This window comes from Diceros bicornis, chromosome 24 (genome assembly GCF_020826845.1).
Source record: "Diceros bicornis minor isolate mBicDic1 chromosome 24, mDicBic1.mat.cur, whole genome shotgun sequence".
NCBI classification, from domain to species: domain Eukaryota; kingdom Metazoa; phylum Chordata; class Mammalia; order Perissodactyla; family Rhinocerotidae; genus Diceros; species Diceros bicornis.
Genome location: NC_080763.1, coordinates 47139657 through 47260141, shown reverse-complemented (window position 1 = coordinate 47260141; position 120485 = coordinate 47139657). Strand labels below are relative to the sequence as shown.

At 45.3% G+C, this 120485-nt stretch overlaps 2 protein-coding genes across 6 annotated transcripts; one reads left to right on the top strand and one right to left on the bottom strand.

Annotated features, from left to right (window-relative positions):
* Positions 1 to 380: 380 nt before the first annotated feature.
* On the bottom strand, positions 381 to 103409 carry TECPR2 (tectonin beta-propeller repeat containing 2). 4 transcript variants are annotated; one of them, XM_058567746.1, is made up of 20 exons: positions 103329 to 103409; positions 92123 to 92413; positions 75515 to 75643; positions 74990 to 75121; positions 71410 to 71567; positions 62649 to 62961; positions 59961 to 60093; positions 56124 to 56441; positions 54328 to 55325; positions 51956 to 52139; positions 49561 to 49734; positions 47392 to 47572; positions 46007 to 46148; positions 42562 to 42802; positions 41751 to 41840; positions 39671 to 39904; positions 32205 to 32353; positions 2870 to 3011; positions 2224 to 2373; positions 381 to 1849 (listed from the first exon to the last, which is right to left on the bottom strand). In XM_058567746.1, the coding sequence occupies exons 2-20, from the start codon at positions 92339 to 92341 to the stop codon at positions 1698 to 1700; spliced, it is 4239 nt and encodes a 1412-aa protein (XP_058423729.1). In that variant the 5' UTR covers positions 92342 to 92413; positions 103329 to 103409; the 3' UTR covers positions 381 to 1697. The 4 variants fall into 4 exon arrangements, with proteins under 4 accessions (XP_058423729.1, XP_058423727.1, XP_058423726.1 ...); XM_058567744.1 differs by lacking the exon at positions 103329 to 103409 and adding an exon at positions 99177 to 103108 and having other exon boundaries at positions 381 to 2373; XM_058567743.1 differs by lacking the exon at positions 103329 to 103409 and adding an exon at positions 93120 to 93581 and having other exon boundaries at positions 381 to 2373.
* Positions 103410 to 103540: 131 nt separating this feature from the next.
* Positions 103541 to 120261, top strand: CINP (cyclin dependent kinase 2 interacting protein). 2 transcript variants are annotated; one of them, XM_058567749.1, is made up of 5 exons: positions 103541 to 103592; positions 108356 to 108524; positions 111072 to 111201; positions 118796 to 118925; positions 119750 to 120261. In XM_058567749.1, exons 1-5 carry the CDS (start codon positions 103586 to 103588, stop codon positions 119950 to 119952), a joined length of 639 nt encoding a protein of 212 aa, XP_058423732.1. In that variant the 5' UTR covers positions 103541 to 103585; the 3' UTR covers positions 119953 to 120261. The 2 variants fall into 2 exon arrangements, with proteins under 2 accessions (XP_058423732.1, XP_058423731.1); XM_058567748.1 differs by lacking the exon at positions 103541 to 103592 and adding an exon at positions 103669 to 103693.
* Positions 120262 to 120485: the final 224 nt, after the last annotated feature.

The window sequence follows — 120485 nt, the reverse complement described above, 5'->3', positions numbered from 1 at the left end:
GGAGAGCTTTGCCATCGAGGGGGGCCGGGCAAGGCACAACAGACGAGGGAGAGGAGCCGTGGCCAGCCTAGGGCGGCCTCTGCTGTCACCAAACTTTTAAAAAAAGGATTCTATAAAAGTGAAGTGTGAAGTAAGATCCGGGATTTCAGCATCTCGTCCTCATTTAGACCTGGAAAACCTCCATCTTCATGGCTGGCTGGGTCCTGTCAGAGAACATATTTTATCGCTCTTCACCTGTAGCCTGGGGGCTCCCGGACACTCACTCAGTAGAAAACAGGCCTCCAGTACCGGGCCCAGGGCCAAAAGCAGGCTAAAAAAAGCATCGGGGCTGGAGTCCTGCCTCGTGCAGCCCCCAGGAGGGAGGGGCGGGCTCAGGCTGGGCTGCTGAGTCCTAGAGCTCAGATGCCAGGGAGCAGAGTGGGCACTGCAGGCTGACCCCAAGGGCTGACGTCTGATGTGGCCACAGCAACTGACCACAGCAGGCACCAGGTCCAACCTTCTGGGGGTATCAACCCAAACACCCCACTGACAGTGCCAGGCTCTGTCTTGGAGCCAGCCGGCAGTTCCCATGACTGCCCTGCACGTCGAGGACACGCAGGGGGCTGCCCGCCCTCTCTGAAGCTGCAGCCGAGGACAGTGCAGGCTCAGGATGAACCATGGAAGGAGTGTAAGGCCTTCCACTGATTTCAGAAAATACACTTCTCTTTTAAATTTGTAAGATTCGATTTCAAATGAGGTATCTTATGCAGGTTTATAATACAACAAACAAAAAAGGCAATAATTAGTAGATTCATCCTCTGAGGATGCTTCTGGTTTTTCTGATGTCCACCAGCATGAGTTAATATCCCTCTAAAGACACATCTCAGCTGGCTAACGCGGCTACGCTCCCCCACATCTGACCGCACCTTCCTGTGCCGTCCTGGCCTCGATACACGGGCACACTTCCATAGCCTTTCATCCACTGGCCTTTATTATTTGGGCTGACGTGTGCCAGCGAGCGTGCCCTGGCCTATGAGTGGGCAGGGAGGGCACAGTGTGGCCTGTGTGTTGTATGCGTGTGTGTTCTCTGTCCTGGCACAGCCCAGTGCCTCACCTCTTAAACACGGCCTCGGTTTCCCATCTGGGCTGTCTAGCATGGAATGTGTGCTGGAACCTGCGTCTCTGAGAGAGGGGGTGGAGAGACGCTGTGATGGAGATGAAGCCATCATGGAAGACGTTCAGTGGTTGGAAGGCACTGACCTTCAGCTCCATTTGGCCTTGGGGCTACTAACGGGGCTGCCTGCGGGAGCTCACAGGCATGTCCCCGACCTGGCTGTGACTCGTCCTGCCCACAGGAGGCTCCCCGCGTCATCCTCCACAACAGGACCTGGAGGGGTCAGTGATGAGAACATGAGCACAGCACAGGAGTAACTGTAGTGCATGCAACTGGCAGCAGCCACTGTCCCCACTTGGAGATGACCTCATGCGAGTTCAGAGGCACTGCTGCTACAGCAACGGATCACTCGGTAAGGCTGTGAGTTCGGGAATGAGACGGAAACAAATATGGATGAAAGCAAGTGTGGGTGTCCAACCTGGCCAGACGTGTCTGGACAAGAGTTGATGAGGCATGTCTAGGAGCGAGCGACTCAGAAACCGACTGTGTCCACCACACAAGTCTCCGCTTCCTCCTTCCTGGGCGACTCCACCCAAGAGCTCTTTCAGATGACCTCCCACTCATCCTCCAGGTCCTCGGGGTGGGGGGTGGCGGCCTGGCCGCTTTGGGCACCGTGCGAGTGGCTGAAAGTCCTCGTCAGCCGCTGGAGGAGGTAGCCGGGGGGGCCCACGGCCCACAGCTCATCTGACGAGGTTACTGCAGGGACAACAGCCAGCCACACTTGTTAATCACCCAGCTCAGGGTGGGGCACAGGTGGAGTCAGGAGCCTGGCTCCACATCTGGATGAGCACTTTCTAGCTGTGGGGCCCTGGACACACCACCCCCCCTCTGTGCCTGTTTCCTCTGCTTTAAAGTGGGCTCCCCAGCACCCTGTCTTCTTCCTGGGAGCTGAGTTCCCTCCCTCAGGTGTGACCCTGGGATGGGCTCCTCCAGGGAGGGCCTTGCCCTCGCTCTCATTTGGGAGAGGGAGCCCAGTGGGAGCAGCCTCATGTGAGAGCCCCTTTAACGTGGTCCTCGGGAGCCCTGAGAACCCCAAGGAGAGCCACGCAGCCTCGAGCTGCGGCACCTGCCTGTGAAACACGTCACGTTTCCGGGAATTTTCTTCCAGTAGTCTCCGGCGGGGTTTTTGTCAGTGACGCCATACCGTCGGGCGAGATCACCGTTGGGGCAGCGGGCCCATACAGTCCTGGTGCTCAGTGCCAGCTGGCAGGCCTGCAACCCTGCAGGCAAACAGGGCGTCCATCTGTCCTCAGACCCCAGCTGTAGACAGGACAGACTACCCCTTCCTACAAGCCTGCTCTCTCCTGACACTGCCCGTCAACCAGAGCGTCCCTGCAGTGACAGTGCCCTGCACCGGCTGGGCTTGGAGTGGGAGCTGAGGGAAGAGATGCCCCATTGGCAGGGCTGACAGAGACGCCAAGAGCCCAAGGCCAAAGAACAGGAGGGTCCGGGCAGCATGGAAACAATCATCCCACAAAACCCCAAGGACAGGGGCTGGCTGTCATTATACAATCCTGGGTCCCTCAGACAAGGACTGCTTAGTTAGACACTTGCTTGTCACCTCCCTGATAGAGCAGCAGACAGAAGACAGCCCTGGGTGGGACAGCCGTGGCTGCTGTGTAGAAGACATGCTGCTTGGCAGACAGTGCCCCTGTGATCACAGCGCCCGGCCAGCCCGTGGGAGTGGACGGCCACGATGTGCTTGCTCATCTCTACCTGGCACGTGCTCCCAGTCGGTCCCCACTGGCATCTCCTCAGTGATTCCAGTTCGGACGTGCACATTCCACCTGCTGTCGAGCGCCCACAGCATCTGGTCGTTGGGGCTGGAATGGACGCTGACCAAGGTGACCCCGGCAGGCTGGAAGCAGAAAGGGACTTTCCTCAGGGAAGGAGGTGGGGGGGCCGTTATTTTTGGAGAGGAAGGATGGGAGGTTTGGAGAACCTCCAGCTACCACGTGTCAGCTACCACGCACAGCAGCCCACAGCAGCCTGACGTGGGACGGGAGGCACAGCAGGTGCGGGGGGCCCAGGGGGAAGCGGAGGGGACCCTCCTGCCCTCCAAGCACAGTCTCACAGGGAGAAGGACGCCAGTCAGACCATCCTGCAGCATCAGGCAAACCCACACTGAGGAACCTCCCACCACGCGAGGAGCCCCGACTAGACTCTTCGGTGGCCGCACGTCCTGAGGGACAGAGGCGGAGATGGGTCAGATTACAGGAGGAGGAAGGGATGGGAGAAGCACATGGGATCCAGGGCTGGGACGGGCGCACTGCTGTAAAGGGCAATAACAGAGGAGTGTCATGTCACCGTCCATGTCCCCCCGACGGCAGCAGCTCAGGAAGGGAAGGCCGGCTCTGGGGCAACACTGGCTGAAGGATCCAGGGCGGAGGGTCTGGCCTCTGAGGGTCTCAGAAGTACGAACACAGGCATGTGCTCACAGCAGGTGAATCTGGGTGAAGGGTCTGCAGGAGGTTATTGAAATATGCCTGCAAGTTTTCTGTTAGTCTCAAGTTTTTTCTAATAAAAAGCTTAATTTTGAAAATTACAGAAATAAAAACCATAAAAATTGTTGTTGCTGTTGTGAGTGTTGTGACAGAGGGTGAGGGGGGAGAAGGCATGTCGACTGGCTACGAGCTCAGTCAGAGGAGGGTGGGTGGCAGAGGCCTATTCAAAGGCCCAGGGAGAGGGCGAGGCGAGAGTCAGGGGAGGTCACTCTGCTGCTCTAAGACAGGAGGATGACTCCCTTCTTTCTGGGTCCCTCAACAGTCACACTAGATCCTACGGCCAATAAACAGGCAGAAGCCTGGCCCTCAGTGGCCTCATGACCAACAACAGCTCTGAGAACAAGGGCAACATTTAACTCCTGCGATGTCCTTGTCCCTCTGTAGGCCCCGTGCCCGTGAGGGGAACATCCAGAGGCACCCACCTGGACTGGGCCCTGACACCCAGCGGGAGGACTCCTGCTCAAGCGGTCCTCCTGTCTGTCCCCTTGGGCAGGTGATGGCCCCTGCTGAGTCAGTCTCCTGCCCCCGGGTGGGGCTAACACTGGCTGCCCAGGCCATGTGAGAATCAAATGAAACCCAGGCCAGAGCAGCCTCGCGGGGGTGGGCACAATGCTGGCTCGCCCTGCCCTACTCCTTGGTCAGCCCTTGTCCACACTTGACGTTTCCTGGTCCCCTGTCCACTTTTCATAGGACAAGAGTAAGCCCCTTCAATGTCCTATATGCCATCCACTAACCAGCTCTGGTTTGTCCCAAGTCTGCTGCCCCTCAGCCAGACGAGGCCTCCGTGCCTGCAGGGGCAGAGCTGGCTGGAGGGTCTGAGCCTCCGGTCACTGACAGTGCTGAGGAGCGACCAAAACCCTAGCGTCTGGCTGTCCGCTCCCTATGGACCGATGCTGCCCATTTTTCTGAACCTCACAGTGGTCCCTTTTATATTTCTGGGTCTCCGGGCCCTGCCTTCTTGGTCTGCCTCAACTGGACCCGATGTCAGTCACCCAGTGGACACTGGGTGGCTCCCTCACAGCCGACATGCCTCTCTTGCTCTGTGCTTCCCTCTTCTTGGCTGTGGTGAACGCGGTCACATTAGATGCCTCACACCCAGGCCTCATCCACATGGTGAGCTTCCTGGTACGATGCTGACCTCACACACCTGTGGGGTCCAGCTACCAGGCACTCTTGGGGCACCTCGGGCAGAGGGGGCTCACCTTGCTCCCCCTGCCCCATTGAGGTGGTCGGGAACTCCAGACCTTCATAAGCACTCACCACCCCGCCCACACTTCTCATTCACCAGCAGCTCTGGGCAGGGGCTTCCTAACTGTTGGCTGAATTAATGAATGGATAAAAGACCCTCCTGGGAGGGAGGGGGCACCAAGGCCCCAGCACCACAGCTGGAGGTCAATCAATCAGATGCTCTTGGCTGAAGGGAGGGCAGGGGACACAGAGGATAGCAAGGAGGAAGGGCAGCAGCCCCTCTTGAGAGCATGGTCACCGGCTGATTATCACCGCTGGGAGACCCAGACCAGCGTCTGCCTCGTCTAAACAATTTCCAGTGTTTTCAAAGCTGGAGAAACCTAAGACCACTGCTGGCATGCTTCCAGGGATGGGAACTTACTATCTCCCCTCCCAACCTGGGCCTTACTCTGGCTGCTAGAAATTTCTCCTTACACTGAGCTTACAGTGCAATTTGAGCAGCCACATGCTCTTGGCCTTGCAGCAGGGGCCGTCTGTCCATTTGCAATGTTTCAAGAGAGATACAGAGAACAAGCGTCCCTCAAAGGTCCTGTTAGCAGCAAAGGGCTCTTTCCTCAGCTGCATGTGAGAGGGAACCCTGCTCTGCTCATCAGGCCTGCAGTCACCCATCCAGAAGCCAGGCACGGCGGAATCTTGGGGAGCTGGGCAGACGAGGCCTGACTCCTGCAGTACTGCTGGAGGATAATTTCAGATAATCACAGGTGCTATCAAGAAATAAGACAATGTTCATCACAGTATTATTCACAATAGCCAAGACTTGGAAGCAACCTACGTGCCCAGGGACAGATGAAGGGATAAAGAAGATGTGGTATATATGTAAAATGGAATACTACTCAGCCATAAAAAAGAGAAAATCATGCCATTTGTGACAACATGGATGGACCTTGAGGGTATTATGCTAAGCAAAATAAGTCAGATGGAGAAAGAAAATACTGTACGACTTCACTCATATGTAGAAGATTAACAAACAAACAAACACACAGATATGCAGAACAGATTGGTGGTTACCAGAGGGGAATGGGGTTGGGGGAGAGCGAAAGGGGTAAAGGGACTCATGTGTACAGTGACAGGTGGCCACAAAAGTAGACTTTTGGTGGTGAACACGATGCAGCCTATACAGAAGTCAAAATATAATGATGTACACCAGAAATTTATACAATGTTATAAACCAATGTTACTTCAATAAAAAATACATATATATTTTAAAAAATAATAAATAAGATGAGCAACCATGATGGGGGAGGTGGGTGGTGAGGTGGCTAGTGACAGCGGACGGCCAGGTGAGGAGACGGCACTAGGGCTGAGGCCTGAAGGACACAGGGCAGCTGAGGGGTGAGGGGCCAGGCATGCGTGAGGCTCAGCAGGAAGTGAGTGTGCTGGGGACTGGGGAGGATTTATTCTACGAGCTGTTAGTGGCCATGCTACCAAATCAGCCCCAGTGGAGGGCCAGGCGGCCAAGATGCCAGGCTTGGCACAAGCCCGGACAACGGTCACAGGCATAAATCATAGCAGCATTTGAAACCCCGAGTCACCTCCAAGAGTCAACCACCAGACGTGCAGGTGAGCTCAGAGGGAGCACTGCAGCCCTACCCATTCCACCATCGTCTGGGTGGCCGGGTGGGCGGCTGCAGGGCTATGGGCGGGGAGTGCACTCAGGAGGGACCACACATAGAGCCACAGAGGGTATCTGGGCCTCCCCCGTGTTTGGGGATTTATATTTACCTCATTCCCCTCTGGGCAATAAACACACCTGTTTAGTTTTAATCCAAACTTATTTGGCACAGAACCTCCTTTACATGTATTACACCTATTTCCATCCCATGGGCCAGGGGTTCCAAGGTGCACATTTTGGCAAGTGCTGCTTTAGGCCAAGCAGAGAGGACAGGGCTGTGTCCTCAAAGCACTGGGAGAGGTCCCTCATGCCCCCATGCATGCCTGAGCCCCACTGTGTGTCGGCACCATGCCTGACACTGCGGTGTGTGTCTGAGAGAGATGCAGCCAGAACTCACAGGCTCTCTGAACTAAGGAGCATCCTAAATCCTTCTCAAGTAATAAAATAAATACTAAAAGTGTCCTTTGCTTACAAATGACTCGTGTGACTGCGAATTCTTCAGCCTCATTGAGACACGGGGTCTGTGGCCTTCCCCTGGAGTCTGGCCTGTGACTTCTTTGACCAATAGAACATGGCAGAAGCAAATGGTTGGCAGGGCCGAGCCTGGTCTTCAGAGCAGGGCAGTACCAGCTCCTCCTCTCAGAGCCTGAGCCGTGTGAAAAGTCTGCAGATGTGCAGGCCACATGGAGGGGAGAGGCGTGCACAGGCCCGCCGAGGCCCCAGACATGGTGGAGCAGAGAGGTGCCGTCCATGCTGGACTCTGTCCGCATTCCTAACCCACAGTCCTGAGATGTAACAATAATGAACTGCTGTTTGAAGCCACTAACTTTGGGGCAGTGTGTTGCGAACAAGCAGAACAACGGAAAAACAGAGAAAGCTGTAATGGGGCTGGAGGATGGAGAAGAAAGAAGTGGAGAACATGACGCAGAGAGAGCGAGAGACGGTGGATGGAGGAACCCTTGGAGGAAGGGGCGGGCAGCGGAGGAGGGCAAGGAGGAAGAGAATGGCCTCCAACGGCCAGGGCAGGAGACAGGCGCTGTGCCCCTTCTCTCTCCTCTCCATCCTTGGGCTTCTATGATCTCCTAGATGTCTCTGAACTTAGGAAACCCTCGGCTCCCCTGCCCCACTGCCTGGTTTGGGCACGTCCCAGCCTGCCGACAGCTCGCCCTCCCCTAGTCTCTAACCCTGCCGTGTCCACCCCCTTATCAGCCCTTCTCAGGATGAGGTGGGACCCACCTTCCTGCCTGCAGCGCTCCCACGTCTCCCTCCTGCCAACAGAATACGTGGAAATTCCTCAGTGTGGCCCAGCTCAGCCCCAGGGTCCATGTCTCCTCTGTGCCTTGGTCCACCATTCTCTTCCTAGCATGCACTCCTTCGTTCACCTGGCCAGCTTTGACTCAGCCTGCGTGACCCCAGTCAGGTCACCCCCTCACAAAGCTCCCGGCCCGGTGAGGGCCCCGATGCCCGGGGACACCTGCTTGGTCTGAGTTCCCTGAAGGCAGAGGCCATGTCTGTTCATTTCTGGGGATGCTAAGAAGCGCTGGATGAACACATGGCTCCTGCTTCCCTCTGAAATGTCGCCCTAGCCCAGCTCTTCACTTGCTCTCGTCCAATAAAAGGAGAACTTTTTATTGAAGGATCACATATATTCAAAAAGGTACACAAATCCTAAGTGTACAGCTGGCTGGGTCTTTGTAATCTGAGCACACCTGTGAACTGCACCCAGAGCAGGAAACAGACCATGGGCAGCAGCCCAGGCCCTCCTGTGCACCCCCTTACCACACTCCCTGCTCTCCAGACCCCACACTAGAGACTGCAATATCCGGACTTGAACCTCACTTGGATGGAGCACACGGCACAGAGGCTTCATTCTGAAAGAGGAAATGGCACTCCCCACCTGGAGCCCTCCCAGAGGCTGGAGGCCTGCCTGCAGGGCAGCCCAGGGAAGGCCACGGGGAGAAAAGGACGAAAGCCAGCTCTCAAAGGACAGAAGAGCAGAAGTGGCCAGAATAAAAGCATACAGGGATACTGATAACTGCACATCCTTATACACATATCTTACAAAGTATATCATCTGGTCACATTTCCCAGACTGGGTTACTTGGAACACTATGCCACCCCCACTGGCAGTGTTCATGCCGAGCTCTCTGATCAGCTCCTGAACACCTCCATCTGGAGCCTCAAAATCATTTGTTCCACAAACACTGAGCACCTTCCATCCCCCAGGCCCTGTGCTGGGCGCGGGGGAAACCTCCACTGCAAACAAACCACACATCTACACCCTCAGGAGCATCCATTCCACTGGGAGGGCTGGGCTGGGTACAAACACACCAATGCTGTATTGTGTAACAGGGAGAGGGGCTAGGAGAACACTGGGGCGAGAGGGATGGGGGGCTGGGCCGGTTCCCTGACCCTGACACCCAGGGAAGGCACGCCAGGCAGGTCCAGCAAGTGCAGAGCTGGAGGCTGGCGCAGGTTTGGGAGCAGCAGGGAGGCGAGGGAGGCGGCAGCCCAGTGAGCAGGCGGGGAGAGGTCAGAGGGCTGCAGGGCCATAGTGTCGCTGCAGGCTGAGGTTAGAAGTGGGATTTCATGCTGAGTGAGTTGGAAAGCCATTAGAAGACTTTGCAAACAGGAATGACACGAACTGACAATGGCTGCTGTGCGGACAGACCTCAGGAAGGCCTGGGCAGAACAGGACCCCCTTCTGGAGGCTGGTGCAGTAATCCAGGTGAGAGACGGTGGGGGTGGGGTGGGGGGTGAAGGACCTAAGAGGAGGTTTGGAACGTGGAGCCCACGGGATCCGCGGAAGGATGGGCAAAGTCAGGCCGGGGCAGGGCTGCTCTGCTTGACTCTGGATCCCTTCACGGGGGCGCCAGGCCTCCGGGAGTGCTCAGCACACTGTGGTTGATAAACGGAAACACGAGCACAAGGAACAGCTGAACCAGAGACAGGAAAGACAGGGATATGCCTTGGGTGAAATAAACTGCTGTTCTCTTCAAGAGAACAACAAATGCTTGAAAAGCTAGCAAAATGGGGGGTTGCACTGCTAACTGCCCTCTTGGCTGAGTGGGTGGGTAATGAGGAGGCCTGGTCTGCCGCCAGCCTGGCCTGCCAGGGCCCTGGGCACGCCACGTGAGGGTCATGAGAGATGCCTGCAGGGACGGACAGACCAGGCAGGGCTGGACATCTGCCAGCAATTATCTTTTGTTAGGTCAGAAACAACGAAAATCACTGAAACTAAAAGCAAATGACTTCATCATCTTTCTCTAGAGAAGACAGCTTATTACAGGTCTCAGGGTAATTCCCAGCGGGAAGCAGTACAGGATCCTGGGGGCAGGGAATTCCGCTCTGCGTGTTTACTTAAAATAAGCAGTACCAGGTCCTGCTGTGGGTAACCCACGGCAAGGCTGCGCTCCGTCTTGTCACCGTGACTCAACTGATTAGCAGACTCAGCAGACCTGTGCCATATTTATTTATGAACTCAGGGTTTTTTGTAACCGTCACCTTAGGATTACTTTTTTGTTCACTGACTACCACTTATTGTTTTGAAAATCATTGATGTAAGTAGAGATGCCGCCACTAAAACAGACTGCATTCCTCTCGGGCCTTCTTCTGAAGGCGAAGGAGAGCTTCTGCCCGAGCCCCGGGCCATGTAAGAGGGGCTCACTCATCTCCCTGTCGGCACCAGAAGTCGGGGGCTGAGCGCGCCCTCATTAAATGACAAACCCCAGCATGCCAGAGGCTTTCAGACAGAGCGGGCGTTGCTTGGGTCCTAGCAACCTGTTGGTGAACAAACAAGCTCCCACCCAAAATGCCCTATCTTTCCACAGGCTCGTCAGGGAAACGGGAAACAAAACAACTAAGAAGGAACTGTAAAAAGCGATTTTAAGGGCACTTACTGTTAATACTTTTATTTATTTCTACCTTGCTTCCAATATAAACTTCTTTACTTAAAAAACATCTGGCTTATATCATTTTGTGCTCTGCTCAGTTCACAACATCCAAGGCCTGTCACCACCCGTCACAGCTGTGATTCCCACACGGGTTGCTCACGCCACCACCCAGAGGGCTTTGCAAAACAAAGCCCCGGGCCTGCATCAGGTGTTCTCATGAGGGCCCAGGCCTCAGCAGCTGAAATGCCCTGTCGGTCAATCTGATGTACAGTCATGGCTGGGTCGGGTAGGGGGGGTGGGAGGGGGGCGGTTTGAAAACATCTAACTGATCGAATAATAAGAGAGAAGTGGTAAGCAGGATGGATGGACAGTGGTATCAAATGTTACCCAGAGGTCAGGAGGAATACAAAATGAGGTCATTAGCACCCCCTGGAGACCTGGGGAGGGGAGAGGCAGCCGGGGCCAGGGAAACCAGAGTGCAAAGGGCTAAGAGGTGAGAAGAGAACAAAGCTGCTATGGGTCTATGGGTCTGCTCTGACAAGTCCGCAGGCTCCGGGAGAGGGACAGGATGGCACAGGAGGAAGTAGAAGGCCAGGGGCAAGGGTTGTTAAGTCTCCAAGAGAGCAAGAGGGACAAGTGATGCCCTGGTGCCACTGGGGAGAGGGCAGGGAGGGGAGTGGAGGCCTCGGGGCCTGGGCCCAGCTCCACCTAAAGGAGTAGAGGGCTTTTTCTTTAGAGACAGTCTTGTCACAGGAAGGGGAAGAGACAGCACAGAAGAGTTGTCAGGCACCCCCTCCCCACGAGCCCCACATACTCCCACCATCCTCTGGGACACTGGAGTCATGGCCCTGAGGATAGTACTGTGTCTTCTCCAGGTGTCTTAGTCACCTTTGTTTCCTGAAGGACAATCAAACAGGAGGCCCCGAAGAATGTTTGTGAGGTGGGAAAGGAAGTTTCAGAAACTCTCACTGACTGGTACTTGCCAACCTGCCACTCAGCTGCCTACCCATTCATTCATCCATCATCCACCTACCATCACTCATCCCAGCCACCCGTCACCTACTCATCACCCATCCACACACCATCCACCCACCTACCCACTCACACCTCCACCATCCTCCTATCAACCACCGACCCACCATCCATCCACCCACCCAACAGATATTTACTTGAGCATCCACCAGATGCCAGACGCTGTACCAGGTGCTAGGAATCAATTTTGCTGGCTCCTGGATTTTAAAGTGGTGAGAGCTACGACGTTAATAAAACAGTCACACAAAGAAATGTAAGACTCAGCAGGTAAGAGCTACAAAGGTGAAGAACAAGGTGCTCTGAGAGCGTATAACCGGGAGATCACACCACAAGGTCAGGGAAGGCTGCCTTAGGAACTGACGGCTAAACCAAGACCAAAGAATGGACAAGAACGAACCAGGAGAAGACGACAGGGAAGAGTGTGCCAGGTGGAGTAAGAGCACACGCAAAGGAGGGAGCACGGTGGCACGAGGGGATGACAGGACACCAGGCGGCTGGAGTGGGAAGGGCAGGGCAGTGCTACACAAGGTTTGTCTCCCCAGGAAATTGCAGGGAGGTCTGCTGGGGTCCAGGGCTCTGAGATGGAAGGTGTTCAGAGAGAGAGGTTTGGAAAGCTACTCAATGGAAGATGGTAAGAAACAAAATGCAGTGTACAAAAGGCTCCCCAGCCGAACTGAGGACTTGGTAGAGGTCAGACAGGCACACCATGCTGGCCTCTGGGAGGAAAGGGGTTAAGTTGGAGGGAGTGTGGAAAAGACAGGCACCTGCCTAGGATGATAAGGCAGCAAAGGGCTCCACAGGTGTCACCCACTCTCTGCCACCCACCCCAAGAGCTCCTGAACATGGCCCAAGCAACACTGCTTTACAAATGTCTACTGGAACAAGTCCCAATGACCTTACTGCCAGCGGCAAGCAGGGCCAAAATGCCAAGAGGGGGGAAAAGAGGAAGAGGTCTGTGAAGATGCTCCACACGTGCACAGGCCATTTTCAAACTAGGAAACCTGCTCTTGCTGAATCCAGATCCCTCCAGAGGGAAGGTGAGTAAGACCAGGTCCCGCGGTTCTTAAACCTTAAGAGTCCCCAGGGCTCATGATGTGGAAGACTTGTTAAAATAGAACGTTCCTGAGCTCAGGGCCAGCCCTTCTGCATCAGACTTTGGGGCTGGGGCCCAGAAATGACATTTTAAACAAGCACCCCAGGGTCGGCCCCATGGCTTAGCGGTTAAGTGCGCGTGCTCCGCTGCTGGCGGCCCGGGTTCGGATCCCGGGCGCGCACCAACGCACCACTTCTCCGGCCATGCTGAGGCCGCGTCCCACATTCAGCAACTAGAAGGATGTGCAACTATGACATACAACTATCTACTGGGGCTTTGGGGGAAAAAATAAATAAAATTAAAAAAAAAATAAAAATAAAAAAAAAAATGAACAAGCACCCCAGGTGATTCTGATTCAGGAGGTCTGTGGGCTACCTTTTGAGAAACAATGGCCTACCCTTCGGCCAAGAAGTAAGCAAGGCAATACCACTCAAAGGGGCCTACAGATTTCAGTGCAATCTCTATCAAAATTCCAGCTGGTCTTTTTGTGGTAATGAAAAAGCTGATCCTAAACTCACATGGAATTGCAAGGGACCCTGAATGGCCAAAACAATCTTGAAAAAGAACAAATTTGGAAGACCCACACTTCCTGATTTCAAAACCACTACGAAGCTACAGTGTGATATTGGCATAAGGATAGACATATAAATCAGTGGAATAGAATTGAGGGTCCAGAAATAAATCCATACAGTCAAGTGATTTTTCAACAAGGCTGCCAAGATCATTCAATGAGAAAAGAACAGTCTTTTCAACAAATGGTGCTGGAAAAACTCAACAGCACACATGCAAAACAATGAAGTTGGACCCTTACCTTATACCATATACAAAATTAACTCGAAATGGATCAAAAATAAATGTAAGAGCTAAATCTGGCAATGGTTTCTTAGGTATGACACCAAAGGCACAAGCAACAAAAGAGAAAATATAAATTGGATTTCATAAAAATTAAAAACTTTTGCACATAAAAGGACACTATAAAGAAAATAAAAAGACAACCCACAGAATGGGAGAAAATATTTGCAAATCACATATCTGATAAGGGTCTACTATCCAGAATAAATAAAGAACTCTTACAACTCAACAACAAAAGGACAAACAACCCAATTAAAAAATGGGCAAAGGACTTGAACAGACATTTCTCCAAAGAAGATATACAAATGGCCAGCAAGCATATGGAAAGATGTTCAATATCAATAGTTATTAGGGAAGTGCAAATCAAAACCACAATGCAATACCACTTCACTAGGATGACGACAAAAAAGAAAATGGAAAATAACAAGTCATTGGAGAGGATGTAGAGAAATAGGAACTCGCATACATTGCTGACAGGAATGTAAAATGGTGCAGCCTCTGTGGAAAACAGTTTGGCAGTTTCCCAAAAGGTTAAATACAGAATTACGGTATGACTCAGAAATCCCACTCCTAGATATATACCAAAAGAAATGGAAAAGATTTTCAAACAAAACTACACGAATGTTCATAGCAACACTCTTCACAATACACAAAAGGTGGAAACAACCCAAATGTCCATCAACTGAGGAATGGATAAACAAAATGTGGTAAAGAATATCACTCAAAATAAAAAGGAAAGAAGTACTGATACTGAAACAATATGGATGAACCTTGAAAACATGATGCTGAGTGAAAGAAGCCAGTCACAAAAGGCCACATATTGTATGAGTCCATTCATGTGAAACATCCAGAAGAGGACAATCCATATAGAGAGAAAGCAGACTAGAGGCTGCCAGGGACTGGGGGAGGGAGCAATGGAGAGTGACTGCTCCTGGGTACAGCGTTTCCCTAAAACCTGATGAAAATGTTCTGGAACTAGACAGTGATGAAGGTTGCACAACACTATGAATGTACTAAATGCCACTAGTGGTAAATTTTATGTTATGTGTATTTTACCACAATTTTTTTAAAAAGAAAAAATTGACAAGCCTTGGTTGTGACAATGTACAGTTGTTTTGCAAGATGTTATCATTGGGGGAAATTGGGTAAAGGGTACAGAGGATCTCTATTATTTCTTACAAATGCATGTGAACCTGCAATTATCTCAATAAAAATTTCAATTAAAAAAAAGAAGTAGACAGCCTAAAAATTTGGCTTATCCTATTTAAAACTATAAAAATGAAAAAAAAGAATGAAGGTTGCAACTGTAAAATGGAGTAAATAAGGAATTTAAGATTTAAAAATCATTTGGAAATACTAAAAAATTATGTATAGTCTTGGTGTGCCTCCAAAGATCGTGAGTGTGTGTGTGCGCGCACACGCGTGTGCCTGCTCCTGCTTATTTTTAAGCGTCCTTTAAAGTTGAGTTACAAGGTGAGTTATGGGAAGGAAGCCACACCCCCTTTCTGGAAGCACCCAGTGATTTAATTACAGCCATCAACATGCTTTGATATTTACAAATCAAAGGGGCTGCTCAGGGCTGTTAAGTTTCCCTTAAACAAGACCTCACGGGGTGGGGGTGGTGCTGGGGGGAATCCCCCAGCTATCCCATGTTCTCAAAAGTCAAACACTCATTACCAATTATTATGAACAAGTTAAGACCACATTTTATTTATTCCAAGCCACCCATATTACAGAATAAACCATTACTCTTTCTCATTAATCAAGAGATTCTCCAGACAGAATTTATTTTATGCACTGAGATCTTGACTAGACATAAAGTTCAAGCTAAGGAGTGAAGTTTTCACGTGATGGACTAGTCCCAAACTGCCATTCAAAGGCCCTGCTGCTGGCTCCAGTGCCCACCCGGGGCCACAATGACTGTCCTCAGGTTAGGGATTCACCTTAGTTGTCAGGTGTACTGAAAAGACTGCTTAGCTTAGATAACATGAGCCAGAAACGGGACAGGTTCTGGGTTTCCTGGAATCCAGACAAGCTTGTTTTTTGAGTTATATACAGTACTTGTGAACTCTGGCTCCAATTTTCTCATCTAGTACATTCCCCCAAGAAGTTGGACTACAGCCACTAGGTGAGTTGTGGTAGGACCACACACTCCTAGGAGAAATGATTCTGGTAACTACAAACAACGGAGAGCCTGCCGCAGATGGTTCCCGCTGCCTGTTACTCACACGTCCAGTGGTGAAAGCCACAGGCAGAGAAAAGTGTGCCACCCAGAAGTTGTCCACCCCTCACCCAGCGATTTTCACTGGAGTCTGTTTTTGATCTGGTTTTACAAGACTGCACACTCTACGAGGGCAGGACTCTGCCTGCCTCGTCCAGTGCCTCGCACGGCCCGATACACAGTAGGTTCTTTATGTCTAGTCATTCAGTGTGCAAAGACATGAATGTCAGGACTCAGCCACTTGGGGTGTGCTGCCTAGACCACTTCAGGGGCCTCCTAATTGGTCTCCCCATGGCAAACCATCCTACCGGGGGCTGCAGAATAATCTGTGCTGGACATGTGACTGCCTTGCACCACTGGCCGCGGTCCCCACTGTCTGCAGGGTAACTCCTGTTCCTGTGGCACTCCACCCTCCACCAGCGGGCGTCACCCCCCCTTTCTGGCCTCATGGTTGGCTCGGTCCCACAGCACTGGGCTTGGGCTCTAAGCAAACAGGGCTTCTCACCTTCCCAGCTTATTTACATTACTCTGCCTGGACACCCCCTTGTGAGACTGCTGACGACACCCTCCCTGCTCTGCAAAGCCCAGCTCATGAACTGCCTGCTTCCTCAGTCTTCTGAAGGACCCCTGTCCCCATCTACCAGTCCAAAGGAGCCCCTATTCAGGATCATCCCACTGGGCCTTCTCCAGTGCGCCCTCCTCACCTTACTCCCTTCTAGCCCAGGCAGACTTGGAGGGAATCGAAAATGCTTTTCATTTTCACAACCCGTTGAGCTCCAAGGGTGGCGGGGTTTCACAGAGCCCTTGCTCAAGAAATGTCCATGAAATTGGCATTCCAGGGGACAGCAAGGCCCAGGTAAGTCCGAACAATAATTTGGTGGGAGGGCAGTACAACTAACTCCAGGCTCAAGAGAAAACAGTGCCTCCTACTAACAAAAACGCTGGCTTTTCTGTTTCAAGAGCTCTCCAAAAACGATTTGGGGCTGAAAGGGATCCTGGAGACCAGCTAAACCCAACTCCCTCATATTCTGGGTGAGCAAACCGACACCGAGAAGTGAGGGGACCTGCCCATGGCAGAGCTGAGTCTAGAACTGAGGTGTCCGGGGGCTCAGACCAGAGTTCTCCAAGCCTCCTTCCAGCAAGCTGAGCCTTTACCTAAGGAACGAACACACACACAGACACACACACACACACACACACCCCTCAGCCAGAATGTGAATAAATCCAGTCTATAAGAAAAAAAATTTGAAAATTTTACAGCCAATGGACATGTTTATCTAGACAGATCATTTTGGAATGGACCTTATGTGAACCTGGATGAAATTCAGCAGGAACATTTCAGGAACACCGAGGTGGATTAATCAGAGAGCCTGCAAAGCAGCACAAATCACACTGGAAAGACACCTTCTGGAAACAAGCCCTAACCCAAAGGCGCTGTGGTCATCAAAGTGGCCAGCTGCGCTTTCTACATGCCTTTCCTTCCCCTCCAGGTTGTCTCCCTCTCTGTTTTAATTAACCTTTAATCCACCTAACATTTGTGAGACATTGCAAACTTTATTTTCCCTCGAGGATTTGCAGTGTGCACCGAGTACCCCAATGTTGTAGTAAAGCTTGCAGGGGCCACTGAGGCACGGGGTTGTTTGGTCCTTTGTCACACAGCCCCCACAGTTGTTGTACTCTCTGACTGGTGTTTGGTTTTTTGAGTTCTTCTGTGTTTTCCCCTGTAGCAGATCCTCTTGCTGCTTCTATTCCTTCTACTTTCACATAAGTTGGCAAACCAGACACTGATGTTAACAGGCCTGTATTTAAAGTACCAGTAGGCTCTCAGGCGAGCAAGGGCCAAGGAGCTGGGAGGCCTGGACACTGCCATCTTTTCCTCCGACTCAGTGTGTGACCTGGAGCAGATCCCCTCCCCCTGGGCTCTGTGTCCTCAGCAAGAGGGTGAGCCAGATGACCTCGAGGCTCCCCTGACTGGGTTTTCACGCTCTGACTCTGAGGCATGGCGGCCCCGGGGCCTGCTGTGCCAAGTCCTTGGTCCTCATTGCCCCACAGACCAGCAGTCCACCATCTGAGGCCCAAGGAGCCCTGGCTCTACAAGCTGCCCTAGGATCCCTGTGGAAGGCACCTGGGCAGTTTCACAGGAGCAGCTCTCCTGTTATTTGTTCAACACATTTGGCATAAGTGCAAGATTTTATTGGAAGAATGAGTTCTACTGCTAACATTGTTTGAAAACTGCCGACCTAGCTGAGTGAAGCTACTGGACGCTGGGTTCTGGACAACAGGACAGTTCCTCTGCTTCTTTCTTCTTCTAGTCAGCAAAGACGACTGGACGACTGTGCCCAGCTGTGGTCAGTGTGGCAGTGACACGGGAAGACTGCAGAAACCTTTTCCCAGCTGCACTGGCCCCTAGCGTCTCCGACAGCTTATCATACACAGCCGCTGCTCAGACAGACGCCCTGGCGCCGGGGCCCTGCGCACCGGCTGCTGCACAGGCCAGCTCTGGCACTGGCCCACTGGAGGAGTGACGCCCAGACAGCAAACGTCCCCGGACACGACCTTTTGGCTTGTTCCTCCGAGATCACATGCAGACCCTTCCGGGTGCTCACATTTTTTTCGGGGCACACGCACGTCAGCTGGGACAGGGTGCCTGGATCTTTGTTTAAAGCACGGGTCATCCGGGTGTGAGAGGCTGGCGAGCCTGCTGCTGGGCTTGGGCAGCCCATCCGCACCCTGGAGGTCCTTCCTTCACAGCCTTCCAGAGCAAGAGGTTAGAGCCGAACGTCCCAGGCAAGGGCAATATTTCTTAGGGACAGGATTTGAGGAGAAGATAGCTCAAAAACATCAGGTGTTCAAATGGAGCGACAGGAAAAAAGGCAACATGGGAAAAAAATCAAGGAAGTGGCAAAAACAATTTAATTTTCCTCAAAATGGGGCTGTTACGTCCAACAAGAGCATTAGACACCATTTTTGGAGTCTTACCCCTTCACTTGTGGGCAGCACCGCTGTGTTCACCAAACACCTCAGTGTAATGGGGAGCCCCAACAACACCTCACACCACTCAGAGACGTTCTGAGAGGCAAGGGACGCGGACACCCTCTGAGGAGCGATAACACCACAAGTGTGAGTCGGAAGGGATGATCGACACCCGCGGTCCTCAGCATTAGGAATGTCAGGACCACTCGTGGAAGTCTGACCCAGAGCCTCCTGAGCAATGACAACAGAACTCACACACATCTACCCTCTCACTCCCTTCTGAAGCAACACTCCAGTGAGAGAGAGAGAGTTAAAAATAAGGTTCAAATCTCACAAGGATAGGGAGAATGAGAGTAGAAAACAGCCACACAACTCTGGAAGCTGGAAAGTGGTGGGCGAGTGGTAAATGCCTTGGAGGGCCTGGAAGGCCAAAAGCTACTGACCCCAGGGACTCCCCAGCAAACAGCCAACAGCCAACAGCCAAGCAGACTGTCGTGCAGAGAGCCCAGGCAACAAGCTCCATGGATGCTCTCAGGGCTTCCAATCAGCCTCCTGTGCCGCACACTTATGACCATGATCACCAACATCTTAGGAAAGCCTCTGCCGTGGAGAAGTCAAGAGAGAGACAGAAACAGACAACTCAGGGATGTGGAGACCGCGCAGGAAAAGAAACTTCCAACATCCTTGAGGACAAAAGACAATTTGACAACCGTGAAACAGCAACAGGAACTTCCAGAAATTAAAACATGATCACAAAATAATCCAACAGAAGGTCTTTAGGCTAACGTTGAAAACGTCTTCTAGAAAGTAGGATAAAAGTTTCAAGAGATAGAAAACAGAAGAGAAAAGGTGAGAAAAGTGGAGGGCAGTTTAGGAAGTCCCTGGTACATAAGCAGGACCCTCGGAAGGAGCAAAGAGAGAAACAGGAGGGGCAGACGCAGGAGGGGACGGCCAGCAGGATAACAGGATGCCTCCCAGAACAAAGGTCACGAGCTCCAGGCTGAAAGGGCTCGCTACACAAACAACAACCAGGCCCTCCCCCGGGCACATCACTGTCTATCTGTTCTCAGGACACTGGGAACAAAGAGATCTTACAAACTGCTAGAGAGAAAACAGGTCAAATATCAAGGATCAGGCATCAGAATGGCTTCAGATTCTCAACAGCAATACTGGACGCCAGGAGATGGAGGAAAATCTTCAAAATTCTAAAGGAAAATTATTTCCAACTTAGACCACTGTACCCAACCAAGGTCAAGGGTGAACGTGGGCAGAAAACTCTTTAGACATGCAATGTCTCCAAAAGTTACTCATCATGAACCCTTCTCAGGAACCAACTGGAGGATAAACTCCACCAGAAACAAGAAAGAAGACACGGGGTCCAGGAGAGGGATCTAACAAACGAGGGAGGCAAAGGGCGATCCCAGGTCGACAGGGTGACGAGGCCAGACTGGAGATGGCCAAAGCATGCAGGAGAGATCTCTCCACGAGGATGAACTGGATAGAGCCTGATGTGTCCAAGTGTATGGAGAGGAAACTGAAACAACTGGCAGAGTTTGGGGTTGAATGTGTAAAACCATATAGAAAACTAGATGGAAAAACAAGACAATTATCAAGTCAAGGGAAAACAGAGAGTCGTACAGATAAGAAAATGAAGCATAGCGTACTCCCTGGCCCAGTTGTGAAGAGCATGTACCCCGTCATGGCACTGCAGAAGAGCATGTACCCCGTCGTGGCACTGCAGAAGAGCATGAACCCCGTCACAGTACTGCAGAAGAGCATGAACCCCGTCACGGCACTGCAGAAGAGCATGTACCCTGTCACGGCACTGCAAATGCCGAGCAGAGCTGTGGCTATGGGAGGATGGAGGCAGGAAGGCAGGATGCATGGCTGGGGGGACAAGGTGACGAAGGAGCTCTGCATCCTTCTCTTCCAGCGGGAAGTCAACTGAAAACACCTAGAGCTAAAAGAACCGAGAAGTATCTCCTGTTAAAAAAGAAACAAGAGGCCCCAAATGGAGTCACTTGTGCTAAGCCTCATGTTAGCAAACCAAGACTTAATACCTAACCTAACTGCAGTGTCAGCCTCTCCCAGGAATGTGATCTTTAACCAGTCCATCTGGAATTACCTGATCAGCACTAGTGAGGTCATCTGCCCAACAGACCTCTGCCTTCCCCCAGAGTAAAGCGACCTTGCCTGAAACAATCCTTTCTTTTGTTTATGACTTCTTTGTCCCATCCCCTTTCTGCCTTTAAAAACCTTCCATTTTGTGCAGCTCCTCAGAGCTCCTTTCTATTTGCTAGATGGATGCTGCCCAATTCATGAATCGTTAATAAAGCCAACTAGACCTCCAAATTTACTCAGTTGAATTTTGTTTTTTAACACTCCCTAAGCACTTATTCAGGGATATGAAGCTAAAAGAAAGTAGTTCTCTAGAGAGGGGAAAATGGGTGGGGAGACTTGTTTCTTGTAGCACAACTTGTAGAACTAGCTGACACATTAACCTAGTTACTTATGTATGTGACTTTGATTAAAATGAAAACCAACCAACCAATATGTCCAAGCCCCACTCCAGACCTGCTGAGTTTACCTAAAGGGGAGGGACCCAGGCCTGGATATTTTGAACAAAGCCTCAGACGGTCCTCCGGTGGATCGGATTCTTCACTTTAACGCTCAGGAAATGAAGGGCCAGTGAGTTTGGGTAGCATTCCCAACATCACTTGGTCTCATATGGAAAAAAAGTACTAGTTCAGGTTCTTCTGACTTCAAGTAACAGACTCTGCCACTGGTGGGGACAGTCTTGGGTGGCAGGGCTCCAATATGCTGTTGTCTCCCTGAGCACTGTACCCTACTGTGGCGAGGAGAGGCTCTCACAGGCCTTCTGGGTGAACGCCAACATGCCGACTTCCTGCTGAGATTTCAGAGGGGGGAGAAACATGATTGTGCCCAACTAAATCGGGTCCCACAAGTCCCTGATCTTGGAGGTAAGTTTTCCCTTCATTTCATATGTACAGAAAAGTTTTTTTTGTTTTTGTGAGGAAGATTAGCCCTGAGCTAACATCTGTTGCCAATCCTCCTCTTTTTGCTGAGGAAGATTGGCCCTGAGCTAACATCTGTGCCCATCTTCCTCTACCTTATATGGGACATCACCACAGCATGGCTCGATAAGCAGTGTGTCAGTCTGCGCCTGGGATCCGAACCCGCACACCCCGGGCCACCGAAGCGGAGCGTGCGAACTTAACCGCTACGCCACTGGGCCAGCCCCATGGACAGCAAGTATTTTTGAAGGAGTATTTTAGGTATTTTTTGCTATCTTGAATCTGTTGGAAAGTAGAAGAGGTGAATTAACATTTACTATGAGTTTTCTTTGTGCCAGGTACTTTATATACATTATTGAATTTCCCCTCCAAATTTTATTATGAAAAATTTGAAACAGACAAAAATGTTGAAAGAATTTTACAGGGAACACCCATATACCCACTACCAATAACATTTTACTACACTTGCTTTTTATATATCTATCCATCTGTCTATCCACCCATCAATCCATCTTATTTTTGGATGCACCTCAAAGTAAGCTAGACATCAGTACAGTTTCCCCAAAATACTTCAACACACTCCACCACTGTGCAGGGGCTGGTGGTGCAGGGCAATCCCATCCAGGGAATGCTCATGGCTACTGTAGCAACACACACACAAACCAGTGACTCTTAGAAAGCAGAAATTCTGGCCCCGCGCTTACAGAGCTGTGGGAGCAAGTGCCGCCAGGGTCTCAAGGTGGTCAGAGGGCTCTCACAGAGGCAGTGTTGGTGCAAGAATGGAAAAGCAAGCAGCAACATGGCAGGCAGACAGGACGGAAGGGTGTCTCAAGTCGAGGGAGCTGTGACGCATGAGCAATGACCAGAAAGGCATCATTGTGCCAGAGCACGGGGGGCTTATGGGTAGGCTGGGCCAGGGCAGCCTGTCACCAATGCAGGGCCACTGCAAAGCTTGAAGCTGGGCCGAGTGGCCTGGTCAGACTGTTCTAGGAAGGAGCCTGCTTGAAGGCTGTGACATAATTCCCTAATTATAAAAAAGATTTCCAACCAATTACAGGAAAATATGAAAAATAGAGATGAATATTATAATCACTCATAATTCCTTGATCAAAAATAGTAATCTTTGTTGTAGCTTCTTCTAGGTATTTAGTGGGATTATATTGTTTTTTGTTTTTGTTTTTTACAAAAGTGGAACCACACCATATACAGCACGTCAGAGTACACTGTAGCACAATAAGAACAGACACTGTTTACCGGTTGCGTGCGAGGGGCCCCAGGCGTTGCACACACATCGTCCTTCATCCTGGCGGCAGCCGGGAGAGACAGATCGCCCTCAGGCCCCAAACAGGAGCCCCTGCACAGGAGGCCGGGTAACATTTCCAGGAAGTGGTAAAGGCCAACTCCGAAGCCACTAAAGCCACTCCACTCGGAACATTTCTCCTTATCAATACTCGCCAGCACACGATTTTAAATGGCCTTTCAAAGTACCTCCTCAATTATTTATAACAACTGTCACGGTAGTAACTCACTAAGTGGACTCTCCACCACAAGGGTGGTGCCATGTCTGCCCCATTCCCCTCACAACTTCACCGCATGAACAGAACATAGTCAAGTTTTCACTACTATAAATGTACTGTGAGCATTTCTCCACGGGAATATAAATTCTTCTGGGAGGCAAGGCGTAAGAGTCGTAGCGGGTTTCACTGTATGAATATGTCACAATTTAACTCAGCCCCTTCACGGCAAATCCTTGGTAACATCTCCCTTAAGGAGTGGAGACCTCCTCGACACTATGTAATTAGCAATGTTTTTTTTTTCTCTTATTAGAAAACAGGGACTCTCCAACGCAACTCTGTCTACCCTCTGGCACGCTGTGCACCCCGTCCCAGAAGACGGCCATGCCCACCGCACAGGAAGGATGTGCTGTGCTGGTCCTGTCCAGCAATGAGGGGACTTGCTGTGGAGTGCTATCTATTAGGACGAGGAGAAGGATTTAACCCATGGTGTCTGAAATGAGGAGAGAGGGATCTGGTTTAATCATCCCCAGGGATAACTGCATTTTTATTTCAGCAGGGATACGAATCGTCAGAACACCCCAAAACTCTTAGAAGCAGGCACTCGGTTGTAGCCACAGAGCTTGGCTTTGGGGTGTGAGTGCCCCCCTCCTGCTGCCACCGTTCTCCCCTGGTGTGGGTGACCTAAGCCAGGTCACTGGGTGACATCAGAGGGTGGAAGGAGTAAAAGTGTCATCGAAGATTGCTCAGCACAGCCTTAGGTCGGGAGTAAAGAGAATAAAAACTCCTTTCACTGCTCTCTGTTCCGGTGTCCTGAAACAATGTTCCATTCTGATGAGTCAGTGGAAGCCCCAGTTCAGGCAGGCCTTCTGCATTACTAACACTTCTCTAACGAAAGCCTTCCTGTTGGTAGGTGTGAACTTTTCTACAGATCTTGATGTGTAAGTTACATCAAGTTGTATGTCCATCGGCAGCATGTGTGAGCACGCATTCTCACAGGTATTATCTATAATCACGTTTGTATTTTTTTTGTTCATATAGTTAAAAATACCTAAAACAGCTGAATTTATTTATTTATTTTAACAGCTTTATAGATATTTAACTCAAATACCATACAACTTACCCATTTAAAGTGTACAATTCAATGGCTTTCAGTACATTCAGAGTAGCACAACCATTACCACAGTCTATTTTAGAACATTTTCATCACTCCATAAAGAAAGCAGTCACATCTCATTCCTCCCTCCTCTCTGCCCCTGATAACCACTAATCTACTTTCTGTCTCTTTAGATTTTATTCTGGACAGTTCATATAAATGGAGTCATAAAATATGTGGTCCTTTGTGACTGGCTCCTTTCACTGAGCAAGTTTTCAGGGTTCATCCATGTTGCAGCATGTACCAGTCCTTCATTCCTTTTAATTGTCAAGTAATATATCATTGTATGGATATACCATATTTTATTTATCCATTTGTTACTTGATGGAGATTTGGGTTGTTTTCACTTTTTGACTATTATGAATAATGCTGCTATGAACATTCGTGTACAAGATTTTGTGTGGACATAGTTTTCATTTCTTTTGGGTATGTAATTAGGAGTGGAATTGCTGGGTCATATGGTAACTCTATGTTGAGCCCTTTTTTTGTGTGTGAGGAAGATCAGCCCTGAGCTAACATCTGATGCCAATCCTCCTCTTTTTGCTGAGGAAGACTGGCCCTGGGCTAACATCTGTGCCCATCCTCCTCTACTTTATATGGGACGCCGCCACAGCATGGCTTGACAAGCGGTGCATCAGTGTGTGCCTGGGATCCGAACCTGCGAACCCTCGGGCTGCCGAAGGGGAGTGCGCACACTTAACGACTACGCCACCAGGCTGGCCCCTCTCTGTTTAGCCTTTTGTGGTACTGCCTGACTGTCGTCCAAAGCAACTACCATTTTACATTCCCCCCAGCAGTGTATAAGGGTTCCAATTTCTTCACATCTTTGCCAACACTTATTATCATCTGTCTTTCTTATTACATAAAGCAGCTAAATTTAAAACAATTTTTAAAATGTGAGTTTGGCCATTTGCCAGTCATGTTCATCTTGGTTTTCCAGGCAAAGTTGTAATCTAGGTAGAGTGAATGATGGGGAACCGATGGAGCCAGCCCACGTAGGAAGAGTCGCCTAGAGCCTCCCACCACGCGAAGCAAGGGCATGGGGGGTTAGGAAAGAGCGGGGTCTGCTCAGGAGGCGCAGTGGAGTGTATGGGGCGGCAGAGAAGATCTGTGTGAAAGAAGAGGTGAGGCCAAGCTGGGGTGGAGCAGCCGGACCACCCTCACCTTTCTCTCGGCACACGGCGCCCACCATGCCGTGAAACAGCACATCCTCAACTGTGCTTGCTTAGAGCCACTCTCATCCGGACAGAAAATTCTGTAACTGAAGCAGCAAACTCCAAAAAACAAGATGCTAAACACAACTATAAACATTTTCTCCAAATCTTTCCAAATGTTAGCAAGTCTGAAAACTGAGTCATTTGTTTTGAGTACTTTGTTAAAACTTCACCCCAAAACTAGAGGGAGGTTTTACCAGAGAAGAGAACGGGAAACAGAAATAGAGAAACTGTTGCTCATTTTAAAAGGTTTCTGTTGCTTCACTTCACCGTGCCCTGTAGCATTTATTCCCTGCTTCCATTTGTTTCAACTGCAAACACATCCTACACGCAGACCAAGGAGCTCAAGTTGAAGAATAAAGAAAAGGAAGTAGAAAGAAGTCTATGATCAAAACATGCAAACCCTATTTACATTCTAATACTTGGAATCAACCAAATTGTCCTGACTTTCTAAATCCTGTTAATGAAGCCTCATCTCCCCTCCCACTGCCGAACTCATCTTCACAGGACCCTCTGCAATTCTAAGATCTGGGTAGGCTTTGTCCTAAAACACCATGTGTGAGGTCACTGCGCCTGTGGCACGCCACCACGAGGCAGTGCTCCATCACGGCTCCTGCAGTCAGTGTCCTGGCCCACGCCCTGGTCCTCAGCGCCAAGTTGGGGTGACACACACCTGGATTCCAGCTCTGCCACCTGTTAGCTATGAGGCCTCTGGCAACTTTCTGATTCTCCCTGAGCTGGGGTTTTCTCAAAAGGGGACAGGAATAATCACGTACCGGGATGTTTAAGGACTGGATGGAAAGATGTGCAAAAGTACCTAGCTTGGCACAATGGGAGTGCCCAGCAATAGCACCTGTGGTCACTTCTGATCTCAGCAACTGAGCAGTCAGTCCCAGCTGCCCAGGAGAAGCAGGCCCCCCTCGCAGACCATGCTAAGATGGCGGGCCTGGGTCCCAGTCTAGGCCCGGTCACTCACTAGGTCTGTGGTGCCGGACAGTCACTCAACTGTCCTGAGTAACGTGTTTCCTCTGTCAAGTGGGGAGAACCACTCCCGACTCCACCTCCCGGGGTAAACACAGGGTAGGGCAGTGCTCGGAAAAGCATAGTATAAAAGGCCCGTGCAAATGTAAAGCTGGACTTTTTTCCCACAGGAACCAATTTGAAAAGCATTTTGTATCTACAAATTCCACAGCAAAGTGCATTTCTTCCACAGCACGCTAAAGCTAACTGAATAAGAAAATGGGGTTCTATTCAGCGGAGCTACTCGAAATGGTTAATGTTTAACAGCCCATTTAGCAATCGCTACTTTATTCAGAGCACAGCTTTGAGGCCCTTTCATGTGAATTTGTTCTATTTTGGCCATTTTCCCGGGCAAAGCCGTTGATCACTACAATCAACAGAGCACTCCAAGTAAAGCTTTCTTCCTCCAATTTTAGCTTTGCTTCCTAGAGGTTATTCTAGAATCTAAATGGAGAAAGGAAGAAGAATTTGTGGTTTCACGCAGTCCTCGATGTACCTCTGGCTAAGCTGCAACTCAGCCAGGTGCCTGAGTGGCCCCACGGCTGCAGAGAGGCGCACAAGCAGAGCCAAGGCTGCCTGCTGCCCACGGCTCACTGCCCAGCCCCACTCCTGCATCCTGGCCTCTGGCTCGGGAAAAGGCTGAGGCCAAGCACACACTCCAACCCACTCAACAACATCCTTCGCCATCACCCATCCTGCAGACCTTCGACCCAGCAGCCCTTTACCGACCCTGGTACAGCTCTGTGCTGGGACCCTACGCACCTTTACAGTCCAAGATTCCTCTAGGTCTCCCACAGGTGCATGATAAATGTGACAAATACTGCTTGGAACTATCAGAGGAATATCACTAGCAAGCAGAGCACCGTGCACAAGATAGTGTGGAAGAATAAAAATTAGAGTGGAAATAGATGAACTAGAGAATAGAAAAATAGAGAAAAATTAACAAAACCAAAAGACAGTTTTTGAAAAGATCAACAAAATTGACAAACCTTTAGCGAGATTAACTAAGAAAAAAAGAGAGAAGACTCAAATTACTAAAATCAGAAACGAAAGAAGGGACACAACCACCAACCTTATAGAAGTAAAAAGGTTTCTAAGGGAATACTATTCAACAAGTGGATGCCGATAAACTAGATAACATAGATGAAATGAATAAATTCATAGAAAGACATCAACTACTCAAATTGAATCAAGAAGAAACAGAAAATTCTGAATAGACCAATAACAAGTAGAGACTGAATTAGCAATCAAAGAATATCCCAGAAAGAAAAACCCAGGCCTACACTGTGGAATTCTAACAAATGCTTAAGAATAATTAACACCAGTCTCTCAGAAACTCTTCCAAAAAATATAAGAGAAGGAAACACTTCTTAACTCATCTAAAAGGCCAGCATTACCCTGATACCAAAACAGACACAAGATAAGAAAACCAAAGACCAATCTCCCTCATGAATATGGACACAAAAATCCTCAACAAAATACTAGCAAACCAAACCTAGCAACACATACAAAAGATTATACATCATGACCAGGTAGGATTTATCTCAGAAATAAAAGGTGATTCAACATACAAGTCAATCAATATAATACATCATATTAACAAAGGAGAAAACCCACATCATCATCTCAATAGATGTAAAAAAAAGCACCTGACAAAATCCAACACTCTTTCATGATAAAAACACTCAACAAACTAGGAATAGAAGGGAATTTCGTCCACCTGAAAAAGGGCATCTACAAAAAACACACAGCTAACATCATTATTTAATGGTGAAAGGCTGGATGCTTTCTCCTAAGGTGAGGAACAAGACAAGGATAGCCACTCTCTCCACTTCTATTCAACACTGTATAGGAGATTCTAGCCAGGGCAATTAGGCAAGACAATGAAATAAAAGACAACCAGATAGGAAAAGAAGTAAAACTATCTCTATTTGTAGACGATATGATCTTGTATAAATCCTAAAGAATCTACAAAAAAAGTTACTAGAATAAACAGTTTACCAAGGTTTCCAGATACAAGATCAATATACAAAAACTTATACTAGCAATGAACAATCTGAAAATGGAATTAAGAAAACAATTTCATTTATAATAGCATCATTTATAATAGCATCAAAAAGAATAAAAGACAGGAATAAATTTAACAAAAGTAGTATAAAACATAGACTCTGAAAACCATAAAACTGTCTAAAGAAATTAAAGAATATCTGAATAAATGCAAAGACATCCCATGTTCGTGCACTGGAAGATTTAATACTGTTAAGATGGCAATATTTCCCCAATCGCTCTACAGATTCAACACAATCCCTATCAAAATCCCAGTTGACATTTTTTTGCAGAAATTGACAAACCAATCCTAAAATTCATATAAATATGTGAAGGAGACAGAGCAGCCAAAACAATCTTATAAAAGAAAAATCATTTCCTGATTTCAAAATTTACGACAAAGCTACATAATCAGCACTGTGCAAAACTGGCATAATGATAGATATACAGATCACTGGAACAGAGCTAAGAGTCAGGTAATAAATCCTTACACTATGATCAATTGATTTTGACAAGGCTGTTAAGACAATTTAACAGGGAAAGAATAGTCTTTTCAATAAATGGTGCTGACATAATTGGATATCCACATATAAAAGAATGAATTTGGATACCTTCCTCACACCATATACAAAAATTAACTCAAAAGAAATCAAACACCTAAATGTAAGAATTAAAACTATAAAACTTCTAGAAGAAAACATAGGTCTAAATCTTACTGACCTTGGATCAGGCAATGGTTCTTAGATAGGACACCAAAAGCACAAGCAACTAAAGAAAAACATGGACAAATTGGACTTTAGCAAAATAAAAAACTTTCGTGCATCAAAGGACACCATAAAGAAAGCGACAAGACAACCCAGAGAATGGGAGAAATATTTGTAAATCATATATCTGGTAAGGGTCTAGTATCCAGAATACATAAAGAAGTCTTACAACTCAACAATAAAAAGACAAATAACCCAATTAAAATATGAACAAAGCATTTGAAAATATAGTTCTCCAAAGAAGATATACAAATGACCAATAAACACATGAAAAGAGGCTCAATATAATTAGTCATTGGGGAAATGCAAATCAAAACCACAATGACATGGGGATGTAATATATAGCATGGTGACTATAATTAATAATATTATATTGCACATTTGAAAGTTGCCATGAGGGTAGATCTTAAAAGTTCTCATCACAAGAAAAAAATTTGTAATTAAGTATCATGACAGATGTTAACTAGACATATTGTGGTGATCATTTCGCAATATACACAAATATCGAATCATTACGTTGTACACCTGAAACTAATATAATGTTTATATGTCAATTACATCTCAATTAAAAAAAAAATTGAATTACAACAAAAAGTGCCAATTTGGATCAGATCAGCTTTCCTTTCTTTACAGAAATGCTCAAATATAAATTGGAACTTTTAGTAACCTGCACAATGTACAAAGTAATCTTTCCTGTTTCAATAAAATTTTTACCCTGTAAGAAAAAAAAATACAATGAGATACCACTTTACACCTACTAGGATGGCTAGAATAAAAAAATTGGTCAAGAAAAATTTTTTGGTGAGGATATGGAGAAATTAGAACCGTTATACATTGCTGGTGGGAATGTAAAATGATGTAGCCACTGTGGAAAACAGTTTGGCAGTTCCTTAAAAAGTTAAACATATAATCATCATATGACCCTGCAATTCCACTTAAAGTTATATACCCAATAGAACTGAAAACATATGTCCACACAAAGACTCGTACACAAATGTTCATAGACACATTATTCATAGCAGCCAAAAAGTAGGAACAGCCCAAATGTCCATCAACTGATGAACAGACAGACAAAATGTGGTCTATCCAAACAATGGAATATTATACAGTCACAAAAAGGAATGAAGTACTAATATAGGCCACAACATGGATGAACTTTGAAAACATGATGCTAAGTGAAAGACGGCAGACAAAAAAGGCCACATATTGTATTATCCCATTTATATGAAATAGGCAAATTCAGAATAGGCAAATGCATAGAAATAGAAAGTAGATTAGTGGCTGCCAGTGGTTAAGGCAGGTGGGGGTTCCAGGAGAAAAGGGAGTGACTACTAATGGGAACAGGTTTCTTTCTGGGGTGGTGAAAAAGTTCCAGAATTGGACAATAATAATTGTTGCATAACTGTGTGAATATACTAAAAACCACTGAGTTGCATACTGTAAAAGGGTGAACTATAACTCTTTAAAGAAATATACAGATGTTAGAATAAAAAAAAAAAAGGACAGTGTTGACAATGACACACCAAAGCAGTCAGGCAACAAGGAGGTGTCCTGTTGACGGAGAATTTAGGAACAGCAGTGGAACTGACTGTAAGTCGGCCTGCCCTCCACTGTCCTCATGCACTAGCAGTGCTCAACAATGCCCGCGAGGCAACAGTCCTCTCTGCCGCGTGGTCTGCTCCCCCCGTGCTGCTGTCAGCGCACCACCGTGAGCAGAGGAAAAGCGAGCACGTGTTATCATTCATCACGAGTAACCTCATGTTTGCACAGGGCTTTCTAACTCACCAAGTGTCGGCACAGACATCGTTCTACTCACTTCCCCATGACCCTGTGAAGAAGGAAGAGCCATATGGAGCCTCCCTGGGGCCATGACCGCTAACCAGTGGCCTTAAAGAACCCTGGACCTGACTCCTGTTCAACTCCAGGGTCTCCCAGCACACGCCCCACATCTGAGGGGCAGGACTGGTGGTCCTCATGATCAGCCCTGCACCTTACCCCTTCACTTCTGCCACCCCATCCCTGGGGGTTCGTGATGCCCAAAATGTAGACAGTTGTGAACACAGGCATTTACCCAAACCCTTGGTTCCCTTCCTGTCTCCATTTAAGTATTTTTTGTTCAAGGACTATCCTATCCACTCTTGCCTCGCTGCTGCCTCTGCATATGGCAACTTCATGTTTTTTCCAACAAAGTCACAAAATGAGGACTAGCAGGAGTTGGAGCAAATAACTCTCACTGAATCACAGGCCCTAATTACACATTTTAACAGAAATATACTTAGCATAGCAACCAGGCCCATTAAATACTTAAGGGTAACTGAATAGTGCACTAGAATCAGACTTCTGATTTGAGTGGTGGAACAGTCAAGAGAAAAAGAAAAACACTCAGAATATACTGTAGACTGAAATACGGCAGAGGTGGGGGCCGGTGGTGGGACAGACAGGAAATAGAATTTCTTCAGGAAAGGCACTCACAAAATGCTGATAATACATTATCTCCATGACAAGATTTTAAGTGACTTTTACTTTCTTTTCTACACTTTTGGGTATTGTTTGATTTTTTTTTTTAAATAATGCTCATTTTGCAAAAAGTTATAAACAAAATATTTTTGAGAAAAGAAAAAACTTCATGTTGGCTCAGATAATCTTTAACAATCTGTTCAGCTCTAAACTCCACAAATATCAAACTCCGTGACTGGGATGCCAATGAACGAGCGTATGTTGATACAAGGGCACGCCCTGTTCCCTGGGCACATGCCTCTGCCCTCACTGGCTAGGAGGCCTACATAAGCAGGCGTGGTTCTTTGCCCATCAACAGCCTCCTAACAGCTTCTGTCCTACTGAGGAGCAAGTTGGTATCACTTAATTTTCGCTTACCTGGACAGGTGGCTCAATCATTATCCAGGCTGGAAGCATCAGACTGGGATTCAGAGGCTGGGTTCCTACGCGGAAGTAAACTCCACCCCTAGAATCACAGGCCCAGATGTGCTGATTTCCACATGCCAAGCTCATCAGTTTTATAGCTCCTGTAGATAAAGAAAAGCGCACACACTAATTACTTTTGTAAAATGACTGGTCTTTATTTAATCTATGAACTTTGATTTTATACTTCAAAGGAAGCGATGAGGGTGTATTTGCAGTTGAACTCTGTGGCCCGGGGACAACATAGCACAGGAGAGTCACCGAGGCCTCCGGCCGCCCTGCCGCCTGCCAGGCACCACACCGCAGTCCTTCTATGCCACAAGTCAAGATGCGTCGGCACACACCCTGAGTCACCGAGCACGGGGATTATTTCTCAATGTGCATCTCCCCCCCCCCCCCCATCGTTAGCTTCAGCAGATACGTGACTATTACCAGCAAATTCTGGATTTGAGGGGAGGACATTTATCTCTAAAGGTAACTTGATCCTAATTAGAACTAAGATTAACTAACCACGCCTCCCAGAATCTTCTTTTTCTTTTTTTCATTTCTTCTTGTTGATTAAACCGATTTTAAGGGGAAAGGAAATGGGAGGAGCCATTAAAGAGAAATTACATTTGATTAATAGTCTATCTGGCAAAAAGAGCAACAGCCAGGGGTTACTGAACAGCTGCTGCAGGAGAGGCTCTCAGCTAAGTCTTTTATATCCTCATTTCAAACCTCGCAACAACAATGCACGGTTATTATTTTCCCAGTTCACACAAGAGGCCATCAGGACTCAGACACGAAGAGATTTGCCCAAGATCCCATGGTGAGAATGTGGCTAAGCCAGGAGGCACAGGGTGGACTAAGGTTTGAACACAAGCCAGCCTGACTCCTCCATATCAGCGACCTCTGACCTCTGACCAGTGAGTACACAGATCTTACGTGTTCAATCAGTTTTGACAAATGAATATACCCAGGTAACCCACCTCCTTATCAAGTTACGGAACACTTTCATCACCCCAGAAAGCTCCCTCAGGCCCCTTCCAGTCAATCTCCTCTGCCCCACAGCAACCACTCTTGTGGCTTCTATCACCAGAGACAGCTGTTCACTGTGGTCTAGATGTTCATACAGCCAGAATCACACGTATGCACTCTCTGGGGTCTGGCTTCTCTCACTCAGTGTAACGTGGGTGAGATTCATCAGTGTCTCTTCTTTTCATTGCTGAGTATTATTCCATCACATGCAAACCCCACAGTTAGTTTATCCAGTCACCTGCTGATGGACATTTGGGCCACTTCCACTTTGTGCTGTTAGGAGTAAAGCTGCTGTAATCATTCTCATGGTTTTTTTTGTTAACATGTATTGTTTTCCTTGAATAATACCTAGGTGTGGGAACTGCGGGGCTATAGGGTAGATGTATGTTTAACTTTTAAATAAACTGCCAGTTTCCCCCTTGTACCATTTTATAAGCCCACCAGCAGTTTCTGCTGGTTGCCCACACCCCCACTCCCAGCATTCCGTTCTGGCACCTTTTTCATGTTGGCCATTCTAGAGGGTGTGAAGTGGTATCCTGTCATGATTTTAATTTGCATTTCCCTGATAACTATTGATGTTGAGAATCTTTTAACGTGCTTATGGGGCATCTGTACATCTTCTTTTGTAAAGTGTCCAAGTCTTCTGCCCATTTTTCAAGTTGAATGGTTTGCCTTCTGATGACTAAGTAAGAGGAAGGGTCATTTTGACTTTAAAGCAGGGAAAAAGGTGGTGCAGCCACATTTGCTGGTGGTGCTGCTCTCGGCCACCTCACACAGTTGTCAGTGGCATCAGATGACAGCCCATGTGTCTGCAACAGAACACACAGGCACAGATCCTGCTGCGTGGAAATCTTGCCACGTGCCTTTAGTATGACACCAACTTAAAAGTATTAATTCACCACTACAGAAAAAAATTCTCAGTATTCCTTTGTACATTTCCTAAAGATGATGATTTCTCTTATATTGAAATTAACTGTATTTTTTCCTTTCTTAATCTTTTATAGGATGTCTTACCAGAGAGTTCAAACTCCCTAAATTTCTCATATTACATATTAAAAAATTTATATCAACCAAAATAAAGTAATTGTAGCAGTAAATTCCAAAAACAGCTGAGAAACAAACGCTCATTTTAAAATGCTAATTAAAAATTAATTTTATGTTGGAGTCTTCAACCTGCCCTAATAGGAACTACAGGCAGTAGCAGATCATAAGAACAGAGTCAGCTGGTGACAAAAACACACTGGGCCAGCATCTCAGAGTTAGCAGTGAATTAACACCACTGCCAACAGAACATGGAGTTCATATTACAAGGAGAACACTCCTTTAGAACAAACATAAAAGGCTGCTGGAATATATACTTCAGTGTATAAACAAATTTATTCTGAAGTGAAGAGACAGGTCAAAAATGAAAACATTTAATTGAGGGCTTTTGTGCAGTTTCCTACCTTACAGAGGGTCTCCCAGGCCGCCTGAACCCAGGTTTATGAGTCTGTTCCACAGAGAAGACAGTCAAGACAGGTGGCAGAGACTACTGCCCTCCCTAAACACTCCATGGCTCCCTCGAAGTCCCTTAGAGTTGGGTGGGGCCTCATTAGTAGTGCTGGACAGTGGGCTGTGAGCAGCAGTGATCTGTCACTTCTTAATTGAAGCAAAAAAGAGCTGGCAAGGGACCTTTCAACTGTCCCCTGCTGCAGTGACCAAGATGGTGGAGCCACAGAGCACCGCAGCAGGATCAGTAAGCTGACAGCCAGGTGACAATGACCCTGAAAGACTGATAGGTCGAGAGCCAACTTCGTGGGAGCAGGAAAGCAACATTCATGGTGTTAAGTCACTGATATCTGGGGCTTCTTACTGCAGCACCACCAGCCTGACTACCACAAATACACTGCCATTCTCCTGCCTCTCCTTGTTTTGTTTTTCCCTCCCATTTAAAAAAAAGTTTTAATTAGTTTATTCAACAGAGCAGACATTTTCCCTTTAGCATTACTTTTTAAACATATATTTTAGAAGAAAAAGCAGCATTTATTTCGTGTTTTACTATTTATAAAACACTTTTCTGCATAAATTACTGCATAATATAACCCTATTTGTTACCTAAAGGCATGAACTGACACTGAATATTTCTTCATTAAATGCTGTGACCAGATGAATTACATTACAAATTGCATTAGTCTGCTAAATATTCCAACGCCTGACATACGCATATCTATGTGTCCCGGAAAATGAAAAGTTATGAGCATCTTATATATCTGTTAAATGATGCAAATTTTCTTCCAAAAACTAGGATTGTAATAAATGACAAAATTCCATATTATCTCTATAACTGGGTTCAATAGCCAGACATTTAATTTAAGAATTCCCTCAATTTAATCTCAGAGCAGCAATTGATTTGGTAATTTGTATATGGGCAGAAAAGAGAGGGACGCTAAGTCTTAAAGATAAAATTAAAGGTAGAAATCATGTTCATGACTTGAAACTTTGCTAAAGTCATCCTTGAAATTGAAATTTCTGCTTGCAATGTGAAAAAGACTGGTGACAGTCCACGCTTTACAATGACCTGGTGCTGCCCAAGGTCAAGGCTGGCACGAGGCAGTCCAGGTCACGTTGTCAGCACCAGAGATGGGCTTTCACTGTTCACACTTTCAGTGTCAGAACACTTATAAAGAAAAGGCCAGGACGAAGAGAAGAACTCAGGTAAACCAGATCTCTAAGCAGCTTTTATAAGCCCAACATCTCCTGCCTCAGGCTCTGGGCAGGCTGATGGCAATGTGGAGCTGGATGAATGAATTATGTGTGATGACATCTTGTACCTGCATGTCAGGCAGGTTTCTTTCTGATTATCAGTAACAAGGAGTCAAAACTCACATCTCAGAATTACCTAGAAATGGGGTTACAAATAATAACAACTTTCCCTGACAGTTTAATTTCCTGCTGGGTCTGGATGTGGTCAAGCACGTGGACACTGCCCGCAGAGCCCCCCACTCTCTGTGTGTAAACACCTCATGAGTCAGACTGGAATGACCGCTGGGACAGAGCAGGAGCAGATGCTCAGGGAACACAGTGGTGAAGGCGTCACGTGGAGATACTGACTGAAGAAAGTTGGGGGGACGGCATGATCTCAGTTGAGGTCTGAAGGAAGAAGAGCTGAAGGAAAGAGCAGGGAGGACACTCTAGGCCATGGGAAGAGACGCCAACACCAGACATGGAAGGCACGGGCATACCGGGAAGAGCAATGACTGGTGGCTGAGCCCCCGCTGCAGGGGGCCTGTGACAGGCAGGCTGGGTCAGGCTTCGAGGGCCCTGGTGCCACCCTGAAGACTGGAACTTGACTCCAGGGGCAACGTGGAGCCATTTAGCACTGAGGGCACAGCCCCGGAGCTGAGTTTTAGGAAGACAGCTCTGGCAACTATAGGGGGAGGTGGGCACACCTGGCACCCCAGGGCAGCAGTGCAGGTGCATGGGGGCTCTAACCCTGGCAGCGGCGGGAGGAAGCAGAGGTAACACAGCCAAGGAGGCCTTTTGGGTTAGATGGAAGAGACACCGCTGACCCCACTGGCCAGTAGAGAAGCACAAACAGCCAGAGAGGGTTCTGCCCTTCCCAGCAGAATTGAGTGGAGGCAGAGGAGTGAAGTCAGGAAAAAGAGTACGTTTGGGAAAGAGAAGTTTGATACTGAACAAAATCCTCACATGCAGCGTCTCAGTCCTGAAGAAGCTGTACTTCTTTTCATTGCTGTGAGCGCCCGCCATGGCCAACTTTAAAAGAACAATGGAGTCTCTCCATTAATCCAGGTAAGTAATGCAAAGCAGCATTAATGTTACCTAGATTACTACACTCTCTATTCACTGCTGTTTGGTGCGTGCAGCCTGACGGCAGCCTGCCATGGACACTCACGTGGGTTCTGGGCAGGTAACACACACCTGAACTCAAAATCTACATTTCCTAACTTAAATAATAATTTAAAAAACCCCTTGATTCACCTGTTTCTCCCACAGGCTACACAGACCAGACCTGGAGAGAGCTGAATGACAGAACATCTGGTGGCCCTGGCCTGCCTTTTGCTGCCCCCTACCCTGGCACAGCGGAAGGCCAGCATCCCTCTCATTGCACCCTGCCCACCTCCCCTACCCGAACACAAATCCTACCAACTCTAGACTTGCTGCACTCTCCCAGGAAGTTCAAAAAATGGCAAAAGGAGCCTTTATCCATCATTTCAGTATCAGCTAGTAACCCAGGCAAATAAACAAAATCTAGAGCTTAGAGCAAGATAAAGACTAAGAAAAGCAGTGCCTCCTGTAACCACCCCACATCGTGCACATGGTTAAACCCAAGTGAGCACTCCCCCACCAGCCTGAGGTCATGCAGCTAATGACGGCTTGAGAGTGACCCCAAGCAGGATGTGTCACAGCTTCTAGGATGTCACATTTTCCTGAGACAGCTTATATGTATACAGGATGCCTTGCATCATCTCTCTGGGGTGAGGACTGCTGTTCCCATTAGAAAGGTAAGAAACAGAGGTTTAAAGGTAACCCAGCAGCTTGCCCAGCATCCTAGAGCCTGCTTAGGGCCCAGTTCTGTCAATTCCACCAAAGCTGAGTTTCTCCCTAGAAAGAATGGCCACCACCCCAGTGAAGCCCAAATGGGCACCTCGGAGACCTGCAACACTAGCCAGCTAGCCAGTGCCAGGAGGACCAGACTGAACTGGAAGGGAGGCATGAGCTGTGGGCTGGAGCCTGGAGGCAGAGCTGGCTCCAGCAGTGTGGAGCCTGGCACAACAGCCATTCACTCTGTACCCAGTGCAGTGCAATGGCCTCCTCTGAGGGACTGGGAGCGGGTGGCGCCAGGGAAACAGCTCTGCTTCGGACCCAGATCTCGCAAATGAGCATCGCCTCCCACAGCTCTCAAGATTTAAGAGCGGGTAGGACACAAGGCATGCCTCGGCCTTTTTACCTCCGGAAGAACTAGTGGCATCTCCCACATTGGTCTGGCTGGGGCTGTTGGAGAAAGGTTCAGGCCAGCAGGATCTCTGAACAAATGAAAGGCTTCCTGGGGGCAGGCAGGAGGGCCACCCAGCACCAGCATCCAAGGCCACCACCAGCCGTAGCCTCGTCTGGTCAGTCACTGTCAGTAATGGCGGCTGGCAAAAGCTCTCAAAAGCTCAAAGGTGACCAGCTCTGGTGCTGGGAGTAGGTTCAAAAGACAAGCTATGAGGTTAAAAGCATAAATAATCAAAACGACCCTGGAAAACTCCTAGCTTTGGAACAGAGCTTGCTTCTTTAGTTGAGAACCACCCTGCTTCTCTAGTTAAGCTGGATTATGTTTGGGGCCTTGTTGGACAAAAGAATGACAGTATCTCTGCACAGCACCCTGCAGGAGCCACACGGGCTGAGATCAGCTGTGTGGGATGGCGAGAGGCCCCTGCCAGTTGGAGATGCTGCCAGAGGCTGCCAGGGAGGGAGGCAGACTACGAGTCCTCCCTCTCTTTTTTCTTGCTTTCTTTCTCCTTCTCCTTTTTTTTTTTTTTTTTTAATGAGTACATGTGGTTGAATTCTCAAACATTAAATGCCTGTACGACTCAATTCTCACACCTAACAAACAAAATACTGGTTGTCAGTTTACCAAAATGGGAAACTGTACGGCAGGGAAGTATTCCTAAGGCTCACATGGACCCTCTGGAGGTGCCTGGCGCAGCCTCCACCTTCAGACAAGTCTCCGCCTTCAGATAAGCCCCACCTAAGCTGCCGCGCACAAGAATTTGCCCAGAGAATAACCTAATGCTGTGGGCTCATTCTATTATCCTATTTCTTAGATACAAATAAATTATTTATAAATGGCATCATGCTCCTTGGCCTGCTCTGGAACCCCTGGGGGGAGATTCGGAGAAGAGCAGTTAGGAAATGTACATCTTCCTTCAGTGTGGTCGAGCAAGAATCCACACCAGCTTGTTGAGCAGCTGTTCTGTGCTGGGCGCTATTCTAGCTGTGGGGGAGACAGGTAAATGTGCCACTGATCCTGGTGTGGGGCACTCACATTTTTCCAGACTTAGAGGGCAGAAGGCAATGTGCCATATTCAGACAGAATGGCAGAGGCAGCTGCATGGGTGGTATTATTTCAAGCAGTTCTTAGTGGCAACTTTCTCTGACTGTATGCTCTGCCTGGGTTCTAGGTTCTGCAAATCTCGCAAACCTCAAGTGGTCGGGAGTAAGGCTCCTTACAAAATTAAGAGGCCCATTTAGTCTGCAAGAGTACCTACTCAATCTCCTGAAATCCAGCAACTTACAAAATGTCATATAAAAATTCACACAAGTTGAACACGGGCCCTAGAACTTTTGTCAGATGTCACATTCTGATGCAGCTTTAAAGCAGAGTCATGGCGCCAGGGAGCGTACTCACGAGACGGCCATACCTAGCTGGGAAAGGTCCAGCCTCGTCCAGTGCATGCCCGTGGGGCAGCTCTTGGAGAGCGTCCTGATAAACACCTGGCCGAGGCTGTCTAGGGCCCACAGAGCATCTTGGCAGGCGGCGTACGCCCTCATCTCGGCGTCGGGAGGCAGCTGCACGGTGGACGGGCGCGACTGGGCGTTCTGGGCGCTGACACTATACAGGTCCTTGCTGCTCTGGCACAGCCACAAGGAGCTTCCTGTGGAAAAGGTTCACGTTCGTCACTGATGAATTGCACAAGGCAGCCTTTGCCTTCAGGCAGCTGGCACCTGATGGCTCCTGCTCCCACACTCCTCACTCACTACTGCACGGCAGGAGCGCTCAATGTGCTTTAAGTTAGACGTCAGAAGAACACACCATGACCAGCCAATTATGAGCTGGAAATGAGCCCGAGTATTCTAAAGAAATGAAAGAAAGTAGGGTTTATGACATTTTATGAAGGCTAGCGTTGGCTTAGTGGCTCTGACCTTGGACATTTTTTAACGGGCTGGGAAGTCTTTAACTTGGCGTATTTAATCAGCGCTCCAGAGGGAGTAAGGTTGGCAAATCCTCAGAAGGACGATACCAAGGTACTTCCCTGTTCTCCTGGTCATGGGCTTGGGGGGTGCTGGCAGGGTGGGGAGGATGCTAGAGAAGGGTTGGAAAGCTGGAAAGCCTTCTCTTCTCATCCTCACCTCAAAATGATATCTTTTCATTCCCTCTACCATTTTTAGGTGTTTTTTTTTTTTAATAATTTTTATTTATTTATTTATTTTTCCCCCAAAGCCCCAGTAGATAGTTGTATGTCATAGCTGCACATCCTTCTAGTTGCTGTATGTGGGACGCGACCTCAGCATGGCCGGAGAAGCGGTGCGTCAGTGCACACCCGGGATCCGAACCCGGGCCGCCAGCAGTGGAGTGCGAGCACTTAACCGATAAGCCATAGGGTCGGCCCCCATTTTTAGGTTTAATAGATCCAGTTTAAAATGCAAATAACCCTTGGGGAAATTAAAACCTCGGTCACAATACATTATCTAAAGTATTACCTAAAACTTGTGGCCCGATATATTTTGGAGCTCAAAATTTTTTTGGATTTTGAAAACCTAAGGTAACGGGTATGCCACATATTTAAGTGACAGACCCGGGAAGCCAGGCGGCACCCCCTACTGAAGTCCAATAACGTTCCTACAACAAAATGTGTACATAGTCACAATCCACAGGATAAATAAAGACTGTAAGTAGCCTCACATCAGTTCAGGCCAGCAAAAAATCTAGAGTTTTCAAAGCTTACTGATTTCAGAATTGTGGTCAGAACAATCTGGAGAGGAAGCATTTTATTGTACTGACCAAGTAATCCACATCCTAGCGGGACTAATGGCTTTAACTAACCAACTGCATCGTCTGAACTATCGACTTCATGGCATCCTCTCATTTGACCCTCTGCAATCCGGGGAGAAGGCTTCAGCGACTTCCCGGAGGACTCACCTAACTGCCCAGGCTCCCAGCTCACTGGGTAGCTGCAATGCCTCTCTTGGCTCCAAACCTCACACTCCAGGAAGGGCTGTGAATTCTGACCAGAGTCCAGAGGAAGTCTGCCTCTGCAGGGAAGGTCTGCCTTAACAGGGGCACAGCTGTGGGACTCAGGCTAGCCAGAGGCTGTAAACCAGACAGAAACAGTAAACCAGACAGAAACAGGCTGCTAGGAGGTGACAGAAGAATTCACAAGGGGAAATGGGAAGGCGTCCAAAGAAGCCTAGTGCCTACTGGCCACTGTGCTACAGCCTTGTGACATGTCACTGGAAGTCACTGGCTGCTGGCCCTAATGGCCACAGTGTACGCTCCCCTCCTTCGGAAGGATGCTTTGCCTGTAGACTCACTCAGCTCATGACACTAGATCCTTCTCTCCTAGTCAGGCCTATCCAGCTTCAGGGTCCCTCAGCTCAGCCAACAGGAGCTACTCGCCTGTGACACTAGCACATTTCGTCTCTCAGGTCTACACAGCTGCACTCCCATGCCAACCAGGTCTAACCAACCTGCTAACCCGTGCACTACATTTCTCAACTAACCTTCCTTTGTGGGGGCAGTAGAAGCCAATACAAAGGCCCATTTTGTTGCAGAAGCTGTCCCACGGGGAACAACATTATTCCAGTAAGTGCCTAGAAAGAATAAATAGGAAGAGTGTGTTAAAGAAAGAAGAAGAAAAGAAAAACTTCAGAGCTTCAGTTCTAGACTACAACTGGTCTTCAAAATCTCTAACGGCTAATTCTAGAATGTCCTTAAATCAGGAGGTCCAAGCCAGCGCTACGAGAGCCAGCCACTGGTTTCTCTCTGAACACCAACACGCAGAGCCACGATCTTGCCCAGGGTCAGAGGGAGGCCACCCAGAGGAAAGAGAGCTGGGGAAAATTCACCAAGCAGGGGTTCACTCACAGAAACGAAGCTCTGGTCGGTACATGAAGATTTAAACCTACATTTACAGATCTGGCCAGAGCCTTGTGTTTTCAACAGTGCAATAATTTTCCCTCTAGGAGATGGACTATTCTCTCTTACTAGGCTCTTAGGTTTGGGTGGATTTTTTTCATTTAAATGTGAAATAATTAACATGAAAATGAGCTCCATTTGCTCTTCTTCTATCGTAATAGATTCCCAGTGGACACTGATCACATACCACCCAGACACCGGTATCCAAGTTGCGGGAATGACAGATTAAAAAAAGGAAGCTGATACAAAGCGTAAAGAACACCTCCATTACACACACTTCATACCACTGGCACTGATTTATCTTCTCAAGTTGAGATCTTAAAGCTTTTCTCTAAATGCTGGCTTTCAAGTGAAGCTGCCTATCAAGCTAATGTGAAAATAAAGTAATTCACCCACCGACGAGACTTCCTTTAGCGACATGGAATTCATTCTTCCCTGAGGAGATCCAGACGCCACTGTTGTTGACCCCTAGGAGGCTCGGCTGGCACTGAAGCTGCTGAGACCAAAATGCCATGCGCAGTTTATCTGCCACCTTTTCGACGGGGACTTGAGCTGCTGTGGCCACTGAGTGTGTGGCGTGGATGATGGTCTGGAATAAGCTGCACTGGTCGAACACCACGTAGTCTGTGATGCTCACCTGGAGTGGGAGACGGGCAGACACCCTGCTCTCAGTGCAGTTACAAGCGCCTTCTGTATGCTCACTGCCTGAGAGATAGGTTCTGGCCCCTGTCCTCAAATACCCACACAAACATGTGCAAATGCGTGTTTGTCTAATGACCAAAAAAAAGTCTAGCAGGACATTACCACCAAACTGCTAACTATAATTACTTCTGGGGGTTGGATTTAGGGGGATGAAAGAAAATGTTCACCTTTTATTTTATACACTTTTGTATGACATGGATCTGTTACAAAAGCATGTATTATTTTTGTGATCAAATATCACCCTCTCACACCTTAGAACACTTTTATTCTAATCAGCAAGAAAGGATAATTTAGTTTTTATAATTTTATTTATTTATTTATTTTTCCCCCAAAGCCCCAGTAGATAGTTGTATGTCATAGCTGCACATCCTTCTAGTTGCTGTATGTGGGACACGGCCTCAGCATGGCCGGAGAAGTGGTGCGTCAGTGCGCACCCGGGATCAGAACCCGGGCCGCCAGCAGTGGAGCGCGTGCACTTAACCACTAAGCCACGGGGCCGGGATCCGAACCCGGGCCGCCAGCAGTGGAGCGCGTGCACTTAACCACTAAGCCACGGGGCCAGCCCCGATAATTTAGTTTTTAAATTTAGGTATTTCCAATGGACAACAGCGTACAATATTTAGAATCATAATATGGGTTAAAAAGGTATTCTAAGTAGGGTGATGAAGTAATTTATGATCTAAACCGGAACTGTTACTAATTGTGCCAGGCCAATAGCAAAAGCAAGACTGCCCTGGACATGCAGAATGCACCCTGGCTCGACGCACGAACCGCTTCTCTAACACTCCTGAAAGAGACTTTTCTCCAGGATGCCTCCCTCGAGGAAAACCTCTCCCTTGTTGGGCAGCTCTGGTTGCTGGAAAGTGCTTTCTCAGATGGGTCAGAACCTGATCCCGCAGACTTTCACGCATACTTCTGCCCTGTTGGGTGTGGTTACAGAGAACATCACTGCCCTACACCTAGGCTAGCTTCCTGCACGCCATGTTCCCGGGCCATGCACAATGAAATGCCAAGTGAAAGTGACATCATTTATTATAGGGAACTTAATTTATAAGAAACAAAAAGAAAACTATGGTAAAAATCAGTACTTTATTATGTGTACAAATACTGCCCTTTCTTCTCCATGAAAGGACTTGCACTGACTGTGAGCTGCTGCCCAACCTGCAGCGTAAGCGAATGGTTTTACCACGTCAGGACCCCGAGGCCCTGCTGTGGAGCCCAGAGCCCGTCTCTCAAGCTCAGTGAGCGCTCCACCAGCCTGGCTGGGTGTCTCTATCAGAGCCCACAGAGCGCTGGGCAGGGAGCTCCGGGAACTCACACGCAGGCTGCGGTATGCCAGCTCAGGGAGCTCTGCCCTTCCTCGGGGTGTGCACAACACCAAGGCCACACAGAAAGTCTATGACAGACTCAGACCCAGCACCCAAGATTTGCAGATAAGCAGGATGCAAATTAAAAAAAGAAAAAAAAAGGTTTAGCAGCCAAACATAATGCTGGCTCTAGCACTACAAAGAAATCAGTGTTACAGTAATTAAAATAACTCTGCTTCCAAATACCTCAATGATGATTCTGTCAAATTAAACTTTTCTAGAGATAATGTTCTGAATATTATGATAAAATGATAACTAGTTTTCCTTAGGCTACTTAAAAACAGAATTTAGTACATATACATACATGAATGTGTGGATGTATATAAAACCAAAGAATATGGCTAAAAGAACAGAGAAGGTACTCTAAAATCATCTGTATAACTGCTCTTTTTTTTGGTGAGGAAGATTGGCCCTGAGCTAACATCCTGCCAATCTTCCTCTATTTTGTTTGTGGGACAACGCCATAGCATGGCTTGATGAGCGGTGTGTAGGTCCATGTCCAGGATCCAAACCTGCGAACCACGGGCCACTGAAGTGGAGTGTGTGAACTTAACCACTACTCCACCAAGCTGGCCCCTAAAAGCATCTTTACAACTTTTCAAATAGCATCTGGCCTATCAAATTAGAGGCATGTGTACACACATACATATTCATCAAAGAACAAACGCAACTTAGTTTTCCACATTCTCATCTGAAAGACCTAAGAGCAGCCAATGGAAGACCCGCCTTCAACAAGGCAAGCCTGAGGGAACAATAAAACCTGAACCAAAGGAGACGTGATCCTGAAGGGATGCCATCTATTCACAGCCGCTGAGTGTCTACAACCTCACCACCACAGTGAGGGACTGTGGGAGCTACATTCACATTGAACAGTACCAAAGAGGGGGAAGTAGACACCCCTTTGAAAACACATTCTAGGCCACACTGGGACCAAGTCACGAATAATTAGCTTGATGGTACCCTCCTATTTCTCAAAGTGTTTTCTTTTCTGGGAGCATGGGGAAAATCCTCCTTTCTTTGTTGAAATACCATTTACTGAGAGGCCTCTGGAACAAGCAGAGAGGGACGAATTTTAATTGTAGGTTGGGTTTTTCAAACGTATTGTCTAGTCTCTTTTCTTAGCACATTTGTTCAGAATTAAACATCATTATTACCTAGGTCTTCAAACGGATATCACTGGGTTTATTTAGCATATAATGATAAATTTCTAAATAACACCAAAATAAAAAAAAATAAAATAAACAGAGCCTGCATATTTAAGCAGAGAGTTTTACAAGTTACTTCCTATGATGAAAAGCCCTTGATGTTTCTAATGTACTCAAATATAGTGAAGTCTAATTTATCAAACAGTACAAGTGAATACTGTTAATTTAATCCAATCTCCCCAATCTCTCTTTTTCATTTTACTTCATTTTATTTACTTATTTTTTTGCTGAGGAAGATTCACCCTGCACTAACATCTCTTGCCAATCTTCCTGTTTTTTTTTTTACTTGAGGAAGGTTAGCTATGAGCTAACATCTGTGCCAATCTTCCTGTTTTTTTTTGGGGGGGATGCTACCATAGCATGGCTCGTGAGTGATGTAGGTCCATGCCCAGGATCCAAACCTGCGAACCCGGACCACCAAAGCAGAGTGCATGGAACTTGAACCACTCGGCCACAGGGCTGGCCCCTCCCTAATCTCTTTAAGGAAGACAGAAGGGCTATAAAGGGGGAGCACAACCCCAGCTCAGGGAGACCCCCTGGCACGCAGCCCTGGAGCTGAACACCTACTTGCCACCAATGGTCGTCATCTCCTTGGGGCTTCTTGGAAACGATGCCAGTTCTGAACCACAGGTTTCCTCGGATGTCCAGGGCCCACAGGGTCTGCTGGTCCCCGAGAGTTATACAGACAGGTTCTAAAGCTTGCCTTTCACTGAAAACAAGGAAGAGAACATGGGAGTCAGCACTCAATCAAAGAACCCAGCGTGTCTAAGATTGCCAAGATCAAGTGTCTCCTGGGTGGGTTTGGCCTGGGAGAAGAGACGACACACCCTACCCACAAGTTCCAGAGAAAAAAGCTTGAGTTTTGAATTAAATTACTGTGCAATATATATTGTTCAAACGTGTGGTAGCTTCTGAAAGACATATTAAAGACCCAGAATTATAGAGAAAGAAAAAAGTGAGTAGGCACATATGGAATTCAAGGCCCTGAGTACCTACCTCCCTCTCCCTACTTCGTCCTTCACCCACTGAGCAATGGAAATGGCCTCCATGTGCCAGACTGTGTTGGGCAGCTGCAGCTGGGCAGACGCTGTGCTCTCTGTGGGCAATGCCCTTCTCCCTCCCACCTGTCTGGTGAAGTCCTTGTCAGCTTCAAGGCTCAGCTATGGGTCCACTCTGCATGGCGCCTTCCTGACCTCTGTAGGTGGCGCTGAGGGGCCCTCAGTGCTGCGTGCTCCACTCTCTGCTTTAGGGCCATCTACACTAACTGGCCTCGGCCAGTTTACGTGGCTCCACCAGACTGGGAGCTCTGTGAGGGCAGGGCTGTGGCTCAGTCATCTTTGCACACCCAGCCCAGCTCAGTTCTAGCTCACAATAGGTACTTGCTCAAGTTTACTGGGCTGCTAAATTCAAACCAAGAATATCCTAATCTAATTTTCCTAAGGACTATTAATAATTTCACATTAGCAAAATGATTTGATAGTAACTCTGTAATTAAAATTTTGAATAGTAGAAAAGTAACCCAAATAAATTACAATTCAGAGATCAATTTCAATTGACTAGGATGATAATAAAGAAAAATATTTGGCCCTAAACCATCTGAGATTCTAAACAGAAACTACCTGACACTGGGCAGTTCTGAATAGAGACTGTTATGAGAGACTCATGATCGTATAATGCTCCAGGTTACACAAGAGGGCAGCAGCATTTTTAAGAACTGAGCTCTAAGCCAACGTCCAGTCTGCTGGTCAGAGGTAGGCTAGGGCATCTCCACGGTCACGCTGTGAAACTGGCTCTGACAATTCCAGAGAACACTATTACCATGGGAACCCTCAGGGGACCAGCTCTGCCCAGGAAAGGCTCACAAGGGTGCCTTAACCGGAGTCAAGGTGACAAAGAATGGAAGGTGGGACAAACAAGATGCCAAAGATGTCTCTGCTCCTCCCTGCTGGTACCTGACGATGTCACATTTCCACTGCTCCCCTTCCGGACAGAAGCTGCTCACGCCCTCCCGGTATAGGAGGGCTCTCTGTTCCGTCAGGGCCCACACCACGCTGTTTCGGGCTGTGACCTGGGACAGTGGGTAAGGACAGTCAACTTTCACAGCTCTGGCACAGGGGCGATCCACGCTGAGACCTGCCAGGGAGACAGACAGGAAGCCCCCAAAGACACACAATCAGGATTTCACACCTCATTTTTATTCTGTTGTTTGCTTATTTTTCTTTTTTGCTATTTTGCTATATTCTTTTGTAATACGTGCTTTTTCTTTTTAAGTTTTAGTCAACATAAAACGGTTAAATTGTGCTTAAATATAACATCTATCTGAAGTGTTTTCAGGTACTCTTTGAAAACTGAAGGAATAAGAACTCAGAATTCTCTGGTGTCCCAAAGAAGCTTGAGACGTTCTGAAAGCCCAGAGCAGGAGAGCAACCAGACCCTTAGCCAAGAGGGCCCAGGCCAAGCGCAGCCAGAGATGCCCTTCCGTGCTGTATGGCTGTGCCCCTCAGAGCCTGCGAGTGAGCAGAGGGGCCTCAGCAGCCACTGGGGCCGGCAGGGATCTGAGGCGTCCAGCCATCCTCTGCAGAGGAGCTGCAACAAAGCAGCTCCCCTCTCCTGGCTTTTACCTGGTAGTGGGGTGGGTTCCACCGCTAAAATGAAAATTCTGAATCTCCTAGATGAAAGGTGAGGTCCAGGGCTCACCGAGATGAAAGGTGAGGTCCAGCAAGGCTGTTCCAAACTCCGCGTCCAGGGCTCTTTCCCTGCTTGCAGCCTCTGTCTAATGAATTGAAGGCCACTCCCAGGGGAGCTGGCAGAACAGCTGTTAGCTAAAACCCCACATTCAGCAGCCTCAGACTACAATTAGGTCTCATACTCAAATGTGCTCCCCGGCTAATCACAAAAATCACCCTATGGTAGCACAGTCCATGGGTTGTATTTTCTTGCACTCAATTAGGTGGGAACCACCTGTGCAACTTCTTACATGACAAACCCTCAGGCCAACCCCAGACCCTCTAAGGAGGTCTAGGAGGGATCAGGCTCATCTGAAACCACTGCCCTGGTGATTCCTAAGGCACTAGGGGTCAAGAGCTCACCCACTATTCACCCCCAGGTCAGGAACCCTGTTTCCCCACCAGGAACAAGACTCCAATGCCCCTGGAAGATGGGTGTGCAGACACCTTTCCAGGGCTATTTTCACTTGAAGGGAGACACAGGAACTGGGCTGGAGAGACCAGAGCTGGCACACGACCCAGAAGCTGGCAAGGCTGCCCCCCAGGGCCCAGGCAGGAGCTTCCAGGATGTGCCAGCTCTCCCACATCTGAGAGAGAGCCAGATGTGCATGGGCTTTCAATCTCAGAGAACCATCCCTGGTGGACAGTTCATAAGAGAGATTAAAACATTCTCTTGGAATCAGCAATATTAAATGGTTAGAAGATTGATCTTTACATAAATCCAATACGGCCTCTTGACAACCAAAAAAGAGCTCCTGCCCAATGATTCTTCCAGATATTGATAAATTACATTGCTTTTGGAAGCTCATATCCCATTTTGCTGACAGTACATAAACAGTGACTCTCATTACAGTTTATTTTTAATAAACAAGTCCCACTGTGTCTCTTCCAGCAGCTAAAGGTTCCCCTCAGGACTGTTTCCTAGGACAAGGCGAACTGCTATTTAGAGCAAATTATTTCTCGTTGTTTTTTACTGACCCACATGTAAATAAGTGTACAGAGGCAGGGCTTTGACCTGGCTGAAAAAATCCAGCCATAAGCCAAAGGGAAAAATGATTCTAATGCCATTTCTCTGTTATTCTTTCCTCTTGAGATCTGATATTGCAGGATAAATGATGTGCAATGTTAGCCATAAGGAGAATAAGATTTTGTTTCTCACCAAATAATCCTATTAATTCTTGCCCTAAATTTGTCCTGGCTTGATTTTGAGTCAGTAGCAGGAAACTGCTAATATGTTCCAAAGGCAAATATTCTCTTTCCCGAAGTGTTTTAATTTAAATTGATTTTTACCCTCTTACTCATTATGACTGTTCTAAGAGTGTCACTAACAAAGCAAGGGACAGTGAGAAGCAATTATATGAGAACCGGCAGCACCTGAGCACCACCTTCAGTTACCTGTCTGCAGGTACAGGTCTCCATTTGTCCTGATGATCCAGGCCGTGTCATCGCTCAGGGCCACAAACACTGCCTGCGGCAGAGCTTCGTACCAGTGCCGCCTCCCCTTGATGGTCACTTTTCCACACGCAAAAGCTCGGTTAGATTTCTGTTCAATCTTCCAGAGGAGGGCTCCTGTGGAAATAAATTCTATTCACTGTCTAACAAATATTGAGAATTAGTTACACAAAAAACTTCATTCTGGGTGCTGTGGGGAAGAGAGATTTCTAAAGCACCCTCAACCTTTGCTTCTAACCCAACTGGGGAAAGAGCCTGCAGCAGTGAGGTTTGAACCCTCGGCCACCACCGACCAGTTGTGTGGCTGCAGGCGTCATGTCACTTAACATCTCCAAGCCTCCTTTCCTCATCCATGAAATGGGGACCATCTCTACCTTACAGGGCTGTTAGAGAGACTGGAAGTGAGGACACAGCACTCAGAGCTGGACACATCACAGGCGCTCATTACAGGGAATAGGAGTAGTGCCGACTCTGTTAGGTCTGCCGAGATGAGCACCCAAATTAACATCATGAGGCACAATTAGTGTCCTAAGAGAGGCTGAAAAGTCCTACAGTGACTCAAAGGGAGGGGTCCCTTCTGGACCAGCTAAATGGATAAGATGCATGAAAAGGAAGCATTTGATCTAGGCTGTCCTTTTTTCACTGAGCAAGGGATTCTGATAAATAGAGATGAAGAAGGGGAGGGAAGGAGGAAGGGTGACAGGAAGGCACTCTATGCAGATGGAGGGTGTGGCACAGGCCAGGCGGCCAGGTGTAAGAACCCACCAGAGAATCACCTAGAGCACAGATGGGCTGGACTAGGGTGACTGCATGAGGAGCTGAAGTCAGAAAGGAAAAGCAAGATGGACAGCTAAGCCGAGGCCCACCCTGAATGCCCCAGGGCACAAGGGCTCTGGCGCCCGCTGAACACGCGGGCCCTGAAGGACATCTCAGCCAAGAACACCAATCTGGTGGAGTCAGAGTTCTAGCAGAGCAACAAGGGACTGACTGGTTGGGAAACACAAAGGAATTAATATAATCAGGAAAGAATCAAAGTTTCTAAATGGCCAGGGAGATGAACCCAAAGGTAAATGGCAGAAAATAAGAATTAAAACGCACAATTATACAATGTCAGCTAATGAAAGAGATTATCTCAGTCAGCTGCTAAGGAAAAATATTTTTCAAACAAGCAAAGAGATAAAACAAAGCAACTCGGAACAAACTAGTGTTTAAGTGGCGACGAAGAGCAGGGAGAGCTGAGGGAAAGCCACCTCACAGCACAGCAGCCACGGAGGGCCAGGCTGAGGCCACAGACGCAGCTCTGCCTGGCTTCTATTCCAGTGTCCTAACAACAGGCAGTTACTACAAGGCAAAACACAGAAATTCTTCTGTCCTACCTACCCACGCCTCCCCATAGGAGAAGTGGCCACGAGTATGACAAAACAGACAAGCAAATCATCCCGTGCAGACAAAGGAGGTATTTCAGCCTAGCAGAACCTCATTCAAGAAACATCTCCTCCAATTCACTAAAAATGGCCTAATCGTGGCATGAAAGAATAAATGCATTTCCTTTTTACAGTCAGGGAGTAGATTATTCACCCAAAGCATATACATAGCTCATTAAAAAATAATTTCTAAAAAGGAACCAAATAATCTGAACATATCCATCATATCCATGGGCCTTTGTTAACTCAGTTGCTTTAAAGCAACACTAAGAAATATAGAAACACATTTTAGGGGCCGGGCAGGTGGCACAAGCGGTTAAGTGTGCATGCTCCGCTGCAGCGGCCCGGGGTTCGCCAGTTCGGATCCCGGGCGCGCACTGACACACTGCTTGGCAAGCCATGCTGTGGCGGCGTCCCATATAAAGTGGAGGAAGACGGGCATGGATGTTAGCCCAGGGCCAGTCTTCCTCGGCAAAAAAAAAGAGGAGGATTGGCAGATGTTAGCTCAGGGCTGATCTCCTCACAAAAAACAAAGAGAAACACATTTTATTCTATAAGGATAACTTATAACGTTATGTTATATATAATATATATGTTATGTTATATATATAATATGTATATATAATGTACGTTAATATCTCAAAAACAAAAACCCTCAAAATTCAAGCTATTTGTATAGCTTACAAAAATATCTTCATGTGTTACCACTGTAATTAATAAAAAACCAAAAACTCAAACTGAACATCCATTTACACTATTTATTAATTGATGTCAACTGAAGTAATTCAAGTTCTTTGCCTCTCAAACCTGCCAAAAATGGCAAGTCTGTTGAACGGACTGGAGTTGTTGCAGGGTTGCTGTGCGCTAAACTGTCTACACCTCAGGGCAGGAAGCAGGGAGCCGGGGAGGCGAACCTGAGGGCGAGACTGCCACCTGCTGGACGGCATCTTCAAACTTCTGCCAGCGCAGGCCAGCGCCAGGCAGCGCACTGCAGAACAGGCCACCTTTGTAGTCCAGGCACCAAATGTACTTCTCGGAGACCACCAGGCTGAGTATGCCATAGCCGGGGCCAGAGTAGCCCATCCAGCTTTCTGCAAACTAACAAGGACAGAGCCTGGTGAGTTCGGTGGCAGGGGACACAGCTGCATTTGTCGTACTGCTGTCAACAAGAAAAGGGTGCAGGAGATCATTAATATCATAGAGCTGAAAGGATCTCGGAGAAGCCACACAGAGACCGGCCTCCACTATCTCTGGACATGCTTCAATAGAAGCATTCTGAAATGGAAGCTGTTGTCCTACAAAAACCCCATAACAGCGCTGGATAACACCTGGTCATATTACAACATCCTTCCTAACAAAGTGCTTACGTTAACAGGATCTGGTTTTATTCTACAGGTATACCTCACTTTACACAAAGAGGCGTGTTCCTGAACACGTGCATGCAAATTGACGTTTTGCACATCTAAGCATTAGAGATTAGGAAGCAGCACTACCACTATCGTTTTTTCACCAGATTTTTTCAAGCTCTTTTCCAATCATCGGACACGTGGCACATCATGTGGCTGATGGAAATGTGGCCAAGATGCTCTGCCTGACTGAATTTTGTAGACTAAGGTTGAGTTGCTAGGATTTTTAAAAAAAAAAAATCAAAGCTAAATAAAGTCTTTGTACTTTAACAGTTTTCTAAAACTGCAAAAGCAATCAATGTATTTGCACAATTACCCACATATGGAGCGAAGTGCTTCAAAGAGAATGGGGCCCACCCCTTCTTAATCTTGCCCTGTTCACCATGACAAGCCTTATCAACCCCCTGAAAACCCCACCAAATTTCTTGGTTTTCTAGCTATCTGGAGGGGGATGAGGGGGGAACGTGAAGGTGGGGAGAGGCCCTCAAAGTGCTGGGTTCCGTCTCACCTGGCGCAGGGCTCCTCTAAAGTTCTGGCCTAGAATCCCAATAGCCCACTCCAGACGCGGCTTGCCCAGCCGATGCCGTCACCAGGCGGGCACCCCGCTGTGGCTCCTACAGTCCTGCACTTTGCTCATCACCATCGCCAGAGTCTCCCTCAACCGAGATGATCTCACACGTGTCTGGCTGCCCCCTGAGACTCTGAGATCCACGACTGGCTGTCACGTGCACTGTGGTATCCCCAGCACCAAACACAGAGCCTGGCAGCTGAATGTACTCAAGAAAGGATGGATGCAGCAAAGACCGAGTGAAGGGTCTAAGCTTTTGGCATTTTGTCTCAAAACAAGTAAGTAGTACATTTCACTTTTGAGGCAGGACAGCACAGAGGTCGTGGGGAGGGTCCTGGGGCCAGCCTTGCCCTTCACTTGCTATGTGACCTGTGCAAGCCATTTAACTGTCTGAGTCTCAATCTCCTCCTCTGTAAAACGGAGACCCCAACAGTACCTTTTTCATGGCTTGTTTTCTTTTTAGAGAAGTACATGAGTTAAACTTGTAAAGTGCTTAGCACGGTGCCTGGCACACGGGGAGACCTGCCCAAATGTCACCCATTATTAGCACTGAGACAACTCAGTGGTACACTTGGGGAAAGCACACGTGGCTGTAAGTTCACATTCACAATCCCCACCTCACATCTACTTAGTAGGAAAAGTTACAATACACGGTTAGTCTTGAAACCAATATATCTAATAATTACTTGCTAAGGAAAGCAAATACTTACTAAAAACCACTTTATAGAAAATGACCAAGAACAGTTAATAACCATCTCAATTGCACGGGCTGGGTGGACCCACAGGACACTGAACACCCCAAACCTGGTTTCTACACAGCCTAGAGGGGAGCCTGGGTGCCGCTGTTTGGAGCCAAGGAGACAGCAGTCTGGAAACGGCCAGTTTCTTGCTGCCAGTTCCTCAGAGATGCCTGTCTGAGGAGGAGGGTAGGAGAGTCCCTAAGTCCCACCAGCTCAGAGCCTTCTCCTCTCCATGAGTGGACGGTCCTCTGCCCACTGGTTTTCTGAATGGTCCCCAGACCAATTCAGCCCTTCTCTGAGACGACTAACACTAACTGCCTGTGCTGGGCCGGCCTTGCTAGGTCAGAATAAACAGCGAGATGCTACTTTTGTTGGTAAAGTGGGTTACTGAGCAGGGGATGACAGGTCAGCAGGAGTCCAAGCCATTCAAGGTCCCTGTGCCAGAAATCACCCCCAAACCCAGACTTCAAAACATATGGCCTACAAGTTTCACAGTAGGAACGTAATTTCTTTCCATAAAAAGCAAAATAATCAGTTTGCCAATGATTTCCCTCAAGAAAGAAGCCGCATACCTGATCTGACTTTAGCAACCCGGTGTCATCTGTGCCTGGCTGGCTCAGGTCCTGCAGGGAGCGACTACCTCCAAGCTCTGTCACGCTCGTCTCTGAGCATGAAGAGGGCAGCCCATGCGCATAGATGTCCTCATCGTCGCTGGACGTCAGCACCTGGTCCCGGGAGGGCTGCTCGAGGGGATGCTCGTGGGTGCTGGCCGCCAGGGTAGAGACAGGGGGAGTCGGTCGTCCCCCCACATCCCCCAAGTCACATTCGGAAGTGGCCATGGCTTTCTGGCCTGTGTCATCATCAGTGACAGCATGCCAGAGATTTGAGCCGAGGTGGTCAGGGGCGTCCGTGTGCGTTAGGAAGCCCTGCTCTTCGCTGAGCTCCTCAGGGCTGCCTTCATCAGCTCTGGTTCCCAGCAGCCACTGCTCAGCACTGGGGGCCCAGCTGAGGCTGGAAGGCACTGGGAGTGAGTCCAAGAAGGGGGCTTCAGAGAAAGTGCTTTGGGGGTCATCAGGCTCCATGCCTCCCACCTCCTGGGCCTCAGCAGAGCTGGCCTGTTCTTGGCAGGGTGACTGTCTGCTATTCAGTCCATCATCCACAGGACAAGGCTCCTCTTCGAGTTCTATGACATCACTACCTTCCACGTCTTCCCTCGCTTGCAAGGGTGAACTCAACACTCCATTGTGCAACTTCGTCTTGCTTGCTTGGTTACACTGTGGGATTTCAGTTCTACTGTCGTTTTCTTTATTCAGCAAGTCAGGGACTGGTTCAGGCACCTCCAGGACACTAAATGCTTCAGGGTCATTATTTCCCTGCAGGACACCATTCACCTCTCCAATGAGGTTGCTCTCGTGGTCGGGAGACTCTGTGCTTAACCGATCCATGATGCTGCCCAAACTTGAGGTCATGGACAGCAGGTCTGTGTTCAAGGACTGGGGACTGTCACCAGGAAACTCACAGCAGGGAGTCGACTCAAGGGAACTGTGGCAGGTGCTCCTGCTTCCACCTTCTAATTTAAAATAAGAATGTTTAAAATGAGATATGAGTCTACATAAAGAGGAAGACTAATTAAAAAACAAAATTTTGGCTTAAAAAATACATGTTAAATGAAGGATTTTTAATTAGTGAAGAATAAATAAATCTCTTAAGTACAAATTATCCCAATGCAGGGATGTTTTTAATGGATGCAAATCCACATACACACCGAATGGCTCTGAGGCCTCACTCAAGAAATGTTAACTAAGAAAAACGAGGTAACAAATGGATCACAGACGAATTTTTTAAAACTATTAAAAAGCTTAGGAATCTGATAACATTCTTTCAATATTGCAGTGATCTTTAGCTAGAGAAGCTTAATAGGCACCAAGGAGTAAAAAGTTAAAAAAATCAATGTTAAATCTCATGATCCATCTAGATACCAGTGTAAATCTATTTCTATGACTTTCCATCCAGGCTCATAAAATCTGGTATGGAAAATAAATGGTATACATGAATAAACCCAAATTATTATTTATATACTGAAAGGTATAAAACCCAGACCCATTAAGCAGGGCAGTAAGTACACAGGTGTATGTTATATTATTATTTAAACCCTACAAAGATGCTTTACATGTGCATGTATAACGTATAAAATATTTCACAGTAAAACTCCCCTGCAGAAGGAATACATTCGCTTTCTGAAGACCTTCTCTGCTTTTCAATGAACGGGCAAGCGGTCATTTAGTGAGAAGCAGCATTCCCAAAGAGTTTGGTAAAACTGCCCCAACGTGAGCAGAAGGAATCAGTGGTGCTTTGCTGTAGATGGTACCTGTCTTCTTCTTCCTCCTCTTCTTTTTCACTTTGAGAGGCTTCACAATGAGCTCCTGGTCAAAGTCTTCCGAGCTGATCACACTGAATCTCTGTGAGGTGGGCTGGCTGCCCTTGCTCAGCTCCGGGGCTGCCTGGAGCCCAGAGCCGCTGTCGGTGGAGTTGAGCGAGCTGCTCCTGCTCCTCGGTTCGCTGGCCATGGAACTGGCCACGGAAGAGCCTCTGAGCCTCGTCTCAGAAACGGTGGCCCCCAATGGCTTCTCCACATACTGCACACGGACTTGCTCTGTACATCCTGACATCTCCAGAGTGTGTCGCACTGAGAAAGAAGAGCTCAGTTTTACTACCGGTTATCCAAGAGAAAGTGGATGTGCTCTTGTTCAGGTCTGCTGGCCCTAAATACCAGCCTGCTAAATTCAGAGAAACTAGCAGAATTAAGAGAAACGTACAAAAGAGTCCAACAAATGGTTTTTCTTCTCCAGGAAGCTCAGTAAAATAATTCACCACAGCTGCCTTTTGTAAATAACTCAACAGTAAGGGAATAACACTAAGTACAGAGCATTTCTCACTTCAATTTACAAACTGAAAATTTATAAAGGAGAGATGCCTGTCTATTAAAAAAGGGCTTAGTGACATCTCATATTTATCCTATGCCTTGAATATACTTTAATATTACTCGTAGAGCATTTGAAAAATGTTTGTGTTCCTATAATTAAATTTTTCGAAGTTCAAGGAAGCAAAGGTAATTTTCCACTAGAACAAACTCCAGACAGAGAAGTTCATCAAAGTAGTCAGCATCCGATGCAAGTAGAGAGCAGAGTGAGGATCGGGCAGGGGAATGTCGAGTGCCTTGCTCTGTCCCCACCTCTGTGGGCTCGTCCTTCTCTCAATATGACACCAGAAGGTCACCAGGGCCAGAATGGTTCTAGCCATAGTACCATCAACACAGGACTATGGACCATTTTGATTCATTTGGCCATCCTTTTGTTACTGAGTACCTACTGTGTGCCAGACACTGCTCTAGGTGCTGAGACATGGCCATCAACCAGATAGACGGGAATTCCTGCTCTCTACCACGGGTGGTCAGGTGCAGACTGTAGGCTCCGGAGCGCACACTGGGCACTACAAGAGTGAAGCCCAGGGGAAGGAAGTGACTTGAAGATTACAGAAGCTAATGGCAGATCTTGGTCTAGAGCTGTGCTGTGCAATACTGTAGCCACTAACCATGTAGCCATTTAAATTCAAATTAATTGAAATGAAACAAAATTTAAAATTCAGTTCCTCAGTTGCACTCGCCACATGTCAAGTACTCAGCAGCCACGTGTGGACAGTGGCCACCTCCCGGACAGCACAGATACAGAGCACTTTCATCACTGCAGAAAGTTCTACCGAACAGCAGTGGTCTGGAGCTGAGCCTCGTGGCTCCACGTCACTTCTCTTCTGTAAGCTGCATTACCCCTTGATTACACCGGTAAGGTCCCCAGCTCATAAAGTGAGGAGTCCGAGCTTATTCCCTTTCTATAAAAATTATGATTCTGGAACGATATTCATCCCAACTTGCTCTCTGTGACTTAAGAGGTAATTCAGCCCTTTTCTCTCCATCTCTTAAGAGATTATAAATTTAGGATCAAGATAGCTTGATTACATTTTTATCTTTTCAAGTGCTAAAAATCCGGGTAATGTGAGACTTTTTATATTTTCCTATTAGCTACACCTTGTATTCTAACATTATAAAAAGACAAAAAGCTATAGTTCTGTCTCGTGCAGCCGCGTCTGCGCATCAGCACGAGCGTCCGGCAGCTGCCTGTGCTCCAGGGCAGGGCACTCCATTTCCTCTGCAGGCCCTGAGGTTTGCATCCCTGTCCAGGACCCCCGCTCCCTCTCTTGCATTTACTCAGACATTAGCTGATGCTGATCAGAGTAGAAATAACAGTGAAGATGCCCCTGTGGCCAGGAGACCCCAGGGAACCAGCAGCGGGCCCACAGCTATGGCAAAGGGTCCCCCAGTGACTAACTTAGTGAGGCAGGAGAGGTATCGGCTGAAGCAGAAATCTGAACGGTGATTTGGGGCTTGTCACTCACTATGCCATCCTCAGTTTTCTAATCTGTAAAACGGGGATGCCACTGATTAACAAACACGTACTGAGGGTCCTCTACATACCATGTGCTGTTAGGGCCAAAAAGGTGAGTCACAAGATCCTCACAACCAAAAAAATGGATTCTTCTGTGAGGGCAAGGTAAATGGTAAGTAAATGACTCTGAAGTCAGAACAGCAGTAGGAAAAAAGGTCCCCAGGAACTCAGCGAGGAGAAGGAGAGACTGACTTAACTCAGGCACTCGGGAAAAGTATCAAAAATGCAGGGACACTTGAACTGGATCTTGATGACGAGTGGGAGGGTGCAGAGGAGGGGAGAGGCATGGGGGGGAGCAGGCACCGCCCCAACAAAGGCAGGCTATGTTTGGGAGCAGCCATACGTGTAGTGTCTGGACTCCTCTAGCGCGCTGGGGGAGTGGGTGGTAGTGAGAGCCGAGACGGGGGAGCCAGCAGCAGTGGACTGGAGGTGCCCTGCACACCACCCCATTAATGGTGGCAACAAGAGCACAGCAAGCAAGGAAGGGACGAGGCCATTCCAACCCCCGGGAGGAAGACGGCCTGGATGGGGAAACGCAGTGGCGGGGAGACCCACAGGTCACGTTTCCCACAGGCTTGTCACGAGAGTCAAACCGGACGCCTGTGAAACTGCTCTGTGAACTTAAGAGGCCATACAAATGCAGGGACTCTGGGGCCAGACAGCTGCCCCAGGTGTGCTGCTCATGCATCGCAGCAGTGGTGTCTGTGGGCGAGTCACTGCACCGTGCCAAGCCTCAGTTTCCTCACCTAGAGGATCAGCACCTTCCATATGGGGTTGTTCTGAGGATTTTATAAGAACACGAATGTTGGGGACAGCCCGGTGGCACAAGCAGTTAAGTGCGCATGCTCTGCTGCAGTGGCCTGGGGCTTGCCGGTTCAGATCCCGGGCGCGCACTGACACACCACTTGGCAAGCCATGCTGTGGCGGCATCCCATATAAAGTAGAGGAAGATGCGCACGGATGTTAGCCCAGGGCCAGTCTTCCTCAGCAAAAAGAGAGGAGTATTGGCAGATGTTAGCACAGGGCCAATCTTCCTCACCAAAAAGAAAAGAAAGAACACGAATGTTAAGTGCTCAGCCCAGTCTCTGGAACATAGCGAGGAGGGGGAGAAGGAGGGTGGGAGGGGCCTGTACTGCTGTTGTCGTCACCGTAAGGAACAAGTTCACTGATGAGCCTCAAATATATAAAGTACGTGGGTACGTACACGAGAATACATATGAAGAGTCTTTGCTCATTAGAATTGGGACTTATACGAATTACAAAAAAAAGTCCAAAGCACAAAGAATAATCAATACCACAAGGAAGAACTGTGTTAAGGGTAAAAGACATGTCCCAGATGACAGATTTAAATGTTCTAAAATCTTATGCAAATGTATGTCTTTTGGAGCATTAATCCCACATGTTGTCTCAGTGTCAGAGATCAGTCAAGTGGGTGCTGAGTTCTCCCTCCTACTCACCCAACCTCTGCATCTTCCAGACCCAGGGAAGCAACTCTACCAAATGTGAGACCCTGTCTGACGTAAGCCTTAAAGTAGGCAACCTTCAAGAAAAGTACCGTAAATAGCATTTTAAGAACCATAGGAAACTCTCCATATATCTTCTTGTTTAAATAAAGCTACAATCATTTAACTAGCAAAATAATGATAAGTTTTATAAATTATAAACTGCAATTGCATACACACAGGACATTTATAACAGATACAAACCTATTGACCCTAGTCCTTCGGGCCTGCTTGAAATTCTTATAATGTTTCTGTCTCCCTTTAAGAAAAATATTTCATTTTCTGTGCAGGAAACAGACACGATATCACCTGATCCTTCCAAACCAGCAATTGTGGCCTGTCCAAAAAAAAAAAAAAAAAAAAAAAATCACAAAACCAGGCAATAGTAATAGTTCAAAGTATACACACATGTGTAGGAATCCAAAGGAGTCAAATGATGACTGTGCTGTTATGACAACTTTCTGAAACTTCTTAGAGTAATTCAACCTCAAGTTAGGTAATATCTGACAGATATGTGACTGGGAGTCGTGTAAGCTGCCAGTAAATTTACATGACTGAGCCAACAGTTCCCCCACAACCCAGGCCCCTCTCTGCACTGTCCCGGCGCCTTGCTCCCCCCTCCCTATAAGAGCTCATCCTCCCTGCAGGACCTGCCCATCAGCCTCACACAACTGCCCTCCTCCCTACTTCAGGTGCATCCAACAACCAGTCCAAACCCCAGCCCTTTTCCTCCAGAACGTCATGCCCTCTGCTCGAATTCTTTTCCTGTCCCTCGCTCGCTGGGAGAGTTCCAACTCAATTCAGATGCCACCTCCTTGGGAAGTGTCCCCTGACGAGCTTGCCCTCCTTGGCAATGCCCACGCTTCCTCATAGCTCACAGCACTTTATACAAACCCGTGTGGCACGTCACTCCTGGGCTGGAATAATGTGCTGACAGGTCTAGATCCCCTACTGTGTGTACTCCTGTGGGAGAGACTAGCATGCACTGCAATTCATGGTTCTGAGTGAACAAATGAAGGGACCAAGGATTCCCTTCATGTCACGCGAAAGCAGATGGCAAATAAAACACAGGACATCCTGAGCCAACACTCATTTTAAAAATTCTTGCTTTTCAGGCAACAGTGCAAATAAAAATTCAGTTCATTGTAGAAGAGAAGAAAGGTCTAAGTTCTTTCTTAATTCTTAAATAGTCCTGATGAACAGCTAGAAACATGACATTCATTTGAGAGCTGCCAATCATGTTGCCATGTTCAGACTTTGATGGCAGCCACATCTGCTCATGGGCAGTCCCTTTGTCTCCATTTCGCCACCTATAAAATGAAGTTAATTATACCTATTGGACAAAGTCCTGGGTAAGTGCTCAGAAGAGAGGGACTGATGCACAATTACAAAGTATCTTGACCCTGCTAATTAATAACTGCACATTAGGTTCAAAGACTACAGAGAAAAAGGAAAAGTTAAGGGGAAGAATATAATTGGGGAAGAATACAAAAGTTTCTTTCAAAATGTTCCTTAAGAAACAAACTGAAGGCTGAAAGGTACCTTGGTGACCCCCCCAACCCAACCCACTCCCTCCCCATGTTCCAGGTGAGGAGGCCAAGCCAGGCAATGAGAAGCTCCTGGCCAGAAGCAGAACCAGGTGAGAATCTTCCAGGAAAAGGAGGATTCTGCCTTCTCGGGTCAGTTTTCTTTCTACCAAACCAGTATTACCAGGCATGGCTGATAATAATAATTTAAAAGGCTTCAATGAGGTGCAGACGAATTTCATTTTCTGGTGACACACACCAAATCAGAAAACCTTTAACTTCTGTAGTGAAACTCTGCTTAGGAAAGAAAAAGGTGTCTGTCAGAGGCCTGCTGGCTTCCAGGAGGAGAAACGTGAGCAGGGTTGGGGTGGGAATGGGAAGTCAGGAGGTTATTTACCAAAGAGCAAAAGCTCTGCTCCTAAGACAGGGAGAAACTGAAAACTGTATCCAACTCCCACGGTAATAGTCTGTATCATCCTGATTTAAACAGAAACTGCTTCCTACAATGACTTAATGATCCTGGAAAGTTGGCCAAGATACATCATTGAGTGGAAAAAAACAAATGGCAACATAATGTGGCTCCACTTGGGTGGCGGAAACCAGGGTAAAAGAACAGGGCAGAACGAAAGCTGGAGAAAGAGACTCCTGTCCTGTGTAGCGCAATCCTGGGACAGCCTCAGGGAGGGATTCTGTGTCACAGTTTCTGTCACGTTCAAGTTTTCATTTATTATGCTCACACTAATTTGGTCAGAAAAAACGATCCAAACAGACTATAAAAAGCAAGTTTGGGGGCCGGCCCCATGGCTTAGCAGTTAAGTGCACATGCTCCGCTACTGGCAGCCCAGGTTCGGATCCCAGGCACGCACCGACGCACTGCTTATCTGGCCATGTTGAGGCCGCGTCCCACATGCAGCAACTAGAAGGATGTGCAATTATGACATACAACTATCTACTGGGGCTTTAGGGAGAAAAAGGGAAAAAAAAAAAAAGAGGAGGATTGGCAATAGATGTTAGCTCAGGGCCGGTCTTCCTCAGCAAAAAGAGGAGGATTAGCATGGATGTTAGCTCAGGGCTGATTTTCCTCACAAAAAAAAAAAAAAAGAACAAGTTTACTTTTGTGCTTAAATACAAAAAAACACACATAATTTATTGGCAGGGGACAGGACTATGAGTATCTAAACTAAATATTTTTTCAAATCTACAAAACTACCAAACCTCCATTTGATTTCCTTGAGTGGCCCAATGGAAAAAGGGAAGCATTAGAATCGATACTGTTCCTTCTATCCTGAGAGAACTGAAGCAGAAGAGTCCGTAAATATGCTCTTCATTTTAGAAACCAAGGATGCGGTGCAATCACTTCACTCACCTGATTGATGGTGTCTAGAAGGTAGATACTGTATTCATTCCAACTCAACACCCAGCCTTCTTGAAAGAAACATGAAACAAGCCCCAGGTGTTTCTCGGGTAAGCTGCAACTTCCCCTGTCAGAGGACTCCAGGCGCGGGTACAGTTCGAAAGGCTTGACTCCTCCAGCAAAGACATCCTTTAAGATAAATGTGGCTTGAACAGTCCCATGGACGTCAGCCTTCCACAGCCGGAGCCCAGGCCGTGATGCGTACAGGGTTAGATCACTTTGCTTACAAAGTCCTGGTATAAAACAAGCCCCAAATTTCCCAGTGCTGAAATTAGAATAAAAAAAGAAAGAAAAAGAAAAACCAGGTATGGACTGATTTAAAATGATACAGTTGTCAACTTCTGATATTGACTATAACAAGAATTTTTTGGCTGAGCCTAAACAAGATTGATTTTTTTTTCAAACCCTCTTCTATAGTTTGTTTTTTTGCTAACTGTGAATTGAACCACACTATCATCCCTGTGCCCACAGAGGACAAGGGCACTGTCTTAACACTTCCTACAACACGCTCATAAGTGTGCACATGTCCCGATTTCACAGCAACCATTTACTGCGTAATCACTGCGGCTCGAGCTGCACCCAGCACTTTATCTTCACTCTCTTGTTTCATCCTCACAACAACTCTGTGAGGCAAATATTAGAAATCCTGTTTTAGAGAAGAGGAAAGAAGGTGAGGCAGAAGGTGATAAACCTAGGTCTGACCATCCTCTCCCTACTCTGAAATTCTGTTGTTCCTAATGCCTGATTGCCATGCTCACTCCATCATCCCAATGAATGAGGCTTTACGTCTAGAATTGATGCAGCCCTTTCAGAATTTCTCTGAACTCATCAGAGGCACCAATTTCCCTTCTGGTCCCCAGGCTTGGTAGTAATGAAATGTACACCCAGGAACCCATCCTTCAACTTAGAATAAATCACTAGTAACATCGCTGATGCTCTCTCATGCTCCTAAACATTCCTGTCCCCTCCGGTCCCCAGGTGTGACCACTAGACTGAATTTTGTGTTTATCATTCCCTTGCTTTTATGGATAGTTTGACCACACATCTATGCATCCCTAAAGACTACAAACTTTAGTATTGTCTTTCATTTGTATAAAAAAACAGTATGATGCTATTTGTATACTTTTGCAACTTGGTTTTAACATTATATTTCTGAAGCTAGCCCAGTGGCGTAGCAGTTAAGTTTGTGTGCTCCGCTGCAGCGGCCCGGGGTTCGTTTGCAGGTTTGGATCCTGGGCGCGGACCAATGCACTGCTTGTCAAGCCATGCTGTGGTGGCGTCCCATATAAAGTCCAGGAAGATGGGTGCACATGTTAGCCCAGGGCCAGTCTTCCTCAGCAAAAAAAGAGGAGGATTGGCAACGGATGTTAGCTCAGGGCTAATCTTTCTCACAGACACAAAAAAAATTACATTTCTAAGATTTATTCTTATTGATAAAAAAGAAGCTGTAGCTCATTCATTTTCACTGTTAAAGTGTATTCCACAATTTATTAATTCACTCTCTTGTTGATGGTTTGAATTAGTACCACTTTTTTTTTTTTTTTTTTTACTATAGTCATGCGTCACTTAACAATGGGGCTACATTCTGAGAAATGCATCGTTAGGCAATTTCATCGTTGAGCAAACATCATAGAGTATACTTATACACAAACCTAGATGGTACAGCCTACTACACACCTGACTATATGGTACTAATCTTACGGGACCACCCCCATATATATGGTCTGTTGTTAACCAAAAGGTCATTAAGCAGCACATGACTGTATTTTTTTCCTTTATAATGAAGAAATATTTATTGTGTACAGAATGCAGTATTGGTTTTTTGTTTGGTTTTCATTTATTCATTTATTTTAATTTTTTTTCCCAGTAATTTTATTGAGAATCATAACAGTTTACAACATTGTGTAATTTTGGGTGTACATTATTGTTTATCAGTTTCTGCATAGACTTCACTGTGCTCACCCCCGGTAGTCTAATTATCGTCTGTCACCATACATATGTGTGACCTTTACCCCTTTCACCCACCCCCAACCCCCTTCCCTCCAGGAACTACTAATCTGTTTCCTTCATCCCACATGACTATATCTTGAACAACAGTGTTACGAAGTTACGCATAACCTCCTAGCACACAAGTGTAAGAATTTGTCAAGAATACTTCAAGAGTGAAACTGTTGGGTTGTTGGGTAATTGCTGGGTTGTTGAGTAAGAGCATATTCAAGTTTGGAAGACAATTTCAAACTTTTTTCCATATCATCACACCAATCTCTGCTGTCATCAGCAATTCATGCGTTCTCATGGTTCCATATCTTTGCCAACTCGCTGACTTCTACCAGAGTTCAAATTTTAACAGTTTCAGTTCAACCCTAAGTCCTGCTGATTCTCTCTCCAAAATATTCCTCTGATTATGAACAGTAGAAAGAGTACTGGCTTTAGATCAAGACTTTGGCTCAATTTTCAGCTCTGACATTTAATAGCTATGTGATGTGTAACCTTTCTGGATCTCAGTTTCCTAATTTGTAAACCAGGGATAGTAATTCCCACCTCAAAGGCTGAAGTGAGGATTAAATGAGGTCATCTATGAAGGCACAAAAGGCAATGCTTGTGACACTGAAAGTCCCCACAAATGCCTAACTGCCATGCAGGAGGCTACAGGTGCTCACAGCTGGGAGCTGCCTCTAATTCTGCCCGTGTCACCATCGCGTGTTCATCATGTGTGCTACGCCTCCCTCCTCACCCTCACTGCACATAGCAGCACACCCAACCCCTGAGGGGCTGTCCCCATAGCCCAGCCCACACAGTGATGCAGATAAAGGTGTTTGGACGTTTCTCTGCACGTCAGTTATCTGACTAGGTCCCTCTGGTTCCTCAGTAACTAAATCCCTCTGGATAGGGTCCAAGGAGGATATTGTATATCAGATTCAGCTTTGAAACAAGGATTGTTAGACTAACCAAGAATGCTCTGACACACATACTTTAGATCGTTCATGGACAACTCTGTAATCAGCATCGTGTCTGATTACTGCCTTTGGGGGATTTTTTTCTGGAAAGGTTCTCTACATAGACCCAAAGAAACTCTCGCAGGGCAGCCCATAACCGCTTCCTCCTACCTTTCCTGTCGATCAATTTCTATTTGGTGATCCAATTTTTATATCTGTTTTCCTTCTATTTATAGAGCCTCTTACAAAACTCTTGTCACTTCCATTTTTTTTTTATTAAAGTCGTCTTTTTTTGAGGAAGATTGGCCCTGAGCTAACATCTGTTGCTAACCTTCCTCCTTTTTCATTTTCTATCCCCAAAGCCCCAGTAGATAGTTGTACGTCATAGCTATACATCCTTCTAGTTGCTCTATGTGGGATGCTGCCTCCGCATGGCTTGATGAGTGGTGCGTAGGTCCACGCCCAGGATCCAAACCGGCAAACCCCGGGCCGCTGAAGTGGAATGCGAGAACTTAACCACTACACCACCAGGCCGGCCCGTCACTTCCATTTTGATTTGCTCACCTTAGGTAACTAAAGCAGTCACTGTAATGAACATTTCGGGAGTTCCTACATTGTGGAAGACACTATTTGGTGCTGTGGCAACATAAACAATAAACCCTGGCCCTGTCTTATAACACACTGCAGACAACATTGCATGGACAATCACACAGCATCTAGGAGGTGCTGTATCTGAGGCTCACAGAGCTGCTCGAGGACTACAGACCAAGGGGACACATTTTGACTGGGCATAGAAGGCTAGAACTTGGACATTGAATGGATTACTACCAGGTTGAGAAAAGGGCAACAGGCATTCTGGGGAAAGGAACGTGCTGAGCAGGGTCCTGGTGGGCGGCTCCAAGGAACTGCTGAAACCTGTGGCTCCTGGGTCAGGAGAAGGCAGTTACACCGGGAGAACTAGCTAGAGCCAAGTGTAAGTTGTCCTAAACCCCTGACTTGGCCACAGAGCTGAAATGCTGGGCGCTGACAGGGAGCCCAAAACGGGAAAATGAAAGTCCAAGATGAATGTGGGGAATGAGCCAAAGAAGCCCGGACAATAATGTCAACAGCCAAATGCCTAAGGCCATCAAACAGGCGTGACAGTGACACAGTTCCTGATGGTGCTGGCTCTGACGGGTGCAGGCCCCACACCTCCACACCCAGCACGGACTGCAACTTGCAGGTGCTGCTGACACAGGACGTCCCTGACGACGGGACTGCAGGAGACATGGCAAGAGGAATGGGGAGGGTTCTGACACGTACAATAATACAACATAAACACAGAGGAGAACAAAGATATAACACAACTTTGGGGACGCTGGGGTCTGAGATTTTCTGGGAGTACCATATATATTGTTTTGTCAATCTTAAGAGGTTCCCAGACTTGATCAGAAGAGGACTACCTCATCTTCTACCACTGAGTCTACCCACCTGCCTGCACCTGCACCCACACTCTCCTTCCCCACGGAGAGAACATCCCTGGCCTTATTCAGGACAACCTGTCTTCTGATGTCGCCCACTAGAGGGCTCCATGGATGCAACGACCTGCACCGCCATTTTGTTCTCTCCGCTGGCCCACACCATCCACCCAGTGTGCTGCCACATTGTCCATCTTTAGAAAACTCACCAGACCACACATCCACTCTAGGTAGCCCCTAGTTCTGTGTTCCCTTTTACAAAAAAGTCCTCCAAAAAGTCGCCTACACTCATTGTCCACTCCTTCTCCTTTAGCCCCTCCAATCCCTTGGTTCTGCTCTCATGAGGGAGGTCACACGTGGCCCCCATGTTGCCAAATCCAAAGGTACATCTCAGCCCATCTCTCGGGGCCCATCAGCAGCTCTGAGACAGCTGATGGCCCCCCGAGATATCTGCTCCTTGTGGCCTCCAACTCCTCACTCCCCTGAGCCTCCTCCAACTCCCCGTCTCTTCTGATGTTTCTTCCTCTTCCTGACAGGTAAACAATGGAATGCCTAGAAGATGAGGCTCCCTCTTCTCTAATTACACTCATTCCCTTTGTGAGCTTGTCTGTCCCAGAGCTTTAAATACTGTCTAAAGGCTAATGGCTCCCAAATGCACAGCCCCAGCCCCACTCGCTTCCCTGAGATGCACACTCGCCCTCCACCTGCCACTCCAGCTCTCCACCTGGAGGAAGAGGATGCTACCTGTCCCCATCAGACTGTTTTATCTCCTCCCCCAGGCTTCTCTATGTCAATAAATGGCATCCCCACTTACCCAACTACTCAGGATGCAAATCTCTGACTAATATTTCTCTCACACCCCAGAGCCAATGTGGCAGCAAACCTGTCAGCTCTGCCTTCAAAGCATTCCCACCACCCCACTCTGGTGTGAGCTCCACTACCTCTCACCTGGATCACCTGGGAACCCCTGGCTGGCGTCCTCAAGCTGCCACTCTTAACTCCCTCTAAACAACAGCAAGAGTGATTCCCCGGTCAAAGCTTCTCATGACTGTTGATGGCACTAGAATAAAGCAGCCCCCTGAGCAGGGCTCACAAAGCCTACAAGATGGGGGCCTCCCTTGACCTCCTCCTCTCCTCCACGCACATCTGGCCTTGCTGCTCCTCAAACCCTCAATCTCTCGGCATATGTGGTGCCTCTGCCTTGAGGTCTTCTCTCCAAGGTCTTCTCATGGCTCCCTCCCTCCCTCCTTTAGGAATATGCTCAGGTCCCCACCTCAGAGGAGCCTTCCCTAAAACAGACCCCATGTCCCATGCTCCCTTCTTGCTAGCTCCGTACTGATTTATTACTACTGAACAATCTAGAATATATGTATTTAACGTGTCTCCCCCACAGGAATGTGAGCCCCCTAAGATTAGAGATCTGTTTTCCCTTGTTCACAGCCGTCTCTCCAGATTGACAAGGGTACCTGATACATAGCAGAGACTCGGTAAGGATTTTTCAAAGTTGAATGACTAACACTCTCCCTTGGTGAACTCATCCAGTGTCAGGGGTCTCAATGTCACCTGCATCTGATGACCTAACATTCATTGCTGGCCGAGACCTCTTTTCTGGGCTCCAGACCTGTACACATTACTCCTCAGTGTGATTCCCACTTGGCCACCTAACAGGTGTCAAACTCAGTATGCTCAAAACAGAACTCCTGATGTCTAGACCTCAAACCTCGTCTTCCTGTCTTAGTTAAACGGCTTCCTGTCTTAGTTAAACGCCTATCCAGTTGCTGTAGCCAAGAGCACAGAAATCTGTTTTTATTCCTTTCTTCCCTGTCTCCTATAGCCAATCCATTATCCAGCCTGTCCTTTCTGTCTCCAAATTACGTCTCCCTCCACCTCCCCTTCTCTTCTTCATGACGACCACCCAGGTGCCAGCCTCCATGCCTGCTCCTGGGACTTGTGCAGTAGTCTCCACACTGGTCCCCTCCTGCTTGTCTCCAATTAAGTCTCCACAGAGAACCCGAGTGAGCTCTGAAACATTGCTCAGACTGTTATTCTCCTGCCTAAAGCCCTTCCATGGTTTCCCTGACACCTAGAATAACTTGGGCGACAGCATGCCCCACCCCCTGGGCTGGCTCAGGCCTTCCTTTCTGACCTCATTTCAAAACAGTGCACCCCACCCAGTTCCCCACAGCCACCTCGGCCACCTTCCAGCTCCTTGAACGTTCCAAAGCCCAGCCTGACCCTGGGCCTTGGTGTTTGCTGTTCCCTGAGACCAAAACGCTCTTCCACCAGCTCTTCTCACACTTTAGGCTTCAACTCAAACATCACTTCCCACAGAGGGGAAAGGGGAGACGTTCATTTGTGTCTGCATCCTGGAACAGCGCCTGGCACAGAGTACACTTTTAATCAACATTGCCAAAAAACTGACTACACAAAAGCACCAGGAGAGGTTCACAGAAAGTTGCTTAGGTTTCCACACAAGAGGTCAGAAGGCAAGATTTTAAGAGAGACTGTTGGGTATGTGGTCCCCGTGAAAGGTAACTGGGTTTTCTTCTGTGTGTGTGAGATCAGCCCTGAGCTAACATTTGCCAATCCTCCTCTTTTTGCTCAGGAAGACTGGTGCTGGGCTCACATCTGTGCCCGTCTTCCTCTACTTTATAGGGGACGCTGCCACAGCACGACCTGACAAGCAGTGTGTCGGCGCGCACCTGGGATCCAAACCAGTGAACCCTGGGCCACCGCAGCAGAGCACGTGCCCTTAACCGCTTGCGCCACCGGGCCGGCCCCCAGTAATTGGTTTTTAAATCTCTCTCTTTAGAGTCCACCTTCCTTCCAAAAAGACACAATGCGGTAAGACACTGAGACAAACCAGGACAAAAGGTCAGGCAGAAGAGTGGGATACTGCAGAGGGAAAGTCAAGACCAAGTCCTGCAGAACCACTAAGCCCAAGCTACAAATTCGCTGAGTTTTCCAGGGGCCAATAGGGAGATTACTGCTATAAAAAGGCCAAATTGTTGATGGAATTAAGTGAGTATTCAGCATGGAAAATAGAAGCTGAAGGGGAGGCACGACAGTGTCTTTTACTAGCTAAGGGCTGCCATGCAGAAAAGAGAATAAACTTCTACTGTGTTGCTGCAGAGCACGGGACACAGAATAATGGATGCTGTCATGACCAGAGGCTGGCTCCTCCCATCTGACCTCACCCGACCTCCTCCCATGACCCAGCACCGCCAGCCTCAGCAGGCCCTCATCAAGGCCTGCCAATCCCACGACGTTTCCACATTGCCTGCTCTCCACTCTTCACAACGCCACCCAAACCCTCTCCGAGTTTCTCAAGCCCATCTGCCACCCTGCCCTTCTAATGCTCTGTAGGCAACTGGGAACTCTTCCAGCTCCGGCCACCCAATCCACAACCTGCCTGCCCCGATGCCCATCCTCTCCTCCTCCCCCTTCTTGGCTGCCTGTGCCCCTCCTTCTCTTCTCAGGATAAGGGTTAACTCCCCCACTCTACCTCCCCCTCCCTCCTCACTTACCCCACCCCCACAGAAATGGGCTGCAGAGTTCTTTCTACCAGCAGCTTTCCAGGCGGGGCAGGGACTATGAATTGTAGGTCAACCACGGGCTCCTGCTGCCTTTGCCCACATGGCTGGTAGGTGAGTGGACTTGGCCTACCTTTCACTGTTCCAGGTATCAGGTCAAAAGAGGGACAATCTCTCAGCCTAGAACGCTTCATGCCTTCCAGGCCCTCCTCTCCCCTCCTCTTGGCTAGTTCCACTCCTCCCTCCGGCCCCAATCCTTCAGCAAGTCTTCCCTCACTCCCAGGCTGGCTTAGAAGCCTGTTTAAACTCTGACAGCACACTGCTCCATAGCAGGTAACACAATGGTAACAACTTTTCTGCTGAGTTTATGAAGTTTCCATGACACAGGCTCACCTGTGCCTTGTGGTTACCCTAAGCCTGCCACAGCCTACACAGTGCACAGAGGGCAGAGGCGCTTGGCAAACACTGGCTGATCAAGGAGTGAGCTCCATGCCCTTGACCCCTCACCAGGGCTGTGGTGGAGGGGTGCCCGTACAAGGAGTGGACACGGAACAGACCACCCCAGAGGCTTCTCCAGACCTTGGCACTCAAGGCAGAGTGGCCGCACATGCAGAGGGATGCATTCTTTCTCTATCTGATGCTGGGATGAGGCGTCCTGGGTAGGCTGGGGACCCACCAGGAACCCCAGGCTTAGAGCCGCTGTGGGCTTGCACATGGCAAACAGGAAACCTACGAAGACTTAAAGCCCCTTCGGTAGCCACCCACCTGGAACACTTGGGAAGCTCACCTTTTCCTTGGTTGTGTTCCAATTTGCTTCACAGAATTTTCTTCAGTGTAAAAAAGCAGACTTCTTTGTAAAGTAGAGACAAGTAGCACTTTCTGGCTATAATCCAGCTGCACAATTGAAGACGGCTCTTCTAACACCAAATGGGAGTTACAGACGCCCTGTTAGAGAGTCCAGTTAAACCCAACTCAACGTGGAGTTACAGTAACCTGACTTCCTCTATGACTGGGAAGCATCCTTCCTGTTATTTGCACTTAGGTCAATTTACACCTTAAAATGTATGTGTTAATTCTCATCAGATTCAGTATCAACCCACTGCAATGAAATTATTTGGAAAAGCCCTCACTAATGAGAAAATAGTCAGCGTTAACAACTATCTCAGGCTACATCAAGTTCGACAAGAAACACTTTAAAATTTTGTATAATTTATTTTAAAATGTTCTCAGTATATACTTCAAAGAAGAATCCATAAAGATCTAAGCAGAACTATGTTGCACCGTGCATATATTTATTCTAATAGAACACAATGGAACTTTCTATAAAATTATTGTGACAACAATCAAAGTTCATATTACACTCTTCCCCCACAAAGAGGTCAAAGCAATTTGGGGGACATTATATCCTTGCCATCCAAAAGGGTCAGAGGAAACAGGTTAGAAAGAAATTAAAATGGTATTAAATATATTAAAGAACAAAATAAAATTCTAGAAGGCATTTTCCTGCTAACAAACTAAATTTCTTCGTGTCAAAAATCTGCTTCTATAAATACAGTAACTCGTCTCCTGAACTAATTTCTTCAATTATTTAAGAAATATTGATGTAACATCACAGACCTTTTTTGGGGGGAAAGAGGGAACAGCAATCAGATTTATTGGTAAAATTTATATATTGTAAAATTCACCCTTTTTAGATATACAATTCTACGAATTTTGACAAATGCATACAACCAATGCATCAAGATAGAGAAATTCCCATTGCCTCCAAAACATCAAGGACTTTTAAGGCAGATTTTCCTCCCACATTTGCAGTTATGCAGATTGTAGCTTTGCAGTTTTTGACTTAGCTTGTAACGGAATTAAATTTATTGTACTGTATTTTGCAAAAACAAGCAACCTCCTATGTCTTTTTTTGCAAATCTCACGAAATACTTGCATCTTTCAAAAAAATTATCGGAACCTCAATAAAGCTGTGGGGAAAAAGCGATCGGAGTGCTAACTAAGGACAATGTTTTCTGCATGTGCTTTTCTCTCCATTTCCTGAGCTGGTGCATGATGAGTGTTCTCCCTGTGCTGCCCGGGGGGAGGGGGAGCAGGGAAGTATAAATACAGGGGTCCCTTAACAGAACACTTCCTGCAGAGCAGCGGTTGTCAAAGTGTGATCCACAGTCCCTGAGGGTCACTAAGACCCTTTTCAAGGGGTCTGCGAGGTCAAAACCATTTTCATTATAATACTAGGTTATCTGCCATTTTTCACTGAGCTGACATTTGTACTGATGGTACAAAAGCCGTGCTGGGTAGAGCCAATGGAACCGCGAGTCGCCTGAATTGAGCAGGGTACCAACTCCACTAGTCACAGTATCCTTCGCCAACGCACACTCGCAGGAAAAACCTGTTTCACTTCAGAATGTCTTTGATGCATAAAAATTATAATTTCATTAAATCTTGACCCTAGGGTAGACATATCTTTGTATTCTGTGTGACAAAATGGGGCGTGCACACACAGCCCTTCGGCCGCATACTGAAGTACTCTGGTTCTCTCAAGGAAAAGCACTTGTGTGATTGTTAGAGCTGTGAGCTGAACCAGCTGCTTTTTTTCACAGAACACCATTTTTACTTGAAATACTATAATTATTCAAACTTGGGTACTTGGAAGACATTTTCTCAGAAAGAACAAAGTAAGCCTGTCACTTCAAGGAAAACAAGTGATAGTATTTGTTGCTGATAATAAAATTTCAAGTTTTCAGGTGAAGATTACAATTTGAAAACTTGCATCTGCGCTCGTGAATGCGACAGATTCCCAATAGCTAGACTTTCCTGATCAGAAGGATGGTGATGTTAACAAAGGTGGGTTTTTTTGGTATTATATAATTAAATCTGTCAACATGTGGAAGATCTGCATCACTCAGTGGATCGGATCAGTATTTTCCAAGTGACCAATGCACGATGTTAACAAAATCATGCAAGAGTCAAAGAGCCATTCAACATGCAAGAGAGGCCAATGGGTTTCACTGTAACAGGGCACACACATTTCACCCATATGGTTTCAGATTCCACGTTGTAACTAACCTTTAAAAAAACTACCATTAGTCAATTTGGGGATATGATTAAAAAAGAATGTCCACAATTCTCTGAATAGCCAATTAAAATACTCCTCCCATTTCCAACTACACGTCTGTGTGAGGCCAGATTTTCTTTATATACTCCAACCAAAATAATGTATTGCAACAGACTGAGTGCAGAATCCAGCTGTCTTCTATTAAGCCAGGCAGTAAAGAGATTTACAAAAATGTAAAGCAATGTTACTCTTCTCACTTGTTTTGAAAATAGTTATTTTCACAAAAATGTTATTTATGTTAACATAGACTGGGTTTATTATTATTTCAAAATAAAATTAATAAATATTTCTAAATTTCTCAGTTTTAATTTCCAACACAGTGCACTCGTAGACACAACCCATATAAACAAAAGCTCTTTGCGGTCCTCTTTCCAAAGTGTAAAGGGGTCCTGAGACCAAAAAGTTTGAGAATTACTGACCGAGAATATTTGTAATAGGCCAGTCTTGGATCAGAGAGACTAAAATGCACTCGGCTAGTAACTGCTGAATTCCTACGATGCACCAGGAATGAAGGCTACAAACAAGAAAACGAAAGGATTGTGCCACCAAGGAGTTCAGTCTAGCTGGGCAGAAAAAGATAAAGCTCAGGCAGGCACAGAGGCACACGGGCAGTGGAAAGGGTGTGGGCCTTGGAGCAGAACCTTGGTTTGAAGTTGAGCTCTGCCAGATATTAGCTTGAGACCCTGGGCTAGGGACTGGATCTCTCGAAGCCTCGGTTTCTTCATCTATTGATCAGGAGAGAGAACACATAGCTCAGAGCACTGTTGTGAGGATTCTATAAAATAACGAATGTGAGGGTGAAGGCTGGGCACTGTGCTGCCACCAAACCTCCTCCTCTGCCCCTCTCCCACGCAAGGTCATCTCTCACAGGCAAGGTGTGGCTAGGGGCCAGTTCTCCACCCACTGAAAGCACTGACCTCTGTCCATAGTTATCATTATGAGATGCTTCACATCACCCCTACAAAGGAATCACCCTTCAAAGAATTAGGAATGACAATGGCTTCTTTTCTAAGTAGTAGCAATAGACAACAGTGGAATGAAAAAAGTGAATGTTCCAGTAGAAACAAGGGCCAACTCTTTAGTCACAGAAGTAGAGGCTTATAAACACTGGAAAAGTCCTTGAGAGAAAATGTTACAAGTAACAATTGAGATTATAAAGGAACAATGATCGAGAAGCTGACTAAAAATACAATTATGAATAAATTTCTCCAAATATAAGAAGGCCTACAATTTCTGAAAATAATTTTACCTGGTCTAGATCCAGAGAAGAATATACAATTTTCCCTTTGTCATCTCCAGAGAACAATTTCATTCCATTGGGGCTCCAAGCCAGAGCTGTTATGCTATTTTTGTGAATACCAGTGACATCAAATCTCCGAAGCTATGAATAAACGATAAAAATACACACAGAAAAAAGAAATGAGAAACACTGTGAGATGGGCTATGTGGACCAGGTGTACACAATCCCTCCTATTTATGGAGGAGCTGGTTTCCCAACCTTGTGTTCCATGCAGAATCCTGCACAAGGTTCCATCTGTCTATTTACCTTCAAAACACACGCAGCACAGCCAGAGAATATGAAGGAAAATCTAAATTACTCACATGTGCTTTTTGCCAAGCGTCCTACCAGGAACAAAACTGTTATCTGATTATAAAGAGCACAGTGTTCAGCTTTTCTGAGCATATATTTTCTAGGCAGATGAGGATTTCTCATTTTAAAACCCACAAGGAATTTGCCAAGAAGTTAAGAAATGCTAACACGGTTAGTACGTACCTGTTTATTTCTCCCTGGCAATGGAGAGACAAGTTGAAAGACTGCAACCCTCCCAGAGGCTGTGCCAGCAGCCACGAGGTCATCAAAGCAGCTCAGCAGCTTCACCTCCGTGATGGCTTCTGTCCTCCCCTAAAAGAGGGGCGATTCAAAACAAACTGACCTGACTGACCTGTGACCAGGCCCGCTTTTAAAATGTAAAACAAGGAAGACATTACCGTTGGAGTGAAAAACTTCAACGGGCTGCAGCCTATACATACATACTCCTGATTGGAAATGTGTACAACTCGGAAAGATAAATAAATCTGTTAAAAACCCTCCTTTTCCTTTCTAGGTTTTTAATCTTTGAAACGACGAAATAAAAACCCTCATTTCTGATGAAGGCAATGCTGATCGATCAAGTATAAATATACTGAGCTCCTGTCAAAAGAGTACTAAGGAGCTTGGACAAGAGAGGTATTTCCCCCCAAAGTCAGGAGCCTGAAGTAAGAAGAGCTATCCTAGACCCAAGCTCTGCTTTCTTCTCTCTCAAGGCAGACAAGTCATTCAACCACTGCAGTCGATGGCCTACCTGTCACACAGGCTTGCTGCAGGGATCAAATACACCTAGAAGTGCTTTATAAACTGATTCCTGGCGCGTTTTGGTTCTTAGATCAATAATCATATTATATAACATTAACTCAAGCTTAATACATTGGTTTATTAAAAAGACATGCACAAGCACTGCATAAAGATATTCAGGCTTCCAGCCCATCTGAGTGATCACTTTTTATTTTGAAACCATTCATTCAGAAAAATTAAAACCGTTTTGACCTTGCTAAGATATATGCCAAGACCTCCAATAACCCATTTTGTTCTCTGATGTAGTAACTTAGATGGTAATCAATCTGTCAAATATGTAAGAATACCTTCCACCCTCAGGGTACCGAGAGAGCTGCTATAGCAATATAAACTCAAGTAGGTTGCATGCCTGCCCTCTTAAAGCTGAGCTGTAGCAATGAGACAGCACATGAAAAGCTGCCCATGGCCAGTGGAGGTGGTAACGACGGAGCTCACTTTCATCTGGTACTTTTTTACAGCTTTCAGGGTATTCTCATGGGCTATAAATGCATCTGGTGCCAGATCGTGATATAGGGTAAGGGATTTGGATCTTAAGCTGTAGGAAAGAAAAGGAGAGCCCCTGAAGATTCCTGATTTTGCCAGTGTATCAGTCAAAGGTGTTTCTGATAACCCCAATTAGGAGCAGGATGGGGGGGTGGGGGGGGCGCCAAGCAGGACGACCAGCTGGGAGCCTATTGCAATAATTCAGCCCAGAGGTAGTACGGGCCTAGTCCAGAGAATTGGCAAACAGAACGGGCACGAAGGCAGTAAACACTGTTGAAGAAAGAAGATTCTATTAAGACCTGGTTAGAACGATGACAGCAGCAACGAAAGCACAGCAGCTCTCCTTTATTGAGCCTTTCCCTGCACCAAGCAAGTTGTTAAGCACTTTACGTGCATTATCTCCTTGAATTCTCAAACGACCATGAAGGCAGGTGCGCAGCTGCCCTCATTTTACAAAGGTTAGGTGATTGTGTAAGGTTGCATAGCTACAGAGTCAAGAGTTAGGATTCACACTCAAGTGTGCCTCTCTCCAGAGGCCCTGCTCTGCCTCGCTGCCCTGTGCTTCCTCTTGTGAGTGAACCACAGGCCTTGCAGATGGAAGGCTTGCTAAGCCTGTGGAGAGGAAGAAACACGAAAGTGATGGTTCCATTAGCAGAATCCATGGGCGCTGCTTTGAGGAAAGAGAGTGACACCACATGTTTTAGATATGTATAATCTTGACGTGGCAGCAGGATGTTGAAAAAAGAATATTTTCCCTGGGAAATTGTAATTATAAAAACCACCACCACATCAGGAATCAAAATCATTTCTTGGAGATCTTGCCATTTCACAGCACAAATTTAAAATGGCTATGTAGGGCCGGCCCCATGGCTTAGCAGTTAAGTGCGCGCGCTCCGCTACCAGTGGCCTGGGTTCAGATCCCAGGCGCGCACCGACACACCACTTGTCCAGCCATGCTGAGGCCGCGTCCCACATACAGCAACTAGAAGGATGTACGACTATGACATACAACTATCTACTGGGGATTTGGGGAGAAAAAGGGAAAAAAAGGAGGAGGATTGGCAATAGATGTTAGCTTAGGACCGGTCCTCCTCAGCAAAAAGAGGAGGATTGGCATGGATGTTAGCTCAGGGCTGATCTTCCTCACAAAAAATAAAAAGTAAAAAAAAATAAAATGGCTATATAATTTTTCTGAATGAATGGCTTCAAAACAAAAATCATCACTCGGGCTGGAAGTCTGAACATCAGTATACAGTGCTTGTACCCACGCCTTTTAATAAACCAATGTATTAAGCTTGAGTTATGTTATTTAACATCATTATTAAAAGTTTTATGTTTCTTGACTTAAGAACCAAAATATCCCAAGAATCAGATTATCAACACTTAACTAGACTTCAGATAGAAACAAAATACGAGGCTTCAACTACCAACAGTATAATAGTCTAGCTAGTCTGAAAAACATTCCTCTCTAAACACCTAAAAATGCTAAGATACATAAAACATCCTTTTAAATGCATAGCTGATATCTAGAAAGTAAAGAAAATCTACAGGAGCCAAAAACAAAAAGAATATTGCCAAACTAGAATAGAAGCCAGCCCTGGAGCTATAGGCTACCTTGGGACTATCTGACCAACACCTAGAACCTTGGTTTATGAGCTGAGCAGAGTTAACGAGGATGAGGCTTCAAGCCAGATGAGGTGGGAGGCTGGAACTGATACCCCCTGCAAAAGCCAGAACCCCTGAAGACCTAACCCTCAGCAAAAGTGTAAACTAGGGAAAAACAGATTTGCTGGCAAATGGAACTGACAAGGAACTGTGTCTGATCTCAGGCATTGATTGGAGTGAATAAAAAGGAAGAACCTTTCCTAAGAATCTGTAATCACAAGCCTGCCCTCTTGAGCATGAGAGTTTGAATTTATTCTCTCTTTCCACTCAAAGGAAGCTCCATGCCAGGCAGTTTATCTGAAGTGCTTCCATGTTAGCAGCACTCCAAGGTGCCTGGAAGAGTGAACATAAACCCCATCTGTGGAACACAGTCTCACCCAGATCCCTCAGCATTCACACATATTAGGATCAGCACATAGCTCATAAGTAGAAATTACAGGAAAATAGGTCCCATGAAGAAGAAATAACTAAAAAAAACCACTAATAGAATTGGATGACCCCTCACTCACACCCAAGTATTTCATTTAGATTGAACAGACCCAGGACATAAAAGAAATATGCTTAAAATTTTTTAAGAAATATAAAAGGAAATTGAAACATAAGAGTAAGCTACCATCAGAAATAGTCAGATAGAAATGAAAAAGAATCAAAAGAATTTCAAATATCAGTGGGTGGATTAAATAGCAGATTAGTCACAGCTGAAAGAAAATTATTGAACTAGATGACAGATCTGTGCAACAGAGAGAGATGAAAAGATAAAAAATATGAAAGAGAAGTTAAGAGTCACAAAGGATAGAATATGAATGTCCAACCTACATCTAATTGGGATTCCAGGAGGAAAAAAAAGAGAGGGTATGGGAAGGCAATATCTCCAGAGGTAAGGACTAAAAATCATGCAAAATTGATGAAAGACCTGTATCCTCAACACAAGCTTTGAACAAGACTAATGAAAAGAAATATACACCTTGTAGTGAAACAGTAAAACCTCAAAGACAGTAAGAAGAGATTAATAAGTCAAAGAAACACAAATAACTAAATATGAATAATTATTAAAAAACAGACTCAACAGCAACAATGGAATCCAGAAGACAGTGAAATATCATCTTCAAAGTGCTAAGAGAAAAAAACTGTTAGCCTTGAATAGTATGCCTCTCTAAACAATTCAAAGACAGAGAGACATTCAAACAAAAAATAGAGAGTACTTACCACCAAAAGACCTCAACACAAGAACTAGTCAAGGATGTACTCCAGAAAGAAGGAAAATGGTGGCAAAGGGAAGAACTGAGATGTAACAACGTATGGTGGGTAAAGAAGTTGGTAAAAATGTGAGGAACTCTAGGGCCGGCCCCGTGGCTTAGCGGTTAAGTGCGTGCGCTCCGATGCAGGCGGCCCGGGTTCCGATCCCGGGCGCGCACAGACGCGCTGCTTCTCGGGCCATGCTGAGGCCGCGTCCCACATACAGCAACTAGAAGGATGTGCAACTATGACATACAACTATCTACTGGGGCTTTGGGGGAAAAATAAATAAATAAATAAAATTATAAAAAAAAAAAAATGTGAGGAACTCTAAACAATGACTATAAAATACTATAATGATAATGTCCAATTTGAGTAGTTAAAAGTGGAACTAAAATACTAGACAGTTACATGTGTGATGAGAAAGGCCAGGCAGAGACATCATAAGAAAACTACAGATCAATATCCTTCATGAACACAGACACAAAAAATCTTAAGAAAATATTATTAAAATGAATACAGCAAGATTTAAAAAAAGGATAAATATCATGACAAAATGGGTTTATAAGAGTAATGCACAGTTGGATTAATAACCAAAACTCAATGCATATGATAACATAACATATTCATAGAATAAAGGAGAAAAATCATATCATCTCAACAGATTCAGAAAAAGTATTAGACAAACTTCAATACTCATTCAAGATAAAAACTCTGAGAAAACTAGGAATAGAAATATGTAGAAATAAAAAGCATCTATGAGGAATCTACAGCTAATGTAATGGTGAAAGACTAAATGCTAAGGCAAAGATGTCCTCTCTCACTGTGAGCACTATGCTGGGGGTCCTAGCCTATGCAGTAAGTTAGGAAAAAAAATTAAAGGCATAAAGATTGGAAAAGATGAAGTAAAACTCTTTCTTCCAGGCAGACATGATCATCCATGTAGAAAACCATAAGAAATCTACAAAATAGGACATAAGTGAAATATACAAAAATCAACTATATTTTTACCTACTGGCAACAAAAAAATCTCAAAGTGAAATAAAACTGTTGTACAGTTCTTAATATTATCTGTGAAGTGATGTAATATTACTTGAGGGTAGACTGATGTAAAGGAAAAACTCAGCTTTCCACCTGTGAATCTTTCTTTACTCTCACACAGAACACTTCACTTGCGACACTTCTGGATGTGGAGGGGGTTTTCCTCACAACAACAAGCAAGTCTCTGACACCAGCTGTGTAGCCTACAATTTAACTCAATTCTGACACTATCTACCTGCAGATAATGTCAGATCCCACAGGTAAGGGCTCAGTCCCACAAGTCTGCGCCCCCCCCACTCCCACTTCAGATACCAGTGGCAAGCCCAGGTTATCACTTGTGCTTCTTATCACCTGGCTATAGATCAGAGCTTCCAATGACCCCCTCCTCAGGTTCAATTAATTTGTTAGAGTGGCTCATAGAACTCAGGGAAACACTGACTTGTGCTGACAAGTTTATTAAGGGACATGATAAAGGATATAGATGAACAGCCAGACGGAGGAGATACATACGGTGAGATCTGAGAGAGTCCCGAGAGCAGGAGCTTCTGTCCCTATGGAGTTGGGGTACATCACCCTCCAGTGTGGATGTGTTCGCCAACCTGGAAGCTCCCCAAACCCTGTACTACTGGGATTTTATGGAGGCTTCCTCATGTAGGCATAATCAATTATTAACTCTATTTCCAGCCCCTCTCCCCTCTCCGAAGAAGTTGGGAAGGGGGGCTAAAAATTCCAAGCTTCTAATCATGACTTGGTCTTTCTGGTGAACAACCCCCATCCAGAAGCCCACCCAGAGTCACCTCACTAGAACAAAAGATGCTCCTAATGCTCTTATCACTTAGGGTTTCAGGAGTCCTGTGTCAGGGACAGGTCAAAGGCAAATATTAGAATGAGAGATGCTCCTAGTATTATCACTTAGGAAATTATAAGGGTTTTAGGAGCTCTATGCTGGGAACTGGGGGCAGAAATCAATATATATATTTCTTATTATTTCACAACTGAGATAAGTTAAAGGACACATATTGTAAACCCTAAAAAACTACCAAAAAGATAAAATAGGCAGAGCCTAATTAGCCATAGTCCACATAAAATAGAAATATGAAAAGATAATTACTCTAAAAGGCAGTAGGAAAAGAAATAAAAATAACAAGGTGTATATAGGCTGGATAAGTAGAAAACAATGACCAAGTTGGTAGACTTAACCAATGGTTCCTAACTGCGGGCAATTTTGCTCCCCCCGCCCCCATGGGATACTTGGCAATGTCTGGAGGTTGCTACAACTGGGGAGATACTACTCTCGTCTAGTAGGTACAAGCCAGGGATGCTGCTAAACATCCTACAATACACAGGACAGCAGCCCCAGACCAAAATGTCAATCGCATCAAGGTTGAGAAACCTTGACTTAAACCCAACCATGTTAATAATTACATTAAATATAAATGGTCTAAATATACCAATTGGAAGGTAGAGATTGTCATACTGGATAAAAAAGTAAGACAACTTCAGGCTATTTTAGATACAAAGAAATGTACTTTAGGTGTAAAGGCATAGATAAACTAAACGTAAGAATGGAGAAAGATATACCATGCAAATTCTAATTATAAGAAAGCAGGAGTAGCTATATTAATACCAGAAAAAGGTATATTACCAGAGATAAAAAGAGACACTTTATAGTGATAAAAAGATCAATTCAATAAGAAGACATAACATTCCTAAATGTAAAGGTATCTGCTAATAGAGCTTTAAAATACATGAAGCAAGACAACAGTGTGAATGTACTTAATGCCACTGAACTATACACTTAAAAATGGTTAAAACAGTAAATTTTATGTTATGTATATTTTACCACAATAAAAAAATAAAACATGAAGCAAAAACTGACAGAATTGAAATGAGAAAAATAAATGCACAATTTCAGTTGGAGATTTCAACACTCCTCTCACAGTAATTGACAGAACAAGCAGATAAAAAAAATCAGTAAGGCTATAGAAGCCTTAAAAGATTGAACTATACTATTGCATTACTAGCTTTTTCACTGAAAAACAAGCCCTAAAGATGGAATTAGACACGTGAGGCATTTATTTGGGGAAACACCTGTGAAGGAAAAGGAGAAGCAGTTAGAAGAGGCAGGAAGAATTGTCAGATCACAATGCAGGTTTGCAACGTGGGAAGGAGAGAGGGAAGAAGTAGGGTTGGTGAGGTAAATCTCAGACTGCAACGCAGATTAGGAAAGTTTTGGCCAAGCCAACAGGGACACTCCAAGCCAAAGTCACCTGTCAGAGGAGTCACCTATTTCACAGGAATGAGCCTGCCTTAGCGTCCCAGCTGTGCACAGTCACTGGCTGGAAGCAGCCAGTAGGAAGCATGGCCTTGGAACAAACATAGTGGTGGATTCAGAGTGCTCATCAATTATGCTCCCCACAGCAGGAGAGAGTAATTGAGATCAGGTTATTAGTAAGTGACATACAGAGTAAAAGACATTGACAAAAATTCCATTTTATTTAAAGAGACAAAATATTTGAGGGTTATTTTTTTTTGACTCAGGATACAGAACACCTCTTGTAGGATACCCAAACACTCAAGGCTCAAATCCACCATTAATATATTTTTAAGCAGTATTTGTTTTTTCTCTGGTGAGGAAGATTAGCCCTGAGCTAACATCTATTGCCAACCTTCCTCTTTTTGGCTGAGGAAGATTGGCCCTGGGCTAACATCTGTGCCCATCTTCCTCCACTTTATATGGGATGCCGCACAGCACGGCTTGACAAGCAGTGCGTTGGTGCGCATCCGGGATCCAAACCTGCGAACCCCAGACCACCCCAGCAGAGCGTGTGCACTTAACCGCTACGCCACCAGGCTGGCCCCTAAGCGGTATTTCTATTTCATAAAACCAATCCTTCATTTAACACATTATTTAAAAATGAGATTTTTACTGCACTAACTTCATTAAAACACCAATCTAGTACTGTTTTTCATACAAGTCTACAAATAGAGACAGACCTTAACAACATCAAACAGCCTGCTCAAAAGAATTGCTAGTTTCAAACGAGATGGACACGGAAGAAGGGTTAAGCAGTTAAGTGCTGACTGATGGCTGCACTGTGCTTGTTGTGGGGGACATAAGCAAGGCTGCTGCTTTCAGGGTCTCACAGTCCAGGAAAAGGAGTAAGGCCCATCAACAAATTTAGGAACAAGCATTGTCGGCACTGCACACACACACAGGTGGGTCATGGGAAGGACCAAGTCAGCTCTGACAGGTGCACAAGAGGGGAGGGCAGGCAAGGTTGCTGCCTTCAGGATGCCAGTCCGCTGACTACTAAGTGCCTCATCGTATGGTATTCTCTGTTTTCATTTTTTTAAAATAACGAAATAAGATCACATATACACGACTATATACAACAGCTTAAAGAGTTATTATAAAATGAGCATTCACGGAGTCCCCATCTAGCTTGAGAAAGGGAACATCAAGAGCACCTTTGAAGCCCTCTGAAATTGGGATTAATTACTCCCTTGCTTTTATCCATAGCTTTACCACATGTGCATGACCTTATACACTAAAAAGTGTAGTTGTGCCTAACACACAGATTCGCATTGTTGAATAAGCACACGAAGGGCGTGGCCCTCAACCTAGGCCTTCCTGACCTAGATACTCAATCTTTTTGGTATGTTGTTGCTCAGCCCAGGGAGGTTGTCTCATGATCATCTAATGCACGAGAAGTGGAAGTTTAAGCTAAAAAGCCAATTTATTATTTTACAACAAATTAACGATTATACAAACCAGAACGCTCATGTAGCTACAACCAGTATATTCTTCCTCCACGGGCCACTGTACAAGGACAGCAAGTTTTAGTCCAAAAGCCGCCTGGCATGCATGGAGCAATTTCTGATCAAACCACGGTAAGCATTAGAGCCAGCCACACCAAGGGAGGGCATCACAGTTCTCAAAGGATCCCCCCACCCTCAGCTGCACAGGTAATTCAGCCTGATTTTTAGTTTTCCCAAGTTACACAGCAGACTATAATGCTCTTCCTTCTGTCACATTCTCTTTTCTTTTGATATGGGAACAGTTCAGTCTTATTCTGGCTTGGGAGCCACTTCTGTCTCTTTAAGGAGACTTTGTCCATCTCAGATCTCATCTATTGTGCGTTTACCTCTTTTATTTCCCTGATTTCCAACTTCCTAGGGGGCACTTCTTGTTGCCTTGTTGTGGCAACTTAACTTCCTTAAACAGAAATCCAGTAATCAAGAAACTTAAGGAAAAAAAGTTTGATTTGAAAGATGCCAGCAACGGTTTTCTGGACAACCACTTCACCATTAGGACAGCATTCAGCAACCTTCTTAGGCTCCTTGGCAGGCAGCTTTCCCTTCATACACAAGACAAAACTGCACCAGGGGAACAGTGCTCTTTCTGAGCAGGTTCATGGGAACTGTGCAGTCTGACAAGGCGTTTTTTATGAGCTTCTTTTTTATGAACCTTCAGTAGAAACTGCTAGCATATCAAATAACCAATAGATCTGAAATATTTAGAAATATTTAAGACTCAAATAAGTTAGGAATTCATTCAATTCTTAAGAATTGTTTCACTATTTCCTTCTTTTACTACCAAAGAACCACCAATTAAAGTTTGAATGTTTATACAGCTTTTTAAAGATCTAAAAGTTAAACAAAGGCATCTGCTTTTCTGGAATAATCTCAACTCCAGAGGGCAGACTGGAGTAGGGTCTGTCCACTGGACTTGAAGGAAGTCCCTAAGGCCTGGGACTCTATCACTAGAGAAGATGGTAAAGAGAGAGATTAAGCATGTTATCTATAAAGGAAAACAATTAGACAACCAGCAGAAGTCTCAGCAGTCAAGAGACAACAGTAAAATACCTTTAAAGTGCTGAGACAAAATAACCATATGAAGTGAGGTAGGGATCAAGTTCCATTTTTTTCTCCATATGCATATCCAATTGTCCCACACCACTTACTGGAAAAGCTCTGTAGTGCCACCTTTGCAATAAACTCAAGTGTTCATATACTTGTGGGTTTTCTGACTTCTCTATTCTGTTCCAATGATCTATTGATCTATTCTTATGCTAATACCACACTGCCTTAATTACTGAAGCTTTATAGCATCTTGTTACCCAGTAGAGCATCTTCTCCCATCTTCTTCCATTCGTATCTTGACTATTCTTGACCCATTACCATTTCGTAAACATTTTAAAATCAGCCTGTCAATTGCCATTAAAAAAACTGTCGAGGGCCGGCCTGGTGGCGCAAGTGGTTAAGTGCGCGCGCTCCTCTGTGGTGGCCCGGGGGTTCGCCAGATCGGATCCCGGGTGCGCACCGATGCACCGCTTGGCAAGCCATGCTGTGGCGGCGTCCCATATAAAGTGGAGGAAGATAGGCACGGATGTTAGCCCAGGGCCAGTCTTCCTCAGCAAAAAGAGGAGGATTGGCAGATGTTAGCTCAGGGCTGATCTTACTCACAAAAAAAAAAAAAAAAACCCTGTCGAAATTAAATTGAACTTAGGTCAATTTAGGGAGAATGAACATCTAATAATTTTTTTTTTTTTTTTTTTTTTTTACTGTGCATCAGTGTAAAAAAAATTTGAAAGCTAAATTCCCAGCAACTAATGAATTAAAGCAATCCATACTGAGGTCACCAGCGAAACCCTATATTGTAATGCTACTGACACACCAGAATTTAGATCACAGGATCCTAATCAACTGATCAAAGGGTTACTTCCACAGGGAAAGACAAGTCAAGTCATTAAGCAAACACACCTTTGGCTGATATGGTAAGACAAAAGCTCTCAGTTCTCCATCACTTTTAAAAATATACCAGGTAAAAGTCAATGAAACATTCGTAACATTCTGAAGCAGGAATTTTCTAACTGGAAAACATCCCAGAATGTCCCCATGCTCCGGCCTCTCCTTCCTTCCCCTGGAATACTCTATCCAGATACATCAGCATGGCATGCTGTCCACTCTCTTTAGGTCTTTGTTCAATTGTCACCTGCTCAGTCAGGTCCTCCCTGAACTTCCTGTTGAAAAGTGTAACCACTCCTGCTGGCACTCCTCACCCCCTCTCTGGGTTACCTTCCCCTCACACTTCTCCCCATTGGAGTATGTGTGCACTTCTCTTATTCATTTTCCTGGCTCTCCCAGTAGACTCTAAGCTCCCTGAGGGCAGGGATTTCATCTGCTGTGTTCTCTACTGCATCTCCAGGACCTATAATGGGCCTGGAACATAGTAAGCACTCAATAAATACTTATTGAATGAGTTCACTGGGAGAGCAAGTGTGGAAAGGTTGCTGAAATGAGAACTAGCATTGCTGCTGCTGGTGCAAAGACAAATCCATGACATTTCAACAACGTGCTGAATGCTAAGAAGAGAGAGATCATATACTTAATTTCAAAACAGAAAATTAGAAACTTAGATCAAGTTATCTTTCTGGTCTATTCTTATGTATGTCACACCCATATATTTAACAAGTTTACAACATTTTTGTTCTGTTATCAGCTCCTCACATTTTCTTAGTGTTTTTGGCACTAGCTAGGGAGATTTTCTTGTGTCTCCCTCTGCCCTCTCCTACTAACTTGTGTAGAAATGAAGGTTTCCAAAAGCATTATTCTTGAAAACACATGCCAGGCTATATTTACCACATAAAAAGTCTGCTTTAACTTCTTTAGAAACATAATTTAATTAAAAAACATGATCTTTCATCCATGTCATACATGGATTTATTAGAGAGTAAACTAACTTTTATTTTTATTTACTTTCCCATAAAATCTTAGATTTTCCCTAAATTAAACTAGTTAATGCATCTTTCAATTTTTACTTGGAAATTCCAAAGAGGTCCTGAATCTGGTTTCTATTGTCCTCTAAATCCAGACTCTTGTGGAAGCTCTGCCTTCTCTCATAGGAAATGAGCACAATGGTTAGGCAACCAGCTATGTGGCCTAGAGTGGGAATCTTACTGTTTCTTATCTATAAAACATGGGGATTGCACCAAACAATTCTAAGACCCAGCCAGCTCTAAAGGTGAAAATGACAATAAAAACAACATAAATATTTTATTCGTCTCTGGAATCACAAAGCTAATGACTGACAGCCAAAGCTCAAAACAAATCTTTGTGTTGTGTTTATATAAGTAATATATGAATACATTCTTACTAGCAAAAAATTCTAATAATTCCACAGTATTTAAAGTGAAAAACAAAAAACAGAAAAAAACCCCACAACTTCCCCTTCATACCCTTCCCCTTACCCTATCCCATTCTCGACCCCTACCTAGAGTTAAGTAAGCATGATGAATAGTTTGTGGGTATTCCTCCAGATCTTTTCCTACGTGTTTTACATACAGATATTTAGCTTTGCTTTCAAACCTTAACATTCTAACTCCAAATTCTGTGTTCATTCCAAAACAGAATTTTTCTTTTCTACTTCCTTTGTGATACTCTACAATTATGTTTGTATTCTATACCAAATGGGTACTCAAAAATGCTTTTGATACTGAGTGCTGCCAAGTGTGGATTTTGGCCCCAGTAAAATACATTTTTTTACAGTCTCTCAGTAAGGGAAAAACAGCTAGAAATGTATACATAAGATTTTTCACAGAGTCTCTTTCTAGTCTGCTGGGCCCAGTTATTTGTACTAGATTCCCCCTAACTCTGGTTGTTCCTGTGGAGGCTGTCTTAGCATATCACGTTTCTTCCAAGCTCATAGGACTCACCATATAATAAACAGAAAACTAATTCTGGGTGAAACTATAAAACCGGCAGTTGGGTATAATTTGTAGTTTCATTCTGGGGAGCACTAAACTCTTGTTTTTTTAAGTTTTTTTGAGTTTAGTAGCTGAAATTTTAAAAATAGTTATATAGCTTCAAAGAAAAAGGACAATAAAATGGTGATCAATGAAACATATGCATTTTATAAAAGAGAACTGGGTTGCAATTGCAACCTGAGTGAGGGGTCCAAATTCCACTAATGCATGCTAAACCTTAATGCCAAAGGTTACCCAAGAGTGAATTAAAACCCAAGGGGCTAGCAAAATGACTCTGTAGTGTTAGAAGTCAGAAGAGGAAGTCTCTTGGGGAGGAGTACTGATTGGGAGGCGGCACAAGGGAGTCTACTGGGCTGCTGGAAATGTTCTATATCTTGATCTGGGTGATTACACGGATGTATACACACATACAAATTCATCAACTTGTACCCTTGAGATCTGTACACTTCAGGTAAATTATACTTCAATTAAAAAGTGAAAAAAAACAAAACCAAGTAAAGCACAAGGGCCTGGAAAGCCTGGTCTAATTTAAATGTTATGGTGTGTTCTATGACCCAGAATATGGTCTATCTTAGTGAATGTTCCACGTACACTTGTGAAGAATGTGTATTCAGCTGTTGCTGGGTAGAATGCTCTGTAAACATCAATTAGACAGCACTGGTTGATAGTGCTGCTCAGTTCTTGTGTAGCCTTGTTGATTTTCTGTCTACTACTTCTATTACTGAGAGAGGGCTGTTGAAGTTTCCATCTATAGTTGTGGATTTGTCTATTTCTTCTTTCAGTTACGTCAGTTTTTGCTTCATGTATTGTGAAGCTCTCTTGTTAAGGTGCATACAGATTTAGGACTGCATGTCTTCTTGGGGAAATGATCCTTTTATCATTATGTAATGTGTGTCTTTATCCCTGGTTATTTCTTTCCTCAGAAGACTACTTTGCTATCAAAAACAGCCACTCTAACTTACTTTCTTTTTTTTCTTGTGAGGAGATCAGTCCTGTGCTAACATCTGCCAATCCTCCTCATTTTGCTGAGGAAGACTGGCCCTGGGCTAACATCCGTGCCCATCTTCCTCTACTTTATATGGGACGCCGCCACAGCAGGGCTTGCCAAACGGTGTGTCGGTGCACACCCAGGGTTCCAAAATGGCGAACCCCAGGCCACTGCAGTGGAGCGTAGGCACTTAACCGCTTGTGCCACCAGGCCGGCCCCTAACTTTCTTTTGATTAGTGTTTCCATGGCATATCTTTTTTTATCCTTTTACCTTTTACTCACCTATATTGTTATATTTAAATTGAGTTTCTTATAGACAACATATAGTTGGTTCATGGTTTTTTTTCCTCCATTCAGAAAATTTCTGTCTTTTAATTGATACATGTAGACCATTTCCATTTAATATAATTATTGGTATGTTTTGATTTAGGTCTATCATTTTATTTGTTCCTCCTGGTTTTCCTTCTTCTGTTTCCCCTTTCTTGCTTTCCTGTGAGTTGTATGAACATTTTTTAAAATTCCATTTTGATATGTCCATAGTGATTTTTACTATATGATGTTTTACAGTTATTTTAATGATTGCTCTTAACTTTTCAAAATCTATTTAGACTCAATATTTTACCTCTTCAAGCAGAATGAGAACCCTTATCACCACATAGGTTACTCTCCTATGTGGAACCCTTATCACCACATACCTTACTCTCCCCTCTTATGTTAGGAGTTGTCTTATGTATCTACATCTATACACATTGAAAACTCGATTTGACAATGTTATAATTTTTGCTGTCAAGTATATTTTAAAGAATACAAGATGAGAAAAATAGTCTAACATATTTGCCCAGATATTTACTACTATTCTTCCTTCATTCCCAATGTTCTAAGTTTTCTTCTGGTATCATTTCCCTTTTGTCTGAAGAACTTTCTGAAGCAATTATTATAGAGCAGGTCTGCAGGCAATGAATCCCCTTAGTTTTCCTTCATCTGAGAATATTTTTATTTCACCTTCTTTCCTGATAGATATTTTCACTGAGAAAAGAATTCTGAGTTGAGAAATCTTTTCTTTCAGAACTTTAAAAATGCTATACCACTGTCTTCTAGCCCCCATGGATTCTGATGAGAAATCTGCAGTCATGCAAATCATGGTTCCCTACTGATAATGTATCATTTTTCTCTGGCTACTTCTAAGATTTTTCTTTGTCTTTAGTTTTAGCAGTTAATTATGATGTGTCTGGGCATGGATTTCTTTGGTTTACCCTGTTAGAGGTTCACTCTTAGAATCATATGTCTTTGTTAGGTGTTTGAGGTATCTGAGAGATTTCAGATACACTAATTTATAATTTCAAAGATTAACCATGTAATGGTCTTAAATGTTTGGTGAATTTGATCAGTCAAGTCCATGAGCTATGAATCAAAGAAAAGAAATAGCAATAATTCTAATTTTTACACAAAACTATTAATATAGACTCTAGAGCCAATCTGCCCAAGTTCAGACAATGGTGTCACCATTTACTAACTGCCTGACCTTCAGCAAATCACTTAATCTCTTTGTGCCTCCGTTGTCTCCCTAGTAAAATGGGGATGATAATAATAACATCTCCCTCAGAGTATCTGTGAGGATGAAATTAGTTAATATATGTAAGGTTTAGAATAATGCCTGGCACACAGTAAGTGCTATATGCATGCTAACCATTTTTGTTATGTTATTATTTTTTTTGTGTGCGAGGAAGATCAGCCCTGAGCTAACATCCGTGCTAATCCTCCTCTTTTTGCTGAGGAAGACCGGCTCTGAGCTAACATCTATTGCCAATCCTCCTCCTTTTTTTTCCCCCAAAGCCCCAGTAGATAGTTGTATGTCATAGTTGCATATCCTTCCAGTTGCTGTATGTGGGACGCGGCCTCAGCATGGCCGGAGAAGCGGTGCGTCGGTGCGTGCCTGGGATCTGAACCCGGGCCGCCAGTAGCGGAGCACGCGCACTTAACCGCTAAGCCACGGAGCCGGCCTACCATTTTTGTTATTTTAAATTGAGCACAGAGGCATAAGAAAAAGTAATTTTTAAATTAAAAATTTAATAAGTTGATAATGATTAAAATACAGATATTCATAAACATTTCTCTTAAACACAAAAGCCTTGTCTTAGTCTGTAACAGCCCACTAACCACAGAGTAGAGCTCCACGAGGCCATGAGGTAGAAGCCACAACTCAGTCACCCTTGAGTCTCTCACAAAAGCCATGTACTTAACAAACCACAGACACTGACTAAATGGGTGAATTCAAAGATGGTCCATCAATACTTGGTGCCTACCAACATCTACAACACACAGACATGCCGAAGTCAACCAACACAGAACAGAGGTCGGTCAGGATCCCAACGGCAGTGTTCTCCAAAAGTGATCTTATTTAAGACGTACATGTTCCGGCAGCGAGCCAATAATGATACTAATCTTTTTTTGCACAATAATTTCAACAGAATAACTAGAGATTATTCAAGTAAGTCGGTCAAGGTACTTTGAGAAACACGACATTTAAAAAAAACACCTACTTCCAACGTTTTCTATTAAGTGTTAAACACTAAAATGTTCTTTAAAGTGATGCTAGATTTTTGGAGGCAGGAAAAAAAGTTAAAAACATCAACTATTCTGGTTATATTACACCTCACTTAAAGACGGTTTTAAAGTATTGTATGGGTGAGGTACTACGGCCATATTCTAGCAAATCAGAAGTAAACTATCCCACCCTAGAACTCACAGGCATGTTAAAAATGAGCCACGGCTCACGCACGCTAAGGCGTAAAGAAGAGCAAGACTCACCTCAAAGTTGTATTTTTTCATCTGGTTGAAGTGCCGGCAGTACAGATAGAGCATGCCGATGCTGCTGCCCACGGCAATGTAGTCCCCATTGGTATCGAGGGCTGTGAGGTAGACCACGATAGAGCGGAAACCCTTCTGGATCTTTGTGGGAATGGCATTGAGGAGATAATACAAAGGGCAGAACTCTCTGAAGGTAACAGGCTCTGATATGGATGCCATGGCCAAGGTTTCCACAGATGATCTTCAGGCAGGCAACTGAAATGTTTACTTGGCATCAAGGAAACCTGGGGGCTAAGGAACAAAACACTTATAATTCTTTCAATGCCTAGCTATGCCAACGAGAAGTCATGTTTAATAGTGGGAACAAGGAACTTCCAGGAAAAATTATAGCTGGAGATTAATTAAACAGAGAAAGTAAACTAGATATCATTAAGATCACTTTTGAGCATTTTAAGTCAAAGTGTACTTCAATATGCACTGGCCCCTGTAATTTATTTTGTGATAAATACTATGGAGGAGTGGAAAGAATATTAAAAACAGTTCTTACTCCAAGTAGCTTATGATCTAGCCAGGGAGGCAAAAGAAACAGTGAAGAGACACAAAATCACATGTGATTAGGTGCTAATCTGTGGGTCTCAATGAGAAGAGGGAGAGAGCGGACTGGATTAGAGTGTGGAAAAGGTGTCACTGGAAACATCCTGACCAAGGAAGCCCGCCAGGATGGATGGAATGTGAAACAGTAAAGACACGCTTTAGCAGGACAACAGTGAACCAGTCCCAGACACAGAAACACACTCACTGTGTGGAGAAACAGATCCACAGCTGGATGCCCCCAGCCTCCTCAGCCTCCCCAGCACTCAGAGCCACAGCTATACAGCCCCTCTCATCTGTACCACCCTCAGACCCATACTGCTTGGCACTTTGGAGTCAAAGCTTCCCTCGATAAAAATACTCAATCCTCACACAGCACGTTATAATCTGTGAAGTGCTCACTCACTCATTTAAAGATAGGTGGCATCATCCCCAACTTTTAGATGAAGGTACTGAGGGCCACAGGGTCACAAGACTTGCCCAAGATCACACAGGTGAGATTTGACTCTGGGTCTTCTCTCTCCAGTCCTGGGCCCTTTCCATTATCACGGTTACATCTCTGACAGACAATCGACAGCTGCAGGTGGATGCTCTGTACCTGATTAGACCTGGAGGGATATTTTAGCCCTTTAGGTCTATGGAGACTTTCAAAGCTCCAGAGAAGAAACTTCTTGGGATGCCGGATTTACAGTATTTTTGAACCGTGGGTTTCCAATGTCTAGAGTTGGCTGACCGACCTCTAAGCCCTCTTCTATCGAAATATACCCAACTCCTCCTCACCCAGGGGCTCTGGCATTGGCTGCTCCTTCTGCCTGGAATGCTCATTCTCCAGATGTCACTCAGCTTTTGATTCTTCTCAACATGTAGGTCTCTGCTAAAATGTCCCCTCCTCAAAAGGCCTTACCTGCCCACTCCCTAAAGTGGCCTCCCTGCCCCCACTGAGCACTCTCTCACATCCCCTCCCTCTGCTTTACTTTCTCCACACATCCTCTTTCTTTTCTGTTGACTGGTCATCTCTGCCTGACCCCCTCCAACACCACTGGTCTGTGAGCTCCACAAGACCAGAGCCCACATCTGCCCCGCTCACCTCTCTAGCCCCCGGCACCTGGAAAAGGGTCAGGCACAACAGAGGTGCTCAGTAAGTATTTACTGAATGAATGAATGAGTTATGAAAAAGAAAAATTTGCAAGGAAGGAATGAGTGACAAGAATGGAAGAGCAGCAAAATATCGTCTTTTCTCCAATACAGCCCCAATTCAATGCTGGAATAATAATGCCCGAGATCAGTACAACATATCCAGTTTTCCAAGCATTTTCTTTTTTTTTGGTGACGAAGATCAGCCCTGAGCCAACATCCATGCTAATCCTCCTCCTTTTGCTGAGGAAGACCTGCTCTGAGCTAACATCCATTGCCAATCCTCCTCCTTTTTTTTTCCCCCAAAGCCCCAGTAGATAGTTGTATGTCGTAGCTGCACATCCTTCTAGTTGCTGTATGTGGGACGCGGCGTCAGCGTGGCCGGAGAAGCGGCACGTTGGTGCACGCCCAGGATCTGAACCCGGGCTGCCAGTAGCAGAGCGCGCGCACTTAACCGCTAATCCATGGGGACGGCCCTCCAAGCATTTTCTGATTCCTATTTCATTTGATAGTCACAACAGCCAATACAGTGAAGTAAGCAGGGTAAAACTTATGAGAATTTTCCTAAAGTTAAGCAAATAATAATAATCATATCCCTCTGTGATGGTTAAGAACACTAATATACTTTCTTTTAGCAGAAGTTGAAGCTCTGGAAGGTTCAGAAGTTTGCCCAAGGTCACACAGTTTTAAATGCCTAGTGCAACAGAAATCTGGATGGTGAACACTGGTCCTGTCCATACAGCAGCACAGTTCATAAATTTACAACTTTTTAAGGGCAAGACGGCCTGGGCTAAGAGATATCCACGCTCCCCAATCCTTGCTTTGTGCAAGTACTCCAGAGAGGTGGGCAAGACACATGACCCAGAAATCAAATGAGAAGGAAATGGCCATGAGGCAAGCTCAAGAGAAAACGGCCACCGGCAGACACCTTGGGCAACCATGTAGATCATTTTAAGGACATGGGACACAAAAGCCAAAACAACAACAACAATAATGGTAACAGCTAACACTATTACTTAATAGAAACCGTTCTTAGCACACTAACTCAATAACTACTCACAAAAAAACTATGAGGTAGGCACTATTGTTCTCTCCATTTTATAGATGAGGAAACTGTTCCCATTTCAACAATCTCCTTTCCATCTTCAAGCCTAAGGGCAGCACAGGAGCAGTAAAGGATTTGCTTCTTTGATGGGTGTGCACGCGAACACACTGATGCTCCATAATTTATGTCATGTTTTTAAAATTAAATTTTCTTTTTACAACAGTTATAAATGTTCAGTACCAAAAATTTGGAAATATAGAAAAGTACAAAGAAGTAAATAAAAGCCACTCATAATCCTATCATACAGAGATATACTGTATATACAGATAGCTACAGATACATGGTGTGGACATACACAGTTTTTCACTTAATAAATAATGAGCATTTGCCATGTCATTAAATATTCCCTAGAACATGATTTTTAATGACTATATAGGAAACCTGTAGAGAACACACTGTATGCATTAACCAAAATTTTCTCAGCCAAAATGTTTTAATTTCTGCTTTTAGCTGACAAGATCGTCTAGGAAGCAAGTGAAAGTACAAAGCACTTCACAAATGTCAGCTAGTATTATTTCCTCCTTTAAAAATCGTTTTCCTCAAAGTAGATGTCAAATTATGACATTTAGATTTCAAAAATTCATTCACTTGACTTGATACTCTTCAGTGACAGCTCCACAATCTCTATACAGGAGGGGCTTTGAGACTGCAGTCTGGTTAGAAGTGGGTCAGAGGAAGTGCAGAGCAGGCGCACTATTCTAACTTAGATTATATGTTTATGTGAGGTGACTTAGGAGGTATTAATTGATATTATGGAAGGTCAGAGTCCCTGGAACTATCTCCTCAGCACAATTAATGATACTACTACCAAAAGCAACTTCAAAATGAGTAAGAAGGGAGTGTAGGGCTCACTTACCAGGCTCTAGCAGGGATTAAAAATTATCACAATTCTGTAGCAGGTAACAGACAGCATAATCAAATTTTGATTCAAAATTGTTTAAGCTGAAACCCTAGCATTCATCCCTGATTTCTCCCTCTCCCTCACCCCTAACAACATCCCTCACCTTGTTCCATCAGCTCTATCTCCTCACTATCTCACACCTGACTCCTTCTCACCAACTCTGTGGCCATGCCTGGGATGAAGCCATCACACCTCTCCCCTGGACCAGTGCAATGTTCTTCTAACAACTGCTCTCCTGCTTCCACACCTGCCCACTAGAATCCATGCTCATAAACAGCAGTCAGAATGAGCTCTTCGACTTCATCAAAATTAAAAACTTTTGTGCTCCAAAGGACACCATCAAGAAAGTGAAAAGACAAGCCAAGGAGAAAATGTTTGCTAATCATATGTCTAATAAAGGACTTGTACCTAGAATATATAAAGAACTCTTAAAATTCAATAAAAAAAGACAATTTTTAAATGGGCAAAGGATCTGAATTGACATTTTTCCAAAGCACACATACAAACGGCCAATAAGCACATGAAAAGATGCTCACCATCATTAATCATCAGGGAAACGCAAAACAAAACCACAGTGAGATATCGCTTCACACTCACTAGGATGGCTATAATCAAAAAGACAGGTGAGAGTTAAGGAGGATGTGGAAAAACTGAAACCCTCATACATTGCTGGTAGAAAACAAAATGATGTAGCCACTGTGGAAAAGTCTTGCAGTTCCTAAAAAGGTTAAACATACAGTTATCACATCACCCAGCAATTCTACTCATAGGCATATATCCAAGAGAAATGAAAACATATGTCTACACAAAAACTTGTAGACAAATGTTCATATTACTATTCATAATAGCCAAAAAGTAAAAACAACCCAACTGTCCATCAACTGATGAATGGATAAACAAAATACAGTATATCCTTACAATGGAATATTATTCAGCAATAAATAGGAATGAAAGGGCCGGCCCCACGGCGTAGCGGTTAAGTGCGTGCACTCCGCTGCTGGCGGCCTGAGTTCGGATCCTGGGTGCACACTGATGCACCACTTGTCAGGCCATGCTGTGGCGGCGTTCCATATAAAGTATAGGAAGACGGGCATGGATGCTAGCCCAGGGCCAATCTTCCTCAGCCAAAAAAAAAAGAGGAGGATTAGCATCGGATGTTAGCCCAGGGCTGATCTTCCTCACAAAAAAAAAAGGAATATCTACAAAAAACCAACAGTTGAGGCTGGCCCGGTGGCATAGTGGTTAAGTTTGCGCACTCTGCTTCGGCGGCCCAGGAGTCACAGGTTCGGATGCCCAGCACAGACCTACACACCGTTTATCAAGCCATGCTGTGGCAGGCGTCCCACATATAAAGTAGAGGAAGATGGGCACGGATGTTACCCCAGGGCCAATCTTCCTCAGTAAAAAGAGGATTGGCAACAGATGTTAGCTCAGGGCTAATCTTCCTCACCAAAAAAAAAAAAAAAAAAAAACCAACAGCTAATATCACACTTAATGGTGAAAAACTCAATGCTTCTCCCACTAAGATGAGGTACAAGGCAAGGATGTTCCTTCTCACCACTCCTTTTCAACATCATACTGGAAGTTCTAGCTAATGCAATAAGACAAGAAAAGGAAATAAAAAGTATACAGATTGGGAAGGAAGAAATAAAACAATCTTTGTTTGCAGATGACATGACCATCTACGTAGAAAATCCAAAAGAATCAACAAAGAACTCCTGAAACTGGGGCCAGCTCTGTGCATAGTGGTTAAGTTTGGCACGCTCTGCTTCAGAAGCCTGGGTTCATGGGTTCGGATCCTGGGTGCAGACCTACACCCCTCATTAGCCATGCTGTGGTGGCGACCCACATACAAAATGGAGGAAAATTCGCCAGATCAGTTAACAGATGTTAACTCAGGGCTAATCTTCCTCAAGCAAAAACAAGAGGAGGAATGGCAATGGATGTTAGCTCAGGGCAAAGCTTCCTCAGCAAAAAAAAAAAAAAAAAGACTCCTGAAACTAACAAGCAATTATAGCAAGGTTGCAGGATACAAGGTTAATATACAAAAGTCAACTGCGTTCCTAAATGCCAGCTATGAACAAGTGGAATTTGAAATTAAAAACACAACACCATTTACATTAGCATCCCCCAAAATGAAACACTTAGGTATAAATATAACAAAATATGTACAAGATCTATATGAGGAAAGCTACAAAACTCTTATGAACAAAATCAAAGAACTAAATAAATGGAGAGATATCCCATGTTCATAGACAGGAAGATACAACACTGTCAAAATGTCAATTCTTCCCAATTTGATCTACAGATTCAATGGAATTCCAATCAAAACTCCAGCAAATTACTTTATGGATATCAACAAAATGATTCTAAAGTTTATATATAGAGGCAAAAGACCCAGAATAGCCAACACAATATTGAAGGAGAAGAACAAAGTCAGAGGACTGATACTACCCAACTGCAAAACTTACTATAAAGCTACAGTAATCAAGACAGTGTGGTATTGGCAAAAGACCAAACAAATATATCAATAGCACAAAATAGAGAGCCCAGAAATAGACCCACATAAATATAGTCAACTGATCTTTGACAAAGGAGCAAAGGCAATACAAGGGAGCAAAGACAGTCTTTTCAACAAATGGTGCTAGAACAACTGGACGGCCACATGTAAAAAAAAAATGAATCTAGACACAGACTTTACACCCTTCACAAAAATAAACTCAAAATGGATCACAGACCTAAATGTAAAATGCAATACTATAAAACTCCTATAAGATAATATAGGAGAAAACCTAGATGACCTTGTAATGACATTTTAGATACAACACCAAAGACATGATCCATGAAAGAAATAATTGATAAACTATACTTCATTAAAATTAAAAACTTCTGCTCTGCAAAGGACAATATCAGGAAATAAGAAGACAAGCCACAGACTGAGAAAAAATATTTGCAAAACACATATCTGCTAAAAGGCTATTATCCAAAACGTACAAAGAACTCTTAAAACTCAACAATAAGAAAACAAACAAACCAATTAAAAAACGTGCCAAAGACCTTAATAGATACCTCACCAAAGAAGATATACAGATGGCAAATAAGTATATGAAAAGATGCTCCACATCATCTGTCATCAGGGAAACGCAAATTAAAACAATGAGAATCGCCTATTAGAATGGCCAAAATCTGGAACACTGACACCAAATGTTGACAAGGGTGTGGAGCAACAGAAACTCTCATTCATTGCTGGTGGGGATGCAAAATGGTACAGTCACTTTGCAAGACAATTTGGTGGTTTCATACAAAACTAAACATAATCTTACCATATGATCCTGCAATTGCGCTCCTTGGTATTTACCTGAAAAAGTTGAAAACTTATGTCCACAAAACACCCTTCACCTGGATGTTTATAGCAGCTTTATTCATAATTGCCAAAACTTGGAAAGCAACTAAGGTGTCCTTTAGTAGGTATAAACTGTGGTACATCCAGATGATGGAATATTATTCATCACTAAAAAGAAATGGGCTATTAAGCCATGAAAAGACATGGAAGAACCTTAAATGCACATCACTAAGTGAAAGAAGTCACTCTGAAAAAGCTACATACTGTATACTTCCAACTATGTAACAGTCTGGAAAAGGCAAAACCACAGAGACAGTAAAAAGTTCAGTGGTTGCCAGGGTTGGGGGACTTTTAGGGCAGTGAAAATAGTCTGATACCATAATGATAGATACATGTCATTATATATTTGTCCAAACCCGTAGAATATATAACACCAAAAGTGAACCCCAAGGAAAACTATAGACTATGGGTGATAATGATGTGTCGACGCAGGTTCATCAATTGTAAAAAAAGTTCCACTCCAGTGGGGGATGCTGATATTGGCGGAGGCTATGGAAGTGTGGGGAAGAGGGGAAATGGGAAATCTCTGCACCTTCCCCTCAATTTTCCTATGAACCTAAAAACTGCTCTGCAAAAAGAGTCTTAGGAAAAAAAGACCTCTTCAAAAGAGAAATGGGTGGGTCTCATATCACCCTCCCTATTCAAAATTCTTCAGTGGCTCCCCAGCGCTCTGAGAATAACCACATGCCTGTCTGTGGTTATTCCCCCATCACATCTCTACCCCTCTCCACTTGTCCTCCAAGCTCTAGCTCCACTGACCCACTCCTCCCTCCTCAAGCTTCATAACTGATATTCTCTCTATTCCAAACAATCTTTCATCTCACTCCATATATCTGGCTTCTTCTCCCCCTAGGGTTTCAGCTTCAATATTACCACCACAGAAAGGCCTTCCCTGACCAGATCACTTACAGTATCCATCAGTCCTCTCCTCCCTCCACCATATCACCTTCATAATTCCCATCACAACCTTTAATTATTTTATTTGCTAAACAGTTTAATGATCATCTCTCATGAGAATGTAAGCAACACAAATTCTCTCTTGCTCACCAGTGTAAACCCTAGTACCTAACAGTACTTTTGACACAGAGTAGCTATTCAATAAAGATTTACTGAAAGAATAAATAAAATGTTAACTTCAGGTCTCACTGAAAAAGAATATTCTCAATCCAGCCTTTAAAATCAATAACGCTTCCTTTAATTCTGTTAAAAATACAAAACACCACTCCGCAACAGTCTTCTTTAAGTCAGGATGCTTCCCTCCCCCATTAGTACCACAACCCCATGCATCTGGAAGGTGGCAGCTGACCTTCATGCTGATTGATGGCACCGAAACGCCTAACGGGTAGTTTTTCAAAACTGGACTAATAACATAGAGTCTAAATCATCCACTTAGAGTGCTGTGGCAACTTAAGATCATCATACTGCTGACAACTCTAATGGTTTAAGGATTCTCTCTAAAATCTCTAGGAAGTGACAATTAGTAACCTTGTTGTACAATCTATTTCTAAAGTCTGGCTACAATATCTATCATTCTTGTAAGTGTTAAAATCTTATGACTAAACATAATGAGACTGAGACAGTCATTTATCTTCCAGATGAAATTTTGTCACTTCCCTGGATGCCACGCCTGCCAGCTAGCCAGTGCACAAAGGCTCAAATCAGATGAAAGCATGGAAGTTGAACATTTCAACAAACTGGTCTGTGTCTAGCTTCATCTCAGGCCACTGTTCCCTCCCCACCCTCTACGATGCAGCCACAGTGAGCTTTCCACCACAGTCCCTGAACACACCATGACCTGTATGTCTCTGCGATGCCCCTTTCCTCCCTTGTGCATTCCCTCATACACATCTTGTAAGAACTAGTTCTTCACCAGGAAGCCTTCACAGACTCCCTCTGACACTTAGTTGGTCTTTCTCTGCTTTAACAGAATGCTCTGAGGGCAGTTATCACACAGCACCATCATTATTCATTTTCTATCTCCTTCAATGGATTCTTTCCAGTCTTTGCCTACGTCCTTCTAGCCTATATACTTTGTGGTGCTTCAAAAGACCAATCGAGAGTGTGGTACAATCAACGGTTGACATATATTTGTTGAATTAATCTCTCTCAAAACACTGTGCCAAGATTCTCAAAGTATACTAGCTCAAAATATAAGACCACTCTACCTCAGTTACATCCATCATTACGCAAAAATTCACTGGTCTCGTGTCCAGGTCCAAAGAATACATTCATTTAAAATTGAACACACACTTTGAACAATAGCTCGTTTCTACCTCAGCAGTTCACAGAACCACCACCTACTCCCTCCTGATTCTACCAAGCTCCTTGTACTCCACTATATCTAGAAATCTCTCCATGCTTGACACCAAAGCTTGTTTTCATTATGTGTGTAACTGTTTCCTGATCCGTTCTTCACTTTTCCAGGTCAACCAACTGCTCTGCCTGATGCCTGTTTCCTTCCTTTTTCCCCACTAAGTTCCAGTAGCCATTTTGTCCAACTACACAGACACTAGTATGAAATGAGACCTTCCTCAGACTTGAAGTCTAACTTCTCTAAGAGAACACAAAACAAATCCAGTAGGAGCCAATCTTCTATTGAAAAAGACAATGTGGCTACAAAATAACTTAAACCTAACAAAAGCTACTTACTAGTCACTCCTTCAGAAGAGGACAATCCCTATCCCATCCTCCCCATCACTAGTCTTACAGTCAGTCCTGAAAACTCAGGTGGAGCATCCCCTAGACCTGCACTGCTGGTTCTCCAGTTAAAAAGCTCCCTGAGGGCAGGGACTGGGTCTGTCTGGCCCACCACAGCATCCCTAGAGCCTGGTAAGTCGCCCGGCATACAATGAACTGCAAATAACTGTCTGCTGAATTAATGAACACGGGATGGAAGTCAGGTTATCCAAAAAAAGCAAGGTCATAGGCTTATCAAGGTGCATCGCAGCTGAGTGTGAGAAAATACAAAAAGCCTTGCAGCTTAGGAGACCAGGAGTCACTGGTGACCAGAAGGGGCCACAATGGCTTTATTCCCAGATTCTGCCCACTCTGGGATCTGGGTTAGGGGATTTCTCAGAACTCCTTTCCTTAAAGTTTTTAAGACCAGGAGGAAGTCAACCCCAAGCACAACTGATCACTCTAGCACATAAGGCAAGTGTGCGCACAGGCTGGTGCCCCACATTCTGCCAACAGATGGAACAGAAGCAACAGAACAGAATAAAATTTCTGAATCTCAGCGAGGAAGTGAGGAAGAACAAACAGCAGGGAAGAGAAATAGAAGCAGAACATGTAGGTAAGACAGTAGAGCCTATCCCTTACGGAAATGTACCGCTTTCCAGGTGCTTAGCACTTTACATGCACTGACCCATTTAATCGTCCCACCAAGACTATTATCATCTCCATTTTACTGATGATGAAACAAGCATAGTGAGATATCACTTGCCCAGAGCACACAGCTAAGAAGGGGCAGCGCTGTGACTCGGGTCTGACTCCAGGGTACTCCCATTCTTTAACCTGCACTAATTATTCTGCCTCCCACGCCTGAAAATAGGACTGAGAGAGCAGTCGTTCATTCATCCATTTAAGGAACACTTATTGAGCACCTACTGGGTACGTGCCAAGGCCTGGTGCGAGGCACTGGTGGGCGGATGAAGGGACGGAGACTGACGGTGTCAAGGGACAGAACGCAACGTCAATCATAAGACTACGGAGCTCGGAACCACCCGACCAGCGGCGGAAGGGATGCAAGGGTGCGGCAGAGGGAGGGAAGGACCCGAATGGGAGGAGCGAGGGGAGCCTGAGGGCCCGAGCATGTTTTCGGCGGGCCAGCGCAGCCCAGAAGGGTTGAGCGACAACCGCTTCCCTCGGCGGACCGTCGGCTTCTGCGCTTCATGTGTGATGGCATTCAGCCTCGGCCACCCCGCGCGGGCGGGCCGGGGGCCGGGAAAGGGGGGCGAAACGGGCGGCTGAGGCGAGGGGAGGGTGGCCCGGGGAAGGCGTGAGCGCCAGCGGGAAGGGGCGCGGGGCCGAGCGGCGGGGGCGGCGAGGCCTCCATCGGCGTCGCCGGACTCACCTCCCGCAGCAGCCCCTCCGGACTCGTCGGCCCCGCCGGGCCGGCGTAGGCGGGGACGGACTCCGGGCCGCAGGGGCTGCCGGGAGCCCGTTCCCTGGGCAACGGGGCCGGCAGGGACAAGCGACAGCCGGCTCCGCCCGGGGATAGAGCGGCAGAGCCACCAGGGGCGGCGTCGGGGCGGGAAGGAAGTGACGTACACGCTTCCGGCGGGTGTAGGCGGGGCTTCGGGTCTCTTTCCCGGGATACCTGTGGACCGAATGGAAGGTGCGTGAGAAGGGCTGGTGTCCCGGGATAGAGAGGATGTGGATGTTACGCCTTGGACTGCAGGGTGGGTCAGAGGCTCGGAGCTTTCACAATGAATGGGGGTCGGTGCGTTGCCCCAGTCCAGCTCGCTGGCGGCGCGCAGGCTCTGCAGTCGGCCTGGGTGTCACTCAGTTCTGCCGATCCTCAGTTTTTTCGCGGGTAGAACGAGATGATATACCTAAAGGAGCGTCAGCAGATCCTGACACTCAAATTGTAATTGTCATTATGAGTTAGTGGAGCACTTTCCCTGAACTCCCCTCAGTCAGAATTACCGACCACACAGCTTTCTGCTGGTACTAAAAGTTACTCTTCAGCGAGTGCTCACTATGTGCCAAGTAGCGTTCTAAGTACGTGGATCAGCTCGTTTGAGCCTCACAGCGATCCGGTGAAGTAACGTCAACAGATGGGGCGCCAAGGCTCAGAGGGTATAAGAAAAGTAGCCACTATCCTTTACCTTACTCTGCCCTTTCCTGTGACTCTGATTACTGGTCTGTCTGTCCCTACTGGCCTGTGAGTTTCTTGAAGTCAGAACTATGTTTTTGGTTCTTAAGTATATGCTGGGAATAGGGCAGACAGACGAGGAAGCAGATGTGGTCCTTGCCCTGAAAGAGCCCCTAGTGGAGGAGAGAAACCCTTGGAAGATTTTAGTACAGGTGGTAAGAGCTATTTCTCCATTTAACACATTTTATTCAGCACCTCCTATTTTCTGAGTTTATGAGAAGAAACAAGACATAGTCCTTACTCTGGTGGAACTTGCAGTCTGGCAGGGAATATGGACGTTAAACAAGGGAATATGCTACACTGTTCAGTGTCATGATAGCTGAAGTATAGGGTGTTCCAGATATCAAGTGCAGTGAGGCCTAACCCAACCCCGGGGGATATAGGAAGACTTCTTTGTGGAAGTGATTTTCTAAAAACCTAAATCAGATCGTGTCACTTCTTCCTTACTCAAAGCTCATTGCTCACTTTCCATTGACTTGGAATAAATTCAAATTTCTTATGTTCGCCCATAAGGTTCTAGTTACCTGCCTCCTCACCTACTACTCGCCCTCTCTCCATTTCATTCTAGCCACCCTGGCTTTTTCTTTTTTTCAAAATCACCAAGCTCATTCTCACATTAGGGCACATGCTGTTGACTTCTCATCATTCAGGTTTCTGCCTAAATGACCTTCTCAGGGGTTCACTCTATTAAAAAAAAATTCAACTGAGTAAATTGGAAGATCTAATCAGCTTAATTAAATGGACAGCATCTCATCTGGCCAGCAGAGCAATACTCCCAGAGGGTTACACAACATAGAAGGCTTTTATAGTATGGAGGGCGGGACAAGGAAAGGAAGTCATCAGCAAGGAAAAATGAAAAGAGTCAACATTTACTTGGAGGCAAGTAAAAGTTCGGGAGACGTGGTCTTCTCATTGTCTGAGCTGTAGCGTTTTCCATTGGCTGGGCTTGTTGCTCAGCAAGAAGGAAGTCTTCCTCCTGCTGGAGTGTAAAGTAGTTGCACTTCCTGTTTGAGAGTGCCAGGTAAGTCTCTTCCTGTTGGGGTCTGTAACGGACACTGTAATTGACCTCTTCCTGTTTGGGGTAATTGACCGGGAGTGGTCCGGTGTGAGAGCCCCCTCTATAGGCCTTCCTGACTCCAATTTTAGTTGAGATTTCTTTTTTTTTTAATTAATTTTCACAACTCTAACACAAGATCCCGTTTTATTTTCTACGTGGCACTTAGTATGATCTAAACTGATCATGACCATCTAATTGTCTATTATCCACCTCCGCTTTGGGGAGTAAGTTCCATGAAAATGGTCCTGGTTATGTCTGTTCAATCACTTCATCCCACATGCCTGGCATATGGTAGGCACTCAGCTAATATTGGTTAGTTGTATAAGTAAAGAATGAATGAAAAATCAATATCATATTTAAAAGCAGAGCCCTAAAGGATACTAGGAGTTAACTAGGTGAGTGGGGACACACACTGACAGGAAATATATTCCAGGTCAATGTCAGAACTTGTACAGAGCCAGCGCTGAGGCATAGAGAGCGACTGGGAGAGGCTGGAGAAGTGATGGACAGGATTTAGGTAACAGAAGCTGTGATATTGTGGTTTATAATAAGAAATAAATATTTGGTCTTTGCCTTTTTCCTGGCACAGAGCTCCTAATACCCTTGGGATTTCCTCAGCAATGAGAGCGATAAAGGTCTTTTGTTATGTTAATGAGGTGACTTTTGTGTCGCCCCTAGGTAACCTAAGGATGGAGGCTGGTGGTCAAAGGAACCAGTCTTGTGATTAGAGGGTTGGAACTTTCAGTCTCACCCACCCCCACCTCGGGGAAGGGGAGAAGGGCTGGAGGTTGAGTCAATGGCCAATGATTTATTTTTTTATAATTTTATTTATTTATTTTTCCCCCCAAAGCCCCAGTAGATAGTTGTATGCCATAGCTGCACATCCTTCCAGTCGCTGTACGTGGGACGCGGCCTTAGCATGGCTGTAGAAGCCGCGCATCAGTGCGCGCCCCGGATCCGAACCCGAGCCGCCAGCAGCGGAGGGCGCGCACTTAACCGCTAAGCCACGGGCCGGCCCTAATGGCCAATGATTTAACCAATCATGCCTAAGTAATAAAGCCTTCATAAAAACACAAAAGCAAAAAGACAGGGTTCAGAGAGCTTCCAGGTTGGTGAAGATTCCAGGAGAGTGGTGAGCTCAGAGAGGGCATGGAAGCTCCGCACTCTTTCCTCATACCTTGCCCTATGCATCTCTCCATCTGGCTGTTCCTGAGTTATATCCTTTTATGATAAACAGGTACTCTAGTAAGTAAAATGTTTTCCTAAGTTCTGTGAGCTGCTCTAGCAAATTAATCAAACCCAAAGGAGGGGATCTTTGGAACCTCCAATCTATAGCCAGTCAGTCAGAAGCACAGGTGACAACCTAGACTTGGGATTGGCATCTGAAATGTGTGTGTAGAGGGGAGAGGGGCAGTCTTGTGGGACTGAGCTCTTAACCTCTGGGATCTGATGCTATCTCCAGGTAGAAAGTGTCAGAATTCAGTTTATTGCTTGGTGGTGGTGGAAAAAAACACACATTGGAGAGGCCTCTGTGATAACAGATACTATGTTGGATTTGTAGGGGAGGAAGAACTATTCCTCTGCCTTCTCAGTTTTTCGGGCTGGTCTAAGAATTAAAGTGACATGAGACAGAATAACAGGAGAAAATCAAACAAATTCAATAACATGTATACATGGGAGAAACCCAGGAAAACTGAGTAACTCTCCAAAATGGCTGAAGCCACCACCTTCAATACCACCTTCAGCTAAAGACAAAGGAGGATGTTGGGGGTAGTGGTTTGGGACTTAGAAGGGGAGGCAGGCAGTTCACACGGAGATCGAAAAGCAAACGTTTGGTAAACAAATGTTTGCATGCCTTGCAGAGACAATGAGACATGGGGAGGAGTTTGATTAAACGGGTGTTGCTAAGTTCCTCCTGTCTACCATTAATAGTCATCTACGCTGATAGCTCCTTCCTGGAACAGGCCTTCTATCTTAAATTCTTTTAGGCTGTTAGGGGGAAGGTCGAAGCCCCCCACCCCGGCCCCAAGTCTTTTGTTTTTAAAAATAAGCCAAAGAGACACATTTTGGGGTAGCAAATTCTGATCCCTCACAGATACTTGCCATGTGCCAAGCCCTCACAGCTTTACATATGTTATCTAATCTTCACGTCAACTCTATGGAGTAGATATATTTTATCCCCATTTTACAGATGAGAACATTGAGGCTCTGAGATGTTAACTAACTTGTCCAAGATCCCACAGCTAGTACTGGTAGAGCTGGGATTCAAACCCAGTCAGTATGGTCTTCAGAGTCTAAACTCCAAACTATACCATACTTGTGTGTCCTGGGTTTCTTAAGGGGCCTCTCACAGAATTTGGACTTTATCTTGTGGGCCATGAGAAAACTATGAAGGTTCTAAGTAGGGAAGGGAGAGCCCAAGCAGCCGAGTTGGCTTTTGGTGGTCTGGAGCTTGCATCCCACAGGATCTGGGATCTGGGTGAGTCTTGGAGTACAGGCAGCATTAGCCTGAGGGAGGAAAGAGCTTTCCAGCAGAGAGAACTGCGTGTGCCAAGGCCTGCAGGTGACTCAACTTCTCGAGAGCTGCCAGTAGTTCATTTTAGCTAGAGATTGAGGGGGGTTCAACGTGGGGGTTGAGGTAAGTGTTGAGGTGGAGAGAGAGGGAGCCAGGTTCTGACAGAGTCTGGACTTCCTCCTGCATCCTAAGCAAGGCCGTGGCAGCATGGAGACATCTCTGCATCTCTGGGGTCCTGCCTTCTCAGTGTCTTGGAATGACGAGCACTTGTGAACCACAAAGCTCTGAACAAATGTGGGGTATCAAAATGCCCGAGACTAGATAGTGGGGTACTAAGGCATAGGGGCAATGGAGAGTTTTAGCAGAAAGTGACAACTTTACCTTATTTCCAACCTTTGAAAGTGGTCAGAGTGCTTAAGGTAAAAACTTTGTGGAGCCAGTAAGCTGGGAAAGACTCATCTGATGAGTCTTAAACTATAAAAACAATTGTTTTGTCCAGGAACTTCCACATCCATCCAGACTCCTTAGTTTCCACAACATTTATTTGTCCAGTTGATGTAGTGTGTCAAATAGTTCTGTTGAAAGTTATAAGTACATTTGCTCTCCAACTAAGATCATAAATTTTATAATTATATTTCTTTACTCTCTCAGCGAAGACTCTTGGAGGTGCAACACCCAGAAAACCTGTCTTATCTGTCAGTGCAAGAAAAATTAAGGACAATGCAGCTGATTGGCATAATTTAATCCTGAAATGGGAAACCCTCAATGATGCAGGTTTTGCTACTGCAAATAATATTGCCAACCTGAAAATCAGTTTATTGTAAGTAAATACTGAGTTCCTTATGCTCTGAGCTCTTCACCCTTAATGACTGGGCAAAAGTTTCCCAGGAGTCTTTTACAGGGGGAAGGGTAATGTCTATTTGTCAACATGGGTAAATTAAATTATAAAATATTAAGCAAAAAAGCGAGTGGTAAAATGATATATGCAAGTTATGAACTGTACCTGTACATTTTAAATACAAAATTATACTACATATTGTTTCTTGTTACCTCTGTATATAAAATTATAAAAATGGATTGGAAGGTACATGCTTAGTTCATGATACTGCTATCTTCTAAGAAGAATAAGTATTGAGGTGGTAAATGTTGCATTTTAATTTTTTGTGTGTGTGTGAGGAAGATCAGCCCTGAGCTAACATCTGATGCCAATCCTCCTCTTTTTTTGCTGAGGAAGATCGGCCCTGGGCTAGCATCCGTGCCCATCTTCCTCTACTTTATATGGGATGCTGCCACAGCATGGCTTGACAAGTGGTGCGTTGGTGCACGCCCAGGATCCGAACCTGCGAACCCTGGGCGGAAGCGGAGCATGGGCACTTAACCGTTGAGCCACCGGTCTGGCCCCTTGCATTTTATTTCTGTGCTTTTGTGATTTATAATAAGAAATATATGTTTAGTCTTTGTCCTTGTTGCTGGCACACAGCTCCTAAAACCCTTATAATTTCCTAACTCATAAGAGCACTGGGAGAATCTTTTGTTATAATATTTGGTCTTTTGTCTGACAGTTCCTGAAATAGCTCCAGAGTGATAAAGGTGAAAGCCCCTTTCAACCACACCTTAATGAGGTGACTTTTGGAAAACCCTTAAGGATGGAGGCTGGTTGCCAGGGGAACCAACCACAAGATTAGAAGGTTGGAACTTTCAGTGCCACACCCTCACCCTCCTACCTCTCAAGGAAGTGAGAGGAGCTAGAGGTTGAATTAGTCACCAGCAGCCAATGATTTAATCAATCATGGGTTCATAATGAAGCCTCTATAAAAACCCAAAAGGATGGGTTTTGGAGAGCTTCTGGGTTGGTAAACAAGAATGCATCCATGTGCCGGAAGGGTGGTGCACCCTAAATTCCATGGGGACAGAAGCTCCTGTGCTTGGGACCCTTCTAGACCTTGCCCTGTGTACCTCTTCATCTGGCTGTTCTTTCGTATTCTTTATTATCCTTTGTAGTAAACCTGTAATCTAATAAGTAAACTAAGTTCTTTGATACCTTAAATTTCCTGAATTCCATGAGCCTATCTAGCAAGTTAATCTATCCCCAGGAGGGGGTCATGGGAACCTCCATTTATAGTGGCGTCTAAAGGGGCTGGGGGCAGACTTGTGGGACTGAGCCCTGAACCTGTGGGATCTGATGCTATCTCCAGGTAGATAGTGTCAGAAATGAGTTAAATTGTAGGACACCCAGCAGGTGTCTGGAGAATCTAAGAATTGCTTGGTGTGGAGAAACCCCCTCCCCCCACCTGTGGTGACCAAGTGTCAGGAGTGAAGTGGGGTATTGAGAATAGAGGAGACACCTTGTTTTTAGCAATTTCTTTAAAAAAAACAAAGGAATGATGGAAAAAACTTAGCAGTTGCCAATTCTGATTGGAAGATTTGCTTTATTCTTTGCACTTTCCTGTATATATATATTTTTTAATTTCTCCAAGCTATAGTTATATATACATATATCTTTGTCTACAGGCCAGAGTCTAGAGTGTTAACTTCCTGGCCTATCCCCTGGCTCTGGCCATCCTGCTTCCGTGTGAAGTTCCCTCAGACACCTCAGGTACTTTGGTCCTCCGCTGCATTTTGCTGGTGGAATCCTGCCCAGCAAGTTCCATCAAACACTTCTTCCCCTTACTGCATAAGATGCTCTCTGATAGTTTCTATTCTATTTTCATGTTTAAGTTTTCCTTAAGTGTTGATTGTGACCCCACTAGATTAATTTCATGCCCCATGGGTCACAGCTTTCAGTTTACAAAACACATTCCTAGATTGTGAACTCTGGGGAAGTGATCCATGTCTTGTTCATCTTTGTAAGCCTAGCACTATACCCTATGCCAAGGATGCCACAGGGCTGAAATTTTTTTTTTTTTTGAGGAAGATTAGCCCTGAGCTAACATCTGTTCCCAATCCTCCTCTTTTTGCTGAGGAAGATTGGCCCTGGGCTAACACCCGTGCCCATCTTCGTCTACTTTATGTGGGACGCCACCACAGCATGGCTTGATAAGCAGTGCGTAGGTCTGCACCCGGGATCTGAACCTATGAACCCGGGCTGCTGAAGCTGAGCACACAAACTTAACTGCTACGCCACCGGGCTGGCCCCTCACAGGGCTGAATTTAATCAATTTATTCTAGTGCAAAATTGAGTAACTGAGGGACATAGTCATTGTATATGTAAATAATAAGTAAACATATGTTATAATGACATGAAACAATGTCTGTGCAAAATATCTGACATAATTACGTGGATAATGAGTTTTATAGGGTTTATCATAACGAAATGAGGTGAGCTTACAGAGTACATTTTGTTCTCATTATTTCCCATTTTGTCCAGGAGTAAAGACAAGATAGAGGTAGAGAGCAGCAGCCTGGCTTCCAATGAAAATGCAGAGGAGAAGCACCCGGAGTATAGTAAGGAACTGGAGATGCTGTGTGAGGAGCTGCAGGCCACCTTAGATGGTTTGGTAAGATCCAGAGATCCAGCCACCTGTGCTCACTGTCACTGAATCCCAGGGGTGTGTTTGGGGTTTGCTTGGGCTCAGCGGCATTCGACGCTGTGGGCGGTGCTTTCCTTCTCCAAACATTTGTTTTTCTCTCCTCAGCCTTCCCTGTTGGTCTCTCTTCTCTTCCTGTTTCGTAAGTCTAGATGTTCCCCAAGATGCTGTCCTAGACCCTTGTTTTTTTTGTCCATGTATTGTCCGGGGCAATTTCACCCACTTCCAGGGCTCCACATGGTAAATATTTTAGGCTTTGTGGGCCCTCCAGTCTCTCTTGTCACTGCTCAACCCTGCTGGGGAGCACTAAAGCAGCGAGAGACAGTACATCGGTGAATGGACATGGCTGTGTTCTAATAAAACTTTATTTATGAACACTGAAATGTGGATTTCATATAATTTTCATGTGTCATAAAATATTCTTCTTCTTTTGATTTTTTCCCCAACCATTTGAAAATGTAAAACCCATTCTTAGCTCACAGGCTGTACATAAATGGGCTATGGGCCAGATTTGGTCTGTGGGCCCTGATCTAGCATGTAAGACATTCTTAAGTGATTGTTTAATGAACTAATGAGCAAATTTCAGTATCCACCATACTAGCAACCAAATGTGGATGTAACCCCTCATCTCTTTGCCAGGCACAGGAATAAGGTTTTATATATATTTGAACTTAGACAACTAAAGCTTACCCACAAACATATAAAATCTTTATATTATAACCTTTTTTTTTTTTGGCTCAGTAAAGTTTTCTCTGAGCTAACATCTGTTGCCTCTTTTTGTATGTGAGCCACTGCCACAGCATGGCCACTGATAGACAAGTGGTGTAGGTCCATGCCTGGTAACAGAACCCGGGCCACTGAGGCTGGCCTATTTTAACCTTTTTTGATGAAAGTGTTTCTAATGCTTTATGTGCTTCCTTGCCTTTTTAAACAGAATATGTCAAATATAATTGTATTTCTTCAAGATAACCACTTATTCAAATTTAGGATTCTACCTATTATAAGACAGACTATAGGTGTTCAGGAAAGAAACATTACCCATTTTTGTTTGTTTGTTTGTTTCTATAAATTATTTTTTTATTGTGAAATTTTTGTTGTACATTATTGTTTATCAGTCACCATATAAGTGCATCCCTCCACCCCTTGTGCCCACCCCCCACCCCCTAGCCCCTGGTAACCACCAAACAGTTCTATCTGTCCATGTGTTGGTTTGTCTTCCACATTTGAGTGAAATCATGCAGTGTTTGTCTTTCTCTTTCTGGCTTATTTCACTTAACATAATGCCCTCCAGGTCCATCCATGTTGTTGCAAATGGGACGATTTTGTCTTTTTATGGCTGAGTAGTATTCCATCGTATATATATACCACTTCTTCTTCATCCAGTCATCAGTCGAGGGACACTTGGGTTGCTTCCATGTCTTGGCTATAGTGAATAATGCTGCAATGAACATAGGGGTGCATAAGCCTCTTTGGATTGTTGATTTCAGGTTTATTGGGTAGATACCCAGTAGTGGGATAGCTGGATCATAAGGTATTTCTATTTTTACTTTTTTGAGGACTCTCCATACTGTTTTCCATAGAGGCTGCACCAGTTTGCATTCCCACCAGCAATGGATTTGGGTTCCCATTTCTCCACAGCCTCTCCAGCATTTGTTGCTTTTTGTCTTGGTGATTATAGCCATTCTAACGGGTGTAAGGTGATATGTTAGTGTGGTTTTGATTTGCATTTCCCTGATGATTAGTGATGTTGAGCATCTTTTCACGTGCCTATTAGTCATCTGTATATCTTCTTTGGAGAAGTGTCTGTTCATTTCCTCTGCCCATTTTTCGATTGGGTTATTTTTTTATTATTCAGTTGTGTGAGTTCTTTATATATAATGGAGATTAATCCCTTGTCAGATATATGGTTTGCAAATATTTTTTCCCAGCTGGTGGGTTCCCTATTCATTTCGATCCTGGTTTCATTTGCGTTGTAGAAGCTCTTTAATCTGATGAAGTCCCACTTGTTTATTTTTTCTTTTGAAACACTACCCCTTTAAATATCACATCAATTGTAAGATGCGTAATGGTTTCCAAAACACTGAAATGAGAAAATAAAATGGTGCATTGAGGACATTTTGGTACTTTAGCCTTTTCTGTATGATTGAAATGTAACACTGTCTTCTGAATATTTTGACATTTATGAGGCTATTTGTCTCCTCTCAATAAACGATCATGTTTTTGTAATTATCCTGCCTGTTCTATGATTCTGCCTTTCACTTTGCCGTGGGGTTCTGCTGTGATAAGAAACACTTGCCCCAGTGCCCAGCTCCCTCCACTTGATACTCAAGCCGGTAACGAGGCAGGCGAGTGTCATCAGTGACTTCATGTTAAGCCCCCCTCACAGGAAGCGGGAGGATAAAGTGTGTGTGCTTTGTGATATCTGTTTTCTTTGTTTTGTCTCCATATATGTGACTGTGTCTCCAATGGGTTCTGGACAGAGGACTTCTTGACCAGTGGGAAATTAACACGGGCAGAATAATCTATTGAAATTTACACAGTAATAAGCTGTTGAAAACTGGCCATTTGTATTGTTTTTGTTTGTTTTTTCCCAAATTGGCCCATTTGATTATGGCAAGTATTTTTATTTGGACAAAAAAGCAGGTGCGCATATTGTTCCTGAAAGAGAAGAAACTGGGTGGCTAAGTTCCTGTACTGAAATAAGTTAAACAGCCACAAAGCTAAATCCACATGGTTTGGCGGTCAGTCACCCTCAAGCGCTGATTGCCTTTGTTGTTTTGATGTGTCACCAGCTCCCACCAGAACCTCTTCATCCTTGACCTCCTGTGTTCCTTCCTGGTATAAAACATTGCGTAGAATCCCAAAACTGTATTAGAATGAGAAACACTTGACACATACTAATGTGACTTTATAAAATGCAAAACACCCTGGAAAGGATTTTGTTTTTAAATGCCGTGTAGCTTTTTTTAGGTCACACGTTCTCATTTATGACTCTCCATATGCACACCACATTAGGAAAGTGTTTAAAGGGGGAGGCTATAGGGCGGGGGAGGTGTGCCTTCCATTTCGGGCATGTCAGCAGTGATCGGTTGGTTGTCTTTGCTTGTGCATCCTTTGATCTCCCCATTCTTAAGTGGCAGTCAGGTACCACGGGACTCCTTCCTCAGCGCCACTGACCCACGCTGAGGAGGGACAGCCTGGGAGGGTGTTAAGACGTAGAGTCAAGGTTCAGAAAACCCAGCTGGCAGGCTCGATGGATGGAGCAGTAGCAAATGAAGTGTGGGACACCTGCCCTTGGTCCCTGCAGCCCACAATACAGGTCCAGGGGGAGAGAGGCGTGGCCTAGCAGGCCAGCTGAAAGTGGCTGCTGGCTTTTGGGGGCTGCACGCTCATGGTGAGCTGAGTTCCCAATATCTTCACATAAAACCTGGGCTTTGGGCCGGCCCCGTGGCTTAGCGGTTAAGTGCGTGCGCTCCGCTGTTGGCGGCCCGGGTTCGGATCCCGGGTGCACACCGACAGACCACTTCTCCGGCCATGCTGGGGCCACGTCCCACATGCAGCAACTAGAAGGATGTGCAGCTATGACATACAACTATCTACTGGGGCTTTGGGGGGAAAATAAATAAATAAATAATCTTTAAAAAAAATAAATTTATAAAAAAAAAAAAAAACCTGGGCTTTGTCGATGAGAGCCAAGGAGGTGATGGGCCCACCCATCATCATGGACAGAGACAGCGTGGGCGCATATGCAGAGGGGGCTGAGGGGGGCAGGCCATGTCAGAGAGAAGTAATTGGAGGAACTGTGGTTTTAGCCCAGAAAAGGGGGAACCAGTAGACAAAACAGCTGCCATCACAGCCCAAAGGCTGTTGAGAAAAGGACCTTGTACACTGGTGTTATGAAGCCTCAGAGGGGACAGGGAAGACCCCTGGAGCCCGCAGAAGCTTTAGCTCCTACCTGAGAACAGTGATAAGTCCTGTCCAGAGCTGGAATGGGCTGCCTCGGAGCGTGATGTGTCCCATCATTGGAAATGTGCCCCCAAAAGGCTGGACGGTCACTCGGTGGGTTTGTTACAAAGATCATTGAGGAATTACCTCCTGGAACTAGTTCCATTGGAACTAGGTCTGTGTTCACACATTTCCTCCATTCTCATACCTGTCTCACACTTTGTATCATATCCTGTACTCATTTATTTACTCAACATTTTTCTATAAAACAATTAAAACTACGTTATAAAAATATTAGCTGAATCCTGCTTCCCTGTCAAAGTTTTTGAGACTGAGGCTTACTCCCTCTTTCCTAAAAGGAAAGTATTGCTTCTTAAAAAGGCAAGTATTAGTGAGATGGGGAGACATATGGTAACCAGAAGAATTGGAAGATAACAAACGAGGCAGGAAGCAGTGTCTCCGCCTGCGGCTCAGGGTTATTAGTGCTGCTGCCGAGTGCCACCTAACCACGCTCCCAGCGCAGCCCACACTTTGGGAAAGGGGGGCCGCGTGGTCTCTCTAACCCATTGGTTCCTGCTCCAGTGAATTTATTATATATTTTTTTTAAATTAGCACTTTATTAGATGTACAGAAAAGATAGTACAGAGAGTTCCCATAAACTATCCCCACCACACACCCAGTTTCACCTATTAGCATATTCATACATTAGTATGGCACCTACTGTTACAATTAATGGACCAATGTTGATGCATTGTTGTTAACTACAGGCTGTAGTCTATTCAGATTTCTTCTATTATCCCCTAATGTCCTCTTTCTGTCCCAGGAGCCTATCAAGGACAGCACCGTAAATTTAGTGTCATGTCTTTTTTTTTTTTTTTTGCAAGGAAATCAGCCCTGTGCTAACATTTGCCAATCCTCGTCTTTTTTTGCTGAGGAAGACTCGCCTTGGGCTAACATCTGTGCCCATCTTCCTCTACTTTATATGGGACGCGGCCACAGCATGGCTTGCCAAGGGGTGTGTCGGTGCGCGCCTGGGATCCAAACCGGCGAACCCCGGGCCACCGCAGCAGAGCGCGCGCACTTAACCGCTTGCGCCACTGCCGGCCCTAGTGTCATGTCTTCTTAGGCTCCTCTTGGCTGTGACAGTTTCTCACAAGTGACTGTACTTGTTCTTTTATAATGTTGACAGTTTTGAGGAGGACTGGTCAGGTATTTTGTAGATTGTCCCTCAGTTGGGATTCATCTGATGTTTTTCTCATGACTTGACTGGGGTTGTGGGTTTTTGGAGGAAGACCACCGAGGTGAAGTGCTCTTCTCATCACATCATATGGAGGGTGCCTGATATGAACATGACGTACCACTGGATGTTCACCTTGATGCCCTGGTGCCGGTGTGTTTATCAGGTTTCTCTACTGTAAAGTGGCTCTTTTCCCCTCTTTCCACACTGTCTTCTTTGGAAGGAAGTTACTATGTGCAGCCCAAACTTAAAGAGTAGGAAGTTTTGCCCCACCTCCTTGAGGGTGGAGTGTCTATGTAAATTATTTGGAATTCTGCACAGATTTATCTCTTGTCTCCCATCTATTAATTATTCAATCATGTATTTGTCTCTTCTCCCCTGTCTGTTAATTATTCAATCATTTATTTGTCTCTTTTTCCTCATCTATTAATTATTCAGTCATTTATTTCTAGTAGTATGGACTCATGGTTATTTATTTTATACTTTGGGTTATAATCCAGTACTGCTTTATTTTGTCCCTCAAATTGTTCCTGCTTTGGCCATTAGGAGTTCAGTGGGCTTCCATGTCCTTTTGACATACTCCTATCATTGTAAGTTTTGTGTTTTGGTTTTTTGAACACTTCCTTACTTTCTGGCATTACAAGATGCTCTAGGCTCATCTTGTGTATTTCCTGCCTCAGTCCTAGAATCAGCCATCTCTTCAAGGAGCCCTGGTTCCTTTTACTGGAGAAGGGTATTAGAAACCAAGGTCTGGGTGCTAGCTGTCAGGCACCGAAGTTCTCCGCTGCAGTGAATTTATTCTATTTTAAAGGGCTTTGGAAATAAGTTCTTATTCTATGTTCAAAACTAAGAGTTGATGATATAAAGATATTAATATGATTTTTCCTATGGTCCTCCAGCTTTTAGAGAGAATGGTTTCCTAGACTCGACTTTAAATGTCTTTAATGAATTTGACCTTGGTGGGGGGTTTGAGGCACCCCTTTCCTGAAGCAGTGTGGTCTGTTAGCTGGGAGAGGAGATGTACCTGTGTTGAGCTGTGAGTGTGGGCCGCTGTTCACACTCTGTCCGTTCAGGGCTGTGCACGTGTGCATGACTTTAGTCTCTTTATTGATGCCCGAGCTCCAGAATTAAGTGAGGCACCTCTGGCCTAGCGTTAGGCCTCCAGGATTTTTCTTGCTTTCCTGATCTTTATAAGCTTTTCTTAGAATTAGGTGGCATTAGGGAGCTGCTGCAGGATGCAGAGGAGAGAGCATAGGATTGGGTGTCAAGAGACTTGGAGTCAGAAAGTGTGGTATCAAGTCTTGGCCTTGTCCTTCTCTAACTCAGCGACCTTGAGAATTTTCCCAGCTGTAATACAGAAAGGATGAGTCCTACCTCTGGGGTTGGGCCAAGGGAAATATCGAACCTAAAAAGATTTGGGAAAGGAGTATAGTCCTTTAAAAATTAATATTAGCTAAATTTAATGTGTGCCACTTCAAACATAATTGGAGAGTGGTTGAAGGACCACGTGCAAAGAATTAAGATTTCAACGATTTACCTATCTTTTCTTATTTCCCCATGTACGTAAAGTTAACTACACTTGGGAGTTAGAAATGTGGTCTTAGAAGACCTATGCTACTTAAATCTGAAAGCTTAGTTACTTCACCCATTTATTTTATTTAACAAGCCCTTAAATAGCTCCAACTAGGTGCTTCAAAAATACTAACTCAGTCCTCCTAACCACCCTATGAAAGTAGGCACTTTGTCAGACCCATCTATGCTGGCCCGTCATGCATCGGGGATGGTATTCGAATCCACGGCGATGGCCGTGCAGATGTTGCAGTTACCCGGCTTTGTACGGAGCCTGGTGGACCTTGAGGCACCGTCAGTGTCAGGTTCTCATTGTTTTCATTCCTGTGTGAAATGTATCCGGGCTCCATTTCGTTATTACCATTTTATAAACAAGGAAACGGAGCCTCAGAGAGGCTTCAGTAAACTCAAAGGCAGTTAGTAAGAGTCAGAAATGAGCTCATTTAATGCCTTTTCTCCTATCTTTCATTCCATAAAAACAAGAGCCTATCTTGCGATTCCTCCAGGTCATTGGTGCTAAAAAATTCATGCTGTTTGGAAATCTTAGTGAAGTGGGACTCAGCAAGCTTTCTCTTCTCCAGGACTGCAAATCTGGGGTTTATTACTGAAGTAATCCAAAGTAATGAAATCATGGCAACTGTCTGCCTCCATCTCCCTGGAAATTTGCTGCACGTGGAGTAATGGTGTTAAGTTATTGGACTTTTAGTCTCAACAGACTTATACTTCTTAGCTTTGAAATCTTGTAGTTACTGAATCTGAGACTAGAGTAGATTTAAAATAATATTCTCATATTCCAAATTAATATCTTTTCAGACCAAAATACAGGTGAAAATGGAAAAGCTGTCCTCAACTACCAAGGGAATCTGTGAACTAGAAAATTACCATTATGGGGAGGAGAGAAAACGGCCCCTCCTGTTTCACACATGGCCCACAGCCCATTTTTGTAAGTAGTTTTTTCTGCATTGCTTTTCCAGTGTAGATTATGAGAGCATTTGGGATCATTTAGATCTAGTACTCTAAGAAGCCGACAGGCTTGAAATTCAATTCAAGAGGATCCAATGGGAGGGAAGGAGATGGGGGCATCTTAAAATGAGCATTTCTTCTTGACTTTAATTACCTAATAATCAGCAAAGACTTAGAGACTCATGAAACAAGTTGCCATTATTAGCCCTTTAAAACCAACGGGTAGAATGAGTTCTACCTCCTGCAGAGGCAGAAATCTTTTTGTTTTTTTTTTTTTTGGAAGAAAGGTGGGTTTTTTTTGCTTTTTGTTTTGTTTTAATTAAAAAATAAATTGAGGTCACTCCAGCCAACCCCATGGAAGAAGACTACTGGGAAAATGGAATGCATTACTTAAATAAGCTCTATGAGATAACGGTTATTTTTACTTACTTCAAAGGAAGGGCTAAGCTATTTGTTGTAGAGACCTCACTTTTAAATAAAGGAGAAAAGGGTAAAACCACCTAATGTAATGTGTTTATTGAAATATTGTCTGTTTGAGGTGAATCTGCTATTTATAATCATTGCAATTACTTAAGAGTTGAGTAGAAAAGGTTATAGCTACTTTCTCATTTTCGTGACACCATGTTATCTCATTCTACTAATCTGCGCCAGCTCCAGTGATCAATACCCATCTGGTCCTTCTCTGTCTCGGTGCTGCTGCTGATTCTGGTTTTTAACAAGGAGCTTTTCAAAGTGGCGGGTCACCCCAGTCAGGAGTACTTCCTTGAATGACTGCTATTAAAGGGAGACTTACATTTATTTCAGATGAGGTTTCCCACAAGCTCTCTGACATGTACAGGAAGGAACTCCTCCTGAAGCGCACCATTGTTGAAGAGCTGGCACACACCGCAGACCACGACCTCACCCTGAGCTACTTGTCAATGTGGCTGCACCAGCCCTACGTGGAGAGTGACAGCAAGCTGCTTCTGGAAAGCATGCTGCTCGAAACAGGGCACCGAGCACTGTGACCTCCCACCACAGCTTCATGCATGAGCCTCCAGGCTCTGTACCACTGGCTTCCTTAGCTCCCAAAGTGGACAGTCTTTCATGTAGGACCCAGTGCTGTACCCTAGGGTCATACCCTGTGTTCTGGCGTGGCCACGCACTCGCCTTCTTAGGGGCTTCTAGACTGGATCATTTCACCAGCTCCTTGCGGCCTCTCTAGACACACATTATTTACTGCTGTGTGCCATCTGCCACTCAGTGTCGTCGGCACCTATTGTGAATATGTCCCCCAAGAAGACTTCTGCGTGAAATAAACGAGTTCCTCAGAATGATTGAGTGATCTTGTTTTTGTAACTTAGGTGTATCTTACACAGATTACATTTATGTAGAAAATCCCTGGTTTCATATTTTTACTTTATAACTATCTGTATTGTTTAAATTATTATGAGACTATATTAGTTTTGTAATTACAGATAATGTTTAAAGTACCATAGAGTTAACTGAGTAAAGACTGGCATCATGGGAATGAAAACAACCTACAAAAAAAATTGCCTTG

Excerpts from the sequence above, each read along its gene's own strand:
- TECPR2 (XM_058567746.1), bottom strand. The coding sequence starts at position 92,341 with ATGGCATCCATATCAGAGCCTGTTACCTTCAGAGAGTTCTGCCCTTTG. Across the intron at positions 41,841-42,561 it reads CGCTAAAGGAAGTCTCGTCG|GCACTTACTGGAATAATGTT; the intron begins GTGGGTGAATTA and ends TATTCTTTCTAG. Across the intron at positions 3,012-32,204 it reads TGATTGAGCCACCTGTCCAG|CCTGCCGGGGTCACCTTGGT; the intron begins GTAAGCGAAAAT and ends TTCTGCTTCCAG.
- CINP (XM_058567748.1), top strand. Across the intron at positions 108,525-111,071 it reads AACCTGAAAATCAGTTTATT|GAGTAAAGACAAGATAGAGG; the intron begins GTAAGTAAATAC and ends CATTTTGTCCAG. Across the intron at positions 118,926-119,749 it reads ATGGCCCACAGCCCATTTTT|ATGAGGTTTCCCACAAGCTC; the intron begins GTAAGTAGTTTT and ends CATTTATTTCAG.